We start from the raw sequence: 144,179 nt of genomic DNA on the forward strand, positions 1-144,179 counted from the left end.
TCATAGTTTCTGGCGAGAAGTCTGGTGTGATTCTGATAGGTCTCCCTTTATATGTTACTTGACCTTTTTCCCTTACTGCTTTTAATATTCTTTCTTTATTTTGTGCGTTTGGTGTTTTGACAATTATGTGACGGGAGGTGTTTCTTTTCTGGTCCAATCTATTTGGAGTTCTGTAGGCTTCCTGTATGTCTATGGGTATCTCTTTTTTTAGGTTAGGGAAGTTTTCTTCTATGATTTTGTTGAAGATATTTACTGGTCCTTTGAGCTGGGAGTCTTCACTCTCTTCTATACCTATTATCCTTAGGTTTGATCTTCTCATTGAGTCCTGGATTTCCTGTATGTTTTGGACCAGTAGCTTTTTCCGCTTTACATTATCTTTGACAGTTGAGTCAATGATTTCTATGGAATCTTCTGCTCCTGAGATTCTCTCTTCCATCTCTTGTATTCTGTTGGTGAAGCTTGTATCTACAGCTCCTTGTCTCTTCTTTTGGTTTTCTATATCCAGGGTTGTTTCCATGTGTTCTTTCTTGATTGCTTCTATTTCCATTTTTAATTCCTTCAACTGTTTGATTGTGTTTTCCTGGAATTCTTTCAGGGATTTTTGCGATTCCTCTCTGTAGGCTTTTACTTGTTTATTAATGTTTTCCTGTGCTTCCCTAAGTGTGTTCAGGTCTTTCCTGAAGTCCTCCAGCATCATGATCAAATATGATTTTGAAACTAGATCTTGCTTTTCTGGTGTGTTTGGATATTCCATGTTTGTTTTGGTGGGAGAATTGGGCTCCGATGATGGCATGTAGTCTTGGTTTCTGTTGCTTGGGTTCCTGCGCTTGCCTCTCGCCATCAGATTATCTCTAGTGTTACTTTGTTCTGCTATTTCTGACAGTGGCTAGACTGTCCTATAAGCCTGTGTGTCAGGAGTGCTGTAGACCTGTTTTCCTCTCTTTCAGTCAGTTATGGGGACAGAGTGTTCTGCTTTCGGGCGTGTAGTTTTTCCTCTCTACAGGTCTTCAGCTGTTCCTGTGGGCCTGTGTCTTGAGTTCACCAGGCAGCTTTCTTGCAGCAGAAAATTTGGTCTTACCTGTGGTCCCGAGGCTCAGGTTTGCTCGTGGGGTGCTGTCCAGGGGCTCTCTGCAGCGGCAGCAACCAGGAAGACCTGTGCCGCCCCTTCCGGGAGCTTCAGTGCACCAGGGTTCCAGATGGTCTTTGGCTTTTTCCTCTGGCGTCCGAGATGTGTGTGCAGGGAGCAGTCTCTTCTGGTTTCCCAGGCCTGTCTGCCTCTCTGAAGGTTTATCTCTCCCTCCCACGGGATTTGGGTGCAGAGAACTGTTTATCCGGTCTGTTTCCTTCAGGGTCCGGCGGTGTCTCCGGCAGGGGTCCTGCCGCTCCTGGGCCCTCCCCCACGGGAGCCCAGAGGCCTTATACAGTTTCCTCTTGGGCCAGGGATGTGGGCAGGGGTGAGCAGTGTTGGTGGTCTCTTCCGCTCTGCAGCCTCAGGAGTGCCCACCTGACCAGGCGGTTGGGTCTCTCTCTCACCGGGTCTGGGAGCAGAGAGGAATATTTACTTGTTAAGGAGTATTGAGGCCAAAATGAAATCTGACGGAAATGGTCCAAGGGAGAGGGAAAAAATTGATATCACAAAAGAAAGCGGGAGAATCATAAAGGAACAGATTCTTTGAGATTAATAGGATGTGATTCCAAGAACAGGAGAGGGAATGAGTTACTGTGTGAAGTTTAAGTTTGTAATTCTTAAGTGAGAGCAGTCAGCTCTGTTGTGTGATATTCTCCTGCACTCTTCAGTAGCTTGGGTCAAACTACATGAAAGCGAATGCCAGGGTGCATTTAGGGTTAGGCTTTTGTCTGGAGACTGCGGAATGGATGAATGGCCTAGAGAATTGAGTGCATTTGTAAGGATGAAACATACATTCAGGCCTGGCTAAGGAGTGGAGTCAAGAGGCCGGCTGGTGAATGTTTAGAATAGCAATAAACAGACTGTGTGAAGGAATGTATATTGTTAGTGATGGCAGGTGGTGGAGGATTGGATGTCTCAAATAAGAGTGGTAGAAGTGGCATAAACGTTTATGATGATAAGGATCAGAGTCGAAGTTGGAAGGAAGTAGGCTGGACAGAGATGGCTTAATTGGAGTTAAGATAAAGATCATGGGACACAAACAGGTAAAGGGACTGGAAATCTCTTGATTCACCTAAATGAACACTGAGGCACAAACTTCATGGAGTAGGAGGTAAAACTGTTTTATACAGTGAGTCAAAAAGTGTGTTTGCTCTTTTGCAAACATGCCAGGTGGCTCAGGATGGCCTTGAACTCCAGATTCTCTTGCCTCCACTTGCTAATTGTTGGCAATACATCTAGCTTTGAGCCAGGTTTTTTTGTTTGTTTGTTTGTTGGTCTGTTATTTTTTGAGAGAGGGTTTCTCCATAAAAAGGCCCTAGCTGTCCTGAACTCGCTCTGTAGACCAAGCTGTTCAAACTGACAGAGATTCACCTGTCTCTTGGAATTAAAGGCTTGGCACCATCATGCTAGGCTTCAAGTCAGTTTTTTTCATAAGTAGAGTTTAACTCTCTTGAACCATAGCTGTATGACATATTAGATAAGTCCGCATTTACAGTTTTGTTTTCCTCTTCCATTCCTTAGAACAGCTATTTTGATCGTATACCACATTCCAAACAGGTGACTTTGCTGCCATTCCCTTTACACTTCTTACATGACTTTGCTAAGACTCCATAAATACTCTAGTGCAGTCCTCAACCTTCCTAGTGCTGTGACCTTTAATACATGCAATTCCTCATGTTGTGCTGACCCCCAACCATAAGATTATTTTCATTGCTACTTCATAACTCTAATTTTGCCTCTGTTAGGAACCATGATGTAAATATCTGATTTGCAAGATATCTGATACTCTGACCCCCCCCAAGCATTGTTTGACCCCAAATGTGTCACCACCACTGCTCTGGTGGGAGAGGAAGCTCTCCTCTCTCTCCCCTACATACTTCCATGTTTCCTGAGCAGGATTGTGTGTACTCTCCCATCCAAGACTGTGTCCTATCAATCGATGTTCCTAATGTGAACATGGTCTGACCTCTCCTTCATTGTTACACTACTGCCATTTGATGCTTTCCTGGAGACCATAAACAGGCAAGAATCCTTCTGAGCCTTCCAAAACCAGCACGCCCCTTCAGTCAAGCTCCATGGATGAAGTCAGAAAGAAAAACCAAATTGGTTGAAATTAAGTTGTTCTCTCCACTTCTTCACTTCATAATAATTTCCTTTAGCTAATTATTTGGTCTAATTTCAGATTTATGGAAAAGTTGCACCAAGAGTAGTAAGAAAAAATGACTTACTTTCGCCTAGATTCCTCAAATGTACATTTGTGCCATATTTACTATGTATTTTCTCTACTCTGCCTTGCTCCCCCTCTCTCCCTTCCTTTATACAATGTACAGACACCTCCCCAGTCTCTCATACACACCTCTTTTGTTAGGATCTGATAATGCATCGCTAAAACAATGCTACTTAGTCTTCATTCCTGTCATCAGCATATCTGAAGACAAATGGCATGCTCTTAAAGGATCCAGGTATAGCTACTCAGAATTGTTAAATTAACAAAGGTTAGCTAATGTACAGATCTAATTCAGATTTTACTGCATTTGTTGTCCCAATAATGTCCTTGAAAAAAAATTTTTAGTTGAGTCATATTCAATTTTCATGTGTCATTTAATCTGGATATGTTTTATAACATTGACAACTTAGAAGAGTACAGACCAGCTGTTTCGTAGAACATCCCCATTATGCAGTATGTGTGTATAGGAATTCCTCTCATAATTCTTTACTACATTAACTTTATGGACTTTTAAAAGGAATAATTATAGACATCCCGTGCCCTTGGTAGGCATATGATAAGTTTTTGTTACTTTAATGGCTATATTAAGACTGATCACTTGTTTAAGATATTTTGAACTAATACAAATATCTCATTTTTCTCCAGACTTTCATCTGATAGTTTTAGCAGTCACTGATGATTATTCCCTAATTGAAGTATTATTTTTTTAATTTTATTTATTTTTGAGACCTTTGTGTATGAGTATTATAGTTACACCATTTCCACCTCTATTACTTTAATTCCTCCAGTGCCCTTCCCACTCCTTCTCCAATTCATGGTCTTTCATTCTTTGTTACATATATGTGTATAAGTTCATTCAGTGTTGTTTTAATTCAATTATTATGGTGGAAACCCAGCCCCAGAGCCAGTCATCTCTCTAAGAACTCCTGTTTTTTAGTGGTGAGTGGCCTTTATAGGCCAATATTTAGATGCTTCTTTATTTTTCTTTTGTGAGACTATTACACAGTTTCATTTTTATGGCCCCTTCCCTTTCCTCCCTACAAAGCCTTTCATGTACCGCCCTGCTTTCTTTCCAATCTATAGACTCTGTCTTCATCAGTGTTCTAGTGCTGTGAAAAGGCACCATGACTACAACAACTCTTATAAAAAGAAAGCATTTAATTGGGGGCTTGCTTACAGTTTCAGAGGTTTACTCCATTATCTTCATGGCAGGGAGCATGGTGGCATGCAGATGGAAATGGTAGTTGAGAGTTTTACATCTGGATGCAAAGGCAGCAGAAAGAGAAGAGCCACTGGGCCTGGTTTGGGCTTCTGTAACTTCAAAGCCTGCTCTCACAGTGACACACTTCCTCCAACCATGCCACACCTACCCCAACGAGGTCACACTTCCTAATCCCTCTGAGTAGTGCCATTCCCTGTTGACTAAGCATTCAAATATGTGAGTTTATAGGAGCCATTCATTTTTTAAAAAAAATTAAATTAATTTTGCATCTGGATCACAGCTACCTTCTCTCCTCACTTCTCAGTCTCACCTGTACAAGTCCCTTCCCTATTGACCCCTCTCCTTCACTGAAGAGTAGGGGTCTTCCTTTCTTTTTTTAATTTATTTATTTAGTTCCTTTACAAACCCATATCAGCCCTTCCTCTCTTTCCAGTACCCCATCACACAAGTCCTCCTCCCATTCCACTTTTCAGTTCTCTGAAGCCCCTCTCAGAGTGTCACCTCCCTTTCCTCACACATGTGGGACTTGGGTGGCAATTCTCTATGGGAGCCATTGTTATTCAAACTACAACATCTTTTTCTTTCTTGTTGTCTGTCTATCTATCTATCTATCTATCTATCTATCTATCTATCTATCTCTCCTAAATACATAGATATCATCTGGTCAGTCTGTATGTTATTTGTACGTACATACATGTTTTTAGGGCTGACCATTTGGTATTGTATAACTAATTGATGTGCTCTTCTTCCCTGGGGAAGACTATTTCTTCACCTCTCAGAATTCCTTTATTGGCTGTAATCTTTGTGTAGAATTGAAGTCTTATGAGATTTTTTTCCCCATCCATATTGGCAGGAAGTACTGGTGTTGTCTTTGTTCAGGTGATATTTAGGCAGCCATATTGGTGAGACTTTATAGATGGATCTTTTGATAGTCCTTGAAGATGCAATCTCACAGCAAAGTTCTTGTTCTATTGCTCTTATAATTCTCCCAGCCCTGTTTTTTCAATAATCTCTGAGCTTTAAGTAAGAGAGTTGTTGTGTAAATGTGTCAGTGAGGACTGGGCCCCACAACACTGCATTTCAATTGGCGTGGGTTTCTGTAGTGGTCTCTGGGAAGTTTCGATGTTGAAGGGCAAGCACTCTGCTTATCTGGGCAGATATTTAGAACATAGTTAGGGATTATTCTGGCTTAGTAAAGTGATGGCCAGAGGTTCTCCTCCAATAGCCGTGACTTTACTCACTTTGCGCAGTTGGTTAGGTTTCCAGTACAAGGCATGATTTCCCTCTTGTTGAGCAGGTCTTAAGTCCAATGAGAAGGATGCTGGTTACTGCCAAGGTATGCATGCCACTACTGCACGTGTATGATCCTTGTGGTTCCTAGGCATCATAGCTGGGTCGGACTGATGGTTGCCTCCCCTCCTTTGGAAGCTTGCATGGCAATTTCTGGTACCATGAAAACTAGTCCTCAGTGAGGAGACTTTCAAACCCATTTGAGCTCAGGGATCCTCAGGACCTTGTGTCTAAAGCACACAGTTTCTTCAGCAGTAGAGATTTAACTTTACCAAGGAACAACCGAGGGCAATAGCATTAGCCTAGCCTTTTGGGAATCTCTTAGACTACCCTTGCCAACAACTCAGAAAAGTACTTCTCATGCCTGGTATAAGGTGTTTGTGAGTTGATATTCTGCTCTTGTATAGAGCAACATCTGCCTAGATGGGACCTTTTTATTTGAACTACATGTATATATTGATACACCAACTTACAGTTACCTTTAGGTAGATAGTTAATAGTATGATCCCTTATGACTTTTTAATAATTTTTATTGGTAATCTACCTTCCCTAATTAGAGCCACTCTCCATTTTCCCCATTTTTCTGACCAGACAGATCATGAGTACTTTGTTATTTCCCTCTTTATTTCCCATCCCAATGGTCCCATTGTGTATATATCTATGTGTACATATGTATGGATTTGCATTCAGTTAGGTAGAAGCATGTAAACGTTAATGTACATATATCTCCATATTTCTAAATCATGTTCTCTATATGAATCTGTACCCATATTAGAAATAATGGCTTTGTACCAATCCGTTAATTCCAATTAAGCATCACAGGATTCATTTTCTTCTTTCTCTGTTCTATTTGGTTCATTAGTGGTAAAAGATACATACAACATATTTAGCCTTTTAACTGACTATTTTGTAGTTCTAGTTCTACCAATTCTTGCTGAGACAATTTTTTCTTTTTAATATACTTGCTAATTTCTAAGGCCATTTTGGTCCTGATTTTCTTTGACTTCTGTACTGGACTCTGCTGAGTATCCTCCCCTTTGAAAGTCTCTACTTCCTTAGTGCAGTAACAAAATAACAGCCTTCAAAGATGCCTATATTCACGCCACTGGAAAATTTGAACATATAATTTTGTGTTAAAATAATAGATTTTTCACATATGATTAAAGATTTTGAGACAGAAAGGTTGTCCTGGCTTATTTGTGAAGACTTAATTACTAACAAGGGTCATTCTGAGAAAGGGGCGACAAAGTAGATAAAGAAGAGAATGTTATCTTAAATACAGTGATAGTGAAATTCTGACACTGCTCCTGGATTTAAGATGGAGGAAGAATCCATTCAGCAAGAAATGCAGAGGATCTCGAGACACTGAGGAGTATAAAGATATGCACCTCTAGAAGGAATCAGCCATCTCGAGCCCTTCACTTTAGCTTGATGAAACTAACTTTAGATTCCTAATCTTCAGAAGTATAAGGTAGTAAGTTCGTGTTGTTTTCAGGCACAATACTTGTGTTCATCTTGTAGAGCTGCAATAGGAAACCAATACACTTAGTTGTATGGGGCTCTGCTCTCCTGTTTTTCTTAATCTTTCTACCTCTGGCTGGCCATTCTTTCTTTTTTCTATAGCTACTTTTCTTCTGTCACTTCTTAAATGTTGATGTTCTCTAAGATTTGGTCCTCAACTCAGCTCTCAATTCATTGTGCAGCCTCTTCCTCAATGAATTTATCTGCTATCATAATTCCAGTGTGCCTGGTTATAGCCACACCTCTGTTATCAGCCTTCACCTTTTCTGAGAATCACCAGAACATCATTTTTCAGCTCAGCAATTCTGGCTAGTTCATCCATAGCTTAGGTCCAGATGGTCTTGTCATTCTTCCTATTTCCCAATTCCCATGCCCATCCGACTTTACTCAAACTCCCTTCCTCACCTAGGTAACTTCTATTCTTCTTCTAGACCCATCTTCTCTTATTACTCCTTTAATAATATTATGACTCCATTTTACACGCTCTGTAGCAGCTTGTAGCTATTCTACTTTCTTACTTTATAAATTGGGTGTTTATTAGTCTTTCCTTTACAAAACCATAGGCTGCTTCAGGGAAGAGCTTTAATTTATATTGGAAAGCTAAACCCTAGAAAAATGAGTTTGATTTACACTGTGTAAGATACCTATGAAAACCAAATAAATTGATTTATAGTCACAGGTTTATATCTTATTTTATTATGTAAGTATATATTGAAAGTTCTTTGAAATGAAATCTAAGATTGCTATATTAATTGTCATATATTTTGAAATATTTCTGCTTATTCTGTCTAAACTGCATTTTCACCCTTTGAAATTTAGATTTTCTTGAAAATTGAAAGTCCCTTCTAGATAACCATCTTCAGTAAACAGATGAGTAGTTTCCACAATAGTACCTACTTGAGTTCTTTTTCCTTTCATGAAAATGTTTCAAGAATTAGAGAATTTAAGGTTTGGAAAAGATTTACGGGCCCTGTTTTCAATGATTCTCATCCGATCTAAAGCAATCTGTAAACAAACATATCCTCTCCTACAACCCCAGAATTACAATACAGTATAATCTGAAATTAGTATTCATAAAATTTTCTTCATTAAGTTCAGGTGAGTAACCTCTTTTTTTCTGAGACAGTATCTCTCTGTGTTGTCAGTCGGTAATGGATTCAAACTGATGAGCATCCTGCCTCAGCTTCTCATGTTCTTGGATTATGGTCTTTTGGCATTAAACCTACATAACAACAAATTGGGAGGACTCTCACTGTCTTGTTCCCATGGTCACTTACCCTCTGCATTGCAGTAGGTTCTCCTCAAGGTTCCACGGCCATTCTAGCTACCGAGAGTTGGCTTGGTTAACAATACAGAGCATGGATTCCTTCCTATTGAGAGGATCTTATGTTCAATTAGCAGCTGTTTGTTACTTACAAGATGTAAGTGCCACTGTTGAACCACTGGGGTTGTCTTCCCAGGCTGGTCATTGTTGTGGTTCATAGGCTTTATAGCTGAGCAGGAATGCTAATTGCTTCCCCTCTCAGCAGCTTGCAAATCACCTTAGGATACCATGAGAACCTCAGGGAAAAGGCTTTTCAGGTCAGGTCAAAGTTGATTTTTTTCCATGCCTTTTGTATTTGTGTGTGTGTGTGTGTGTGTGTGTGTGTGTGTGTGTGTGTGTGTGTGGTGTCTTCAGCTAAGTATCTTACCTTCAAATCCTGGAAGGCAACCAAAGGCAGTGGTAATAGACAACGTTGTTTTGGGAGACTCCTGTATCCCTTCTATTGTTTCCAAGACACAATAGGGAATATGCACCCATGAAATCTCAATACTATGGTTGCCTGAGCAAGAATGACATAATGTCAGCACTAGTTGATTTGCTGACGTGGACAAATGAAATTCCACAAGGTCCCAACCTTAGGTTAAGAATTACAGATGCTCAATGGCTAATGAGAAAGAATTAGTTCCTTCCAGGGAGGAGCTCCCGTGTGACTTTTCCAATCCCAAGTGTTAAGCTCTGAACTAACATACATGTAAGCAAAGCTAAATGGACTTGGTATGTATGCATGTATATATGTATGTATGTATGCATGTATGCATATATGTATTATGTATATTTACCAATAAAATTTTGTGTGTGTGAGATGTGTAGATTGAGTTCTACATATATTGATATCCCAACAATTGCTTCCTAAAGCAAATCTGAATGAAACAAGACAATAGAGAACTACAGCGATGAAAGCAGCTTGTAAGTCCTAGAATAGTAGCTGTGATGATGGTAGCTTTCAAATTTGAGGAGATTTGTGTAGGTCCTAAGGTATCTTGAGCTCTATCTTGTACGCAGTGTACCATTATAAAAGAAAATACTTACTCTCCTTGAGACAAAGTATTTCTGTGTAGTTGACCATGTATTTCAGTCTGGCCTCAAACTCATTATCCTCTTGCCCCAGCTTACTCAGTGCTCACATAATAGGCTTACATGTAATACATGGCACATACTAACACATACACACACCTCACACATAATAAATAAACAAAAGGGAACGTTTCTGGGAGGAGTGTCGAGAATGAACTAGAACTAAGGAAGAAACCCAAAGGGATGATTATAGTCACTAGATATGTGATAAACTGAGAAATTTTGAGCAGTAAAATAATTTGATATGGGGTGGGTGTACAGATATAGGGAGAATGAAAGCAGAGTGGGAGCAAAAATGGCTTGTAGGTTTCTAATGTGGAAATAACAGATGATGTCAGTAACTGAGGAGGTGGTATTAAAAATAAGAATAAGAATTTCATTTCGGACATGTAAATCCCATGTGCCTGTGAGAATTTCTCAGGTTTGAAATAAAAGTCTAGCCAGACATCAGACTGGTTATCAGAAAGCAGCAGGAATGGAAACAGTGACAGGAGAGGACTACCTAAGAACATTTGGGAAATTGGATGAGCCAAGGGCTGAGGTGGCGTCCTGGTTAACATCCACAGTTTAGGGACTGATGGACGGGGGAAGAAGATGTCACAAAGGACAAAGGAAAAATATTAAGATGAACAGGGAACTAGGAAACAAAGAAAAAACTGTCATGGAAACCAAACAAACAGGGAAAGAGAAACAGCATCAAATGACATGCAAAGGATTTATGAAATAAAACAGTGTCTTAGTTACATTTCTATCGCCATGACCAAGGCAACTTATATAAGAAAGAGTTTATTTGAGCTTTCTTACAATTTGAGAGGGTTAGAGTTCATGACCACCCTCATGGCAGGGAGCATGGCAGCAGGCAGGCTAGCACGGTGCTTGAACAGGGGCTGAGAACTTACATCTGGTCCACAACAAGGAGGCAGAGAAAAGAGAGCTAGCTGGGATGATATGGGCTTTTGAAACCTCAGAGCCCACTGCCATCAACACACCTCTTCCAAAAAAGGTCACACCTCCTAATCCTTCCCAAACAGTTTCCCAACTGGGAGTCACACATTCAAGTAAATGAGCCTATGGGGGTCATGCTCTTTCAAACCACAACATCCAATATTGTGCTTCTTTTCTCTTGTCTCATCTAGTAGCTTCATCAAAAAGAAATCAAATTTCAAGTTTCTTGAATACTGAATCCTTTTAATAGAGAATCTTAGAATTTTTATTGCATGGACAGTGGCCATTTACCAGATGCTAGGCATTGAACAACGGCCATCACTAAAGACAGACAGGATACACGCCCTGGGGAACGTATCACTGAGATTCAGTGGGGCACACTGCTTAGGGGCCAGGGTGTAAATCATGGAACCATCACTCAGCTATGTGACTGAGAATAAATTACTTAATGATTTCATTTCCTCATCTACAAAATGAGTCAATTAGGGATTATTGTCAATAGGTTATTGTACGGACTAAAGAACTTGATGCATGTAAAGTATTCAGAACAGTGTCATATATGCAAAGAAGCTTAATAAATATTGGTTATTGTTTTAATGTGTTTGGGAGGTGGAAAAATCAATAATCAAGAAAATACCATTTTGGGATAGGCACGATAGAAATAATTAAAATAGCTAGATTTCAAAACACTTAAAGCAAATTAGTGTGTAGCTACTTTAGATTAGATAGTGACATCTTAGACAGCAATGTTTACACTAAATTCTGAATAAAAAGGATTAGTCATATGAGGATATTTGTATTGTTTGCTCCAGATTAAACAACTTTATCACTTGGTCCAAATCTGATTCACATTCTCTTTCTGAAAGTAAAGTTTTATTGTTTATGTACTGTTAATTTTACTTTTGCAGTAATGGCAGAGATGAGTAGTTGGGATAGAGATCGTATGTCTTACAAAGCCTGAAATATTTCCATGTGCCTACTACAGAAAAAGGTTTGGGGGGTTGGGGATTTAGCTCAGTGGTAGAGCGCTTGCCTAGGAAGCGCAAGGCCCTGGGTTCGGTCCCCAGCTCCGGAAAAAAAAAGGTTTGGCTGTCTCTGCTCTAGGCAGAAGGGATGTCATGTGCAGAGGCCATAATCGTGGCCCCAGGTAGAGTGCTCAAAGACCTAAAAGACATACTGAAATGGGTAAGAGCAACAACAATGCATCTGACTTCAAGCCAACTTTTATTCTCCTGGCCATTACTTTGCAAATTCTACCTTTCCCATCCCCTTTAAATGATTAGATTTCCATTTTGCAAGGATCACTGGCCAGAAGTGAGAAAATGAAAACCTGACTCGATTACCAGTTAGAGGTTGGGCGCTAGGGTGTGGAAAATGTCAAGGATGGCACCCAGTGTCTGTTTGAGGTAGTTGGGTGATGCCACTAAATGAAATGGAATGGGACAGAAAGGAAGAGGTCCTTTCATGGTTAACATTGCCTAGTAGGCAGCCTGATGGAGCCTGAAGGTACCCAGATGAATGTGAGGGCTTGGACCCAAAGAAGAGATCTGAGCTGGGGAAATAAAACTGGGATCCATCCATCAGTATATGAATCTCACTAGAAATCATAGGCCTAGAGGATCTCCCATTGAAGTGACTATTTATGGCAAGGGGAGCCCAGGCCTAAGCTCTGTGGGATATAGCCTTCAGAGCTAGAAAAACAGGAGGAAGAAACAACAGAAGCCCAGGAGCATGTAGTGACGTGGTAGGAAAAGCTAGAAAGGTATGCATGCGGAAGTCAGACATTAAGTTATTGGGAAGGTCTGGCCAGTGGTAAGGTTTGGATTGGACTTGATGGCACATTAAAACTCTAGAAGCAAGGCAATGCAGATAGCAAACATACATGTTCATCATAACAATTCAGAGAAGTTATGAAACTGATGAAAACGGTAGCCAAGTATAAATGAAATAATGAAATGCACCAGGCACATGCTATTTCTCCACAGTGGGAACATAATTATTTTGAACCACTCTCTCTCAAGCAGCCCATGGAGTCCATTTACCACTGGAGTTTTCAAACAGTGTCCAATTGAGGAGACTATGCCAAAAGTGCTTTTCTTCTCACCATCCTGTTAAGAACTGCTTGGTTAGAGAAGCCTTTGGTCAACCTCTGGATTTCAGACAAGTAGCTGCTTCTTTTGAGTGCAGTATAAGGTCCCCTTCTGCAGAAGCAATGATTTTCTTGTACAACAAAATCACCCTTCTGTGATTTTTTTCCCCTTGTAGAACAGACTGGCCTCTGTGCTATTCTCTGAAGAAAGTATCTGGAGCCACTCCCTCCCCCTTACATTCTCAGTTGGAAAAAAAATAGCCCGATGAGCTGTCCCTTTCATACTGCAGGCCTGTGGCGTGGTGAGTCAGCTTCAGACTAATTCAATTAAACACCTCCAGCTGAATCTGTCAAACATCCTTTTTTTTTATGGGCCCAGATTTATTTTGTTAATAGTATCAACATATGTTATATACAAAGGTAACCATTAAATAATTATAAACAAATAATTTCATCACTTACTCCCAGCCAATTTTGCATCTCCTGCCAGATACAAAACATTTACTTTAATAAATTTACAGTGAGCAATTTGCATAAAACCGTTGAAAGTGGGGATATTTTCAAAGCAGCTGCTTATGTGTTGTGATTAGCAAAATCTCCCCATCCCCCACTCCCACCCACACAAGCCATTAGTCATTCCTTTGAATTAATACATTGAAGGCCTCTGTTAAAATTAAAATATTATCTCCTAATAGAGAGACAAATGAAGCTATTAACATTTAGCTTGAGTTAGTTGATTGAATTCCTTAATCACTTAGCAAGGTCCTTTGTGAAAGGAACCCAGCAGCTGTTAAGTCTTGAGGAGGGGAAAGGAAAGGTCCAGAACATTCCCTAGGGAGGAAAGGCAGGATTGGGGAGTTCTGTGCAGAGCTGTAGTAAGCCAGAGACTCTTTCTGAAGCACTGGAAACTCAGGTGCAGGGGAGATGTGGCCAAAATACAAAGGGTGGGACCATTTCTAAAGGGCGAGAAAAGCCATTAAAAGCAAATCGCCTTTACTGTTAGCTCCGCCAAGATGGAGCTAGCTTTGTTCAGGTACACCCGAAAGTCTCCATTGCACTGTGGGGATCTTACCAAATGAGATTGGAGCCCAATTGATTTCACTCTTCGATTTGTGACTCATTTTTTTCGTAGCCATACTCTTTTTGTTTTGCTTTGTTTTAAACTGTCAAACAGCATTCTTTTTGTTTTTAATTTTCAAGACAGGGTTTCTCTGTGCAGCCCTGGCTGTCTTGGTACTCACTCTGCAGACCAGGCCAGCCTTGAACTCAGAGATCCACCTGTCTTTGACTTCTCAGCTCTGAGATTAAAGGCGTGCACACTATGCCCTGCCCATAAAACATTCTTAATGTGTAATATGCAGTTATTGAAAGATCTCCATAAAAGCTAATGTCAGTTCTAGGTTTGAATCGTGTACAAGGTATTTCCAGGCTCTTAGATTTTCTTTTTTGATTTTTTATTATAATTTTATTTTCTTGGATATTTTATGTATTTACATTTCAAATGTTATCCCCTTTACCCTCTCTCCCAGACCGCCTCCCCCTCCCCCAACTTCTATGAGGATGTTCCCACTCCCACCCACCCACTCCAACCTCAATGTCCTGGCATTCCCCTACTTTGGGGAAATGAGCCTTCACAGGACCAAGAGCTTTTCCTCCTATTGCTGCTGGACAGTGCCATCCTCTGCTACATACGCAGCTGGAGCCGTGGGTCCCACCATGTGTACTCTTTGGTTGGTGGTTTAGTCCCTAGGAGCTCTGGAGGGTCTGGATAATTCATATTGTTGTTCTTCCTGTGGTGTACTATAGTTGTCTAGTGTTATTCTTCTTTCTTTCGCTTTTTTCATATGCACTTTGCCACTTTAACCACTTTTTAGTGTACAATTCAGTAGCATTAAGTACATTCACAAAACAAATTATTTGTAGAAAATTTTCAAAAATCCAAGCCAGAAACCATGTATGCTTTAAAGGACATTTCATTTCCTTCTCCCACTGGTCCATAGCATCCTTCATTCTACTTGCCATATCTGTTCCTTACTTACCCTTTTTTTTCACTTACTAACAGCCCAGGTCTTTCAGCAAGCAGACTGACTCCAGACAAATGTAAATAAAGATGCACAGACATAAGATATACATATATAATTATTTTTAACATTTGGGTGGTGAATGTGCCCAGCAGACTTCTGACTCATGAGCTTAAAAGAAATGAAGTGTTTTATTGTGTCAAAGGTCTCATGGTATAGAATTTACCCATCTGACCATGCCAAGAACAGAGTCTAGTCTTGTTAACCATATGCAACACATCTCCATTGTTTGATTTTGCATTTTCCTGATGATTGATCATGTTAAACACCTTATTATCTGCTATTTGTTTCTTCTTTGAGAAATACCCATTCAAGTCCTTTGCCCATTTTAAAACACATGACTTCTTTACATATTCTAGATAGTAAGTCCTTATCCTATATGATTTTAAACATTTTCTCCCTTTCCCAATGTGTCGATTGTGTACTCTGCTGTGTAGGTGTTGGTCCTATGTAGTGTCATTTGTCTGGTTTTGCTTTTGTTGTTTGTGCTTAGAATATGACGCATTAACTTTTACATCTCTCAGCACTGTACTTCCCTTTAGGTAATGTGGTTGGGTTTTCCCCTTCATTTCCACTCCAGTGTTCTCTAGCAGGTTGTTTAACAGTGCTGTTGGCTGACTGCTATTGGTTCCCTGACAAGACACACCCATCTACCTTTTTTTTCTCTTTTTGGATTTGTTCCCAAACACAGTAATGGGAGGCCCATGTGAGAAGGGCTGTTTTTTGTTTTTTGTTTTTTTTTTTTTTTTTGATTGCTTTCTTTTTCCCTCTATGAGTGGTACTAGAAAGAGTATCCTCTGGGGTGGCTTCCTTCTCCCATCTACTTTTTAAGTGGGTGTGGTGGTCTTTGAGCCAACGACGGGTCAAAAGGCAGGCTGTATCCAGACCAATGAGAAACTCCTGGGTTCCGAATGGATCTTAATAGGGACATTGAATTCTTGGATGGCTAGCATCTGCCTCATTGTCCTCTTGGTAATGACCCTCTTGTATTGTTGGTCAATGATCAGAAGGTGCAAAAGAAACCTTACCCCCTTACACTTTTAGTGGCTTCAATCCACCGGAACAACTTGTGCCCAAGGCCAATAGAACATAGCCATTCTCCCTTTGTAAAAAGAAAAAGGGGTTGGGTTTCCTCCAATTGTCTGCCCCTCTCTGTCTCCTCCACTATTTTTGTTTTACTCTCTAGTTAACTTTGCATAGAACAGCTTCACCAGTAGGACCCGTGAGGAGGATCCAGGCACACTCTTCTCATTGGCGAGTGCAACAGCCTTTTCCCTTGCTCTAATCTGGGGGTTTGTGGATGTAGAAGGGAGGTGGGTGGGTGAAGAGTTTGGCCACAGTCTTCCTTCTGTACTTCACACATACCACCCGCTCGCTTGTAGACGCGCAAACACACACACACACACACACACACACACACACACACACACACACACACACACACGCCTGTTCAGTCAGTCCCCTTCTCCCCGTGTCTTCCATCAAGATGACAGGGTGCTGGAGAAAAGGCTGCTGGAATCAGCTGGTAGGTACAGTAGTAATCTGAACCCCACCCACCCGCTGCCTTTGCTTGCTCAGGTTTCTCCGGTCACTCCTGCCAGGGGAGAAAACATGTAAGCGCGCCTCCAGAGGAGGGGCACGGGGAGCTGGGAGTGGCGGGGGCGGCGGAAGGTGAGCCTAGGAAGGTGGCCCAGCGCCCCTTCTGCCCGGGCCCCTCCCCGTGCTCCCTTAGGGTGTCAGTCTCCGCTCCGCTTGCCCCCACTCCACCCTCCTTTCGAAGGGATTGCCTTTTTTTTCCTCTGCGGCGGCGGAAATGACAGTGTGGTGCTGCGGTGGTGTCATGGAGCTGCCTCTGGACTGAGAGGCGAAAACTCTTTAAGTTTAGCCCGGGAGACCTAGACGCCGGAACGTCGCGGTCTCCGTGCTGTCTCCCGTGGGGCGCGCGGGCTGGCGGATCCCGGCTGCTGCGCGGCGGCAACGGCGGCGGCGGCCGCAGCGGAGAAGGCGGGCGGCGGCCTAGAGTGGTGGTGGCGGCGGCGGCGGCAGCGACAGCGGCCCGGGAGCTTGCGCGGGAGCCCGAGCCAGCTTGCTGTGGAGGCCAGCGAGCGCACGGCGCTTCCCGGCGCGCGTAGGAGATGGCTGACACCCGGGAACAATATGGGTAAAACGCGTCCCCTCGCCGAGGCCCGGGGGTGGGGGGTGGCTAGTGTGGCCGCCCGCGCAGGGCTTGGTCCCGGCCAGCTCCTGCTGCTCTTCAGGTGCCGCCGGGGCCGGCGCTGGCTGAGGACACTCGGGGTTGGGAGAGTGGGGGGGACCGGACGGGACTGGGTCCTCGAGGCTCCAGGTGGCAGTGGCGGAGTCCCAGTTGTCTGTCACACGGTAGTGACCCGGACTCCTGCTACTGCCCTCGTGGGAAGGAGTTTGCACTCCTAGATCCCAGGCTGGGGAACGGCCCGAGGCCTCCCGCTTGGCCAGGCCGAGCCAGGGGAAAGCAGTGGAGCGGCTTAGCTCTCCTGGCGCCTAGGCGCAAGTCTGGGAAAGGGCGCAGCCGCCTTCCCACGCTCCCGCAATCCACGGCGTCCTCGGCCCGGGCGGCGCCCGGAGGTCGGCGGTTGGCTCAGTGGTGCTGGCGCAGCAGCCAGAGATGCGGTGGACACCCTGCGGGCAAGAGCCCGGGAGAAACTTAATCCCCCCTCCCTTGTTTTCCCCCTGCTGGGGAAGTGATCTTCAAGTCTCTGTCTGGGTGGTTCTTTATTTCTGGCCTAGCTGTAAAAGCAGCGCCGTTGGGGGGAAGAGGGAAAACTTGAGTGTGTCCACAGGACACACTGCGACTGAAACAGAGACACGGGAGCCTTTTTCATTTTGGGCTCCTAAGAATTACTGTAACGTTACTGGTGATGGGCTGGCTTAGGTTGTTTCGCACTTCACGTGCAGCATATTATTTATTTATTTATTTATTTAGGAGGCATTTCGGTTTAGAGCAGGAAATTAGGATCCCGGGATGGTTGGACTCCTCACTTTCCCCTCTCTCTTCACTATGTGCTGTCACTATTCTGCCTCTTCTTATCCCTGCCTCCCATCTAAGCTGCCACATCTCTCCCAGAGTCCCTGCACTCTCAGCTTTTCTCTGTCGACCTGTGCACATCCCAGCAGTGCAGCTTCTTGCTTTTCAATCACTTTGAATTTTTTTTTTTGAAGATTCTGGAGGGTGGGGCTGGTGAATGGCATTAGTTGTTTGTCTCTGAGGAGTATTTATGAAGCAAGACATTGGAAACTGTAATAGGAGACAACTATTGTGTGGGGATTAATGAGATTCTCAAATTGGACCATAAGGGCTGACTTTAATCCCACTCCATTTCCTCTCCGAAATCGAATCAGCTCTGACAATATTCCAATAGAAGATGGAGTTGGCAAACGAAGAGTTCACACTCTTGCTCCCTTCTGCTTAGGGAGTTTTGCTGTATCCTAGATTCCTATCCCAGCACCCCCACCCTTTTCACCTCCTCCCCACTCAGCACTGCCCCGAGGGAGAATCGATCTTTGCTATTTTTATATATTCCTGCTCAATCAATTAGCTTAATACAGACGCATAATATGAATTAGATTTCTCTTGATTGTTCCTTACAAAACTTGATTCATGTGGTTGAAACACAAGCCTAGGAGCCTAGAAGATCAGAGAGTTCATTCCAAATGTGACGTTGCATTGGCTTTACGGCCTTTAGACATTTGTATGACCTCTCTTTCACAGATGCTGCACTTGCATAAAAGGCATAATATTGTGTACTGGGTATTGTGAGTATTGGCTTGGTCCTTTGAAGATAAAAGGATTCTATAAACCTTGGCATTATACTTTCCAGTGAAAGCATTTCATTTATCCCTTAGTGGGTTACTGGATTGACTGGATATAAATGGGAACACTAATTTACACAAACCTTAATTTGCCCTTATTAGTTCCCTTGGGATTCAAATTATCATTGTAATTTAGATCTTAAGTCAATTTGTTTCGCAAATGTATGTGCAACTGAATGGGAACATATATACAATTAGGCATAGAAAGTAATGGTGATGATTTTAAGTCGAGTCATAAATCATATTGATTACACTTTACCCTAACAGTCTGAGTCAGACTCATTTGAATATTCAACCTCACCCATTTTTTTAGCCTATGCGGAGGGGAGTTAGTTAATGCCCAATAAAAAGTGTCACAGATAACTTTAGGTCTGGCTATAGAAGCACAATTAGCACCTAGCAGCCATGAGTCAATATTTTTTAAAGCACCTTTAATGCACAGACACCTCTGCTGGCTGTGTTGAGGGAGGCCCTGCACTTGACCCAGTATTTTGGGCTCATATTTGCCCTATGCTAAACTCTACTTACATCTCCAAGGCTCGATCAGGTCAGGGTGCGTGATGTGTGGAGTAGGGAGAGAAGTTACAGGACATGAAGAGCTGTCTCTCCTATTTACTTTCATGACTCCCGTGATTCCTACCTAGCATGTTGTACCTTGCAAGACCACTTCTGAGAGGCACTTGCTGCAAATGAGTGGCTTGCTTGCTTCACAAACATATCATCTGAACAGTGCAAATTGACTTAGATAAAATTGGTTTGGTTAATCCCTCCTCTAAGAACAGGGCAACTTGCTCCAACTTGCAGGCCTTAAAATAGTGCTGGTGGAGTGTCATAATTGCATCCAAGTAGTGTTCTGAGTAGTGAGCCTTTCTATTCCCTCCTCCCATAAAATCTGCTGACACCGCAACAATTAGGAGGGAGACTAGAGAAGAATGCTTTTGTAATCACTCAACAAACCTCATCATCTTGATGAAGAGTGAAGAACACTGTCTCTGATTGTTAGGTCCCTTAGAACTAGAATTTCTCTTTCTCAACAGGGATGTAAAACCCCAAAAGACAAAGTCAGGGATGAGGCATACAATTATGTCTCAGGTGACTGTTTTAAGAGATAACTGTTTGGCTTTGTCTGTCTGTCATACAATCTTTCTAGATTTTCCTAAATTTCTAGATATTGGCCATGGGACTCAGCTGCTAGAAGAGGTCTGAGGGGATAGGAGGATGCTCCAACTCCATTTAGTATTATTGACTTTTTGTTCTGTCTTCTATACAAAAGAAAGCTGTGTCTATGATGTGCGTAGTGTCCTTACATGAAATACTATATCATCAAAGTGTGAGGTATAACACGTTCATGATGGATAGAACACAGTTCAAGAGGTTTGAAAGGCAGTCACTTAAATTTTAACAGTTCTTTATTTGCGTGCCTCTGACCATGTATATGGTACATGCATATGTGCCATAGCATACATGCAGAGGTTAGAGGGAAACTTGTGGAAATCTACTCTTTCCCTCCACTGCATGGGTTCTGTGGATCTAACTCTGGCCACCAGTCTGGGTAGTTAGCAAGTTTACTTGCTGGGCAGTTTCACTAGCCCTAAATATAGTCACTGTTTTTGAAAATTGGGTACAAAATATGATATTGTGCTGTCTGTATTTCCAGATCCTTAATAAATACATTGATCGTCACTGAGTGGTAACAGAGGAGGCCAGAAAATGGCTTCTCTGTGTGTTGGTTGAGCCACAGTGAGAAGTTCAGATGAGCAGTGGCAAGAGAAGATAGTCCTACGCTGTTGTCTGCTCTGTGCAGACCTTTAGCACCCTTTATCCTCACTTCTTGCCTTCAAGGGCCAAGAATCTCGTCGCCACCCATTTTCATATATTAAAACACTACCCAAAGTTTTCTGTGGGCTGTAGAAGTCTGTTCTGTGGCTTTTTCTGTCTGCTGCTTTTTTCATCTTTTTATTCTTTATGACCATAGTCACATAACATTTTTGATTGTCAGACTTCCAGAAAGTCTATAAACCTGGCAGAGGGATTTTGAGGAAAAAAAAAAGTGACACGATCCCACCGTCACTTTCTCCATGAGCTGTTTGCCTGAATAGAGTATACACTACAATGTTGGTTCAGTGTAACTGGGTTAGAAAAGTGTGGGTTCTTGTTTCTCCACAGCACTCTGACTGCCTGACCTTGGGCTTTGTCTCGGTCTCTTTCTGCAGGTCAGACTCCTCTGGGTGAGGACGAACAGTATCCTCTGGCTCTGGGTCATCCTCTTACAGAGACCAGATGATCTGATAAAAACCCATTCTATAATGACAACTCTTCCTGACATCTAAAATCCTAATATTTTCTAATTTTCTCTGATAGGAACATAATATGTAGGCATAGGAGACAACGCTGACTTAAGGCAGCAAAGTGTACGTGTGTGTGTGTGTGTGTGTGTGTGTGTGTGTGTGTGTGTGTGTGTGTGTGCAGTCCAGAGATAGAAAAAATGGTTTATAGTCCACAATCCTCTATCACTTCGTCTATAGCCTTTTGTTCAGGGTTGCTAGGATCCATGTGGTTCCGGGGAGAGGAGAAGCTTGATTTCAAATAGGCCTCTGTTTTCTGTTTCTTGGTACTGATCAGAACTTGGGGTCCTCACAGCCTAACATTCAATAGGGTGCCCTACATACATATATTACAAGTTTTATTATGGAGAAGTGGAAATGACTGCCCATGGCAGTAGGACACTGAATACTTTAAAAATCACTGTATATTTAAAAATGCGTCACTGAAAACAAACCCAGAGGGTTGGAAATTCCATCTTAAAATGGATGAGAATGTACACTAGTAGCCTGCGTAAAGAAGGCTGTTCTTCGTTTGTCCCCAGTCTCACAGCTCTGCCAGTGGAATCTGCGTTATGAATCATACTTAACAATTCTTGTCAAACATTATAAGTTACCTCAGCAAATCTATCTTTGGTTACTTTGATTAATCATTTTAAAATAATATTTTTAGTCTGTGAAAATTTTATACATTTATATAATGCATTTTGATCAGACTTTGATTAATCTTTTGTATTGGAGGCAGATTAAGACTTTTGGTTCTGTTATTTTTATGTTTTAATATTTGTGATGACTTAATTATATAAAACACTCAAAGTGGTAGATTTAGGAGCTGTTTATTAGAAAGGAATAACATTCAATTCATGTACTATCCAATCCTATACTTCTTAGCCTGACTAGTTACAGTAAGTAGGCCTTATAGTAATGCCTGTTAGTAATGCCTGTTACTAATGCCTGTTAGTAATGCCTGTTAGTCAGGAACTGGATCAGTTCTCTGTCCTAGCCAGTAATCAACCTTCGGTTCTGAGCTCTTGTCGTATATGATGGGAGCCTCAAAGAAAACACCAGAGGGACTAGAGAGATGGCTCAGCAGTTAAGAGCACTGACTGCTCTTCCAGAGGACAGGGGTTCAATTCCCAGCAACCACATGGCAGCTTATAACTTTTTGCAACTCCAATATTTGACACCGTCACACAGACATACTTGCAGGCAAAATATCAATTCACATACAAATAAAAATCATTAAATTGTTAAGAAACAGAACAAAGAAAACACTAGAAATAATTCTTCCCTCTGAAGGACCATATGGAAACCTTAATGGTAAGACATATGAGCATCAGAATCACCACAGTTAAAACTGTGGTTTTCCTGGGATTGTGTGGAAAAGTATGATTGTTTTCTATCATGTCAATAATTTGTTTGTGATGAATTTCCAGGTGTTTCTTGCTTGGGAAAAAAGTGTTCTGGGTATATCGTGTGTAAATGTGTGATGCAAGTAAATGTAATTTTAAAACGGGTTAATTTATTTTACCCTCATGGGATCATCACAAGGGAATATGCAATGCATGCACAGGGTGCTTTTGAGCTAAAAGATAAAGAAGCTGTGCTCCAAAGAATTTAAATGTTTTACCTGCATCATAAGCTAGTACTGTTAGATAGAAGACTTTAAGAAGACATTAGTAAAAGAATGAAATAGTGATTTTTTAAAAAAAATATAACCACTATACAGATATATTATTATTTGAACTAATTACCGTCATTGACCACCTACCTAACCTCCATTTTGCTTCTATTTTGAGTTCTCATCATATAGAATATAAAGAATTCTATGCATTGGCTATCCTTTTTTTGTCTTTTCTTTCTTTTTTTTTTTCCGGAGCTGAGAACTGAACCCAGGGCCTTGTGCTTACTAGGCAAGTGCTCTACCACTGAGCTAAATCCCCATTGGCTATCCTTATGTCAGATTTATTTCTCACAGCTGCTGTGTAACTGAAGCTGGCTTTTTTTTTTTTTTTTTGAGCTGGGGACCGAACCCAGGGCTTTGCGCTTCCTAGGTAAGCGCTCTACCACTGAGCTAAATCCCCAACCCCTGAAGCTGGCTTTGAAATCATTATGTAGACCAGGCTGTCCTTGAACTAACTTGTAATCTTCCTGTTTCAGCCTTCCAAGTGCTGGGTTTACAGCCATGTACCAACATCCAAGGGGCTTCAAATGAGCTTTTCTGAACTTGAAGGTGTCATCCACTAATCAAAATGTTCTTCGATTTGGTAGTTTTCTTTTTTTTTTTTCTTTTTCTTTTTTTTTTTTGGAGCTGGGGACCGAACCCAGGGCCTTGCGCTTGCTAGGCAAGCACTCGGCCACTGAGCTAAATCCCCAACCCCTTAGTTTTCTTTTTCAGGTCTAGAAGATGTTTTCATTGGTTGATACTCATAAGGCATTCCCCTCCCCTTTAGTTGTTCACTGGAACATTCAATAAACCTTCCTTGAGGTACAGCAAGTAAAAACATCTACTGCACTTCACATCAGCCTAGACAAAGGACAGTCATACACTTGTGCGTCTTGTCACCTTGGTGATAATGCTTATCACTTCTTAGCCTGACTAGTTACACCGGTGATTGAGAGTCATGCTTTTAAGAGCTAGTTTATAGCATCCAAGGTATCTTATTTGCATGATAATAAATAGAAAGAACTCTATAATAATAGGATATCTGATCTAGAAAGCATCTTAAAGGAATGCCTGGTGATTCTAGTTCAACTTGAACAGTATTTTGTACTTGAAGAAACAGACTAAGCCAGGACTTGTTTGGTCATACTCCAAGGAAGATGGATAGTTTCTAGTATTTTAAGGAAAGTCTCATGAGAAGTTAATGCTAATATCGTGAAAGGTTAAAGCTAATATCCCAAAGAATAGTTTTTGTATTATTTTTAAAGATAAAAATGCAGCTCTTTTCTTCATCTACAGCCCAAAAGGTCAGGCTTAGTTTCACATTTGTGGCTTTTATGGGAAGAAGGGTAGACTGTAGCTCCCCAGGGAGAGAGTAAGAGTCGGGAGCCATACTCAGAAGATCTAGAAGATGAAAACTAGATAGGCTATTAGCTGTTGGGATAAGTAGGCATTTAGTTATGTTCAAATGGCATTTGAAATAATAGAATTCTGTCAAGTGCAGATCACAGCTACTTGATCATAACTCGATCAGAGTTAGCTAATGCTAGATTTGGAGGGCAATACTTGACTCAATTTTTCATCTTGTAAAGGCAAAACGTGATATGTTTTGAAATCTTAATCCTCTACCTTTTAGGAAGGAATGATGGTGCATGACTGTAATTTCAGCACGGAAAGGCTGAGGCAAGAGGATTGAGCCTAGCCCAGGTTATTCAGTGAGCCCCTGTCTCAAAAGAAAGAGAAAGAGAGTTGGGAGGGAGAGGCAAACCCTTTTTGTGTTTCTATAGAGGCACACACAGCATTTTAATGCATCACCAATAAGTCTACTTTCATTGGTAACTCCGTCCTTCCTCTCTCTTCCTACTTTTTAACAAAGCTCAGACTGACGAGGATAGACTGTGAAGATAAGCCATGCAGGAAGAATGTTCTAGTAGAAAGAGCAAAACCATACATGTTTGTTTATACACCAGTAACTAAATTATTTGGAATGGAACTCTTAGGTTGTAGGCACAAGGATATTTATTTCTTAAAATGTCAGTTGTTTCTACCACTTTGTACATTTAGTTAATGCATTTGTGACAACAATTGTGTTTTCTGGAGAAAGCGTCGTGATTATCTGCCATTGGGTCATACTCATCAGATTCACATTCTTTTGCTGTCTTTATAACCCTCTAAATCTAAGCTCTTCAATTCTCAAGACTTTCTGAAGTTACACTTTCTCATTGTTTTGTTTTTGTTGTGTCCCTTCCTCTGCTAAAGTATTTTGTGATAAAGGTAGGAATTAAGTGTTTTAGCAGCAATTTAAATATTTTAAGTGAATAAGAAGTGAGGCTTAAGAATTTTCTGACACTTGTTGACATGTTGTAGATGTCTCAGAGCATCCCAAGACCTACATAGGGAATCAGTGACCTAGAAAAAAGGAAATAAGCTATTCAAGCTGGGAGTGATGATACTTGTTAATTCCAGCACTAAGCAGGTGGAGGAGGAGAATCAGGAGTTCAAGGTCATCCTTAGTTACCTAGCCAGTTCAGGGCCTGCTGAGATACAAGACACCCTATCTGGAAAAAAAATAAAAGTAAGTAATCCAATAGCTTATACTCACTGCATAATCACACAGTTTGCAACATACTGATACTATACAGTATTAAGCTATATTAAGTCTAGAGTTTGGTTTGACTTTGAATCTCTTTTTAAAGATTGAGATGTGGTTCATATAGCATAATAGTCACCATACATACCATAATAGTATACAGCCCAATTGTTTTTAATATAGTAAAAAACTTGTGCAGCCTTCACCACTATCTAACTCCAGAACATTGTCAAAATTCCAGAAAGAAAGTCCGTCCATATTCGTACTCACACCTGCTCCTTCCTTCTCTTAGACCTTGACTGCGATTATGCTTCTATTCCTATGATGTTCCCTATTGTAGGCATTTCATATAAAGGGACTCACACAATATACTACATTTCTGTACTGGCTTCTTTCATTTGGAAATCTATTTTAAAGGATTGTTCATATTGCAGGTGCTATCAGTATTTCCATTCATTTTTATAGCCAAATAATACTCTATCCTAAGGACAAACTGTGTTTTGATTTTTCATGTATCAGATGATGGGCTTTGGTTGTTTTGCTCTTGGCTTCCATGAATATTGCTGCCATGAACGTTGGTGTGCATGAGCTTTTGAATAAACACATTTTTTATTTTATTCAGTTCAGACCTAGGAGTGGAATTGCTTGATCAGATGGCAACTTCACATTTAACTCTGGAGGAAATGCCAAACTATTTCCCAAAGCAGCTGCACCATTCTGCATCCGTACTAGTAATATATGAGGGATTCAATTTCCCTACATCCTGGTAGACACCTGCTACTTTTCTCTGTTTCGATCCTCTGTATTATTATAGCTGTTCTACTGTGTTTATTTGGTTTGCATTTCCCTAATGGCTAATGATGTTGGATATCTTTTCTTGTGCTTACTGGCTATTTGTTTATCTTCTCAGGAGGATCCTTTGCCTTTTCATTCTGCCAATGGTGTTATTTCTAGCCCTAAAGGTTTAAATTTGGATGAAGTAGCATTTATCTTTATTGGTTAATTGTGATTTTTCTGTGATCTAAAAAAAAAATCGTGCTGTCTAATCTAAGTCATGTCAGATTTATATGCATCTTTTCTTCTAAGACTTTTGCTGCTTTGATTCTTAGATGATTGGTCCATCTTCATCTTTAGACTGAGGGGTTAGTTTTGTAGCCCAAGATCTCACTCTGTAGTCCGTAGTGGCCTTGAGCTTACTTGCAATGACATTCCTCCTGGCCCCACCCGTCAAGGCTAAGATTGCAAGCACACACTACCATGCCTGGTTTTAATGGTTTTTCTGTGTTGTGAGATAGGTTTCTAACTTCATTTCTTGTGCATGTCAGGATGAAGTTTTCCCAGAACTATTTGTTGAAATTATTCATTCTTTGCCGAATTCTCCTGGAACCTTTGTCAAAAATGAGTTGGCTGTAAATGCACAGGCTTGTTTCTAGAGGGCTTTTCTTCGACACTGGAATATTTTCTATGCTATTTGTAAGCAAATATGACCTTGAACAAATTACATTCTTTGTAACGATGGTACCCAGTTTTTAAAGGAAAGTCTAAAGACAATAGTTGGTCTCGTAACGATGCTTGGGTAACAATGGACGTAGGGAAGTGGAGGATAGCTGCAGACATGGCAAAACAGCGCTAATGACAACCAGGAGTCCTAAAACACGAGAAATGACTGAACAAATGTTTGAGGAACTTGCAAAAATTATTCAACCCCTCAAATTGGCGAATGATGTTACTGCGTCATAATAAAATAAAATGGAGTGCCCAGCATGGTAGCGCATGCCAGCCATCCCATCATTTGTCCGGTGGAAACAGGATGCTCAAGTGTTAGGGGTCAGCCTCAGTCTGACATTGTTGATTGTAACTAACTTATTTTAACTCACTGCAGTTCTATGAAAACATCATAAGTTGTGACTCATTTAAATACATTTCTGTATTTTGTCTATCCTTTCTAATATTTTCTTTTGTTTGTGTTTTGGGTTAAACTCTACTGTTATGTACACCTCCAAGAGTCCTTTGAAAGCTATGAACAATGCTCTTCTGGTGACAAATGCATATGGCATTCACACACTGCAGACATTTCTAGGAGGCCCAGAAACCTCTAGTTAAAAATTACTACTTTGACTTTATACAAGGCTCCTGGGACCCAGAATGTGTTTCCCCAATTTAATTTCATAGCGAGGTTTGAGCGCCATATTGATTTGGGAACACAATTTAGGGATTCATATGAAATTGAAGAGGTACTTCTCCATATGGAAGAGGTTTTTTAAAGATTTATTTTATGTATGTGAGTACACTATAACTGTCTTCAGACACACCAGACGAGGGCATCAGCTCCCATTACAGATAGTTGTGAGCCACCATGTGGTTGCTGGATTTGAACTCAGGACCTCTGGAAGAGCAGTCGGTGCTCTTAACCGCTCAGCCATCTCTCCAGCCCCAATATGGAAGAGTTTATACAGCACCCTCTAAGGACAGGGAAGCTGTGGCATCTTATCTGATTCTATCTACGCGTGAACACGTAAATGTGACTGTGTGCGATGCTTCTGACCGACCTAGGTAGTTTTCAACACAGACATTGTGGAATGCTTAGAGCTCCGAAAGAGATTGTAATAAAGTACAGTGTCAGATGTAGATAGACCGAAAGGAAGGAGTCGGAAAGAAGCAGAGGGTTCCGAGGGACAGAGAGACAGAAATAGAAGCGGAAACCGGCCCTTTAGAAACGCTCTTGTGAATAGTCAAGATAACTTCGGTGAAGGAGGTGGGATGATCAGAATAAAGGTGTAGGAGACAAAGCACAGGCATTGGTATGATGGTGACTTCAGCTCTGTGTTTGTGTTTCTGGTTGACTTGCTAATGTTCTGTGCCTCATTTCCCTAAGTATATGATGGGTCTAGTACTAATACCATATTCACAGTCCTGAAAGAATTTAATGTACATAAAGCGCTCAGTACTCAGAACACATCTAAATAATCAATGAATACTAATGCACCTTCTTACTTTTGGTCTGAGCAACACATTATTGGCCATTATCGAATACCAACTTTGTGCCAGGCATAATCATGCTATGAATAAAAATACAAAATTGTTGTTGTTCTCCAGGAGAGGAGACAATTAGTAGGAAATACATATATGTGTGCTAATGTGAATGTTCTAGAAGTGCCCAGTATTTGAAGTAATAAACACTTTCTAGGATTGGATGATAACATTCACCATTTAAGGAAATGTTGCAATTTTTGGCAAGGATGGTTCAGCGAGTGTAAGTTCATTTATGGCTGTGTTTAATTTGACTATCAGATGAAATTATCTAAGGAAATAGTCCTCCCCTGTGTGGAAGTTGTAATCTTTCTTCTCTAAAGGCATATCCAATTATTAGGTTCCTCTGCAAACATATGGATGAATATGTTTAAGTACCTGAAAATTATAAAATAAAAAAATCACGTTTCATTTTTTTAAAACATAGCTAAGCAAACCTTTGAACCCAGTAACCTAACTGGGAGTGGCTGTCTTATAAAGAAACCCTTCCCATTTATAGCCCAATTTACTGTAGGAGGCTCCATGAAATACCTGGTTAGTTTCAGGACATTGAGTAGGTTTGATTTAGAAACATCTTCCATGAATACATTTATTTCACTTAAGTGCTAGATATAATTGCACTCACTGTTTGTGATTCCCATGAGAAGGTTATGCACATATTACTACTCACTGACAATATTTGAACAAATACCACTGGAAGAATCAAATTTTCAAGTCCTGATGAAGATTTCTAATGCTACTGAGAGGAACAAGACTCCTCAAAACCAAGAGATGCCCTTTTCTCTTTTATTAATAGCACCGACATCAGGGAGACATGCTTTCTATTGAGAGCTAACTCAGAATGTCAAAGACTCATAGCAACAGCTGTATGTCCAATTCTGAAACGACCATGCAAAAATGGACAAAGCAAAAGACTCCTTAGCTCTGTCACTTGGGACACTTTTTTTTTTTTACTCCCCTGTCTGCATGAAAACAAAGGTTCCCAGAGTGAACATTTTCTGGCTGTTCAACTTACAATTTCCAGGTAGATCTTGATTTTTATCTAGTCATGTTTTAGAAAGCACGGGAAAAAAACCCACATGGAAGACAAGTTTTGCAACAGGCAAGTGCTAGTTGAACAAATCTGTAACGAGAAACCCAGATAGAAGCAGAGGTGCAGTTACTGATTAAGTCCATAGTTGAAATTCTTCCCTATTCAACTTGACCAAATGAAAGAGTTTCCGAAGGTTAGGGATTGAGAAAGTGAAAGGGAAAACCATCATCTCTTATCTCTAATGACTCAACTTAATGGAGATAGGATGAAACCGATTTCCATGTGTGCTAATATAAAGTAATTCAAGCTCACACTCTGAAGTAAAATGGATCATTCTGCACTGAAACTGCATTTTCCCAAAGCTGTCTGTCTTTTTTTTTTTTCCATGCAGGCACTTGGAATGGAATCATTTCAGAAAGGAGAGAGCTAGTTTGAAATATAGCCCTGTTTTCCTTCCACTGGATGTAAAATAGGAGCAGCCCTTATATCTTGCCTTGACATGAAATACAGAACAATATTGGAGAATAGGGATTGAGAAATTTGTGGGGCCTCCAACTCATCACAGTCTCAGAGAAGAGATGCCAGGGGAGAATTTAGGAGGAAATGATCCATGCCGAGCGTGGGAGCTGGAATGGTAATGTTAATCAGGAAACGAAGACATAGAGGTAGCCACTTGCTTCTGCTTATTAGTGAAGGAAAAGAAAAAAAAAACAAAAACAAACCTCAGGCAAGTGTCTAAAACAAGGCTTGAAAGAGAGTGGGGTGCAGAAAGACTTCCTGATTAATTTCCCAATAATTCCTATTGCTTAAGCATCCCTGGGGAGTCTATCAGGCTGAAAGTCTCCATTGGTTACAATATAATTATTCTGCAATCACTTTTCCTTTGGAAATACTTAATGACTCTTACTTTGTGTTACTTGCAGGTGAGAGCCCAGCCTCTGCGGTTCTTAATGCCTCAGCAGGATTATTTTCACTAAAGATGGAAACACTGGAGTCTGAATTGACCTGTCCAATCTGCCTCGAGTTGTTTGAAGACCCCCTTCTGCTCCCTTGTGCTCACAGCCTATGTTTTAGCTGTGCTCACCGCATCCTGGTCTCAAGCTGCAGCTCCGGTGAATCCATTGAACCCATTACTGCTTTTCAGTGTCCTACATGCAGGTATGTTATCTCGCTGAATCACCGGGGCCTGGATGGCCTCAAGAGGAATGTGACCCTGCAGAACATTATTGATCGCTTCCAGAAGGCTTCAGTCAGTGGGCCCAATTCTCCAAGTGAGAGCCGTCGGGAGAGGACTTACAGGCCTGGTTCCGCCATGTCGAGTGAGCGAATTGCATGTCAGTTCTGTGAGCAGGACCCTCCGAGAGATGCTGTAAAGACATGCATCACCTGTGAGGTCTCCTACTGTGACCGGTGCCTTCGGGCCACACACCCCAACAAGAAACCTTTCACGAGCCATCGCCTGGTGGAACCAGTTTCAGACACACATCTTCGAGGGATTACCTGTCTGGACCATGAGAATGAGAAGGTGAACATGTACTGTGTATCTGATGACCAATTGATCTGTGCCTTATGCAAACTGGTGGGTCGTCACCGAGACCATCAGGTCGCTTCTCTGAATGATCGATTTGAGAAACTAAAGGTAAGCAGTATTCCCTCCCTCACAATTCTCATTTAGTACATAGTTGTACAGTTAGCAAGGTCCCCAATAAACTGGATCACTTTTTCTATAGGTCAAGTAAGTCAAGTTATTTTCTTCCGGAATAGCCTATTCACTGCAAGCTTCTCGGGGACTTATGTATTACATAAGCCAGCTTGTGTTTATGTATTTATGTGCAGTTCTGGGGAAGGAAACCCATGGTGTACTTCACCAGGGTAACAGCAGTCTTTCTCCTCTGTGACCCATTGTGCATTATCTATCTTTGCTACGATCTTTCCACCTCGTCTATTCAGTACATGAGTACCTGTGTAGGTGTACTGCAATTAGCATGTGTGTTAATTTGCATACATTTGGGTGGGTCTCTGTGGAGGTGTGGGTGGAGGTGTCTGAGTATATCTATGCAGACGAGAGATCTGTGGAGGACATTAGTATATACGTGTGCTGGCAAGGTCTGGGGATGTGGCTCAGGGATAGAGTGCTTGCCTAGCAAGTGCCAAGTCCCTGGATTATAGCTCTGGTTTTGCGAGAGACAACAACAACCACAATACCTCACCAGGCAGCAAGGAAAGCAATGCTTGGCATTGGCCACTGCAAGTTGCCAGTGAGTACTTCACTTGGAGCTAGCTCTTCCACCACAGATCAGCAACCCAGGAGGGGTACTCCAACACGGAGTAGCGTAAAATGAAAGTGATGGCTATGGAACCTAGAATTTGAGTTTGTGCCTGGCTTTGCTATCGTAGGCCCAAGCTAACACACTTGTTTACAGGCCCCATCTTCCAAGTTTCCAGTCTCTTTGTGCTCAGTGGGACGTTGTGTGAAGTTATGTTATGTAATATTTGTTTGCAAGTCCAAGTGCCTGTTACCTCACTTTGATGGTCATGAAAGTCAGACGTAGCCAAGTGTTGGATTCCTGTTGCTTTCCTGATCTGTGGTATAATTTTTCTCAAGGAGGAAGCTACTTGACACAGATTCCAGACTAAATAAAATGCTTAGTGCTGGCTTTGGCAGCGCATACACTAAAATTGGAATGATAGAAGATTAATTAGCATGGCCCCAGTGCAGACATGACATGCAAATTTGTGAAGCATTCCATATTTTTTGCATCATCAGAATATATTGTATGGAAAAAATATTTTCAATGAAAAAAAGTTTAAATTTGGTAATGTCTCAGGACTTCTGGAGGATTAAAACCTGTATTGTACATTAGATGCTGTTATAGAAAAATTAAATGTGTAATTGCCCACATTGTTGTATAATTTAAAACAATTGTTATTTCTACCAGAACTATTATATCTTCACACATTTAATTATGTGTTCATTATAAAATTAAATGAAATCTAACAAAAAAAATTAAGTGTTTAAATGAATAGTAAGATTAGCAGCCTCAAATAGAATCTAACTGCACGCTCTCTGGACCTTCCTTCTAATATATATTTAAGAGTCAATGGCATTTTTTCATTTTAGAGAATAAATAAACACATTTTTTATTTTATTCAGTTCATTCTTGTAGGGCTACAAAGGGTAATATTATTGACTTAAATTCTTAGAGTCATCAAATTGCTAGGCCATGCACCTGGTCTAGTCCAAGTCTTACATTTTAAAGTTTCATAAATTGAGACTTTCTTCCACTAAGTGAGTTGGTGAATGGTAACAGACCTGCTTAGTAATTAGACTGGCACTGAAAAGGAGTCTCCAGGCAGAGACAACCATCTTTTTTTTTTTTTTTGGTTCTTTTTTTCGGAGCTGGGGACCGAACCCAGGGCCTTGCGGTTGCTAGGCAAGCGCTCTACCACTGAGCTAAATCCCCAACCCCATCTTTTTTTTTTTAACTGCCATTTCCCCTCTGAAGCTCACTTTATGCTCCAGCAACTACACATCCCGTAGGTCTGTGATTAGCAGCATGAGGAAAATGACACAATTTCATAACTTTTAGCTTCACAATGGCCAAAGACGGGGGTGGGAGCGAGCAGAGTGAGGGACATGGAGAGGATAGGGTAATCAGTGCCAACTATTTTCAGGTGTTAGCATCGTAATAAGCATTGGCTGGGAAAACTGTTCCACACAGAAATGCTGGCATCCATATGTACTGCTGAGATAACAAAGAGGCTGAGTAGAAAAAGTCTGTCTACAGAACACTGGCTAGTTCAGAATAGCTGAAAACATGGGGTGATACATCAGGCATTTGACAGGATACAGCTCTAGTCCTCGTCTCCTGGGCTGGGGAAACACAAGTGTATTTTATAAAAAGATGTCTCGGTCCATGACTAATCAGTAATTTTTGGAGAAAGAGTGGCTATATTTTTGATAGTTCCCCCTTAATTTTTAGGAAATGTGCAGAAAAATCTGTTTATAAATTAAGTGGAAACTATTTTTGCTCCTTTTTGGATGGAGACTGGAAACATCTGAGTCATTCCCAACTGTGTGGTTTGTTGTGTTGTCTGAAAAGGAAAAGGAGGGTGTGTGTGTGTGTGTGTGTGTGTGTGTGTGTGTGTGTGTGTGTGTAGGAGAGAGTGGTGAGAGAGGAAGGGAAAGCAGGAGAGAGAGAAAGGGAGGTGGGGGAGACTCAGGTAATTTCCTCCACCCAGTGCTAAGTATGAAAGGCTATATTTCACCGCATAAAACAGAAAAGCCTGACTTAATGTCGTGTGTACATCCTTCTTTGTGTTGATTTTAAATTAGAAAAACATTTGTGGTTATTCACCTTGATTCCTTGATTCTGTCCTCGAGAGACTGGAGAAAGCTAGCTCGATGGCAGACGCTGTGGGAGAAACAACCTAAGCACATTCCCCTGGCTCTGAGAGGACAGTGCATTCTGTCAGAAAAGGGAAAGACTATACCTTTCCCACACACACTGACTCACACACATTCTCTCTCTCTCTCTCTCTCTCTCTCTCTCTCTCTGTCTCTCTGTCTCTCTCTCACACACACACACATACACACACACACAAATTGACTTTTATCACACCACAAACACACACACACACAAATTGACTTTTATCACACCACAAACACACACACACACACAAATTGACTTTTATTACACCACAAACACACACACAAATTGACTTTTATCACACCATACACACACACAAATTGACTTTTATCACACCACACACACACACACACACACAAATTGACTTTTATCACACCACACCCACACACACAAATTGACTTTTATCACACCACACACAAACAAATTGACTTTTATCACACCACACACACTCACACAAATTTACTTATCACACCACACACACACACACACAAATTGACTTTTATCACACCATACACACATGCACAAATTGACTTTTATCACACCACACACACACACACACAAATTGACTTTTATCACACAACATACACACACACACACACACACAAATTGACTCTTATCACCCACACACAATTTTTTTATTTAAATACTTGAGTATTTCTTATTTACATTTCGAATGTTATTCCCTTTCCCGGTTTACGGGCCAACATCCCCCTAATCCTTCCCCCTCCCCTTCTTTATGGGTGTTCCCCTCCCCATCCTCCCCCCATTGCCGCCCTCCCCCCAACAATCACGTTCACTGGGGGTTCAGTCTTAGCAGGACCAAGGGCTTCCCCTTCCACTGGTGCTCTTACTAGGATATTCAATGCTACCTATGAGGTCAGAGTCCAGGGTCAGTCCATGTATAGTCTTTAGGTAGTGGCTTAGTCCCTGGAAGCTCTTGTTGCTTGGCATTGTTGTTCATATGGGGTCTCGAGCCCCTTCAAGCTCTTCCAGTTCTTTCTCTGATTCCTTCAACGGGGGTCCTGTTCTCAGTTCAGTGGTTTGCTGCTGGCATTCGCCTCTGTATTTGTTGTATTCTGGCTGTGTCTCTCAGGAGAGATCTACATGTGGTTCCTGTCTGCCTGCACTTCTTTGCTTCATCCATCTTATCTAATTGGGTGGCTGTATATGTATGGGCCACATGTGGGGCAGGCTCTGAATGGGTGTTCCTTCTGTCTCTGTTTTAATCTTTGCCTCTCTATTCCCTGCCAAGGGTATTCTTGTTCCCCTTTTAAAGAAGGAGTGAAGCATTCACATTTTGATCATCCGTCTTGAGTTTCATTTGTTCTAGGCATCTAGGGTAATTCAAGCATTTGGGCTAATAGCCACTTATCAATGAGACACACACACAAATTGACTCTTATCACACACACAAATTGACTCTTATCACACACACAAATTGACTCTTATCACACACACACACACACACACACACACACACACACACACACACACATTGACTTTTATGGTTATCGGCTGATGCAATGCTTCTTTTTACTTTTATATTCAACCTCCTTAGCTAGGATTAGTGACCTAAAATGTTGTTCAGCAAAAACCAAACCAACCATTGTGCTATATAAGAAAGGTTGGAGCAATTGGGAGCTAGCTTTTTTTTTTAACAGAGCTGAGGACTTATGGGGGGGGGGCACTTATATGTTTTATGATCTTGTTTGTATAATATGCCTAAAGGGTTGACATTCAGGAAACATAACCTTCAGAAGACTACCAGTAGTTTAGTTAGTTCAAACAATACTCATGGTACTGACAGTTACACATACCTTACTTAATTCATGATATATGCTGCATTGTATAAAACTGCTTCACATTTCAGAATTTCTATTTATACGAGCTCCTTCCCTTATAAAAGACTAATATTATTGTATTATCAAACGCTGGCTTCAAATAAAGAAGCCAATTTCAGTGCCTCTCTCTTGCTGGTAGACTTCAACTTGATATTCTAAAATCTGCTTTTTATCATTTGCTGCTCATTTACATTTCCCCCTCACGACTCTCAATTTTGCCAGCTTCATCCACTTGGATGAACTTCCTAACTGCGTACAAAATGTCCAGTTTGGCTTTTTTTCGACATTCACCAGTGTTCTTCTCTTGGCCTGCTTAGGAACTCTACCTGTTTTTTAGAGCTCAAGCCAGACCCCAGAAGTCTGCCCCAACACACTCTAGAGACACCATAAATTCCTTGAGGCCAGATACAATGTCTTTGGTTCTTGGTTATTTTCCTTTGTGTTCGCCAAACATACCTCTTTAAGAAATCCAAAGAAATTAGGTCTTCATAATGACATGGGGGTTTTGTTTATTTGTTTGTTCTATTTTTGGGGGGCAAGGTTTTGATTTAGTTTTTGTTGTTTGTTTTTTTATGTAACACAGGCTGACCTTGAACTCACAGTCTTCGTGAATCTGATTCCTGGGTGCTAGGATTATAGGTCAGAACCATTCTGCCCAGTGTTACAATTATGTTGTAGGAAGTATGCTAGTGAACATAGCTTGATTTCGTTCTCATCTTAGTAGATACAAACCATTCTTGCCATTATGAATATCTTGGAAGTCTAAAAATGCCTCCTGTGAACTACTGACAATTTTCAAACCCAGAGCGTGAGCAAATGTATGACATGTCCTTAATTTTAAGTGCCTATTCATTTTGATTACTGGATTTTTCAACTGCCTAACCCCATGATGACATCTGTATAAATCAGACGTGATTATTATAATTCTCTTTGAGAGTGATGTCTTCACATTTCCATGCCCACAGCCTGCCAAAAATATAGTTGATAAAAAACCCAGGGGGAATAGAGGAATTTCCTGAAAGGGATAAACAAGCACATTTTCCTTTTCTCATTCTATTTCCTCTAATTCACCACTACAAATAATTATTAAATGTAGCTATATTTACATATTAAGATTCTTGTTATTACAATATATTACCTGGAACTAGATTAAGCTTTTTCCATTGGAAAGCAACACACACACACACACACACACACACACACACACACACAAAGGTTGAGACAGAGCTATAACATTCCCAGATGAAGAGTAAGGAGATATAAGACTTGAAGAATGTTCAAAAGAAAGCTACAGAAAGAGTTCAAAGTTTGGAAAGAAAGATATTGTTGAATCCCATCACTTTGATTGCTATCCTTCTTCCTACTCAGTCACTCTGTTGTCCTGTCACTCACTGTCATTCTGCTACTGCCTTTCCCCAGTCAATTGTCTGTGCTCCCACTTGACACCCACTTCTGTTAGCTAAGACAGATGCCCTTTCAAATATGTACCAGTAAGCATTTGATTATTTCTGAGCCAATATGAGTATGAATATAAACATGAGAAGATACATATCTTTATGAGAGACTGGGTTGGGAAGTTGGTATATTTGCATAAATATATAGGCATCATCATCCGCAAGGGTGTACATTTCTGCATGAATCTGTGACCGAGAATGCCTCCCTGGCATTGTATCAGTGTGCCCATCAATGTGGGTCACTGTATATAAAGATGAACATCTGTGATATCTACTGACAAGTTAGGCAGGTGGGGATCATGAGTGTAAGACTTTCTGTAGGCACTTTAGGGAGGGTTAGAGACTCAAAAATAACCTATCCTAAAGCGAGGCCATGCAAGGTTAAGGGTCACTCTAATAAATGAGCCAGACCTCTATGCTCAATTAAAAAATCTTCAGTATAGACCAGGATGGGTTACCATAGATGAAAGTTGTTTCTAATCTTATTTACTTGGGTCTAGAATAACAGTTGTTAAAGATAGCAAGAAAAGCAGCACTCAATTTGATGAAATTTCTACTAAACTTAGAAATGAAAAATATATTTGGGATTTATGTTCGTTGAGGCATGGGTTGTAATGGACAAATGTGGATAAGAAGGCTAACATCAAGGGCTTTCTCAGCTCAGCCTGTCTTCACCCTTCAACTCCAGATCCGAAAGTTACCATTGCTTATGACGCTAGCTTCTCTGTTGTCTCTGAACTTTTCCACTCTCCCCCCCCCATCACAAGTACGTATAAATCTAGAACTAGGTATGGGGTTGAATGCCTGCAATCTTAGTACTTGGGAGGTAGAGGAAGGAGGATCAGGAGTTCAAGGTCATTCTTGGCTGAGAGTGAGTTCGAGTACACCCTAGGATACATGAGAATGTGTTGTAAACAAACAAACAAAATCCAAACGTCAAAACAAAGTAAAACAACACAAAAGCAAACATAGGCAAGGGCATGTTAGCATATGCCTAAATCTCAGCATTTGCATACAGTAAGGGGGAGGGTTGCTGCAAATTTGAAGCCTGCCTGATCTATATAATGAGTTCTGGACCAGCCAGGCCTACATAGCAAGACTGTGTCTCAAAGATAAGAAAACAGAACATGATTCTAAAACAAGCAAAAAAAAATCTGAATACTTCTGTAAATGGCTTATGTGGGTGTCTGAGTAAGTGTATTTTAATTTCATCTCTACTAAAACTGCTTTCTAGGACTGATCTGAATCCTTGCTTTTTCCTTCCAAGATTTCATCGATTTCTCTGGCTCTGCACTCATGTAGTATTAATAGGAGTCTGTGCTGGAAGATATTTTCTGTTGCCATCTCTCTAGCTTAAGAGCAAGTTTAGCAAATAGAAACTCCACTTATGTGTGTTCTCCCCTTTATGTTTTCAGATTGTTTTGTCCCAGATCTTTTAGTCACTAGTGGTTGAGCTAAATCACTACTTTGAGCATACTTCAAAAGATGATGGATGATTCAGATTACTCTCGGGTTGGTGAGGATCTTGTGTGTTGCTACTGGAAAAACGAACCCACAACACAAATATAATACATGTAATGAAAAAGAATTGTTGAGTTTAGAGGAGTGGCACTTGAAGAAGGAAATATAATGTCTCTTAGGTTCATGAACATTGGATATAATGAGAGTGCCTTGTTCTTTGTCTCACTTGATGATAGAAGAACCTTTAACTGTAGCATCAGGGATTTGGATTAGAGAATCCTTCATTCATTTAACAATTAATGAGCACTTACTTTGTGTATCGTGCATTTTGGACATTGTGGCGGGAGTGAGAGCTACAAGAAACAAGGCGCAGGCTTTGTCACACTGGGGCTTTGAGCTTAGTTGGGAAGACAAACACATCAATTGAAAAATCCAATTCAGTTTGATTGCTAACATGATAGAGATTTGCACAGGCTGCTCTGAAGCACAGAGTTTAGGACAGGAAAAAAGATGGCATCAAGACGCAGAATTGAGAATTGGAGATGGATTTGTGATCAAAGAAGGGTCAGATTGGAAAGACTCCACGAGGAAAGACCTGAGTAGGGCTTGATGAATGGCTGCAGTGGTTTTAGATGGTGAAGAGACTTAAAGAGGAATGTTTGAATTGGGATGTCTTAAAAAAAAAGGCACTGAAGATGTAAATAAAGAAGTTAGGAAGAGACAACCTGTAATTATGGGTCATTCAACATTCCTTTGTCAAATATTTGCTGACCACCTATGAGATGCTGTTCCAGGGATAAACACAGTTTAATCTCAAGCCCTGGTGAGAAACAGGGAGAGACAGACAATTAAGAACCTGGTCACAGAATAATATAAGCACAAGAAGTTATGAGAGCCTTGGAAGAACAGTGGGAGAGACTTTGGCTGGGTTTTGGACTTCCTTATTGAGGAATTGGGGCAAAGTCAGGGAATAAGGATGTTCTGGCAAAGAGAGTAGAATGCATTCAAACATCTGACAGGTGGAACCAATGGAATGTTCCAAGAAGTGTTAAGGGTAAAGATCTAGAAGAAATTGAAATTCAACTTTTTCCAGTGGCTGAAAAATGGCTAGAGGAATAGATTTAATTGGCTTTAGAATGGACGGTCAGCCACCCAAAAGCAAGCTGAGAAGGAGGTCAAGGGTTGACTCTCTCAGCACACTCGTGCTCAGAAATTATATATGAAGGAAGAACAGATGAAAGAGAAAGAAAAAAATTGTAGCCAAAAGATTGGCAGCGAGGAGAATAGAATTCAGAGACTTTTACTCACCGTGATGAGTGTTATCAAAATAAATGCTACATTTAGGTTTGTTTAGAAGGCCCAAGTAAAAGTAACCTGTTTAAGCTAGATATTTAGTTAACTCTGTCAGGCATCTGAAGAGGAAGGGAAACATGTAGAATGGTTCAAGTAATATCCCTGGTCAACACAGAAGTGGAGGTTCAAGTCTGTGTTCAATGTTTGCAAAGACATCTGAATGAAAATGGGGTACGGTGACAACCCATTTCACTGGGCTCGAGAGTCTGCCATTTTTTAACAGACCAGAAGTGGAGTCGGCCTGTGTGATATACACCTAGAACATCATCTGCATCTCATTGTAGGACATAGCTTATGTCTCTACAACAGCAAATAAGTGTTGGGGGAAAGAATAAACTCTGGCATAAGGATGTGGGCTTCAGTTTGTCGACCAGATGGTGTGTTCTGTTGTTGAAAGGCCATATGTAATTGATATATAAAGTGACAGACTGAAGCAAAAGCAAAGTAAGCATTTCTAAGACAAACACTTGGGAAAAGAAGAAGGAGAAGGTAGAGCATGAGCTGCAAAGCATAGTAAGATTCTAGTTTCTGGTTTTTGAATGAGCAGGGAATGTTCATATGGATAGGATGAAAAAAGAAAATAACAAAAGGGTGATGACTGGGAGTGGTGGCACCCACTCACATATTTGTTTTGCTTGTGGAGACAGGTTCCCACTATGTTGGCTAGAACTCATGGATGATCTTTCTGCCTCATTTTCTTGAGTGCTAGGATTCCCAATGGATGGATGGATGTATGTACATACACACACACACACACACACACACACACACACACACACACACACACACACACACACACCAGCACTCCTTTTTTTGTAAATTGTTTTCCTCCTGCCACACTGAGGTTTTGAACATACAACCTTATACATTTTAAGTAAGTGCTGAACCACTGAGTTATATCCATAGACCCGATGATGACGATGATTTTACTTTTACTGGTTTTTAATGCAAACAGTCATTTCTGGTCCTTGTTCCTATGTTTCCTATTTCCCACCTTATTACTCTATTTCTACCCTTCTCTTGCTTTTTATGACTAAATCACATTCGTGGAGATGCATGGAAGTTGTCTTAATCTTTGAACACTTAACTTTGGGATTGATTTTTTTTCTCTTTCTCACTCCAACCCTTTGTCCCAGGGTTCAGTCCTCATATTGAAGCCCCAAAGTTGTAATCTTGCCTAGGTATAGAAAATATTCTCCCTGGATCTTTTGGAAAGCTAGTTAGAAAACAGGCTTTTGATGGAGCCCTAGATGTCTGAAAAGAACAAATTGAAGAGCTGGACCCCTTTCCAGGCTTTAAGACTTGCTGTGTCAGGTCAATGTGTGTAAGTGCTCATGTGTGTGTAACTACATATGCCTCCATGGAATGGAACAGCCAGGCCAGCTCTGTGCCATAAGTGTAACCTCTCTGCCTTTAATGAAGATCTGTTTTTTTTAATATGACTAAGTTTATTGCGAGAGTAGAAAAGAAGAATGTTACCTTAAGTAACCTGTATCTAAAGAAGTGAGAATTTTTTTTTAAAAAGCAATTATTTAGGTGAGTCACAGAGGGCGTTTTGAAAAATGGGATGCTGTCTGAAAGAAGAGTGGTCTGTGCCTGGCTTCCTGGACAGAAAATCGTGTTCTTTAGTAAAGGAACTGTAGAGCTCAAAAAGGCCAGGCCTATACAACGCAAATGAAATGGAATTAGGGTGAAAATGGAGTCAGTGTAGACTGCCAATTTAGCTAACACAGGCCTCTTACAATCTCAATTATGGAAGTCAGCCAAATCGTCCCCTCTTTTTGTGCTGTTTAGACATACTTACAATTTTGTGAAAGCTAGAATGTAGTCATTAGAAGGTGAAGAGGGCCTCAGAGTTTCATAAGCTAACATGGCTTCTCACCCTCACAAAAGGGAAACGCAGAGAGACTCAGAGGTAACCTCCTGCAGCAGGAAATGGGAACTTCATCCTGCTTTCCCTGCCAACCTCCTGTCCCTGTTTCCTCCCAGCAGATATCTCCATTCCAATCTCCCCTGCCACTTTGGCTCTCTTGCTGTCATGGTTCAACTGTTTTGAGAATGTACTAACAGGGCTCAGACAGAGGGAACCTAGCCCAGTCATTAACTGGAATCCATGTGAAAGAGCAAAACAAAGCGATTCTTCAAAACTGAATTACAATAACAAAGAGACATGTTTATTTTGACATGAAAAGATTTTGTGTGCATGTGCACACAAATACACACACACAAATCAACTTTGTTTACTAGACATGGTATAGACAAGATAATTCTGTGGCCAAATCAATCATGTCATTCAGACCGAGAGTGGCCCTGAAAGTTTAGTTCTCCATGATTTCTGAGTGTTGGGCATCTTGGAAATGGTGAGGAGACAGACTACACATAATTGCTTCAGTTCTCTGCTTCCCTCCGCATATGGTCATTATTGAGAACCAATTCCAATTTGAAAGGAGGTTTTCATTCCTTACAAATGACTGGAAGTAAGTAAATGTTCAGTGTTTCCCCCCAAATTACGTCTTATAATGTAAGAAAACAGTGGCAAAAAGCCATCAACAGATGGTGTTTTCATTAGCCCAAGATTTATTTTTCAAAGCATTTTCATATTAATGAAGCAAGGTTGAAATTAGAGTCATCTTGTCAGCCCTAGAACTGTGTCGTTAAAATGGACCAGCATTCTGTAAATTGCTGGGGGGCCAGAGCAAACTAACCATTTGCCATAATTTTGTGATGGTAACCCAAGGCCCGTAGTCTAACCAGACCCCAAATTATGTGTTCAGCCCTAATTTTTCTTTTCCGTAGCTTTGTACAAGCCACGAGTCTCAGCTCAGGGCCATAAATGAGGAACACACAGCAGGGATCTTAGTTCTGCTCTGCAGTATGAATTATTTATGATAAATCCATTCAAGGCCAGTGTTCCAACAGGTTGCAAGTACTTGTTCAAAAACATTCTCCCGATGGAATCTATGTTTGAATTTGGAAACACACTGTAGTGGGAAACACAGAATTTTGAAGAGAGTGTTCCTTCTCTGGATTTGTTGCTCAAATGGGCTAGTCATCAAATATCTCAGTATAATGATTTTTGATATGTGTGATTTCCATTTATCTGGGAATGTGGACTACTCAGCCAGAGGAAGTCTTTGACTGATTGAATCCATTAGTGATTTCCCCTCTCTAATTTACACTAGCCTCTTTGATCAAAGTGAGCTCTATTCTATGCACTTTATGGTCGAACTTTTGGAGAGGAGTCTAGGTTTGCAGCCTTCTGAGGTACTCTTCTCCCACATGATTTAGCATCTATTTCCAAAACCCTACTGAAACTCCTTGTACAAAGGTTACTTGGGACCTCTGATTACCCAATCCAGTCCATCCCTCATCTTTTAAAATAAATTCTCACATTTCTCTTGGTCATTGTACATTTGACAGTGATCAGTCTTTTCCTGAAACATGTTTCTCTTGATTATCTCCTGAGCTTGGCCCAGATGCGCATTTGTAACTGCCTCGAATATTGCAGAATGCTCACGGTGTTCCTGCCTCCCAGGCTTTCCTGTTTTTCTGTGCTCCCCACATTGCTGCTAGGTAAATGTCCCAAATGATTATGTCATTTCCTTATTCAACACTAAAGCAAATAGGTACAAACTCATTTGTACATTCAACATCCTCCAAATAGGTCTTTCTCTCCACCCCAGACAGGTTCGACTTATGCCGCACTGGCTGATCTGGAACTTGCTCTCTAGCCCCTGCTAGCCTGAAGCTCACAGTTATCTGCCTATATTTATTTTCTAGTGCTTGGACTAATGGTGTATATAACCATACTCAGCAAAACAGGGCTTAAAGCTCTTTTTCCATTCTTGTACCCTATGTTCTACCAAACTAAACTGTTTATTGATCCCTGGATATAAACAATATTTTTTGAGAGTGTAAGTATTACTATGTTGTTCAGTACATAGTAACTGAACAGCAGTTCAAACTCCTGGACTCAAATTATGTTCCTGCCTCAGCTATCTGAGTGGCTGGGATTACAGGTGTGTGCCACCACTCTGGCTGCTGTATTATTATGCTCCTCTTATTCTTTGTCCCTGAAACACCATGCCATCATTATCTCTGTTAAAGTCCTACTCGTCCTTCAAGATCCCTCTCAGCTTCCTCATCTTTAAAGTTGCTGCACATTAACATGGTAGATGCTCAATATGTTTTCGCTATAGTAAATCTCTGAAGTGTCATTTCCTCTTTATCCCTTTAGCATCTATTTAGTTCAGTGATTGCGCCTAATTCAATGATTGCTGTCATTCTCTTTTCCTTCTCCCTAATCCCTTCTATTGAGAGCACAGATTAGATGGGAACAGAATTAAAGAAAGATGAGAAAGGCACCTCAAGAAAGAAATGAAATAAATCAGGGGTGGCGTGGGTCACTTCCACTAAAGCTAAGGTAATCAAGAAAAATCTGTGTACTAGAGACTTTTCTATTGCTAGAAAACACCAGGACCAAAACTAACTTAGAGACAGAGAATTTATTTTGGCTTACAGTTCCAGAAGAATAAGAGTCCATCATGGTGGGGAGGCCTGGCAGTTAGCAGCAGACATGGAGACAGGAGCAGGAAGCCAAGAAGTCACTGCTTTGACTCTAATGAGAAGCAAAGAGGGTGAACTAGAAATGGGGTAAGGCTTTCTAAGCTCACGGTCTTAGGGTTTTAGTGCTGGGCAGAGACACCATGACCATAGCAATTCTTTCATTGGGGCTGCTTTAAAGTTTCAGAACCTTAGTCCACTATTGTTATTGCAGGAAACAGGGTGGCACACAGGCAGGTGCTGGAAAAGTAACCAAGAGTTCTACATCTGGATTGGCAGGCAGCAGGAGGAGACTGTCACACTAGGTCTAGTTTGAGCTTCTGACACCTCAAATAGCCCCTAGTGACAAACCTCCTCCAACAAGGCCACACCTCCTAATAGTGACACTTTCTATGGGCCTATGAGTCCATTTTATTTAACCCCAACCCCCAACAATACACTTCCTCCAAGACTGCATCTCCTATAACCTCTCCCAACAGTGCTAAACTGTTCAAATACCTGAGTCCATGGGAGATATTTCATCATCACAATCTGACATGAGGGAAAACAAGAGTTTATCCGGTTCTCAAAATTCTGTCTAAGAACAAGTGAAATCAGATTAGCTGGCCTAGACGTACATAGATATAGCCTTTGAGGCCCATTCAATAAACAATGCCAAAGTTATTAAGGAGCCATAACTACTTACTAGACAGGAAAGGATCCAAGATCATGAGTCCCCTCTCTCTATGTCTCTTTGCTCCTTAGTGTCCTTCCAACCCCTTCTTTCAATAGCATGAAGACAACAAGGAAACAGTGAGCATGACCCAGGGAAAGAATAGGACCAGAGCGAGGGTCAGGAAATTGGGGTATTATGTTTGGAACAGATTTGGTGAGATATTGAGATAATGGACACGGGAGTAATATATACTGAGACCAGGGGAAGCAGCTCTCAAAGCTAATATTTGGGGATAGGGAAGAATGAACAGCCTTGGTCAATATAGAGAGACATATTTTAGTTTTCATGCAAGGAATGGGAGAGAGTACCTTGCTCAACTGAAATATATGTTAGAGTTATACGTACTTGTAGAACTATGTTATGTTCAAAATACCTGCAAAGTGTTTCTGATGTGGACCTAAAAGGAGCTGTGTATCACGAAATGATGTTAAATAGTAGATATTTTCTAGATAGAATCGGGCTTTGTGTTTGAAATTCTTTGCTTCTATGGAAAGAAAAACCGTGAGTTACAAAAGTTGCTTTGGGTGAATATCACATTTAAGTATATAATATTATAAACAAAAATGCAGAACATTTTAGAGTATTGATTCAAAACTCTGGACTTGTTAGGAATCCAGGTTTCAGTCCTACCTTTGGCTACATATTTGTTTTATAGCAGTGAAACTCTGCCCTCGTTCTACCATTCATCTATCCCATCTGAAATTGTTTGACAGAATGTGTCTGACAAGAAGTAATCATTCAATAAACTCTAGGTCTGGGGAAACAATTCAGTTGGTAAGCAGCTTGCTGTGTAAGCATGAAGATTTGAGTGTGATACTCAGAACCCATGTCACAATCCTGGGTGTGGTGATGTAAACTTGTAATCCCAGTGCTAGGGAGGCAGAGACAGGCAGATTTCTGGGGCTCACTGGCAAGGCAGTTAGCCTAATTGGCAAGCACCAGGCAAATGACTGTCCTTTCTCAAAAGGCAAGGTGGATGGCTCCTGATAAATCAAATTCAAAGTTGTCCCATGTCTCCAAAAGCATGTATGCACACATGTATGTGCACTTGCATATGTCACATGCACATGTACACATTAAATTTTAATTGTTAGTCTATTCATTCAAAAAAAGGCAGTAATATAACTACCCTATTTGTCGTACACTGATGAATTTTTTGAGAGTAAAAGGAAATGACTATGAAATGGTTTGAAAAGTTAGATATAATATAAAATTATATAAAAAAATTGTCTTGATGTCAGTAAATTCCCAAACCAGTCTACAAAGTTCTGAGTGGTACCGCTTTTCCAATCAGGGCAGATATACATTTTGGCCTGTAGCAGACTGGATAATTCTGAAATACGACTCTATTGAGCTGACTGTGTGACTCAGCAGTAAAACACTTGCTCAATAGAGGGGCATATACCTACAATTCTAGGAGTTCGTGGGCTGAGGCAGGAAGATCACTGTAAGTGTAAAGCCAACATGGGCGATTTGAGGATCCGTCTCATCTTCGTGCCTCCTCCCTGAGAAAGAGAGAGAGAGCTCAGTTTTCTGGCTGATTGATTTCCATATTACATTGGTTCTCAAGTTCATTATTCTTTTTCTCCCTTTCTCCTTTTTCCTGCTGGCTTCATACCCTCTGTGATGGCAGCAAACTCTCGAGATGAACCTCACCAACCTGGTTAAGCGCAACAGCGAACTAGAAAATCAAATGGCCAAACTAATACAGATCTGCCAGCAAGTTGAGGTATGTACCAATGACATTTGCAATTCTTTCAGTGGATCTGAACAGGGTGATCTGTGAGGGACTTTAATTTTGCCAGACTGTAGCTCAGCCATTTGGGGTGAAGGACTGAACTATAATGTAGGTGATTTCTCGTGCCTTTAGCAATTTTGTCCTAAGAAAGGTGACTTTTCAGATTTGCTAATGCCGATGGTTTGTGGAAAAGAAGAAATGAAGAGGAGCTCTCGTCTTTTCGAACAGTAGATGGTATGAGAGGCATCCAGGAAGCAATTCTTCATCAAACTGGATATTATCACTTACAAAGTCATTTGGGGATAGTTGGGGAATCATGAATTCTTAGGGTAGGGTGATGGTCACTCAATAAACATTCTTTCCATTCATCAATACCTGCCCACTGCCTGGCTTCACCTCCCTTCATCCCACAGCCCTGGTCTACGCTGTATCCTCCTTTATCATCTTGCCACTTAGTTTTGATTTCCTCTACCTAGTCTTTTTGTTATCAACAAATAATTTCTATGATTAAGTTGTCTGAATTATGAACTGCTGTGCAAGTAAATCTAAGGTTTAACAATATTACTGACATTGAATATTAAAAGAGCTTAGAAGGACAGTTCAGTTCTTCTTGGCAGGAAAGAGTAATAGAAAGTTGTTACTCTCTCTTCTTTCTCTTAAAAGCATATACAAAACTTCATATACATTATTTTGTTGTGTGTGAGTTTATGGAATAACTGTTAATAATACTTAAAATCTAAATATAAACCAGTGAAAATATAGGATTTTTCATGGGCAGTGATTGGGTCATTTTTCCTAATTCTATATGGAGTCTAATAATTCACTCTTGTGTGGCTGATAAATGTAAGAGATCAAGTTTGTTTTGCCTTAAATGATGACATAATCTTATCACAACCCCAGTTTGGGCTTCCTGTTTAAGACTGAGGAATATCTCCATACAATGAATCCTTATGAATAAGTAAATCCATATCCCCCAATTGTTTGATCTTCTTAAAATCTTGAGTTTCTTCTAATATAGTGAACATACTTAAATGATGACCATCTCTAGCAGTGTAATCTCCACTGGGCATTGCTCTGTATAGAGCATGTGAGGTACAGGTGAAACACATATGTCAAACTGTAGAACGGGATGATGTGGGTGTAGGGAGAAGCAGAAAGAATGAAAAGAAGGAGCATTGTACTGTTAGTTGGAAACCTGAATTCCCGACTTGCCTCTTCTATGAACTAACTGGGTACATGAGTGTAAGTTGGATAGGACCTCTGTGTCAGCATCCTTCCCTGTAAAATGTAAAGTAGAAATGACACTGTGTTTTTCACCGCCTTTCCAGATTTCATAAGGCATGGATCTGTCAATGGTTACTTGATTTTGTTCTTTTTCTGTGCTGCCTCATTTTTTTTTCCAAGAAGGGAGAGACAAAGTAGAAAGTTATTATTTCTGAGTAGTTTCAACCAGTCAGAACTCCTTTGCATTACATTTTATCAAAGCTTCTGATTATGCTCTTAGATTATAGTGTAAGAAATCTGCCCTGCCGAAGGGACAAGAGAATATTGTAAGCAAAAGATTGGATAAGGGGTCCCTTAGCTTAGCATTTGATGATTGATAGTGGAGTAATAGATAACAGTGAATAAAGTGTGGTTAAAAATAAACCAAGCACTGTATTCATTCTAATCCAAAGACTATTAAGGATAGAGGAAGGAATAGTCAAAAAAGCAAAGTTTTATCTCGTTGTGCTTTCATGTTAGAATCTCTCTAAAATCTCATCTTCTGACTCCTGGGAAATTTATCATCCTGGCCAGCCTCACCTAAGCATAGCACTGTCCCATCTGTTCACAGCCATGCTGAAAACCAGTGCCTATTTATTTATTTATTTATTTATTTATGTTTCTCTCACATATTGCATCCAGACAGTTTCCTCTCCCTCCTCTCTTTCCAGCACCCCAGCACCCTTATTCTCTCTCCTCCATCCACTCCTCGGTTTCCATTTAGAAAAGAGCAGGCCTCCCAGGGGTATCAACCAAACATGGAATATCAAATTACAACAAGACTAGGCACATCCCCTTATTTCAAGGCTGGACAAGGCAACACAGTAGGAGGAAAGGGGTCCCAAAAGTGAGCAGAAGAGTCAGAGACAGCCCCTGCTCCCACTGCTAGGAGATCCACAAAAATACCAAGCTATACAACCATAACATATATGCCGAGGGCCTAGGTCAGACCCATACAGGCTCCCTGATTGTCAGTGCAGTCTCTGTGAGCACCTATGAGTCCAGGTTACTTAATTCTGTGGGTTCTCTTGTGGTTCCCTTGAGCCCTCTGGCTCACCCCTCCCCCTCTTCCACAGAATTCCCTTAGCTTCTCCTATGAAACCGGTTCTTTTTTATTATTTGCTCTGTTCTTTTGATATGGTCGCAGCGGGCCTCATAAAACAATCCATCATTGTGTTAGTAGGGGCGAATGCACTCTGGCCATTGGCTAGCAGGTGATTTTTCTTTCTTTGGCTGCCAGAACACATGCTAGGCAAGCGCTATACCATGGAGCAACATCACGGCCCAGGAAGTGATCATTAAAGTAGCTTTCTAATGTTAGCATTCAGAAGTTAACCCATGCCTTGAGGAAGTAGAGCTAGCTAGCAAGAGGGAATCCTATGGCGATCCAGCAAAGTAGCTATTTAAGTAGCACCCTTAGAGATGATTGTTAAATCCCATTATATGAGCCGCTGTCTCATCTGGCTACACAAAAGGTCAGCTTTTGCTACTAACTTTTTATATATGTTATCATGTTAGGTATAGGAAAATAGCTTAGGCAAACTATATATGAACTGGATGGCTTCCACGCTGTAAAAATCTACTCGTATGTGGTCATACCTGTTCAGGATAATGGAATAAAACACTGAGAGCCAACACAGAACAGCAAGGCGATATAATAGTGTCGAATATTATGCTATATTTTAGAAGTGACTGCATGGTCTGTTTAGTTTAGGATTCTGTCCTGAATGAAGTTGGGAGGAGTGGTAAGGAGCTGCCAGTGAATCTGGCAGGAGTTGGGGAAAAGGGTTTGCAGGAGACTGTGATTAGAGTACATTGTATGAGATTCCTAAAGAATTCATAAGATTCTTTTATAAGACTCAGAGCTGGACAGGGCCCTCTAGGATGGTTTATGGTAGTCCATGGCTGTTCTTTATGCCCTCATTCCTTCTGAAAGCTTAGAGATATGCCCTTACCTTCCCCTTTAATAACAGGGTGCATCCAGACTACCTATTATACTCATTCAACACAGAACCTGTATGTCCAAAAGGCTCCGGGACAAGCCCCAGGATTAGTAATGCAGTTAAAGGAGGGACTTGAGATTTCAAGAATACTCGTAAGTACTTTATACACTGAAATAAATAGTAGGATAATGCTAATTATGAGAGCCAGACACTGAATGGTGTCTGGACTTTTCCCCCCATTTTATTTTATCCAGATTTGCCTGTAGAGAGTGACTATATTCACAGTGTAATTTAAGCGCTTCACATTGGGCGGTGGTGGAGGATGCCAGCTACGACACTTTGGCAAGATCAGGAATAGGCTATATTCCTGCCAAACCTGTTCCCCGTCCTTATTGTTGGAGAGTGTTTTTGTCACAGGTTGACATTTCATAAAGAGTCCATAAATACTGCCTCCCCATCCTAGTTTTTCTTTCTGTTCCCTATTCTCCTCAGAAAGTAAACAAAGCTGGAGTCTTCCTATTATTACAGAAACAGATTAAGATCACCACAGATTTATTAGCTGAATTTCAGCTTATCCTTTCAGCTCAACTTTCCGAATTCCCAAAAGAGAGAGTTGAAAATCATTTCATTTGGGGCTGGAAAAGAGATAGTTGGAAAACATTTCACGGGGTTATGCAGATCCATAGCTCTCCTTTAATCTGCTTAAGGAAGGGCATGCTTTGACCTTGATACTCTGGCCACTTGAACTCTATATTTAGTTCTTTGTTCTGGCTCATCAAGCATCCTTTGTTTATTTTTCCAAAGGAAATGTCTGTATAACGCATAGCTAAGGGAAAATGTATACCGACAGATGGTTACTTCCTTTTGGCATTCCTGAAAATTTGCCAGAGAAGAAAATAGTTAACTACGTACCAATCCGTGCGTCAATGGTGTTTCTTGAGCACATGCTACGTATGTGGTATGCTGAAAGGTTTAGAGAATACAAAAAAAAAAAACATTTGGTTGAGGATCTCCAGGGACTTTCAGTCTGGCTAGGCAAGTACAGCTTCAAGTAAGAAAAGAAGTGTATAAAGCGGCATGCGGTATAGAGAGAACGAGTGAAGGTAGTATATCCCCTCTCACTTTGGTTCTGACATTTTAGACCCTGAGCACCTTAAACAAACAAATACTTTCCTGAACATTTTGTGAGCCACTTTCTTTTACTTTTCTCTCAACTGCTACAATATAAGCTCTAATCCACCCTAGAAGCTCTGGGAGCAAGTTGATATCCTATGGCTCTTCTCAAGCCTTCCATGGGGCCAGACGGTTCTATAGTGTCCAGACAAGGGACAGGGGAGAACAAAGGAGCTGGAGAGAGGGCACTGGATGGAGTGGGGGGGGAAGCACTTCTCTGGCACTGAGGAATTTAAGCTCTATGTCTCTTAGCAGTTCTTCATTGCAATGGCCTTTTGGAAATCTCTGTCTCTTTGGCCTTGAAAGTTGAGGTGGCTTTCTATTCTCCATCTCTGTTTCTGTTGCTTGGGTACTGGGTTTAGGAAGGGCAAAGCTGTGTTTAACTAGTCTAACCATTTCTTTGAGTTGTAAGAAAATAGACATTTTAAAGGAAATTAATTAAAAGTAGTGCTATCATTATTTCAAGCAGTGATCCTTAAACACAATGAGGAAGTTGAACTAGAAGTAGGAATAGAATCTAAGCCATTTGAACACACACACACACACACACACACACACACACACACACACACACCACGGAGGATATAATAAAAATGAATGAGTAATTACAGTGAAGTGAGTCCAATAGGGGGATTTTTTTTAATGAGAAAATTCATTTTAGCTTAATGCTGAAGGAGGAAGAAATAACCCTCTGGAGAGGCAAGCAGCAGCGATATTAATGAAGGTGCAAATGTCACCTTGCAGGGGGAAATGGTACCCATGCTCTGGGTGGATAACAATAAATAGAAAATGGTTCCTGCCTCCAAGGCACATGCAGATTGGTCGAGAACCTGTCAGACAAAGTGGCAAATTGGATGAGAAGGAATCCTTGTTATAATGAAGATAAATGTAAGATGACAGGCTGGCATGGAGGAGGAAGCATCCAGATGTGCCGAGGGGCTTAGAAAAGGATGCAGAATGGAAATGAAAGTGGCATCACCTTGAAAATGAATAAACTTTTGCCAACCAACATGAGATAAATGATTGAAGGAGACGAATGCAGGAATTTAAAGAAGTGATCAGCAAAGAGATAATCAGGGGACTAGCAGAAATTTGATTCTACCAAATCTAACATTTGAGAACCATTGCAAGAGGCAAGTGTGAAGAAATAGCCTGGACCCAGAAAATGAAGGGCTTTGTATGCCATGGGCAGATAGTCTAGACTTTTTCTTAGGAGTCTGAGGATCTGTGAAATGATTTTAAACACATGACTAGTGGGATAAACTCTGAGCTTGGAAAAATAGCCGAGATTGTGGGAAGGTAGTTGGAGCAGGAGTTAAAGGTCACAACTGACTACTTTGACTGTTATTGATACAGGGACAGTCTATCACCATTCCACCTTAAATCCATAGATCTTCTTTGACATAGGGAAAGATGAAGGGCCTTCCAGAGGCTGTGTCAGTAGGGTTAGGGAGTATGGATAAAATCAAACCTTTTGTAGAAGGTAAAGTAAATATAACTTGGCTATGCCATGGATGACCGTGTGTAGGGGAATACTAGGCTAATCCCCAGATTAGTTCTTCCTTGGGTGACTGAATGAATATATCTAGTCCTTTGAACTAGATGAGGAAATATAAAAGGAGCTCTTTTTAGACATTGGTGGTTTGTTGTGCTTGGATAGGAAAGTCAGATAGGAAATGCCTGGTTAGCGACTAGCTGGCTGAATCTGGATGTCAGGAGAGAGGTCTTGGAAAGAGGAAACCCTGGAAGTTACCACTATCTAAGTAGCACTTGAAGCCACAGAGAACATTCAGGAAAGGCAGATGTTTTGTCCAATTGTTTGTCATTCAAAATAGAGCAACAAAATGACCTCTCCTCAAGCAAATAGACTGGTACTTTCAATGGGGTCACTAAGGTTTGGTCTGTGTTTAAAAAGGTAAAAGAATTAAAAAGTCAGGATCAGAAATGCATTGTAAATCTGTGGAAAGAACTAAAGGTTTACTCTGAAGGGGGAGTGGAGAGAAAATGGAAGGAACAGTGGAAGGAGAGGATGAAAGCCATCCGAAACAGACACAAAATGTCAAAGGGAAAGACGTCTTCATGATGGGGAAGTTTGGATAGAGTCCATTGTTATGGAGACATCAAAGAGGATACTAATGGTATTTGAAGAGAAGGGGATGTGCAAAGAAGAGAGCGGAAGACAGATTTAGAGAGGTCAAGGAGAAAGCAAGCTGGAAGGAGATGCAAGCTGGAAGAAGCTTGATCATGAGAGAGATGGACTGCTAATTATTATCCTTTTGACATGCAGAGCAATTGGACACATACACATATGCAATCTCCTAGCTGTTTATTGTTCTTTTTCTGGATAAGTAACAATAGGAATTACTACTGCCTAACAATAGGAATCAGATCACTGCCTCCAGTCATGCGTGCTCAACCTCCCCTTCCTGACTTAGCATCCAGCCACCCTTCCCACACAGGACTATGTTGCCCAGATCCAAAGCTTTGAGTGTTATAATTTGCTTCTCCTGGACATGCTATGTAGGTTCTTGATTGCAGTATGTTATGGTAGCTTTGGAGCTGAATGGACTGCAGTTGCACTAGCAGTATAACATTAGGACAGATGGGTTCTCTCAACCTCCGTTTCTTCAGCAATACAATTTCTACTGGTGTCTTGAAAAGTAGGGTAATTTGGATAAAGCACCCATGACTGTGTGCCTGGTGTAAGGTCAAAGCTCCATAAGTGATAGTGGAAAGAAGAGGAAGAGAGAGAGGGCGGGTGGGTGGGTGGGTAGAATAGGGAGAGAAGTAGGTAGGAGCAGTTGTCAACTGCTTAGGGTACGAAACTTATTGCCAGAGATTTCTCTCCTTAACCTTAGGACTCGCAGATATATTTGTTACTGTATATAAGGGGTAGGTGGAAGTCAGTCATTCCAATAAGGCTTCCAATTAATTTCAAGCTCAGCAAATGTGTACTGGAGCCTACCTTGGGGAGACATGGTGTTAATGAAGTTGTAACACCTAAAACTTGGGTATCTCAGTCCCATGGCTCTTTTACTAAAACTGCATGTAACTCCTACAAACATGACAACCTAATGCTTTATGATCAGTGAGCTGGTACTTTTCAGCTTTAAAGTTAAGCAGTTTTTATTTAGTAGGTGACTGTTCACTGCCATTCTACAAGCATAACTAAGGGATTCTTTCCACTGATACTTAAGTAAACTCGTTCCTTACCATGCTCAAATTCCTCTAGGTTACTGCCTCCCAGGAAGGGCAAAAGAAAAGTTTTTTTTTCTTTTTTCTTTTTTTCGGAGCTGGGGACCGAACCCAGGGCCTTGTGCTTGCTAGGCAAGCGCTCTACCACTGAGCTAAATCCCCAGCCCCAAAAGAAAAGTTTTAGAGAAGAACAAATGCTTTCCGCTTGAGGAGTTTCGAAAGATAGGGAGTTATTTGGGATTTAGTGTTTGTTGGACAAAAATGTTCAGCGAGCATTTTTATAAGAGGTGGAAGAGCAAGAAAAGCATACTTGACAGATCCCAGGAAGGACTGAGGGCTACCAACGCATTGTGAGACTCAAATACCCATTTTGAAACCACTGTGGAATTATAGGTGGAGAAAATAGTTTTCACGAACAATGGAAAATAAGTGCATACTGACCTAGTCAGTCTATTCAGCAGTGACTAATTCAGAGTATTACATTCAATCTTATTAAGTATATAGCAATTGACATTTGATGTAGATAGAGACACTAAATCTATTGTGCAATCTGAAGTGTGGGCACAACCTATTTTTATACTACAAAAGAAAACACTTTATAATTTTTCAGACACCTAATGCATTCAGTCCTTCTTTAAAACTGCTCGGTGACAATCCTTGATGTATTTGGAGTAAAATAACATTTTTGAGCATGTTAAGTGTTACAGAGGGAATATTTTGAGGGTACAGACACATGATGAGGTTTAAGCATACAATGGATTTAGATTAATACTATTCCCCAACTCCCATATCTGTAGGATGGGTAAGATTTCAAGTGTGGTCATGTCTTAGTCAAAAGAGTACACAGAGGCATACATTTTCATTCTGCTCTAGTGCAGCCCTGTGATATGACAATTCTCATATTGTAGCCCCATTTCCTATTTGCTTACTGTCTTGGTTAGAGTTTTCATGCTGTGAACAGACACCATGACCAAGGCAACTGTTATAAGGACAACATTTAATTGGGGCTGACTTACAGGTTTGGAGGTCCAGTCCATTATTATCACCAAGGCTGGAGCAGGACAGTATCCAGGCAGGCATGGTGTTGGAGGAGCTGAGAGTTCTACATCTTATTACATAGGCAAACTGCAGAAGACTGTCTTCCAGGCAGCTAGGACAAGGATCTTACAGCCCACACCCTCAGTGACATATCTATTCCAACAAGGCCACAGCTCCTAATAGTGTCATTCTCTGGGCCAAGCATATACAAACCATCACACTTACCTTCCTCCTCTATTTCCCAGTACTATAAAATTTCAGAATTCACTAAATGACTAGAATATTTGGATAATTTTGGTCTTTCCTGCTTAACTCTTCACACGTTGCCCAGATTTTCCATTTTTAATTAGAATACTAGCAATTGAGCTAAAGACCTATTCAACCTGACTTGCACCCTTGAATACCTCTAACTTTTATCTCCAGTTTCTCTTATATCATCTCAACCTAAAGGGGAAAAGTTACTTTGGCATAAAACTAAAACAACCACTATGACAACTACCATGCACCCACAGCTATGGAGACACTCTTTTTTTTTATCTCTGTCTTTCAAGAGAAGCCCAGCTGCATGGTATGCTTAGCCAGGACTGGGAAGGGAATCATATTTGAATAATTTATCCCTGACACTGTGCTAGAGGCATTCTTGTTTCCATTCTTAGTATTTGTGACAACATTGTGGTGGAGTCGGTAACATGCCCACTTTCAAGCAATGCACCTAAGGGTCAGAGAAATGAGATGCCTTACTCAAGGTCATACAGTAAACTGAGATTCAGTTCTAAATCTCTGGTTCCAAACCTTCAGGTCTTTGCACTTCGATGTGTAGCTTAGAAAGCCCATTTGTTCATTGGTCACTGGTTCATATAAGGAGACAGCTCTGGAGAACCTACTTTTCCTTCTGCTAAATTTCTGAATCTCTAGAAGATCAGATGGTATGTCTGGAGCCTTGGCTTTCCTTAGTCTGAGCCTCATAGACATATATTCTTGCCTTTGATCTATCTTTGATAGCCCAGGTTATGTTCCATATCCTAAGAGCTTGTCTTGGAGGAGGAAGGAGAAGGAGAATGAAGGCACCCTCAGCAGCATACTTTCAGAGCTCAGATTGTTTGGGGACCATGCGAGTACGGAAAATGAGGTAGTCAGCTCTAGACATGAGCACTATACCACCTAGAGTCTGCCAGTCTACTCTGGGATCTAGGCTGGCTTGTTGAAATTGCTTGGCACTGTCCTTCTGCTAAAGGCTGGGCATGACGACAGCACAAAAGAGTGTCTTTGAGACACAAGTTTCCTAAACAGTTTCAAAGAATTTGGCAGTAAAGAGGTGTTGCCTCAAGTATACTTAATATTATCACGTTGAAAACAGACTCTAAAAATAAACATACTACCACAGTGAAAGCATTTCATTTTCTCTGCAAGAATGAATGCGCGCGTGCGTGCTCCTGTGTGTGTGTGTGGGGGGGGAGTTGGGGGGGCTGAACTCTTGTTCTTCGATGGAATGATAATTGAACACTATGTTAGCTACTTCTTCAGCACAGAAAGGTGATTCTATGTCTCAGCCCATGGGACACTTGAGCATTATTTGATCTTGCTTTCCCCATGGTGGTCATCTCTCTAGCATATATCTCAGTATCCATGCATCAATACTACATATCTGCCTACTTCATAGATGGCTGTGTGAGTGTTGTACTTAGTGCTTTGTGGGGGAACAGGGGCTGGGGGGGGAGGATTGTAAAGAGGCTCTATGTGGAAAGGAGGCAGTTGGCCACTGAGATGTTTGTGTTTGTGGACATTGCTTTGACTCCTGGATTTTCTTCCCCTGTAAAGGATTCTTTCAATTCTTTATTTCAAATATTTGGCATTTTTTATACAAGGGAAAAACTAGAGCAACACTGGAAAAATTTATTTCTTAGTCAAAAATATTGTCTCTTATGTACAGAGCTGACTTGCCCCCTGCAACTCCTCGTTCTCTTACATAAGTCTATTTTACCCTCTCCTCAGTAAAATTAAAGGCCAAAATGATGTTGGAATAATTTTAAGGCTATAAGTCTTCTCCTCAAAGATTTATTGTACCAATTAGAGTCCATGTTACATAAAACCACATGATTCCACCATTTGCTCTTCAAATATAGTTTGTGTACAAGTAAGCATTCATTGGAATGGGACATCAGGCATCTGAATACCCAAAGAGTCTTAGCAGTGAAACATCAGGTCCAGGGACACTCTTCGGACACGAAGTGATAGCACTAGATAGGGAAAAAGAACAATGGTAGCTAGAGAGAAGAGATGTGTAAAGGAAGAGGAAACAAAACAAAGCATTCATTTGCTTTGTACTAAACATGCTACACAGTTCTTGCTAAGTTCCTTGCAGTGGCCTGAGGTGGGGTGTGGGGTGTTGTTCTAGCATCTGAAGGGCCCTGAGTCTTTAAGCCCATTGGGGGTTCTTCTGGGTTTCTGATTGCTGCTTGGTCACCAGCCAAGAGCTCCAAATCAATTCAGGAGAAGTTGATTGGCTTTCTAACGGAATGGGATTTATATTATTTTTGATAGCCTAGATTGGATGCTGATTTAAGAAGCAAACCCTGATATCACAGATGAGCAGGCAAATTTCATAGTGCCTGTTTGCCAGAGAATAGAATTAAGCACCTTCATGCTTTCACAGTCCACTCCACTTCTGTCAAAAACAGGATATTGGCAATAAACCATTTGAAAAGAGTCCCCTGACTTAACAGTGACTATTGCCAAGTTCCATGCTACCCTGGTGACACATTAGGCTGGAAGGTAAAAACAAATACGTCTCTGAGTGGGGGTGGGGGGTGTTGATAATTTTATGATTTGTTTTAAATACAGGATTGCACTACTTAACCCAGGTTAGCCTTGGCTCACAATGTAGTTCAGGCTGTCCTCAAGCTCACAGCAATCCTCCTGCTTTAGGGTTGCTGGGATTACAAGATTGAGCCACCACTCCATATTTTGTACTTAAAAAAATAAATCACCTTTCCAGTGAGTCTCTAAAACTTCCCCAGTTTTCTTCTCTGTGGACTTTTATCAAAAACATTAATTAAGCTCTGTTGTGTGCTTAGCATTGTACTAAGTGCTATTGGGAATTCTAGCAGGAGTGAAAGCCATGATGCCTGCCTTTAAGTACTTTATAGTCTAATTAGCAGAGCCAACCATAGAAAGAAACGGCAAACACTAAAAATAGGAATTCATGATTGAGTGGAATTGAGAAAAGCTAACATTCTTATTACCATCACTGGTAGCTAACCCTTATTAATATTTAATATGCACCAGGTAGTGTGTTAAGTAATTTACATGTATTATTTCATTTAATCCCCTCCAATACCTTTGAGACAGACACTTATATTATCCTTAGTTTCCATTTGAGAAAATTCAGCTGAGATAAGGGACTTGCTCAAGGAGAGCAGTAAACGATGAGATTACAGAGGCGTGGAGAGACCTGATCACAAAGGATTGTGATCATGTTAAGAAGTTTGGAATTTACCCTAAAGTCAGAGAAAAGCCAACTGATATTTAGCATGGGGCTATTTTAAATGCAGAATTAGTGTGTGTGTGTGTGTGTGTGTGTGTGTGTGTGTGTGTGTGTGTGTGTGTGTGTGTTTGTGGTGTGGGTACATTTTTCTATGTGACTATTGGATTAAGAATTCTGCAGGAGATTTAGGGATATAGCTCAGTGATGCATAAGACCATGAATTTAACCCTAGTATTGGGTGGGGGGAAGAAGGTACCATGAAGATAAAACACTGGAACAGACTAGTTAGGGAATCTTGTTCACGGCTTGGCACATGTTGCCCTCCATACACATTCCTTGGATGGGTACATTAGTTTAACAAAGATGTTTTTGTTAGATGTAGTGAGGTAATACTTAGAAAGGACAGAGAAAGAACTGGATTGGAGTTATACTTAGTAAGTGACATATGTGGAATGTGATGATTCTTCGGAACAGTGGAAGCCAGTGTTTTTGACCAGTGAGTCATGTGGTACTTCATTCATTACATTGTAGGAACATTAGGGATGATTTCGATCTAGTGGGAAGTAGATGAGCTCAGCTTTGGAAACAGTCTGTACTGCCTGTTTTTAGATAAACAAAATAGCCCAGTAGGTAGTTAAGTGTATGGATGGGGATTTCAGGAAGGATATAGGATGCAGATGTACATGAGGCAAAATATGGATCCCTTTTGATGGAATACAATTGTTCTCCAATTGGATTTGCTGGGCTGGAGATGGCTCTGTGGTTAAGAGCACTTGCTGCCTTTGTAGAGGACAAGACTTTAATTCCCAGGAACCCCATTGTGGGGCTCAGAACTACCTGTAACTCTAGCTCCAAGGCATCTGATGCTCTACTCTGGCTTCCATGGGTATCTACATCCACATGAATGCATACATATACAGAATCTATTTTTAAAAATTCTTTTAGAGATTGGATTGTGCAAATGTTTACATCAGTCTTTAAACTTACACAAAGCCAGTGGATTATTAACTTCAAATGTATTGCTCGTATAGGATGTCATTTCTATCTCGATAAAAATAGGCAAAACTCTAGCATCTAATGACAATTGAAGAAACATTAGCAATGTGTGAGATGAGGCTGGGCATGGATTGTTACTTAAGAGGCTGATGTGGGAAAACATGGAAAGCTTGATCATGCTGAGTAATTTAGTGAGACATTGCATCAAAATCAAGTAAAAGATAATGTAGCCCCCTGCTACATTGCTTTCCTAGTATGAAAAACCCTAGATCAGTCTTTAATGAAGGAGAGATCAAAAGGAAAATCAACCAAGCAAACTAAAAACAAGATAAAAATCCCAACCCCGAAACCATAAAAATCTGAGCACTGGCATTTACAATGTGTGTGAGAGAGTTGAATGTTAGGAAGAAAACAAGGTTGGTGTCATGAAAGCTGGCAGAGACCATATTTCTGGAAGTAAAAGGATTTTCAGTTTTTATAATGACATGACAAACAAGTATCCTTAAACGCCAGTGGAAATTTACCAGTTGTCAGGGAGCGACTGAATGGCAGGAACAGGGAAGGGCATTAAGTAAATAAATGAGGACACCAAAAGAGGAGAAAATGAGATTCTAGAGGGATGAGCTTTCTAGAAAAAGAGACAGTTCCCTTCTCTCTCTAAATTAGAGAAGGAAGAGAAAATGGTTGAAGAATGTGCTTGTTTGATATTTTAAGATGAAATGTTTACGATGACATGTCTATTTTCTCTCTGAAGTAGGAGTGCTATGATTTTGCTGCGAGGAAGAAGGTGGTGGGGCTGGAAGTGGGGGGGCTGTGCTGCTATGCTTGTAGCTGGCCACCACAAAATTAAAGGGGAGTTAGTCTTTTCATAGTTCACACATACAGAAAGCCAGGAAAATGAATAATGTTTTCCAAGGGGATGGAAATGATTGGGTGAGAAGAGTTTATTGTGGAATTCTCTCCACAAACTAACTTAATCTCTCTCTCTCTCTCTCTCTCTCTCTCTCTCTCTCTCTCTCTCTCTCTCTCTCTCTCTCTCTCTCTCTCTGTATCAATCTCTGTGTCTGTCTGTCTGTCTGTCTGTCTGTTCTCTGTCTCTCTCTCACCCCCTCACTCCCTCACTCCCTCACTCACTCTTTCCTTCTCTTCTTTTTCCGTCTGAGATAGGGCCTTCATGTAGTTTCGATTGATATGCAGCCACAAATGACCTTACACTTCTGCCTCTGCCTCCCAAGTGCCGGCATTGCAGATGTACACCAGTGCACCCAGTTTAGGTGGTGGTAAGGATAAAACCCATGGCCTCATGCAAGCTGTACAGGCACTCTACATATCCAGGCCTTCCATAAACTTTCCTGCCACATTTTAAATGATTTTATTTTTCATATCTTAAGACATTAACACACCTAATATTATTTTAGAATATATAACATTTTGAAATTTACTTCCAGAGACATAGTTACTGTGTGAAGGCCATTTGCTACAATACAAAAAGTCCTTTTCTCATTGAATGGATATGTTGCCTTAGCCATATATCAAGTCTTTGCATCAACTTAATTCTTCTAGACTGTTTTCTGTTCCACTGATTTCATTTTCTTTTCTTTTCTTTTTTTTTTTTTTTTTTCGGAGCTGGGGACCGAACCCAGGGCCTTGCGCTTTCTAGGCAAGCGCTCTACCACTGAGCTAAATCCCCAACCCCTGATTTCATTTTCTACTCATGTCCCAATGCTTTATTATTTTTATTGTAGTGGCTTTGAAACGTGGACTGGACATAATGACTCTTATCTATAATCTTTGCACTTGGGAGGCTGAAGCAGGAGTACCATGACTTCAGTGCCAGTCTAGGCTACAAAATGCAGCCCAGCCATGCCATATAGGGAATGCTTGTTACAAAACAAACCAGAAAAACAAAGCATATTTAACGTCCGGTATCTATTTTGTAATGTTTTATACACTTGTTTTCTCATCTGAACTTTAAAATACTTTTATCCATTTATAAAACATATGCAGTTTAGGTTGTAATTAATATTTTTGGAAGAAATATATTTTTATGATAGGGCTTTTTATCAAGAAATTTGATGATAGTACATCTATATATTTTTTCAGTTTTTATTTTTGGGATCATTTCTTTATTAACACATATCTATTTTAATTTAATATTTAATTTATTATTTATTTAACACATGTTATATATATATATACATATATATATAAAGATTTTATAATAGAAACTGTACCCCTTTGTTAAATCAATTCCTAGGTGTTTTTTAGACCTGCTGAGAATGTGTTATTTTTCCATTTTCACTTTTAAAAAGCAGCTGGAGAAAGCTTTTGATTTTATGGGTTTTCTTACTGATAATTTTGGATCTATAGTAGAGTAGTCTCTTGGATTATCTGAGATGCTTTTATCTTCTTTACAAAAATACACCAGTTGCTTCATTTTCTTGCCTCAACCAAACATCAAGAACTGCTTTGTTCCTGATTTTACTGGAAAGGGCCTTAGCCTGTTGCCATTAGTGGGATGATTGCTATTTTTTTTTTTACCATCTTCAAGCAACTTTTTTTTTAATTTAGAGTTTTCATTTGGTTTGGCTGCTGAATTTTGTTTAAAAATTTTTAGAATGTGTTATCATAATTCCCTATGTTGGTATATTTTCTAATGTCGAGTCATTCTTTTATTAGTGTAGTGATATTTTACTCCTTCGTTATCCTGTTAGATTCATTTTTAAATGTATTTAGGTTGAATTTATAATTTAGAAATGTATCCAGAAGTGAAACACACCTATGGTCTTATTATTCCTCATTATCTTTTTAGGCTTTGGGTATTTTATAGTATAGTTTGATAGTATACTATATTCACCTGAGGCATTTGAGATCATTTTATCTTTATGATATGGGACTAATCTGTTCTTCTAAGAGAGTATAGAATGTATCACCACAACTATATGGACCTGGAACCTTTTTTTTCTCCATCTTTATTAAATTGGGTATTTCTTATTTACATTTCAATTGTTATTCCCTTTCCCGGTTTCCATGCCAACATCACCCTAACCCCTCCCCCTCGGACCTGGAGCCTTTTAAGAAAAGATCTTAGCAGGACCAAGGGCTTCCCCTTCCACTGGTGCTCTTACTAGGATATTCATTGCTACCTATGAGGTCAGAGTCCGGGGTCAGTCCATGTATAGTCTTTAGGTAGTGGCTTAGTCCCTGGAAGCTCTGGTTGCTTGGCATTGTTGTTCATATGGGGTCTCAAGCCCCTTCAAGCGGGCGGTAATGGGGGGAGGATGGGGAGAGGAACACCCGTATAGAAGGGGAGGGGAAGGGGTTAGGGGGATGTTGGCCCGGAAACCGGGAAAGAGAATAACAATCGAAATGTAAATAAGAAATACTCAGGTTAATAAAGAAAAAAAAAAAAAAAAGAAAAGATCTTTAAGTAACCTTCCAATCTTCAATACAGTTATTAGTCTCAATATTTTTCCACTTCTTTGGCAAAATTAGATAATATTTCAATGCATTTCAGCTGTATGTCATAAGTTTATATGTAATAATCTGTTGTAAATATGTTAGTATATATCCAGTAGTGTGTTGGAATTTGGGGATAGTGGCTGGCTACATACTGGTGCTTAAAATCGACCATGGTGGGAATTTTATACCATAAAAATAAGTCCACAAATTATGACCAACGGTTGTATGTTTGCCATCCCACTATTGTCTTTAGATATCAGTGTATCTCCCTTTCCATTGTTAGTGTTGCCTTCCTTCCTTCCTTCTTTCCTTTTTTTCTTTCTTCATTTTTGAGACAAGATCTCATATGTAGTAATGGCCATTCTGTAATTTTCTGTGTAAACTAGGCTTGAACACAGAGATCTGCCTCTGGGTTTCTTGATTTCTTTTTCTTTTCATTAATTATATTTCAAATAAGCACTTTTTAGTTATGATTATCACTACTGATGGCAATTTCATTCCAAAAGTGAATGTCCTCTCCTTAACTTACTTTTATTTCCTTTTCTAAATGTTTGGATTAAATGGTTAATTTATTTATCATTTTGTAGTCTTTTGAGTCAAGCTTCAACAGTACCCAATATATGTTTGGTATTAATACTGCGCCCTTGGGCTAGAGAGATGGCTAGATAGATATCTAGAGATAGATAGATCAAGGTTCAGCTCCCAGCGCACAGACGGTAGCTAACGATCAACTGCACCTCCAGTTCCACAGGATATGCCACCTTCTTTTGGCTTCCTTACACTCTGAACAGACAAGGTACACAGACATAGGCGCAGGCAAAACACCAAAACACCTAAAAGACTGTGTGTGCCCTTTTGTTGTTTTTGATAGGATTAACAATTTTAATTTTGATTTTTTAGAGTTATATAAGAGTCAGTTTCTTCATTTATAAATGTTAAGGATTTGAATATTCATATTTTTGTGACGTTATTTCTCTTTTGCAGAATAAAGATCATAGAGACTAGATTATAAATTCCTTACTATTTTAATGTAATTTTGTTCTTTGTGACTGTGAATGTTCCTGAGCGTAAGAGAAGGTAAAATTTCTGTAAGCTACAAAATTCTGTACAGCGCTCTTATATTGATTTGTTGATAGTATTATTCAAGTATTTAAATTCTTATGTGCATGTGAATATGGGGATGGAGGCCCAAGGATGATGTACGCGTCCTGCTCTGTCACTTTTTCCTTATCCCCTTGGGACGGGGTCCCTTTCTGAATCTGGAGTTCGCTGTTGCTCAAAGCCACTGAGCTTTGGGGAGCCAACTGTCTCTGACCCCGCCTTAGTGCTAGAACTACTAGAGCTGTACACTGCCAAGCCTGTATTTTATGTGGGTTCTAGGGCTTTGAACTCTGGTCCCTTACTTATGCAGCAAGTGCTTTTATCTCCTGAGCCATCTCCCCAGCCCTCTTAGTTTTTGTAACTTGATCTCTTTTATACTGTAGCCATACCTTTCACCTTATCATTTCTCTTTATCCTAAATTCTCTTTTGCAGGCCTGGGGTAGAACTCAGGGCCTCCTGAATCCTAGGGTCCCATCACTTAGTTGCAGCTTTAGACTTTCTCCCATTTGTAAAGTATTTATTTCCTATACGCTATAGTGAAACTCTCAATTTAAAGGTATTGAATTATATCATCAACAACCTCTATTTATTGAGGCAGTTCACACCCTCGTGCAAAAAATGTAACATGCATGTGGGGCTTTCTTTCATGTTTCCCCTTCCCATGTCACTGCAGCATGATATCAAGTCCGTTTGGTCAACTCTCTAGTAGAATGATAGATGTTGGATGGCAGCTAAGGCTGAGACTAGGTTAGGGTTATACTGACAAATAAGACAGCTGAATTTTCCAGACATGAGTTGCTTGAATACAGAAGAAAATCAGTGAAATAAGAAATGATTTTAATGGAACATTTGATTGTCTCATGTTAGACGGTACTATTTAATTGCCTTTCGTAATTTCTGCCACCGCTGCATGCTCTGAGTATCTCGCTTTCTGTTCTATCTTGGGATAATCTTTTCTTCTGCCAATGCTTGCTTTACAACTTGTTTTCTTTTGATGGAACTGAAATTTACAATGCTGTGTGAATGAATGAAATACCATTTTACAAGGGCCTGCTTTTTTATAAAGGACAAGGTAAGTGCTACCACCATGGTTCTCTTTTCTGCAGCAGACTCCAGCATCTTTAGCTCATGCAGTTTTGACTTTGATCTTGTAGTTATGGCTTTGATCTTGCTGAGTAGCCCAGGTTAGCCTTCAATTCAAAATCATCCCACCTCAGCCTCCTGAGTGCCAGGAGGACTAGTGTGCACCACCATGCCCCGATTTCAATTGGTTATTTTGAGACAGAGATTTGTGTAGCCCAGGGGGATCTCGAGCTCACTTTTGGCCTAGTCTGACCTGAACTCTTGACCCTCCTGCCATTGCCTCCTAAGTTCTGGGATGATAGGCACAATCTATCACGCCCAGATAAAACTCTTCATTTTTTTAAAGGATAATGTTAAGGGTGCGGAGTAAAAAACGAGGGCTTTTTTCCCCCACTATAAAACATAGTCAGTATTTATGTATGTATGGCATTCGAAACAACAATATCAAATTCTTCTTCATAAAGTACCAGATTCAAACAGCAAGGTACTTCTTTATATAACTGGTAAAGTCAAAATATGAAACACGCATTAGACTCTGGTATTAAGAAATCATGTCAATCATTATGCAATAAAAATCTCTTTTTTGTGATGTAAACTAAAGTACTGGGGAAGGAAATAATTTCTTCCATTAAAATACTGAGGCAGAAAGGAAGGAGAACAAATCAAACAGACAGAAACATTGATGGCTTTTGAAGTGAAAGGATGAACACATTGGGGTTTCATCATGCTGTCTAGCTTCAAATATGCTCAGACAATTTCATAACAAAACTATTTAAGATGGCAGTAATGTTTACACTATAACCAGTTAAAACCTGTCAAAATGTATAAGGAAAGCAGTTTAAAGCTTTCATTACCCTCTTGTCAGTCACATTCCAAAGAGCTTACTTTTCATCTCCAAAGCCATTTTTATCAACATCCTATAGCACCATCCCAGGACTAGCTCCGTTTTTCTCTATGCTCACTGTATCTTCCTTTTTGTCCACTGACTGCCACTCTCCATTGGGGAGAATTAGACAACAAAGAAATCTAGGTACAGGTTAAGCCAAATTGACTATCTAAATCTAGCCCGTGGGAAACTGCATGGTAGTAGGTATGTTCTTTGCTAGACTGTCCATTTGAAATCTAGCTGTGAGGACCTGAAATCGGAACTTGGCAAGAAATCACAGGCATGAAGTATCATCATTTATTCAGATCAAAGTAAGTTAGTTCCTTAGCCAAATAAAGGCAACCCAGACTTTCTGGATTTAGCTTAATAAATGGAAGAAGACTGGTTTATCTGAGAATTTAAAAACATGTGAGTAATGTCTAAGTAATAACTTAAAATTTTAAATGATTAAGCAACACTTTTTCCTGTCCATACACCTGACTGTGTGTATGTGTGTGCGTCTCCCCCTGTCACCCACTGGGTGTGTACACACAAGATATAGGCTCCTAGTGTATGCCAAATAGCGACCAAAAGATTATGCAAGGCTGGGACATGGGTTACTGGATAAAGTGCGTGCTGTGCAAATATGAGGGTTGGAGTTCAGATCCCTAGAACCCATATAAAAGGTGGGAACTATGGTAGACATCTGCAATCCCAGAATTGAGAAGGCAAACATTGAGGAAGCCGGGAAGAACATGACTAAGCTAGATTAGCCAATTGGCAAGCTCTTGGTTCAGTGAGAGACCTTGTTTCAATAAACAACAACAACAACAACACACACACACACACACACACACACACACACACACACACACAACCATGGAGAACAATCAAGGAAGACTGTGAACATGTGAACGTGGACACACATGCATAAACCAGATTTTTTTTTTGTTTTGTTTTGTTTTTTTGGAGCTGGGGACCGAACCCAGGGCCTTGCGCTTCCTAGGCAAGCGCTCTACCACTGAGCTAAATCCCCAGCCCCATAAACCAGATTTTTTAAATGATTATCAGAGTAGCCATTTTAAGTGATCACCCAAAAGTTGAAATGTGAGCCACCCTGTGTTGCAGTAAGACAAGTAGGATCAGGAATCAAAGCCTGATTTTCAGCCTTGGCCGAAAGCAGTGTTGCCTGTTTTCAATGCAGCACAGCAGGTTGGAGTGGGAGAGCAAGGGGGAAGGAAATCCGTATTTATTTAACTCCTACTATGTTCTAGGTACGGTGAGATCCCTATCTCTTTCAGTTCATTTGGTTTTCACAACTGCTTCTGAGATTAAGTGTTATTTCTGTTTTACAGTTCAGAAAGATAAACTCAAAGATAAGTGATTTGTTCAAGGTCACTGCTCTTACAAGTTTCAAAACTGGAATCCAGACAAGCTTACTTGACTTCAAATACAGAGCTCTTTCTACTTGACTCTGCTGCCTCCCGGGGTAGAAAAAAGGTACTAATAAAACACAGAAACAGCACATGAAAACCGTCACACACACAAAAAAGAGGGGCTAATTTTCCTAAATAATCGTTTTAGCTACAAAGAGCATGATGAAAAAACAGGACTACTTTGATGGTTCTAATGGTGAGCTGGGAATATAGCCCCATTGCTACGGAACATTGAGCCCTTCATGGGTTCAATGTCCAGCACTGAATGAGGTCCTAGTACTTGGGAGGTAGAGTCAAGAGAATCAGAAGTTTAAGGTAATTCTTAGCTACAATATACCTTGTAAAAGAGGGAGGGGGAGGGAGGAGGGAGGGAATAGTGAGGGTGGGAGGGAGGGTGGGGGCCATATACAAACTGCTTTGGAGTTTGGCAGCCCAGCTCATGTTGGAACCAACACTAACAAGCTTATTTGATTTTTTTCTTTTACTCCTATGGACCTGTTTCATCTTCCATAAAATGCAGACATCACTGTCTGTTCCATATACCTCTTGGCTTGTTGTGAAGATAAATATAGACATGAAATATCTCACAGAGCTCTCTTTCTGTTAAACCATGATGACTATACAGCACTGTTCTTCTCCCCATGTCCTCACTAGGTAGGGGTGAATAAAGTTAAGGGTGTCACTAAGGGCAAATTTGTATGAGAAAGGGGCTCTATAAAGTTAGGCTTATGTCGAGCAACTATTGGGTTGGGGGATACAGACTTACTTGCCTTACCCTGAAAGTAGTTGAGAGTTATATAATATAAAACTTATGTAAAAACACACAGGAAAATACATATACATATACACACACACACACACACACACACACACACACACACACAAATACATATATGTGTGTGTCTGTATTGTAGCTTACAGAAACTTTAAAATTATCTGTTATTTTCACAGACCATTCACACACATGTATGTGTATGTGTATATGTATATATAATGACTTTTCACAGCAAGGGAACACTCAGTGGGATCCTTGGGTACATCTGTTACCTTGTGACTCCAGCAGCACTTTTATAGTGCCATAGTTGCTGTTATTTTAATAACTGACTCTCCTTCCCACCCCAATGGCAGGCAGGCTAATAGGTTGATTCCCTGCTATGCTACATAGAATGGAGATTGAATGAGAGAAAGTAGACATTCACCGATGTGTTAGCAAGTATTTTAATGAGCCTCCTGTATACAGAGATTTTACTCTGCTTGGAGCCCACGGAACAGATGGAAAACACCCTCCAGAAGCACTATAAAGAAGACTAAATCTGAATGCAATTAAAGTGTTATATTTTTATAACCAAAAGAATATGGTAGTTACCTTTCTTTCTTTGACACCCATTTCTTTTAGACTCCAGCAAATACCTTTTGGCCCTCAAAGCCTGGGGATTGTGTTAATTATGGGGTATCCCAGAGCAGAAAAACAAGTTTGGACCAGCCAAATTCTTTTCTAACTTACCATATCAAATGTAATTGGTGTTTTGTCAGAAATCAGTGGTTAACTTCTCTCCCACCATTGTCCCTTTGCTCTGAATGATGATACTAAATAGGTGATGGTGTGGTTCCTGGTAGGGAGAGAGTCAATCCCTCTCGGCATTGACCTTTTCTTCTGAATAATGATAGGAAGTGTGATAGCGTGGCACCAAGAAGAGAGTCTGTCTTCCTTTTAGAGATGAGCTAACCCTGTCCTACAGTGTGGAGGTCACTGTGTTCGAGAATGGGATCAAGAGGTGTGGCTATAGATGGAAGAGTAAGAGAAGGGCTAAGCAATGGCAGGTAAAACCAAATCATGCCTGACCCACGATGTTTTGTCTCTCTCTATATATATAGTGGTGAAAAGAGACAAAAGCAAAAGGAAACTGACATTTTATCACACATTAGAAAATGTGTAAGATGACTGGGTTAAAGTATTTAATAAACATGTGCAAAACCCTCTGAGATTAGGTATTAGTATTACCCTATATAGAGTAGAGGAAACTGAGCCCACTTGTAAAGAAGGCTTATCTAGCAAATATATTTTGATCTAATGCTCATTTTTTAAACAACCATTTTCAATTTTAATAGAATTTTGGTCTGCTGAAGATAGGCTGTTATTCCAGGAGTTCCAGAGAACTTCCTTGATACTGTCCTTAGGAATTTATACTTAGAACATGTTCTCTGTGGTATGCATGTGTGTATGTGTGTAATAGATGGGCAAATATCAACATATTAATTTAGATATTTCTCTCCTTTTTTTTAAACTCATCCCATCAAGTGCACCAGTGCTTCCTGCCATGTGACCCATCGAACTATATCCTCAAGACATACTTGTCTTTTGTCACAGACATGGGGACTATTCTGAGACTTCCTATCAGTTACGTGCTCAAACATGCTTCCTCATGTTCTTGTCCCTAGGGCTTTTACCTGGGGCTTCTCTCCTCTCCTCATTCTTGACCTGACCTCTCCAGCTCAGAGGAATGCACTCTCTGCTTTAGCTGATTGCATTCTTCTGCTTGTTTTTGTTGTTGTTTGTTTGTTTGTTTTTTCTAGTGGTCATCTGCCTTTTCTGAACAGGGAGTGAGGATTTTGTGTTTTGTCATTGGAAATCCACCACTTCTGAAAGAATCTCTTTTTTTCTCAGAAAAATTTCTTGCCTGTCCTTGGATGTCGGATTTGGCATTTCCCTATACCTTCCAGTACAGATTGCTGGCTCTGAATGTGTATAGAGAATATTTGAATGTTGTATTCATCTTCAAAGGTCTTGGGGAAGAATGCTTATGACAAACATGAGTGCCAAAAGAGACTAAATTTTCCCTGCAGCCCAGTCTGAGACTAAAGAAGGTAGAAACTTTCCATTACTTGCCCTGTCTTTCCCTCCTTCTATTATACAGAGAAGCACAGTCAGGGCAGCTTTGAATAAGCTCACCTAGCAGTCAGAAACTTACTCACGGGGACTACCATTGCCACCCACATGCTATATGAACTCAGGCAGAGCACCATGTGGACACCTCTTGTACTGAAATTTCCTGACCATGATAGTTCATGTATTGAACTATCAGCTTCCTTCCTGAAGGCAGGAGCCATGGCTTTGCTGTGGTCATTTGGAAAACTACTATGCCTAATGGTTTTTTTCTGATTCATCTGTCATCCACTCCATCCAGGTTTCGTACTGTCCAAAAGTTGGGGCTTTCTACAATACACATGCATCATGTCACTTCCCTTCCACAAAGACATCCACTTTAGGTTCTTCCCTTTCCTGTGCCCAGAGCACCCTAATCAAACTTTCACCTCTGCACTTTTGTGTACTAATTTTTCTCTCTACCAGACAAAACTCCAAGAGTAAGGTATCCTCTATTTTTTAAAAAATAAACTGTATTCATTCTTTTCTCATGCAATCCATCCTAACAGCAACTCACCCCCACTCTTCCAAGTTACCCTTCCTCGCTCCCCTAGATCCATTACTCCTATGTTTACCTCCCGGAAAGAGCAGGCCTCCCAGGGATATCAACTGAACATGCAGAACAAGTTACACTAAGACAAGGCACAAACCCTTATATCAAGGCTGGATAAGGGAACCCAGTAGGAGGAAAAGGGTCCCAAGTAAAAGCAAAAGAAGTCAGAGACACTCCCATTCCCATTGTCAGGAGTTCCTCCCCAAAACACAAGCCAACAACAGTAACATATATTCAGAGGACCTAGCACAATTCAGTGCAGGCTCTGCAATTTCCACGTCAGTCTCCGTGAGCCCCCATGAATCTGGTTTATTAGCTGGCTCTCCCAGTGTCCTTGACCCCTCTGGCTCTCAAAATTCTGCCTCTCCATCTTCTGTGGGGTTCCCTGAGCTCTAAGAGGAGGGAGCTGATGGAGACCTCCAACCTGGACTCTCTGCCTAATGTTTGGCTATGGGTCTCTGTATCACTTCCCATGAGTTGCTGAAGGTAGCCTCTTTTATGATGATTGGGCTAGGTACTGGTCTATGAAGATAGCAGGGCATCATTAGGAATCATTTCTTAATTTTTTGGCCATGTATGGTTTTATCCTAGGTTTCTGGGCTACCCAGCCTCCAGTTCCTGATCATCCAGGAATGGGCTCCCTCTCGTGGCATGGCCTCCATTTAGACCAAGCATTGGTTTGGCTACTCTTACAAGTTCTGCACCACCATTGCCCAGCACATCTTGCAGGCAGGACAGATTGTAGGTGGAAGGTTTTGTGACTGGGTTGGTGTCCCTCCCCACCACTACTAAGCCTTGCCTGGTTACAGAAGATGCTCAGTTCAGGTTCAGGCTCCAAATCCCCTATTACTTCACTAGGGTCACCTTCATAGATTCCAGGGAGTTTCCTCTGAACTACGTCTCTACCCAAATGCCCTCCAGTTCTAGTCACCTCTCCCCATACTTTCTCCCTTCATATCTCCCCCAATCTGATCCCCTCCTATTTCCATCCCTACTAGACCAGCAAAATCTATTGTATTTCCCTGTCCCATGGAGCTCCATGCATTCCTCCATTTAAACCTCCTTGTTACCTAACTCTTTGTGTCTGTGGGTTGTAATATGATTATCCTTTGTTTTATAGCTAATAGCCACTTATCAGTGAGTGCATACTATGTGTGTTCTATTGTGACTGGGTTACCTCACTCAGGATGATATTCTCTTGTTCCATCCATTTGCCTATGAATTTCATATAAGTCATTGTTTTGATAGCTGAATAGTACTCCATTGTGTAAATGTAGGGAAAGATATTTTACCAACTCCACATCCGATAGAAGGCCAATATCCAATACATAAAGAACTCAAGAAACTAGACATCAAAAAACCAAACAATCCAATTTAATATGGCATACATCTAAATAGAGAATTCTCAACAGAGGACTCTGAAATGGCGGAGAAGCACTTAAATGTTTAACATCCTTAGCCATCAGAGAAATGCAAACCAAAACTTACACCTGTCAGAATGGCTAAGATAAATAACACAAGTGACAGCTTGTTTTGGCAAGGATGTAGAGCAAGAGAAACATGTCCTCACTGATGGTGGGAGTGCAAACTTGTACAGCCACTATGGGGATTAATATGGCTGTTCCTGAGAAAATTGAGAATCTACGTCAAGACCCACCCATACTAATTTTGGACACCTACCAAATGGATGCTCCATTCTACCATAAGGACACTTGCTCAGCTATGTTCATAGTGGGTTTATTCATAATTGACAGAAATTTGAAACAACCTAGGTGTCCCTCAATGGAAAAAAATGGATAAATAAAATGGGGTATATAAACTTCTTTTTTATACCCAGCACATGACTTGATACTGGCACTGTTAAGAAATTGATAATTAAGTAGATAGTTCCCTCTGGTGGCTAGTTGTTAGAAGTACAATTGTTAATGCCCCAGCAGGATGAGCTAATTACCCTGGTAAGGTAATTTTTTTCTGTCAACAGTAAGAAAGGAAGTATTTTTAAATATGTGTTCTCCTAAAACCTATGTTGTTATTTAGACATTTCTTTTGTTTTTCATATTTCAGTAAACAATATTGAAATGACAAAACAGATCAAAGAAAACAATTTTGAGCAATCTTGTAAAAAGAAAATGTAAGAGATTTTTGTCTCATGTAAATGAAGAAATGTAACACAGTACAGTTCTTTCTCAGTATCCGTGGAGGATTGGCTCAGATACCAAAAAATTCTCAGATGCTCAAGTCCCTGGCATAGCATGATGTAGCATTTGCATATAATCTAACTATATCCTTGTATATACTTTAAATATTTGTAGATTACTAATAATAGTACAGTGTAGATGCTATATAAATAGTTGTCATACTATATTGCTTGGGCATAAGACCAAATATCTATACATATTCAATACGGATGCCAATTTGTTCAGATACTTTAAATACGAAGTTGATTAAATCCACACATATGAAACTTACAGATGTAAAAGGGTAACAGTATAGATTTCATTATATCTTGATTTCAGAGTCAACACAGTCATTTTTATTGATCTATTCAACAGATACTCGTAGCTTACCTACAATATGCCAGGCACTAGGCTACATGTTGTGGATCCAGTTGTGAACAAAACAATGTCCTCATCTTTAAAGAGCTTGCATCCAAGTTGAGGGGCACAAAATTAAAAATAATATTCTTATTACGAATTATGACTGGTATAAAATAAAGTAGGATGCAGAATGATATGTGTGTGGAGGGAGAAGAGAGACACAGAGGAAGAGAGATTGACATATAGGATTCAACTATTTTACCAGATACTTATAATTGTTAGAGTGTCAGAAAACTACAGAAGTGTTTGTCTCCCCAGGCGTGCCTAAAACCTTATAGGAACTCTAGAGACTTTTCTTTTTTGTTTGCATTTTTATTTGGGGGAGGAGTATATTTATTTTGTCATATGTATATATTCTCATGACCACTACTGTAACTAAGTATCACTTTGCTATGTCCCCCAAACTCACATGTGCTACCTCCATTTTAAAAGTAGATTTATGTATTTATTTTATTTATGTATGTGATCTTTTGCCTGCATGTATGTTTGTGCACTGACTGCATGCATACCTGGTGCTCTCAGAGGCCAGAAGAGACTGTTGGAAGCCCCGGCCCTGACATTACAGATGGTTGTGAATCATTGGATGTGCATGGTGGAAACTAAACCTGGGTCTTTTGCAAGAGCAGCCAACGTTCTTAACCACTGAGTTGTTTGTTCAATCCCATGTGCTACCAATTTGAAGTGTAGTCACATCTGTCTTCCTTACAGCCACTGGTCTGTTCATCATTATAATTTTGTCATTTCTGTAATGTTTTGTAAGTGGAATCATACAGTATTCAAAATATTATGATTTTTTTATGTCACTCATAATGCCTCTGTGATCCATTTGACTTGTATTGATAGTTTTATTCTATGATTTTATATGGTTGGGAGGGTATTCTGTTGTATGAATGTTCCATTTTTGCTTATCCTTGCTCTCAGCAGGGAATATTTCAGTTGTTTCCAGTTTGGGGCTATTATATTGGGGTAGTTCATATTAGTTTTCTGTGTATGCTTGCATAAATGTTCATATTGGTAAAGTAAATGCATAGAGGTATGACTTAGAGACCTGTATCTCCTGATGGTTGTATAACCGGTTACTGTGTAGTAGAAAAGTAATGAGGTGAAAGAACACCAGATGAGCAGTTTAAACATAGCTCTACACAATGTTGGATGATTCCGTCCTGTTTCCAGAACTCACAATTTAGAAATAAAGTGATGAGGTAGAAATCTATGGGGTTTTTCAATCTTTTTCAAATCTAATCTGTCCATAGTTCTGTTGGGCTATGTATGTATATATGTATGTATGTATTCTCATACATAAAGTGAATAACTTTATACTCTGCTCACTGCCTCTATCCTATCACCCCCTCCCACAATCCTTCCCCCTCCCCCTTTCCTCTGAGCCTGTGGGCTCCCACTTGTTATCCCTGTGACCCTGGAACATCAAGTTTCTGTGAGACTAGGTGCATCCTCTCCTGCTGAGGCCAGACAAGGCAGCCCAGCTAGTAGAACATATTTAATGTACAGGCAAAAGCTTTTGGGAGAGCCCCCATTCCAGTTATTCAGGATCCACAAGAAGACCAAGCTGCACATCTGCTACATATGTGCAGAGAGGTCTAGGTCCAGCCCATGTGTGTTCTTTGGTTGGTAGTTCAATCTCTGAGAAACCCAAGGGTTCAGGTTAGTTGACTCTGTTGGTCTTCCTGTAGGCCTGTAGACCTTCCGGGCCTGCAGTCTTTCCTCCTGTTCTTCCATAAGAGTCTCCAAGCTCCATCCACTGCTTGGCTGTGGGTGTCTGCATCTGTCTCAGTCAGCTGCTGGGTGGAGCCTCTCAGAGCACAATGTGCTCCTGTCTACAAGTATAACAGAGTATCATTAATAGTGTTAGGAATTGGTGCTTGTCCAGGGGATGGGTCTCAAGATGGGTCAGTTATTGATTGGCCATTTCCTCAGTCTCTGCCCCATCTCCCGTGCCTGCATTTCTTGTAAACAGGATAAATTTTGGATTGAAAGTTTTGTGGATGGGTTAGTGTTCCTGTCACTCCAGTGGGGTTTGTGCTTGACTACAGGAGGTGGCCTCTGGAGGGATTTTATAAAAAGTAGGTCTCTATCTCATTTCACAAGGAAAATTTAACTGTGCACATAAAACACTAGATGAGAAACATAGATCGTACCTTTGCTGCTTTTTTTTTCTTTCATGTCCTAAGCAATGGCCTTGTATAAAAGGGTATATTGATGGAAACAGATGCAGAGGCCAACAGCCAAACATTAGGCAGAGCTTTGGAAATCCTGCTGAAGAGAGGGAGGAAAGATTATCAGAGCCAATGGGGTCAAGGACACCACAAGAACATGGCTTATAAAATCAACTAAACTGGGCTCGCAGAGACTGAATTACCAACCAGTGAGCCTGCATGGGACTGGCCTAGGCCCTCTCCACGTGTGTCACAGTTGTGTAGCTGGGTCTTCATGTGGGACTCCTAACAGCAAGAACAGGGGCTGTCTCTGACTCTGTTAACTGTCTTTGTGTCTCCCTCCTTCTCCTGCTTTGCCTCATGTAGCATTAATAGAAGAGGAGGTGCCTTGTCTTACTGCAACTTGATAAGCCATGACTGTTTGACATCCATGGGAAGCCTGACCTTTTCTGAAGAGAAACAGAGGAGGGGTGGGTGGGCAAGGGAGAGAGTGAGGGTGGGGAAGAAGGATTGGGAGGAAGAAAGAAGGGAGGGGAAGCTGGGGTAGGGCTATACAATAAATAAATATTTAAAAGGAGACATATTGAGGGAGACAGTAACTAACCTGAAGCTTTCAAAGGTTTGGTCTGACTCCTGGGGAGAAAGTTCTCCAAACCCAGTACAGAAATTGCCATATTCAATTATTCTAGAAAAGCCATTCATAAGACAGGTATGTGGAGCAAACTGGCCTGTCCCTGTATTGTCAAGATTTTCTTGTAGCTAGGCAAGGGTAAAATAAGCATGGAATATATATTTTCACATACAGATGTGTACACCATTTACATTTTCTACATATGTTAATTATGTATTGTGTTTTCCTATAAAACTAAGAAAAACATACAAAGTGCTTCCTGCAATTAAATCTAGAAAATGTGGTTGTCTTGATAGAAATCACTAAGAGGTGGAGAAACCTGTTTTCTCCGCCTCTGTCTGTCACTTACACACACACACACACACACACACACACACACACACACACACACACACACACACACACTACACACAGTGGTTAAAAATCAGACATATATGGGCTGCCTAGTTTTAAATCTCAGCTTTGACTTTAGCTATATGACCTTGTTCAAATTTCTACAACCTCTGTGCTTCCTAATTTCTTTTCCAGAAAGAATAATGACAGTGCCTTCCACGGAGGGCTAGTGGGTGAACTAAAGCAGCTAAAATACATGAAGTAATGAGAAAAGTGATAAGCAGCACAAAGTGCTAAGTATTGTGTATCTGTCCTATAAGCTGACAGGAAATTTGTCTCTTAGTCAATATCTGTCTGGTGCCCGACTCATTAGCATTCTTACACCACTGGAGATGGCTTAGTTTCCATCTCCGACTTGCTTGGCTTCATCAGCTACTGCTCACCCATTTCCTAATGTCTCAGGGCCCTTCCTTGCCAGAAAACAAAAACAGCTTAGGATCTGAGGCTGTTAGAGTTGCTTAACTTTGCTCACGTGACCTTTGCTTACCTCCTAGGTTGTAGTTCCCCAATTAGAAGGAGCTAAAAATCATGTTAACATCATATATTTATTAGTTTTGGGACACCTTTCCCAAATCTAAAGGAACAGATCAGGCATATTGGAGAAAGTCTTGCTTCCTTCCGTTGTTTTTATGTAAATCTTCACTACTGTCTTTGCAATGTTGTGGTGTTTTGGACACAACATAAAAGATTTCTCTTCTTCCTTTTATTCCTTTGAACCTAGCAGCTGTCTGCGGGAGGTGATGGTGCTGATGATGGGGGTTGTGTGTATATGTCCTTTTAGTGCGATCTGGCTTAACACCTTAGCTTTGATGCTACCATGTCTGCTTCGTAAATATTGCATTTTCTTGAAGGCATCGTTGTGAAAAGCAATAATGTTTTTGCAGCTTTGTAAGATGGCAAAGCTGTTCATAACAGCTTCTTGGTAATTCATCAGCTGTCCAATTTACCTCTCCCTTTCCCTTCTCATCTCCCTTGCACAGAAAGCAACTGCATGTGAATGACTTCCAACTCAGATTCTTTTATTTAAAGATTTATTTCTTTATTATACATAAGTACATTGTAGCTGTCTTCAGACACACCTGAAGATGTCATTAAAGATGGTTGTGAACCACCATGTGGTTGCCGGGATTTGAACTCAGGACCTCTGAAAGAGCAGTCAGTGCTCTTAACCCCTGAGCCATCTCTCCAGCCCAACTTAGGCTCTTTTGTCTGATGTTGCAGAGTGTGAGGCGAACAAACAGAATAGTAACAGGAAAACAGGAAATGGGGAGTTTGCTGTGTCCTCCCCCACTTCTTTGGGTCCTGTGCCTGTTTTCTCTCCCTATATGCTTTGATGTTATTATAACAGTAAGATCCTGATTCAAAATGGCAGCACATCTTTCCATAGTATATCTGCAACCTTCATGGTTTTCTTTGGTGTGCATAAGCATGTACATGCATGTACACATGTAGGGGGCAGGAGGCTGCTATTGGGTGTCTCTCTCTACTCCTCCGTGCGTTATTTTTTTAACAGGGTCTCTCACTGACTCTGGAACTTATCAGTTCAGCAGGACTAGCAGGCCAGTAAGTTCTAGGCATCTTGGTTCTTGTTTTCCCTCAAAACTAGCACTGAAAGTGCCCAGCACCATGTGTGGTTTTTTCATGCATGTATTAGGGATCTAAACTGGGGTCCTCATGTTTGCATGGCAGGCACCCACAAAATCACTTCCCTAGCCCCATTTCTTTAATAAAACACCTTCTTGCTTTATTTCTCATGGAGAACTTGATCTCAGAAACCTCCTGCCTCAGCCTCTTCAGAGCTATAAGTATAGGTGCAAGCCACTTTGCCCAATTTTAAATATCCTTTGTAAAACGAACTCTCTCTCTCTCTCTCTCTCTCTCTCTCTCTCTCTCTCTCTCTCTCCCTCTTCTTCTCCCTCTCCCCCTCCCCCTCCCCCTCCTTCTCCCTCTCCCTCTCCCTCTCCCTCTCCCTCTCCCTCTCTCTGCATGTGTACAGAAACTTGTGCCTATATGCGAATGTGCCTGTGGAGGGTGTCGAAAAACATCTGAATGTCTTTTCCAGTTTCTCTACACCTTTTTTATTTTTGAGACCATGGTCTTATTGCTGAAGCTGGAACTTGTTGTTTTGGCTAGACTCTTTGTCGGCCAGTGAGCTCCAGAGTCCTCTGTCTGTCCTTTCCCTGCCCTAATGCAGTCATGGGTGCTTAGGGATACACCTGACTTTTTGCTTGTATGTTAGGGATCTGAACTCTGGTCCTCATGCTTATGCAACAAGCAGTTTATACACCAGACTAGACTGTCTCCCTATCCCTGCATTGCTGCTTCCAAACTTGCTTACTCCACTGTCTGTGCAATCTGATCTGCTTCACAGGGCACATTCTCTATAGTTCCTACCTATACTTTCTATACTTTATTCGAATCATTCTCTGCCTGGGCTTCCCTCCCTCTAACCCCACTTCTTCATGCCCAACTGTTGCATATTTACCTAAGCCAGATCAGCTACAGAAGACATTTTATGATCTTCTGTGATTATCAAGTGGCAGAATTAGATACTTCCTGGTATGTTCTCATGGGGCTTTAGTGTATTTCATTATATTATTTGAATGTTCTTTAAATTATAATTATTTGTATTCACACTTCATTCTTTCTACTAAACATTAAGTGCCTTGAAGGCAGGAACTGTGTTTTTCATCCTTATATTCCACTCCTTGTAAATGGCAGGCACTCACTGTTTGCTGAAACAAAGGGTTCTCCAAGTGACCGTTAATGCTGGAGCTTTAGAAATGCCTAGGTGGAGGGTGATGATCTATTTGAGCAGACACTTCCTTGTTTGGCATTGACTTGAGATGGAAGATCCAGAAAGCAGTCTGGGTATCTGGGCTAATTTACCAGTAAATAGGTATTGTTCCACCGGAACCACAATTCTTAGTGCCTTCTGAACTCCTGAACTCTCTATAGGGTGGATGATGTGAGGGTGAAGAGGAAGGAGTGGGTGGGGACATTTCTCACAGAGGCAGAGAGAAGGCAGAGGAACTTTAAACAGGGGAATAAAACAAAGACTTGAAAAATGAGCATCCGAGAGATCTCCCCTTAAAGTTGTCAAATGCATTGGTGATGGCTTATTGATCGTCATTTGAGAGGGTTTAGAAACATCAAGAAGCTAAGCCTCTGGGCATGCCTGAGAGGGATTATCTAGATTGAGTTGATTAAGGTAGGAAGATCCACTGTAACTGTGGGAGGGATCTATGTGGAGTCTTAGAGTGAATAAAAAGGAGAACGCCCGCTAAGCACCAGCACTCACTGTTCTTGGTTTCCGATTGCCCATGGAATGTAACTAGATGTCTCAAGGTCTCTCTGCTGTCATTCCCCTGCACTGATGTGTACTGGAACCGTGAGCCAGAGTAAGCTCTTCCTTCCTTAGATTGCTTTGGTACTTCTGTCAGGTATGTAGCAATAAGGAAAGGTAATACAATGTTTCTGAAAGGAGCTAAGGGTCTAGGCCACTTACATTCCAATACAGAATGTAAGCACATGCCAAAATAGCTATTTACTTAAAAAAGCTGTCTGTAACCTATGGTATTTGTGAACACCTGATGTATTTGTTTTCTTGCAGTGACTATCAGTAACAATCCTCTCAACAGAGGACTTGTGAACTTGTACTAGGGAAGGGTGGACGATGACAAGAGTAGATCTTATTTTACAGTTAGTCTTGGAACTGGGGCATTCTCAGTAGTAAAGTGTTTGCTTAGTATGTATGAGGCCTTAGGTTTAATCCTCACCACTCAAAAAAGAGGAATGGCATACAGTTGGAAAACAATATGCAAGTCAAGTTCTTGCTGCAATTGAGAAGAAAATTAATGTAGATCCAGTAAGACCTGGGTACCTCCCAGGGCAGCCTGGGTGCCTAGTACTTAGTCTTTGAAAGAGTGAGGCTAAGATTATTTGTCTTCAATATCACAGAATGCTCCCCAAAGACTTTTAGAGGTAAGTAAATTCACACAAACAGGTTTGCGGAATTACTCCACTGGTATCTTCAAGGAAGATGAATTTTTATACATAAAATTTAGTATAAATGTATATAAAATCATTTATCCAAGCCCACCAACTCGAAACAAAGTTCAAATCAAGAACTGGAGCCTTTCACACACCGACTAATTTGCCAAAGACAATTATTGAGACAACCTGAGTTATTTTAAACTAAGGGTTAACATGTAACTGAAATAACCTTACTGTATATTCAAATAAAACTGCAAACAAAACACTGGGCTTTCAAATGCCTTTCAAGCAATTTGAGTTGTTTTATTCACATCGTGAAGACAGATTTTCCCTGGAGTTTTTCCTGTTCAGAAAACATTTCAAGACCTTGCTCTTCTGGGCTGCTTCTTGACATGGAAACATTTTAATGTCATTGCTTTAGCCTTGATTTGGAATTTTGCCTCTTCAGCCAACTTTCTGCTCTACTAGTTGTGCTTATTTTTTTAATGCAATGGCTCCCAGTCTTTCCCCATCCTAGGTTCCATACTTTGACCTAAAATTTCTCAACAAAATATATTTACTATGGCATATCTACATACACATGTACATACATGTAGCTATATTACTGGGCCAATTCTTTCAGCAAATGTTCTGTAAGTAATCATTTTGTACAAGGTATTGTGCCAGGCACAGTGGAAGGAACAAAGCAATGGAAAAATCTCTTCTCAGGGAGCTCATTGTTTAACTAAAGATTTTCGAGCGAAGAGTATATTACCTACATTTCTTGTTACTGTGACAAAATACCTGGCAAAAGCAACTTAAGTAAGGGAAGGTTTATTGTGGTTGGTGGTTGGAGGATATGGTCTATAATAGGAGAGCAGGAAGGGCAGCAGGAATGTGACAGCTGCTCACACTGTGTCTGCAGTGAAGAAGCAGGTTTGCTCTGTCCTTTAATCCAGTCTAAGACTCCAGACCATGTTGGGGTGCATCCCACACTCAGGGTGAGTTTTCCTTCCTTAGTTAAGCTTTCTAGAAATATCCTTATAGGCACAATGAGAGCTCTGTTTCTTTGGTGATTCTAAATGGTCACGTTGGCAATGAAGACTAACCATCAGGAGATGGTTTCTCATGTTTGACTTGTCCTGTTCACAGCCCATCAACTTCCTAAATCAGCCTTAAGTTTGTTATTAGCCCATCCAATCCAATGCTGCTTCTTCTTCTGAAAAAACTTAATGTTTCCTTCCCCTCGAGATGGAGAAATGGTTCAGAGGTTAGGATAACTAATTGCTCTTTCAGAAGACTGGAGTTCAGTTCCTAAGCATTCATGTCAAGTAGCTCATAACCACCTGGGATACTAGTTCCAGAGGCTCCTACATTCTTTTCTGGTCTCTATGTGTCTCCCACCAATGTGCATGTACAGACACAGTCACATATGCATACATAAAAAAATCTTAAAAAGTCAATTTTTCAAGAATATCATAAAGTTCTTTACATGGAGTCTCATTCAAACCTTGTTTGCATTTTAAATTTCTTCCTTCTTAACTTTTAAATCTCTAACTCCTTCCTTTTTAGTACATGTCTCATCGCCTTCTGGTGTCTTCTACACTTGTTCACTGAAAGTGTCCTGTTTGCTTCCCGTTTCTATGTTTCTAGGTGGCATGACTCAGTTGGTTCTTATCCTACCTTGATGCGTTTCAAACACCCACCCCCACACCAACCCTCTTCATCTAGATTGCTAAGTGTTTGAAGACAAGGCCTTGCATAATGCATCTTACAAAGAGATGCTTAATAAATGTTTGATGAGGAAGGCAAAGAAAGAATTATGGAGCTGCATGGCAAAAGAATTATTTGAGAACAGAGAATTCAGTTAAAGAGGCCTTTTGAAAAGTGTGCAAAGGGTCATAAAGGAGTCAATGTATTGGCAACTTAGCTCAGATCCTCATCTTATTACTAGAGGAATTTTAGGGAGATCCAAAGGACAATAAAGAAGGGGTTTGGAAGTGTTGAGAATTTACATGGACTCTTACAGACAAGTTTGCTATGAGACTGTTTCTAGTGATCTCAGATGCTGCACCCATAAAGTCGTACCAACGTGACTCCCCCAAGGTGGATGAGAGAGAAGACTATGAGGCTTCAACCCTACACAAAGAAGTACGAGCGACTAAGCAATCCTGAGATTGGGAGAAAGTCTTTCCCAAGGAAGTGCATATCAGTTGCTAATACCAAATTATCAGCTCTGAAAAGAAAATATACATACAAATAACATACAGATTTAGCAAGTCATATTTAGGAATACAGACGACAACAACAACAACACACACACAGATATACACACACAGATACACACACACACACACACACACACACACACACACACACACTAGCATGTAACAACAATTAGTGAAAAAAGAGGCCATGAATTTGAAGGCAAGTAGGGAGTGAACGTATGGGACAGGTAGGAGGAGGGAAGCAAAGGGAAGGAGGAAATTATGTAATTGTATTAAAATATCAAGAAGAAAAGAAAGAAAAAATCTTTTTTTCAAAATAGTTACTAAATCCAAGTAACTATAATAACATTATAGATAAAGGTGAGTAAATCAGAAGTAGACATGAAGGAAAAATCATTTCATTATTAGTTCCCATATGCTGAGTTTATGCTAACACAAAGAACCAATTGGACGTAGCAAATGAGCAGTAGACGTTGCCCTTTTTTTTTTTTGTAGGACTGTCATTCAGTTCACTCCAACAGATACTGACATAATGTCTATGATGCACCACTCCCTATTCTGTAGATAGACAAAGCACAATCTCTGCCTCCAGACTTCCTGTTAAGTGTGGAAGACACGCTAATACAATTACAGTGATCCAAAATAGTAAGCACGATTACTGAATTATCTAGCAAGTGTTATGTAAATGTAAGCAGGAGAGTGCCTGATTGTATAGTTACCAATGAGGAAAAGGGAAAGAAGGGATGATTGCAGACTTTGCCTTGGAAGATAAATAGAAGTTTGCTCAATAAATGAGGACATGCCCTGCCAAATAAAAGGATAATTTCAGGGAAAAGTATAGCACAGGCGAATTCATGGTATTTTAGGGGAACGATAAGACATCTAAAATGATTAAAGAAAAAGGATGCCAAAATAGAGATGGGTAGTGCAAAAAGGATGCTGATTATCAGAAAGCAAACACAGATGTTGTTATAGTGGACGTGAGAGGAAGGATGTGTAATTGTTAAAAATGCGCCATCAGAATGGACCCCTCTGGAGCCTGTCTTGTCTCTGTCACTCCTGATTGTGTAGGCTGCAACAAGTCACTTAATCTCTCTGGGCTCCTGTTTTCTTCTATATTGAATGGAAATACTGATACCTTCCAGAAGGGATTGTTTGGGGGATTGAAAGACGATAAATATAATCTATTACAGTGGTGTCTGGCATACCATGAGTGTTCTGCAGAGGTTAATCCAAGGACTAGTTACAAGTACCAAGGCATGGTGCCACTCTCTGCTATAGCAGTAGCAGCCTGGGGGAAAAAAAACTAATGGGTAATGTCTGCTTCCAGATCTCTAAGCAATAGCCCTGGGAGAACTAGGTAGATCTCTTATTCCTAGAGGAATGGGAGTTCCTTGAGATGATATGATGCCTACCTTGGGAAAATAGAGCTAACTTAGGGAAAGAGAGAGGAGCCTGAGAACAAACAACAATGGAGGAGGGCCAGAGGGACTGTTCATTTAGGATAAATAAACGCTGTCCCTACTGCATTCCTCCTGGAAAGGGGTAATAAAGAAAAGCAGGGTTGCCATTAAGTGACAAACAATTTAATTAGATAAGAAATATAAAATTGGGGCTGGATAGATGGTTCAGTGGTTAAAATGGTCTGCTCTTGCAGAGAACTCAGTTCAGTTACCAGATGCTACATGTTGGCTCACAACCATCCATAACTCTAGTACCAGAGGAAATGTCATTGTCTTCTGATCTCTAAAGGCATCAGACACACTCACGGTACACATATGTACATGAAGGTAAAACACTCAGGCATGCAATTTTTAAAAAGATCTTTATAAAAGAAATAGGAAAGTTTCCAGTAGGAACTGAGGAACTATGTCCAGTTGATGGCGTCTCAGAAAGGAAGAGTGACTTTTTCTTAAAGATGTGGCCTGTGGTAGGTTGACCATGCTCTAGTGGATGACTCCACACCCAGAAGTATACAGGCAGCACAAATTGGACTCAATGGTTTTTTTTAAGCTTTGGAAAAGAGAACAGGAAGTTGAGGAGGGTACAGGTGGATCTGGGAGGGATTAAGTGAAGTAGTTAAGGGTGGATATGATCAAAATATGTTATATGGAATTCTAAAATAATTAATAAAACCATTTAAAAATATCCAGCAGGGATCCTAAGGAGAAAGGAGATAACACAGCCCAGGGGCAGATACTTTGCTGAAGTTGGATTTTGTAGAGGGATTTTTGAAGAGAGTGACTGACATGCAGTCCCCCTCCCCAGCTAATACAGCACATCCAGCTCCTTACCTTTTGACGCTCTTAAGAAAACCATTGTCTATTTCTCAGCTTTCTAGAGCTCTGCTCAAGTGGTCCTTGAATAGACTCTTGGAATGATTGCTCTTCTCTGGGCCAGTGCTCCATGTGTTGCTGGAATGGAAGTGAAGCTCGTTTGCCAGCCCCTGCTGATGTTTCCCCCTCAGCTAGCCCAGGGATTTATTTAACAGAGCTCAATTTGAAATATGGCTTTTGGTACTTAATTAGCATTATGTTATGGAACAAGTTACTAAAATTCTCAAAGCCTCAGTCTCTACATTTGGGAAGTGAGAAAAAAATGGCTTCTGTATTACAAAGTTATAATGGTATTTTAATACATGGACTACTTTTCTGTGTGGTGTTTGGCATGTGAATGCTTCAATGATGTTGCTCATCTTTCCTTTCGTCATTATATCTGGTGAAACCCATGATCTTCTGCATTCATTTTAGCACCTCCTGGGGACTTTGTACCAACCAGTATCAGTAGTAGTTAAAGAAAGGAGGTAAAGAAATCTGCCCATGGAAAGACAATGAACAGTGGCTTTTTATTCAACTCCATCCTGACTTTGTGGCAGAGATATGTTGATGTAGAGACAGGATCTCAAAATAGGAAAAGTATTTAGATATTGGATGGAATTTTTCTCTAAGCCAAGAAATATGAGTAAAACATTATGACAACTCTGTGAAAAATATCTACACATTCATATGCTTAATGTAAAATCTCTCTGCACATCCACATATTTAAAATCAGAAAACTGAAAGCCTTTTAAGACAGAAATATGTTGTTGCACTGTAATCGTAATATCATTGTGCCTGTGGAAGAGGCTCTTCTTTCCTTGAAATACATGAATCTTCTTGCCTTCTTTTTGAAAGAACCACAGGAGGACAGGTTGATGGAGTAAAGGGATTTGCACGGTGGGAAAAACATGCCCCCATCTCATCTGTCCTTCTGCCCAGCCTTCCATTAACCATCATGACCTACCAGAGGCCTGGAGAGCTTCCTATCTGTGGTGCTTCAATGCCTTTGCATCATTAATATCATCATCTCTACTCTTCTTCTAGGAGTGGATCGTATGGAGGGAGGTATGGAAGAAGTGCATGTTTAGCTGTCAGTCCGAACCTTTTAGAGCCAGCAGGGGACAAAAGCAATAATCATTGTGTAATACTTTGGACTCTCTTGGCAGGTGAATACTGCTATGCACGAGGCAAAACTTATGGAAGAGTGTGACGAGCTGGTAGAGATCATCCAGCAGAGGAAACAAATGATTGCCGTCAAAATCAAAGAGACAAAGGTAAACCACAGGGCAGCCAAGGTGCAGTGACTTCTCACAAAAGTCAGAGTTCATTCCTGGTGATGGCAGTTGGAAATTGAATAATAAAATAAAAAAGAAATGAGGTCATAGGGAGAGGTACCAAGAAGTAATGCTTGACTTTTGCTACCAGTCTGATAAAAAAAAATGATGGCAGATCTGGGTGATGCAAACATTCTATACTTTAACCTGGATGTTGGGGCATGTGTGTGTGTGTGTGTGTGTGTGTGTGTGTGTGTGTGTGTGTGTGTGTGTGTTTGTTCATTTATTTAGGATTTGGGTAATTTACGTTAGCATGTTTTGGGATTTTTGTATGTATGGGTGTTTTGCCTGGATGTATGTCTGTGCGCCATGTGCATACAATGTTCTTGGAAACAAGAAAAGGCCATTGGATCCTTTGGGGCTGGAGTTATAGCCAGTTATGAGCTAGTATCTGGGTGCTCTTGCAAAGGAATCGTTACTCTCAACCACTGAACTATCTCTCTAGCTTCTACTCCCCCGTATTTTAAGGTAATAAAAACAAAGAAATGATGATAGAAACATGGATTGGCTCAGAAGAAACGTGATCAACTTTTTGACTGCGTAGGCCTTACAAAAAGTGTTGAGATATTATTATGATTCTGTAAAGGGGCTCATTCTCATATAGTAGAGGTATGCATGGTAAATCAGAACATGATGATACTGAAGCCAGGAAAGCTTAGAGACATACAGCAATTTCTGGTATGAGTTATGGAAGATGTAAACTAGACTAATGCTAGAACACATGGAAAGGAAAACCATAATAATTGCTAGAGAGAAAATGATCTCATTTGACTTACTCAACTTAAGAGATGAGTCAATGAACTTTCTCCTCTTTTCTTTCTTTCTCTCTTTCTTCCTTTCTTTCTTTCTTTCTTTCTTTCTTCCTTCCTTCCTTCCTTCCTTCCTTCCTTTCTTTCTTTCTTTCTTTCTACCTTCCTTCCTTCCTTCCTTCCTTCCTCCCCCCTCCTTTCTTTTTTTTTTTTTTTTTTTTTTGGAGTCAGGGTTTCTCTGTGTAACAGCACTAGCTGTCCTGGACCTCAATATGTAGACCAGGCTGGACTTAAACTCACAGAGACCCACCCCTGCCTCCATTGTGCTGGGATTAAAGGCATACACCACCACACCCAGCTGAATGGCAGATTTCTAAGCAGGGAGCTAAAGAGTAAGAGTCAAAGACATCAGGTGAGAATCTCCATGCAACTTTTGTATGTAGTGAGGCCGCTGGGAAATGATAATGACTATAACCCCACTCTATGGGCACAGTGTGTAGAGTTATAGGTACCTCATTTGATGACCAATACTTTGTGTCATACTGAATGGTTGCAGCTAACAATGAGCTCAAGTTTCCAAAAATACATCGTGGTAGGTATATAGGTACTTAGAAATATATACATGTAAATATATACTCATAAATAAAAATGAGGTACTTTTGTTAAATATGTGCAAAAATACATTGCCAATAAAATGTACACAATAGTGATCTCTAGGTGCTAGAAGTGCTTTTAACATTGGTATTTAAATTTTTCTGTAATTAACACGCATTGCTTTTAGAATCAGAACAATGTTATCAATCCAAAGAGGATGTCGGATGTAGAGGGCTGGATGCAGTGTAAGTGATCAGGTTATACACTGGAAAGGAGACTCAGAAGGTAGGGTGAGAAGGTGAACAGTTGGTTCAGGGGTCATGGGATATTAATTACTCTTATTTTTAGAATCACTGCGGCAGATCTCCTTCATATTGTTTTATCGTTTTTAATTAAGCACGGTATGTTTTATGTCATCTTTTCTCTTACCCATTCTTTTAAGGTTATGAAACTGAGAAAGTTGGCCCAGCAGGTTGCTAATTGCCGCCAGTGTCTTGAACGGTCAACAGTCCTCATCAACCAGGCTGAGCATATCCTAAAGGAAAACGACCAAGCTCGCTTTCTGCAGTCTGCAAAAAATATTGCCGAGAGGTATGCGTGTTCCTTATGTTCGCTTGAAATGCCTGCTCTTGTGAAAGGGGGCTGCCATAAAGTCACTTCATTCTCTTCAGGCATTGTGTAGTAGCTGCCACCTGAAGATTTTTACCAGCTCGGTAATTATTGGGCCTTAGTGACAAATTACCCTGCAGATTCCTGGATCCTTCTCTGCCTTTGCTGCCTGCCAGCTCTATTAATGCAGAACCCAGCATAGGGCTACCTCGTGCCTTTAGCTTCCTGCTAGGTCTTGAGCAGTCTGTGATAGTTGTGGTGTGTGGGAAGACAAACTCCAGGTTACATAGAGAGGATGTGCCCTTCCTAGGCCTATGCATGTTTTTATTTCCTTAAATCAATTTCACTTCCTCTCTTGCCTCCAATTCCTCTCCCATCCCCCACACAAATTTTTCCTCCCTACTTCATGTGACCTTTCTTTCTTTTTTCTTTTTTTATTGGATTTTTTTAAATTTATATTCCAAATGTTATTCCCTTTCCCGGTTTCCAGGACATAAGCCCTCTAGCCTATCCTCCTCCCACTTCTAGAAGGGTGTTCCCCCTCCCTATCCACACCCCTTCTTGCACCCCCCCACATTCCCCTGCACTAGGGGTCCAGCCTTGGCAGGAACAAGGGCTTCTCCTTGGTGCCCAACAAGGCCATCCTCTGCTACATATATGCAGCTGGAGCCATGGGTCTGCCCATGCCAAACCCATTGAGTTCATTTATTGTTGTCTGTATGTATGTGGGTGGATGTACAGTTTTTGTTGTTTGTATTTAGTGTAAATTCCTTAGAGAAGTAATTCTTTGGCTTTTATTTAATCTCTTTGTTCTTTGAAAGTTAATGTCATGAACCTTCTTCCAGTGTATCAGAGAACTCATAAATCAGGTCCAGAGTCTGTGCTCTAAAGTAAATCATTATCCAATTAGCCACCAATTATTCAAGGGGCTACAGTAGACAATTAGTCCAGATATGATCTTCTATACATATTCCCCTCTCATTCATTGAAGACTTGGACAGCTAACCCATGCTTACCTAGCCATTCACCTTCTCTGATATCTTCTCCAGAGACTCCCAACTGAGTGGGATCTACTTCATCCACTCACTTCCTAGGCCACACCTCACCACCACCACCACCACCACCGTCATCACTCAAAATCACACAGTCATAAACTAAAGCATACCATTTTCTAACCACAACCTCTTTTTAAATCAAATACATCTTTATTAAGACCTCTAAGTCTTTGAGTTGTAGTCTTCCCTATTTCCTACCAGTGACCTAGCTCTACTTTGTTCTAAGTTTCTCTGGGCTTTACGATTTATCACGCCAGTCATTCTAGTTTCCTAATCCCCTTTCCCATTGCCCTTTAACTAATCACCCTGACAAAATCCTACCTGAATCAGCCCAACAAGTCCTACTTTTTTCATGTCTATATTTGACTTTCGGAACTATGGTAGAGAAAATTTGCACAACCAAGGATGCATCACAGTACTCAGTGCACAGTACTGACTGGAGTAAGTTGGTTAGGTTGGTCCTATAACTAAGTTATTATGAATAGTGCTGTAATAAACATTAATGTATAAGAATGTCTGTGATATGGTGACTTGGAATCTTTTGGGAAATTACCCATCAATGTTTTAGCTGGGACATACCTATTTTTACTTCTAGAGTAACCTCCATATTGACTTCCGTAGTACTTTACTAGTTTACATTTCCACTATCAGTATATAAGGGTTTTCTTTTATCCACATCCTGGCCAAAATTTATTGTTTTTCAAATGGCTATCATTCTTACTTGGATCAGATTGAATCACAGCATAGTTTTTATTTGCACTTTTTGATGGCTAATGAAGTTGAACATTGTTTCATGATTATTGACTGCTTGCATTTCATCTTTCTACTTTTGGGTTTGATAGTGTGTATACATGCATGTATGTAATGAAGGTGAACATGTGTTTTCCCACCCACAATTGTATGTGTGTGCCTGTGTCAAGCAGGGGACAGCCTTGGGTGCCAATCCTCAGTCTCCATCCACTTTGTTTTTAGAACATACTTCTCACGGGCCTAGAATTTACCAAGTAGGTTAGGTTATCTGTGCAGGGAGCCTCAGGGATCTGCCAATCTGCCTTTCCAGCATGCAAATTAATATTAATTAATATTAATTAATATTAATTAATATGAGGTGTGCACTTTCATATCTGGCTGGATATTTTTATGTAGGTTCTGAAGATGTTCTATATATTAATTAACCCTCCGACAGAAAAAAAGCTAGCAAGTATTTTCTTCTATCTCTTCACTCATTTAACTATTTCCTTTGCTATACAATTTCCTTTCATTTCCTGAGATCCTATTTATCCACTGTTCACAGCATTTCCTGAGTCATACTACAGAGCCATATTAACTAGAATAACTAACATGATTCCTGACTAAAAAACCAGAAACATAAATTAATGAGATTAGAATAAAAAAATCTAGGCACAAACCCACACAACTACAGCTACCTGGTGTTTAACAAAGATGTCAGACATTCATATTGGGGCGGGGAGAAAGCAGTTTTTTCAACAAATGGTGATTGGAAAACTGGGTATCCACTGTAGAAGAATGAAACTAGACCCAGGCCTCTCACCTTGCATAAATCTTTTTCCCTTCTTTATTGGATAGTTTATATATTTGTGTTTCAAATGTTATCCCCTTTCCTGGTTCCCTCCTCTCCCATTCCCCCTACCCCTGCTTCTATGAAGATGCTCCCACTCCCACCCACTCATTCCCACCTCAACAGCCTGCTATTCCTTTGCACTGGGGGAAAGGAACCTTCACAGGACCAAAGACCTCTCCTCCTATTGATGCCAGACAAACCCTTGCATAAATCTTATCTCTAAGACCTGCAACAGTGAAATTGTTAGAGGAAAAGAGCAGGAGAAACATTTCCAAACATGAGCAAGGATACAATATTAGGCCTCCTTGCAACAGACCCTCAATTTTAGCCCCTTTGGCATGGAACTTACTCTCCAACCCAAACTGTCATCAAACTCTGAGCAATACTCCTGCCTGAGCATCCCAAGTCCTAAGATTATAAGTATGAGCTGCCACCCTGGATTTCTTAGTTTTCGGTCCTCTTTCTATTAAAATTAAACTTTAGCATTTGTATTTTTATTTACAAGAGACTTTCCTTTTTTAAAATATTCTATTGATTCTTTGAAAGTTTCAAACAATATATTTTGATCATATTTACCCTCTCTCCCAACTTTTCTCATATTCACCCCCACCTCCTCAGCTACCCAGTTTTGTGTTCTTTCTTTTTGTTAATCCATCATATACAGTTTGTGCTACTCAGCTAGTTCTTGGATGTGAGTCCTGCCATGAAATGGAGTTGATCAACCAGGGTTTACAACTGTTAAAAAAAACCTGACAGGCCTTTTCTCAGCAGCTATCAAATGCAAATAGCTCCTCAGCTAGGGGTGGGTCTTCATATGCATCTTCTCTTTTCCACTCTGAAATTTTTGTATGTATTGAGCTAACACATGTCTTCAGAATTGCTGTGCGTTCATATGTGCAATAGCCCTGTTGTGCCCAGAAAACTGGTTCTTTGAAGTCCTTCAGTACTTCAGACTCTTAAAATTTGTATGCCTACAATTCCTTGAATATTCATGGGCCTTGAGGAGAAGAATATGACTTATTCTTTGCATGCTAGTCACTTGTGGGTCTCTGTATTGATTGTTTGTTATCTACTGTCAAAAACATCACATGGAAACCTACTGTAGAAGCCTATCTATTTGTCTGTCTGTCTGTCTGTCTGTCTGTCTCTATCTATCTATCTATCTATCTATCTATCTATCTATCTATCTATCTATCAAGATAGGAAGAATTTAAATGAAGTTACCCTATAGGAGCAGATATAATACCCCAACTAAATTATCACAGGCTAACATATAAAACAAAAAATCTCAGTGCAAGGAATGGGTTATCTCTTTTCGAACTGTTGTCTCCTGCAGGACATTACAGACTATTACCATTACTTTTTTTGTTGTTTACCCTCCAAAACTTGGTGGCTAGAATTTATTGCTGAAGACACCACATACTTGAGTCAAAAAACATGGAGAAATTAAGCAGGTACTGTTCTGAAAGCTTCATCCGTCCTGGATAATTTCCATAGTGCTGGAAAGTACTGTATAAACTACCGGAGGAGAAAAATAACCATCAATATCAGCCAACTGTGAACTCTGGGAGCTACAATAAGGATTGGGCTGGCAGGATGTCCCCCTGGTGTAATAGTGGCACCAGTACTGTGGCTATAACCAATCCCTCTGGTTTGGATCAAAGGCTTACTTCCTGAGATGGGAGTCATAATGGGAATCATTAATGAGGCCAAGAATTGGGGTCAAGACCTATGGTTAGGTAAGTCATAATCCATTGGAAATAACCTATTACTATTATTGTGCTAAATGGTTCAGCATTAAAGTGACTTGTGATGATTATTGCTATGCCCATAGTCCAGTGCATCTCTCCACCCTCATCAGAGCAGAGACTTCTTGGTCTTCATTTCTTTCTTAACATTCTTATTTTGTGTACGTGAACTATTTGCTTGTTTCTTTGTAAGTCCTGCAATGTCTTTGTTTTCTCCAAGTTAATTTCTCTGTTATAGGCACTTAGATTCATAAATATGCCTCCTTTAAAAAGAATTTAGGAGCCAAGTTGTTGATAAATGAAAATTAATTTATTACAGTTTAGCTGAGCCATAGAAAGATGGTTAGTTTCTTTCAGTCTTTTCTATTCAAGTTTTATAATGTTATAGAAAAGATGAAGCAGAAGTCAGGAAATATACGTAGATTAAGGTATCAGAACTGTGTGAAATATTGCTCTAGGTCGCAAGCTCCTTCTCTGATTGGGATCAGCAGTTAAGCTTTTCCCTAGCCCCAGCATGGGATTCCTGGGGAAAAGATAATTCTTGGCAATTCCTTATTCAGGTCCTCTGATAGCTGAAGGGGGAGGCCCGAGTGTCTGGTTAATAGCTCCTCTCCTGCCTGGGCCATTACATTACTTTCTGTATTTCCATGAATACCTGGTAAACTTTTCACTTCCTGTGGAATTTTAGCGCTGAAGGGTGCTGAAAAGCTGTGAGGGGGTGGGGGCAATTTGTTGCTTGGTGAACTTCACTGTAGAATTATAAAACGGAGTGCCAGTTTTTTTATTGTGGGATCTCAGCTGTCACTACTGTAGGTGTTTTCTTGCCTGGGAAGGAATCCTGCACCCTCTGCTTTTGGTGAGGGGGTGTATATGCAGGGGGCGGTGAGGAGGGGCAAGCTCATAAGCACAGCTGTCAGCATTCTAGGAGCCAAGCAGGGAAGAAGACTGAGTCTTTCCAGACTTGTCAAAATTCTGCCGAAGTAAAGCTCACATCTCCTGCCAGGCTGAGGAAAGGGCAGGCTGTTTGAGTGGATCCAGGGCTCTAGCTATTCTCCATGCAAACTTTCAACTTTGTGTCACTAAATCAGCTTGATGTTGGCTTCCTAATCCAGCTTGCTCTGCTCTGTTGTTGGTTACGGCACATCTGCCCTTGTCTAGCTTCCAAACATTTGTTGATAATCTCCTAGTTGTTGGCATCCATTTGTTTCCTTCTCTTTGTCTTTGTGGGTCTAGGTCATTTTTATTCTTTTTTCTTTCCAGTGGGATTGTAGGAAAGCAGAGATGAAATACATATTTAAGCCACTATATTTAACTGTCCTTAGTCTGCAGGCCTCTGAAATGTTGTGTCCCATCTTCACATTATTGAAAGTGTTTTTTCAAGGTCACCAGAAGAAGACCTTGTTGCTAAATATAAAAGATGCTCCGTTGTTTCATCTTTCCCTTTAATCTTAATGGTATCTCAGTAGCATGTGTCCCTACTGACCACTTTTACTTGCAGTCTCGCTGTTTTGTCTCATAAAAATTCCCATTACCGTCTGCTTTACTTTGATTTCCTTTTCCTCTTTTCTCTCTCTCTTTCTCTCTACTTTCCCTCTCTCACCTTCCTTCCCCCATCTCTTTCTCCCTTCTCTCCCTCCCCCACTTCTCTCTCTGCCATTAAGAGCAGGTCTTCCATGATCTATTTCCTCAACAATGTTGTTCTTCCTGATTCAGTATTAGGAAAGTATCCTCTCTCCCCACACAATTTTCACAACAAATCAATTAGCTTTTAAGGCTTCGAGTACCATTTAATTACAGTCAACTGCTATGTTGATGATTCCCAAATCTCTCTGTAAACCTTTCATGGGCTCAAGTGCATGGAATAGATGGATATCTCCTACCCAACATAAATACTTTTTCTCTGGTCTCTCACAGAATCTGAAATTCATCACCATCCTTATTCATTGTATTTATTGTATTAAATACCATCACTTCAGATAAAATGAAATTTTGGCTGGGGAAGAGATGACCCTTCAATACTTTCTATGTTATCTGCATTATTATAATTATTATTATTATTGAAAGATTGCAGTGGGATGCTAATGTAGAAACACAGACCACGGGAGCATTCCAGCAACCGGTATTGTCACTTTTAACACAGTCTTAATCTTCCAGTCACCACTAGCATTTAGGATCATAGGATTGTAAGACACACACACACACACACACACACACACACACACACACACACACACATATATATATATATATATATATATGCTTATTTCAGTCTCCAATGTTAGAGGATTAGGTCACATATGGTATACTACGTGCATTTATACTTATAACTACATGAATCTCACTCATTTGCTTTGCAAGAATTTTTTGAAGGGGGTCAATGAAATCATTTGGCAGTTAAGAGCACTTACTGTGTAATCATGAAAACTAGAGTTCAGCTCCCACCACCCACAAGAGCTAAATGCCCTACTCATGCCTGGAACTCCAACTCTGAGGTGTATGGAGACAGAAGGATTTCTGGGATATGTAATGGGATCTGATGCCCTCTTGTGTGTCTGAAGATAGTGACAGTGTACTCACATACATACAATAAATAAATCTTTAAAAAAATCATGAAAACAATGGTACCTTGAGGTGGTCAGTGGATAAAAGTCTGGCTTTAAAACATTAAAAAAAAAGGTTTTGACTGAACTGGAACACCCCTGTGGTCCAGGCTGGCCTCAAATTTGTGGGAATCCTGATGCCTGAGTTCTGGAATTACAGTTATGCAACACATCTGGCTTGTTTTCGTATTGCTGCTGTTGTTATTTAATTTTTATATTTATTTGTTTATCTATCTATTTATTTATTATTCATTTATTTGTGTCTCTCTGTGGGTATGTGTGTGGACTTGCATGTGTGAGGTCAGAAAACAGCTTATGCAAGCCGATTGTGTCCTTTTACCACATGGGGTCTGGTAACAAGTACTTTTATCCACTGACCTCCTCAAGGTACCATTGTTTTCATGATTTTTTTTAAAGATTTATTTATTGTATGTATGTGAGTACACTGTCACTATCTTCAGACACACCAGAAGAGGGCATCAGATCCCATTACAGATGGTTGTGAGCCACCATGTGCTTGCTGGGAATTGAACTCAGGACCTCTGGAAGAGCAGTCCGTGCTCTTAACCGCTGAGCCATCTCTCCAGCTCTACTTCTTGATTTTTTAATGAATTTTTTTCAAGTTGTGTGTGTGTGTGTGTGTGTGTGTGTGTGTGTGTGTGTGTGTGTGTGTCTGTCTTTGTGTCTGTGTGTACAGTAAATTATAGATTCAACTTGGGAATTTGTGACTGCTTAATAAGTCCTCTACTCCGTTTTTCAGTTTTGTTTACACTCTTGTACCTGCCACAGACAGTGGGAGTCCGGCAGGAGACAAGGTACTAGGATGTCACCAGTAGCAGCCAGAGTTCTTTTCAGAGACCTGCCTGCACTCAAGCAAAGCCAGGGTTCTAGGCTGCAAGCAGAATTTCAGATTGAGTCAGTATGGTGCAGAATTGGAGTTTATTAGGAAGAACGTGTGACACAGATTTGAACTTGGGGTGTTAATAGAAAGAAAAGTGCTCAGGGAACGGATGCGACATGTCCGAGAGTATGAGCATGGGCCTCTCACAGGACATCCCCCTTGAATTCCTTAGCGGTAGCTCAATAGAAGATTTTAGAGGGTTTTGAACTTACACAGTTCAAGGTGTTTTAAAGGGAACACCCTTCCTCTGTCTCTTTTCTTCATTTTGATAAGGAAAGGAATGGGATGGCTGTAGGAACCTTGAGTAAGATTTCACCCTGATCAGGTAAAACCAGGGTCCAAAGGTTACACAAGGGTGTTAAGATGTGCCTTTCCGGGGTTGGGGACTTGGCTCAGTGGTAGAGCGCTTGCCTAGCAAGCGCAAGGCCCTGGGTTCGGTCCCCAGCTCCGAAAAAAAAGAAAAGAAAAAAAAAAAAAGATGTGCCTTTCCTGTAAATGTGGGGATTATTGTGAGATTCCTTAACAGTTGAAGGCTTACAGAAGACAGTCCCTAATTTCCCTGTCCTACTATCCTGCCTCATTACCTCACTTACTGCTTATTCTTAAGTGACTTAAAAATCTGCTGCTAAGGCATTCAAGGAGGATTCTCACTTGAGAAGCTCACACTTCTTCCGCTACAGCTTTAGAACTATTGTTAAAACAGAAATTTATGCTCATTATTCCTCTACTTAAATTGCTCCAGTGTCTCCTGTTCTTATTCTTAGGTTAAAGGCTCGAGTTAAAAACATAGCATGTAATATTTCACATGGTTCTGCCTCTTTCTCCACCCTTTAAGCCTTTGTTAACTGATCATCATGTAGGTCATGGCTTAAGAGTAGCTTCCAGCTGGGCACAGTGGTGCATGCCTTTAATCTTGGTACTGGAGAGGCGGGGGTAGGTGGATCTCTGAGTTTGATGCCAGTCTGGCCTACAGAGTTCCAGGACAGCTCAGACTTCACAGAGAAACCCTGTCTTAAGGCAAGGAACAAACAAACACCAAACCAAACCAAACCCAACCAAAACCAAAACCCAAAATAAAACAGAAACTTGTTCTGGGGAGAGTTGTCTTTGGTCCCATGTTCCTGTGTTTCCCATACCCTCCTTGCATTCCCCATTTAATGTCTCTGTTCGTTCCCCATGACCTCTGAGCTCATTGAACGCGTGGATCACAGTGAACCTGTTTCCTTGAATATCTGTACAATGGAGCACAGTGTAGGGCACCTTAGTTTTGCTTAATAACGTTTGGGTATGTGAATGGATGGATAGGTAGATGAATAAAAGAAAAATATTGGGAAGGCCAGGAAAAAATTATGACCAATTTTTCTGACTTAATATTAAGATTATTATTCATCAAATACTAGAAAAATAGCTCTTCACTGTGAAACCTTAAGATTGTCTTGTGCTGGGCATCTAGTTGTATCCCTTTAATCTTAGCACTAAGGTGGTACTAGAAAAGGACCACAAGCTCAAGGCCATCCTTAAGTACATAGGAAGGTGAAGGCCAGCCTAAAGTACAGCAGATTCTGTTAAAGCAAAAACAACAAGATAAAACAATACCAAAAATAAAATCCAAAACAGTTGTATGCGGTTAACCCCTCATTTATTTTTGCTGTCATGCAATCGATTCTAGAAACATCTATGGTTTCAGAAGTAGGCACAAGCTATTGGTTGTAGATATGTAGTATATGTATTTGCCCAATTGCTCATTGCCTTACAAATGGCTCAGTATAAAAGTTGCTGTTCTGATTTTACTCTACCCCATGCTTCCTCTCTCCACTGGAACCTCCGTAGTGTTTGCAAGATAATGTTTCCTTCCATTTTGCTATCTGTATGCACAAGGAACTTCATTAATTCTGATTCAGAAGGTCTGATACTGGACTAAAATCTGAATATTTTTGTAAAAGTTTCCCCACATAAGTCTAATTAACCATTGGATCATAAGAATTGCTGATGTACATAAAATGTATACTTAAAATTAGGAATAATGTACACGGTTATGGAAACAGAATTTAAGATCAGACAAACGTGGCTTCAATTAAAATTTGACTTTTACTATTGTGTGTGATCTTGGCAGCCTCCTTAGCTTTTAAATGTGCATGCTTCCTTGCTTACAAAATAGAAATAACTTCCACTGTATAACATTGTGGTAGAAGAAAATTAGATACTTTATGCAGATTCTTCATGTTCTTGCACAGAACCTTATATATACTAAGCATTCTATGAACTTTAGTATTATATTGTTTTTGTAAGTCACTCAGTTACTTGTTCAACACATATTTATTCACTATGTGTTCAACATTGTTTTAGGAACCATAGAAGAAGATATAGGAGGTAAAATAGGAACCTATTCCTGTGTCTCTTAAAGTTAGTTGGACAGCCTAAGACTGTAACCCAGTTAGCAGACTGTTTGCATAGCATACACAGAGCCTTAGGTTGAATCCCCAGCACCTCCTAAATGGGACATGGTGGCACATCTCCCTGACCCTCAGGAGACATAAGGAGGCGAAACAGGATTCCAAGGTAATCCTTGGCTGGGTAGCATGTTCAAGGCTAGCCTGGGATATGCAAAACCCTATCTCAAATAAATACATAAATAGGAAAGAGACATTTCGGTGGGAACATAGTTATCACAGTGTTATGCAATTAGAGAATAATGCAATGAAATATGAATATTTTAAAAGATCAAATAATGAATAGTATTAATGGGGAGACACTAACCCAACACGTTGGTTTCTTAGTTAGCACGGAAAAAGGAGACAGAAAGCAATCTGAAGCTGCTCTTCCCAAGCCAGCAGAGGTCTACTTTGATGCTGCCTGCCAGATGGAAAATGATGCAGAGGGGAAAAAATCCTGTATTTACTTCTCAAAATTAAGACAGGATGGCGGAGTGTGTTTGAGGGGCGAACATATGTGTGTAAATATGGTATAACTCTTAATTGGTTCCTTACGATTAAAATGGAAACCGTTTCCGTTGGAAAGGCAGAGATCTGGTATTTTCACTTACAAGTGATTTATTTTTACCTCGTTAAACCAGAAATCAAACACTAGATGAAGGTTGCAAGCTTATTTGGATGTATATTGATGTATTTTTTTTTTCTTTTCAGGGTCGCTATGGCAACTGCATCTTCGCAAGTTCTGATTCCAGACATCAATTTTAATGATGCCTTTGAAAACTTTGCTTTAGATTTTTCTAGAGAAAAGAAACTATTGGAGGGGCTAGACTATTTAACAGGTGTGGAAGAGCTGTGCTTTCCTCCCCCCATTGTATTTATTTATTTTCCTTCTGTACCCATTTGTCTAGAGTAAACTGAAAAGGAAAATATTTGCAATAATGAAAAAAATAACACTTTTCCAGTATGTGTAGTTTTTCAGACAAGATCAAGTGTGCTTCAGGTGGTACGGTTGTAGACCACATGTACCTTTAGAAACAATATGTTTTAGTTCATGTGACATAAAAGTGGACATCTGTCTGTGGCTCATTGGCAGAGATCTTGATCAGTGTTACATATCGTTCAGGCTTCAATAGTAGTAAAAAAAGAAGTGCTTTATCAAAAAAATCAAATTTATTTCTTATAATGCACCACATGAGTCCCCTGAGCTGTTCGGACTCAGGATTAGTTTTCCAGACACATTTTTCACATAAAAAAAATAGCTGTCAGAGGTGACAGCCTACAATTGTTAAACTGACGGAAATAAAGACTAATCAATATCCATGAAGGAAAAACAAGATAGTAAAGGATGACACCAGCTTGTTCAGAATGCTGGCCACTTTCGGGATTATCGTATGGTCATCTCTGCAGCAGAGTCTGTACACAATCACTCTGTTGTTCATAGCTATATTCTTATTATATCAACGCACCTATTACTTATTATCTGCTTCACTCCAGACATTGTAAGTTAATTTTGTATCATTATTCCCCATAACGAATCTATAAGGTAACTACCATGCCCATTTTACAGTGGGAAATTCTTATCAATTTGCATTTTAAATAGTGTCAAATGCGTAGGAGAAATCATTTTGAAGTAAACATAGGTTGAAGTCCATGAAATGAGAAAACAGTATTTTGCTTTGCTATCTCTATATGTGCCTTTAAAGGCATTCTAGAAAACTGGAGAAATCATTACAATAACTTAGTCTTACATATTTGTCACGGATGTACTTAGCGGGAGCTGAGGTCTCAACACATTGCTTCAGTCTGCATGGTTGTTGTCCTTTAAGAGAATTTCTATAAAGCTAGGGATGGTGCTGTGCTTTTCTAGCATGGGCTTAATCCCCATGTCTGGGGAAAAAAAAAACCCACAAGAAAAAAATAAAACTCCTACTACTTCTGAGACAAGGTATTTCCTTACCACTGTCTTCATTTCTCCTTTCAGCTCCAAACCCACCATCTATCCGAGAAGAACTCTGTACTGCTTCCCATGACACCATTACGGTCCACTGGATCTCAGACGACGAGTTCAGCATCAGCTCCTATGAGCTTCAGTACACCATATTCACTGGCCAGGCTAACTTCATCAGTAAGTCATGGTGTAGTTGGGGCCTGTGGCCAGAGATAAGGAAATGTAAGGAAGCAGTAAGCTGCTCAAGACTGGCCGGTGCGCCACGAGGCAAGTGTTTGTAAGACATGTGAGGTTGTTTAGTATAGACTTTCATAGACAGTGTAAGCTCCCCAGGGTGTTGTAAAACATTACTGATGAATGATAAGCAAGTCGTGTATTTCCCTGCTGGGTAGTCGCTGGGATCATCCCTAATGGTTTATGTAACCCGTAGCCTTCCTTTAATCCATATCACTCCATTGACCGAAAGTGCTGCTTAATATTTGTTCCTGGGTAGCTAAGTCACCACCATTCCACGTGAGTGAACTCTATCTCCCTCCCCCTGCCCCCTCTCTCAGTCTCCTTCCATTTCATTATCATGATAAGAGAAAGTTCCCTTCAAAGGCCATTGCTTCTTTTATTCCACCTATTTGTGTCTATGAACATGTAGGTCAGTCTTCTGCCCTGTCATTCTTCTCTTTGCTACTTCTTCATTTCCACAAATAAATCCAGTAAATAAAAAAGCAGTGGTGGAGCCAAGTACAGTGGCTCATGCTGATAATCCCAACATGCAGGACGTTCAGGCAATAGAATTATAATTTCAAGGCCTATCTCAAAACAATAACAACAACAACAACCCCCAAACAAACAAACAAACAAACAGCAGTATCAGTGGGCCACAACGGTAAATACATATGTTTAAAAGGCTGTATCAGCCTACATGTGAGGATGGTTTCACCTCCTAGTGAACCGGAGCCAAGACCAGGCGCAGTAGGAACTTAACTGATTGGCTGCAGTCAGTAGGAATTGAGCAGAAAGGTTCCCCTCACTTCATTGGGGTGGGAGCAATGGGATCCAAGGAGAATCAAAGCAGAATTCAAGCAGTTGCATTGGCAAAGCTGCAAAATAATATTTTCTTTTACTTTGTACTTTGCATTTCTGTCTCTCTTCACAGAACAGCATGAATAGACTTTATTCAAATAAACCGTCTTCATGCTTTCTTTTCCTAGCTGGTAACAATTCTTGGGCAAACTTCTGGGTTTTTTTTTTTTTTTTGTCAGTACTGGGGTGGAGAGATGAGGGAGCAAAATGTTTAAAAGCACTTGCCTCCTGCAGCTCCAGTCTAAGCTGCTTGGTTCATGCACCCCTTGTCCCTGGGCATTTCTTCAGATTATGAAGTCACAAGCTCTAATAGGTTTCTTCTTATAGTATACACTGTAATTTCTGGAAGCCAGTATCAAAAACAGGAACTGTCCTTTAACTTCCTGATAGGGGAAGAATAATTATTTCCCAGAAGTTGAGAACAGGTTCAAGATATGACAAACGTAAAAATTACCACCTGTTTTCAAAGCTCCAGAATCCTTTGTAATTAAAGGCCTAAAGGAGTTGCTACTAATGACAAGGTTATAAGCATCTTAGAGTTGGACTGTCCCTTAGAAAGTATCTGATCTAATCTTCTCCTCTACCCACAAGTAACTATCTCTGCTTGAATGCTGCTAGTGAGGAAATGTTCATTTTCATGAAAGCAGTCCATTTGATTGCTGGACAGCTATGAATGGTCTCCAGTTCTCTTTGTAAATAACAGGGACAAAAGTAAACTATGTGTGCATTCCGCTTTGCCATTCTCACGTCTGTTATCTCATTTAGTCTTCACAAGCTCTTAGCCTTCCGAGATTGAATTGATTCAAGTTTCACACAAGAAGAAATTGGTGCTGCAGTTAATTGAGTTTCCCAAGGACACAGAACTCAGAAAGGATTGAGATCAGAACCTGTGACTGTCAGACTTCAAGCTTGAGGTTTCTTAATTAAACTTTCTGTGCCTCATTAACAAACATTCTATCTTTCGCATAACAGTTGCTCAGATATTTTAGGTAACTCATATGTAACTACTAAATTTCTTCATCTTTATGACTCAACCTTTTTAGTTCTTCAAGTTGCTCCCTTTCAGTCAGCTTTTAAGGGCTTTTATCATCATGAGATTTGTTTTATGGACTGTCGACTGTCGGTCAAAGTGCATCTAAAACATGCATTGTGTCAAAAATGAATATAAGTACTCTGAAAGGGTTATGACTTCCCCAAAGGATATCTTTATTTTTTATCTTCTCTGAGGCAGGCTGTCTAGTAGCTCAGGCTGGCCTTCAATTTCCTGTGTAGTAGACAGTAACCTTGAACTTCTGAGAGTCTTCCGTCTCCACTGGCTGAGTGCTGAGATTATAGACATGTATTGCCGAACTCAGTTTTATGTAATGTTGGAGACGGAATCTAGGGCTTTCTACATAGTCGGCAAGCACTCAACCAATGCAAGGGTGTCCCTAATCAATGGATTATATTTCTCGCACATGAGCTTCTGCCCTCTTGTTCTGTACGTTTCTTGGCAGCCACATTGATTACTGAATTTTTCCAAGCCTATAATTAACTGAGATTCCTATGTTTGATGACTTCTGTCTCCACACAGTTCAAACTCAACAGCTTTGCCTTCCTGCCTATTACATTTTGTCTTGTCATCTTTTTTTTTTTTTTGGTTCTTTTTTTTCGGAGCTGGGGACCGAACCCAGGGCCTTGCGCTTCCTAGGTAAGCGCTCTACCACTGAGCTAAATCCCCAGCCCCATTGTCTTGTCATCTTGATTCTGCATCCTGCCATGCCCGAATCCTCCTCGAATCCTCGAATCCTCTTTGAGCTGCTTTCTGTTTTCCTTACATTTGCTTTTCCTCTCAGCCTGACTTCTGCGCTTTAAAACACTGACAGAAAAGTTTAGTGACAAAACGCAAAGCCTTGCAGCAAAGATTCAGGCAACAGTGAGTAATTTTTTTTTTTCAGACGAGTGCTTCCTCTGTAGCCCTAGCTGGCCTAGAACTCACTGTGTAGACCAAAGTGGCCTGGAATTCACAGAGATTCCCTTGCCTCTGCTCCCTGAGGACTGGGATTAAAAGCAATGGTCAACCATTTTACTAGAAAGAAATATTAATGCTGATTCCCAGTTCTGGTCTTATCAGCCAGCCAGGCCTGCCAAGGCCGACTGAACTTCAGTGCTGACAGCTGATTTCTCTTGAGACATTTTCACATTGTCATTATCTAGAAATTCCTTTCTTCTTTCCCTTCTCACTTTCTCCCTCCCTCCTTTCCTTCCTTCCTTCTCTTCTTCCTCCTCCCCCCTCCTTTTGTTTTTTCTTTTGTTTTCTTTTTGTTTTGAGGCAGGGTTTTGCTACGGAAGCCCGGTTCACCTGTGACTCATAGTAATCTTCTTGCCTCAGACTCCCAGAGTACAGGGATTATAGGCATATGTCACCTTACCTGGTCAAAAAAAATGTCTTTCTTGTGGGTTGAAGTTAAGTCAAAAGAGGTAGCTCTCCCTCCCCATCCAAACTTTTCCCTCTTGATTCTGAGCTTTCCTACCACGTCTTCTCATTTTGAAATGACCCCGCCAATAGGTTCCAGGTGATACTCTCTCAGCTAAATGAGAATTCCAACAGATCCTTTTGGTTCAATGTTTTCCTTTGCCTTACAAAATCATTGGACGTAACGTTCATCTGGTCAGGCAGTCTGTAGCACATTGCCACAAACATAGAACTTTATCACATTATCTTTTCAGTAACGCAGTTGTCTCCACCACACAAGTTTACCCTGTCTCTTGAATTTCCATATTTTGGCATTTTCCATTGAATTAGAAGGGTATTTTTATTTCCATAATTCATGTGTAGGCCCCATTGCACCAAGTCTTGCTGATACCCACAGAATCATATATTCACCATTCCAATCTGAGGACAGTAGCTAGGGAGATAGTTCAGTGGGTAAAGCGTGAGAACCTGAGTTCAGTCCCTAGAACTTATGTAAAGACATCTCAGCAGGGTAGCACACTTGTAATTCCAGTGCTGGTGAGGTAGAGATAAGGAGATCCCTGGGCTTGGTTGCCAGACAGCCTAGCCTACTTGATTAGTTCCAAGCCACTGAGAGACTCTATATCAGAAAAAAAAAATAATACGCAGTGCCTGAAGAATGACACCCAGGCTTTGGCTTACACACACACACACACACACACACACACACACACACACACACACGAGCATGCATGCACACATGCACACATACCTACATACCCACAAGCATGCATGCACACACACACACACACACACACACACACACACACCTACAGACACAAATAAGAGCGATTTTAAAATAAAAATTCCAATACTAGCACAAGGAATACTCAACTTTTTACCCATATTTGCCTACTGTTAATATTTTACTTTTTCTTCTATTACCATTAACTCTGTATTTTCAGAACCATTTGAAAATAATTTTCCTATTACCTCTGTTCACCCCTAAGCTTTTCACTGTATATTTCCTAAGAATAAGGAAATGTCCTTTAAATTTGATTATTTTTGTATTTACCAATTTCATACATGTGAACAAGAGTATTTTGATTCCTTTCTTCCCAACTCCCTTTCTTCTCTCACATCTCTGTCAACTCCCCTCCCTGATGAGGGCCTTTCCCAGAATCTTACCTTTTGCTTTTGTTTTGTGATTCCATTTAGTTTAACCAGGGCCGTCTGTATGACCTTTATATTGGAACTGGCCACAGAAACCTAGTGCAGTCACCATAAGGTATATAATTTAGGACAGCCATTACCTCTCTACCTGAATCTATCAGAATCTGATAGTTTATCAGGGAAGGGTAAGTTTCTTGAATCCCTCTTCCATCCATACCCGACTGGCAATGGCCTCAGTCTTTGTTTTTGGATTATTTATTTGTGTCTATGTATATGTTAGTCTGAATGTATGTATGTGTATCTATGGTGTTTGTAAGGCCAGAAGAAATGAAAGCCCCTAGAACTGGTATTATAGAGTCCTGAGCTCTGATAGGCCCATTCTTATGCAGATTCAGGGCAAGCTTCCACACCTACTTTGAGTTCTGATTACACTGGCTGAGTCTTGCACACAAGAAGGCAAGCCAAGTCTCTGCTTGCTAACTTGTGGCTCTTACATTATTCCTGTTTCCTCTTCTCCAGTGTTCTCTAATCCTTTACACATCTGTTGACTTTTAGAAATTTAATATCAGAGGCTTGTGGATCTTCGAGAGTTCAAGGCCAGCCAGGGCTGCATAATGGGACTCTTGTCTCAAAAAAGTTAACAGTTCTAGGGGCTGGGGATTTAGCTCAGTGGTAGAGCGCTTACCTAGGAAGCGCAAGGCCCTGGGTTCGGTCCCCAGCTCCGAAAAAAAGAACCAAAAAAAAAAAAAGTTAACAGTTCTCTTATATAACTTCCCATTCGCATTCCAGGTTTGACAATTAATTCAATATATTTGGTTATAATATATAAAGAGCCCAGAATTGACCTTTATAACCTAGGACTTAATTATCATATATTGGCTTCCTTTTGCCTAGTAGACTTCCTCAATCCTTCTTTGTCTTTGATAGTTTTTGACATATAAACCAATGCTCATTTTCTAGATGTAGTGGTACACATCACTAATTCCAGCTCAAGAAGTTTGAGTCAGGAGGATTACAGCTCAAGACCTGCGTGAGCTACATAGGAAGACCCTGTCTCTTCTTACACTGTTTCTTACTTTAGGTTCATTTGATAGTTCCTCACAGTTATATTCAGGTCATGTGCATTCAGTTATCTGCATTCCTGGCTGGAATACTGCATAGGTGATAAACTATAACGGCAACAGTATACTTCTTAGGATCCAGAGGTATGCAATGTCCATTTACACTATATACTATTGATGCTAATTTTGCTTACCTTATCATGATGTTCCCTGACTTTTAAAATTATGTACTGTGCCTTTCTTTCACTACCAATAAGCAATCTGTATGGTGGTGCTTTAAAAATCATAAAAAAATTATCCTGCTTCTTCCTCAATGCTGTCTCACCCCACTCTTACCCGTGATTGAGCATCAATTGATGCTTTTTGTTCTATCCGGTATTGAGATGTCGATTGTGAAATGACAGTTTTCCAGCTGAGGACTCTCTCCCACACTTACAAATTGTCAGTCGATATTCTGTGTAGCAAGAGCCTCTCTCCCTGTCTCATTGTTTTTATTTATTCATCAGGAGAGACTCATGGATGCATTACCATCCATGATTTAGAATTCTTTACTACCTTCATTTTTCTTGTGTGAATGTCCCAGATTTAGCCAGTGAGGGCCTTTCAAGACATTTCCAGGCTTTGTGTGATATTTTCCCATCCTTTTTGTGAGCATTTTGTTTGCTTTTTGTCCTAACAAAAAAATTGCAGACTCATTTTAACTTTACCCTGTCCGAACCTTCAAATCATCTATTTTCCCAGGAGCCCTGGTTACTTTTAGAACGACAGTGACATTAGAAGCTAAAACCTTAGTAGTACACACACATATACACACAAGTAAAATACTGAGTTGTTACTTCTATTGTTGTGAAAATATACCACGACCAGGCAACTTACAGACGAAGAATTTATTTGGACTTATGGTTCCTATGACTTAGAGTGTGATGGCATCATTAAAGTATGGCAGCAGGCTGATTTCAGGCTGATAGCTCACATCTTGAACTACAAACAGGAAGTCAAGAGAGTGAACTCTGAATGGCACATACCTTTAAAAAGTAATGACATACTTCTTCCAGCCAGACTTCACCCCTAAAACCTATCCAGACAGTGACATCAACTGGGGACCAATTATTTAAACATCTGAGCCTTTAGGGACATTTTCATTCAAAACAGCACATATACACATGTGCATACTCTACATATGTGTACATCTCTATACAAATATGAAAACATTAAAGTGCCTGTTAGTATTCATGTGGGATTGGTTACATGACCTCCTGAGGATCCCAGAATCTGTACATGCTCAGATGCCTGCATAAAATGGTATAATATTTGCATACAACTTATAGCCATCTTCTTGTATATGTTAAATAATTTCTAGACTATCTACACTGTCTAGTAAATATAAATTCTGTAAATAGTTATTATATTGTTAAGGTTGAAGGATCATGAATAGAAGGATAGCCTAGTCTATGTAGGAAATTTCAGGCTAGCCTGGGTTATATGGTAAAGTCCTATCTCAAATCTTTAAATCTGTAGTTTTGTGGGGCTGCAGAGATGCCTCAGTGATTAAGAGTACTAAACGTTTTTACTGAGGCCCTAGACTCATTTCCCAGCATTCACATGGCAGCTTACAACTATGTGTAACTCAAGTTCCATGGGATTTAACACTGTCTTTTAGTCTCTGTGGATACTCCATATACTCGGTGCACATATATACACAAAGGCAAAACACCCACAACCTAAAAATAAATCTTTTTTAAAAACACATTAAAATCTGTAGTTGGTTGAATCTTTGAATGAATATATTTTAGAAGTCATACATTGCTCTGTGAGAAGCTTTTCCCGAGGAGCCAACACACACACACACACACACACACACACACACACACACACACACACACTCACACATACTCACACACACACACACACACACACACACACACACACACACACACAGTATACTCACTCCAGAAAGGGAGTCCATAATAGAGCAAAGAAATTATTGTACCACAGTCCAACTTGCTGACCCAATGAATTTTTATCAGAGTAACTAATAAGAGTATAGGTAAAAGGTTACTTGAAAATACAGGGACGATGCAAAAAAGCAACTGTACCACCAAAAATGGACCATGGCTTAGGAAAGCTGCAAGCCTGGAGCTTTCAGCACAGCCTGCAAGCAGTTCCTCAGTGGTCTCTTCTCCATACCTTGGGCTCTAAGTCTCCTCGCCCAACAACTCTTTATTTCTTTTGTAGAACAGCCAGGGTGAGGAAACTGCAGCCAGACAGCATGCATTCGCATCAAGACCACCCACTTCTAACTCATCTCCACGACTTCCTTCTTGCCTTCTCTCATTCCATATGCATGTTCTTTTCTCCACTATAAGGATTTTGGGTCTCAAGAACATCAATAAGTATTTGCTCCACCCTGTAATACATCTAAAATATTTCAGAATCGATTCGCTCAGGGACTGAGTATGTAGTTGCATGGAGGAGTGCTTAAACAGGTCCTACCCTCACCTGTATGTTTTATGGTCATTCTTCCGTTAAAATGTAGTGGCTTTAATTTGTTTCAGTTTGCCTTTAGACCCATCTTTCCCTTTTTTAGTTGATTTAATTTTAACCTTTTGAATTTCAATGTAATTTTTGAATGTGAAATTAGAATATATTGCTTTAGTTTCAGTTTTCGCACTTATTTTAGTGAAATTTTTCTTTAAAGGGAAATATGTAAAACAGTATAGTCAGGGAAATTGCCTTTCCTCTGGTATCCCTTTTTCCTCCGCACTCATCCTTTGTTGGTGACCAACTTTGTTGTTGTCTTGGTTATCATTACCATTGTTATAGTTTTTGGAAGTCCAAGAAAATGTAATATAATTTATTCGTTACTTTTCTCCAAAAATACTATAAAATATATATGATCTTTTCTAGTTAGACCTTTTCAGCAGACAGCATTTCATGGAAATCATTCCCTATCAGCTCATAGAGAGCATCCTCAATTTTTTTTACAGCTACCTAGTATTTCACATGTAGAATATTTGTAGCTGTTATTTTTAATTTTTGAGAGCCTGCAGTTTTCTCTTAGTGATAAAAGTTTTCCCGTGATGTGTTGCCCATACTGTCCAATGATACACAGTTAAGGAAAAGTTTAGTTCGGGACCTTATCCCTTTCCACAAGAAGACAAGATTCACTTAATATATCAATCAATTCTTTTTTTAAAATTTGTTTAATTCCATTTTATGTGCACTGCTATGAGGGTGTGAGACTGCCTGAAACTGGAGTTACAGACAGGTGTGAGCTGCCATATGGGTGCTGGGAATCCAACCTGTAGAAGAGCCATGTCTCCAGCCCCCTCTCAATGAATCTTTGTCCTATTTCTATAGTGTACCTTTTTGTTTGCCCATTATGAGTTTTGTTTGTTTGGCTGGTTGTTGTTTGATGTTTTGAGATAGCCTAGACTGAGCCTGGAAGTTGCTCTATAGTCAAGGCTGGTTGTGAAAGACTGATCCTCCTGCCTCTACCTCTGAGGTTCTAGGATTACAGGTATGTATCGCCGTGCTTAAATTGTGCCTCATTTTAAATACTAAGTTAGGCCTTCTCTACATACCTCGAGTTAATTATAAATCTCTTGACCAGATCCCATGTAAAATATTCACAACACTATTTCTAACTTTCAATCTCACTCAATTCTTCATTAGAACTCCATAAACATGACTTAAATTGGTTCTCATTTTCCATGCCCTCTCCTTCCCATCTTCAAGTAGAACTGTATTTTAAAAACACGTTAAACTGAGAAACAGATAACAGAAAAGGGAAGCCAAAAAGAAAAAAGAAAAACCCATTAAAGTAGCATCACTATTCATTTTATCAAAAAAAAAAACCCAGCCAAATACTTACTTTTAATTAAATATATTTCATCCTGTTTAAGTCACTATATCTGTAATCTCAAGATTATTTTCAAAAGCAAAAGCATTCTTGAGATCCTTTTCCCTGCTTGGGAAGAAAGAAACATCGTTTGGATTATAATATCATTCTGGACCACATGACCCAAGAAGAACATGAGATGGGGATTGAGTCTGGAAGAGGTTAAAACAAAATAAAACACAACCCCAACATCTTATAAAAGCAAGAATATTCTACTTTGTTTTCATATCATCTTGGCTCCTTTTGAAGTCCAGCAAATCTGGAAAGGAAGGGTAAACATGAGGTGGAAGGGCAGGAGTAATATGGCTCTGAAAATCTCACTGGTGTACAGGGACAAAGGCATATTGTCACTCACTCGCCACACACTGATACAGTGCATAGATCACTGGAATACGATAAAAGCCTCATCTATGACCACGGGCAAGCCACTTTCCTTCCATCATTGTTTCCTCTGAAAAATGAAGGAAATCCATGTGTAGGTGTCCTTTCTGCTCTGAGTTTCATAATACTGAGCTCTGTACAGGAATGTTTCCATCCATCCAAGGCCAGACTCAGTTCGCACAGAAACAGACTTTAGCGGTAAGGACCCAGGTAGTCCATAACTGTGAGGATCCTGCTATTTTGAATACTGACCATTCTTGTGTTCTTTGGCATTAAAAACAATATACCCTAGCTTTTGTCAGTGCTTGCTAGATGCCAGAAGCCTGGCACAAGTCTAAGTGCATGGAAAAATTAATTAGTGGAATCGTAAGTGCTAGTTCATCTCATTATATCTTTCAAGACTCAAAAGAAAATGAATTCACTTGGGTGGCTATAATTGATTTTCAGTGTATATTTTTTTTAAATCCTAACTTTTTAAAAAAAAAAAACCTGTTGGTTGATGCCTTTGTCTTTCCCTACTTCTCAGGCCTGTACAATTCAGTGGACAGCTGGATGATTGTGCCCAACATTAAGCAGAACCATTACACAGTCCATGGACTCCAGAGTGGGACACGCTACATCTTTATTGTGAAAGCCATAAATCAAGCAGGCAGCCGGAACAGTGAACCCACCAGGCTAAAAACAAACAGTAAGTTGTGATTCCAGGAGAAAAGACTCATTTTTGCTCTCTGTGTCATGGAGGACAGTTAACCCGAGTAGACTCCCAGAGCAGTGGCTCTGAGGAGAGGGGCTTTACTGTTGTAGCTTGTGCTTCAGGTAAAGGATTTGTTGGTGCCCAGGGGTGTTTGTGAACTAAAACATACATAGCACAGCTTGGAATGAGGTTAGGGAAGGGTTTGTCTCTGCCTTCCACCCCTGTCTCCTATGCTTGGGAGAAAATTAAGTTAAAGTGTATTACTTGTGGTGATCTAGCAAAGCTCTACCACAGAGAAGCCATATTTTTAGGAATGCCCTTGATCACCACCGACAGAGTTTAGCAAGGATTTCCAAGTAGTTTAAGTGAATAGTGGTCTTTGTTTGTTTGTTTGTTTTTAACTGCCTGTCACACACTGAAAGAAGTGTGAAGGCAGCCAACTCAAGACTAGTATAGCAGCTGTGAGATCTCTTGAAAGCTTGGAGCTCTGTCTTTGTGCATCAGTTCACCCACAAGGCCAGAAGATGGCCAGTGCAACCTCTGATGTCATATTTCCCTTCAAAGTAGGAAGAAGAGAAAACGTTGGTAAGCCTTTAATCAAGGAAACAGGAGCTTAATCAGAATTTTCTTCCACTCTGCTTGACTTCAGTTTCCTTTTTATTAGTCATCCCAAGCATCGAGGGAGGCTGGCAGAGTGAGAGAGAGAGAGAGAGAAGAAGTAAGGAATGGATGCTGTATAAACACACAGTGTCTATCACAGAGGCATACTGTACACTAAACCTCTTTCAATACCCAGCACTTGGGGTCACAGGACAGTGTTTTTGTCATATGGTTATAAAGGTCTCTGTAGTAAAGCACATGCTATCTTTCATCATTGATGATGGAGCAGCCACTCAAACAAAGTCGCCTAATTATATGCGCACTCCAGTTTCAAAGAAGCAAACATCTGTTGCTGAGTTGGTTTTATTTTTTTTTTTGTTTTTTGTTTTTGTTTCCTTTTTCTTTTGTGAGCAATTGCCTCATTAACACAAAGACTATCCTACCTCAAACATTGCAACACTCCTTTAAAAAATTTCCCTATATCCCAACCCACTCATGGAAGTAAGACATTCTTTTACTTTTTTTAGGCTAACCATTTAAACTAGGTCCCAAAATGACTCAGAAGAAGGTGCAGACCTCCAATGATGGATTGATGGAGGATGGGCGCTCTCTGCAGCTCTCACATTTGAGGATGTGAGACTTGGAGTGGTCCCTTTTAATATCATAATATATGATGGGAACACTTTCTCCTCCGTGCTTGGAATATGACTTCCAGCAAAATGAGATACCCACGTTTTTTCACAGAGGGAAAATAATGCATGAAGGTTATCTTTTGGGAGGATGACTTCTCTTCTTAGTTGCCAGTTGACACTCTTGCCTGCTTTCCTAATATAGTTCAAAGTGCAGCCAACCTACATCATCATATTGGGGGTCCCCTGCTAATGATGGTCCTGGAGGGGAAAGACACAGTTCGTAAATGTTTCATCATAGTTTCCCTTCCCTTCTTCTTTTACTTTTTTTTTCTTTCAGGCCAACCATTTAAACTAGATCCCAAAATGACTCACAAGAAGTTGAAGATCTCCAATGATGGATTGCAGATGGAGAAGGACGAGAGCTCTCTGAAGAAGAGCCACACTCCGGAGAGATTTAGTGGCACGGGGTGTTATGGGGCAGCAGGAAATATATTCATTGACAGTGGCTGCCACTACTGGGAGGTGGTCATGGGTTCTTCAACATGGTGAGTGGGATTTTTTTCTTTCTTTCTCTCATCTTCTCTGCTTTTAGGTTCTTAGGAGATTCAGTTGTAGAGCACAACTAAGATACTAAAAAGTCACGGTTAAGAGATCTTTGATAAGGGCTGGAGAGATGGCTCAGCGGTTAAGAGCACCCAACTACTCTTCCAGAGGTCTTGAGTTCAATTCCCAGCAACCACATGGTGGCTCACAACCATCTGTAAAGAGATCCGATGCCCTCTTCTGGTGTATCTGAAGACAGCTACAGTGTACTTATATATAAATGAATAAATAAAAAAAGAGATCTTTGATAAGAATTAGTCCTAGAAAGTCTTGCCAGTTTTTAAAAGATAAAATTTTGGAAAATCTACTGGGCTAGGAGATAGGAAATTCTGTATCACTCTAATTACTGGCTTTACAAACTCCGATTACATTAGCATTCTGTATGCAAGTATAAATGTTTTAAGGAAGGAGCATGTAGTGAGTCACTCCTAGACCCTAAGCAATGTCTAGCACACCTCCAATCGTTCATAAATGTTTTTCTGGCTTCTCCACTGTCTCAGGTATGCAATCGGTATTGCCTACAAATCAGCTCCAAAGAACGAGTGGATTGGCAAGAATGCCTCTTCCTGGGTCTTCTCTCGATGCAACAGTCACTTCGTGGTGCGACATAACAACAAGGAAATGCTGGTGGATGTGCCCCCACAGTTGAAGCGTCTAGGCGTCCTCTTGGATTATGACAACAACATGCTGTCTTTCTATGACCCAGCTAACTCTCTCCATCTTCATACTTTTGATGTTACCTTCATTCTTCCAGTTTGTCCAACATTCACAATCTGGAACAAATCCCTAATGATCCTGTCTGGCTTGCCTGCCCCAGATTTTATTGATTATCCTGAGCGGCAGGAATGCAACTGCAGGCCTCAAGAATCCCCGTATGTGTCGGGGATGAAAGCTTGTCATTAAGTGTCAAGAGAGCATGTAAGTCGCTGGCTCTCCGGTTCAGCACTTCTGCCCTTCTCAAGCCTCCATTAGTGCTCCATATATGAGATACAAACTAAAGTTCGTTGGGAGCACCCAAAATAACTAGATATTGTAGACTTAATTTTTGTGCATTGAAACTTATGTTTGAATTCATGTATTGAGTTACTCAGAACAAATTAATCTGAATGGTCTGGGTTCATGCCACCAGGGAAGAATTTTAGAGAATATCTCTGGCGTCATTGGAAAATTTAAAATTCCCAGTGATTTGGGAGTATAAATGATACTGTTAGGAATTAGCCTTTCTAGCAATGGCTAGTGTGGCCAGGTAGAATTTGCACAGTGTCAAATTATCACTTATTGTATGTCACTTTTTAATAAACTAATGATTGAGGTGTTTTGGGAACATCATACATGTGCATATATAATATATAAAATGGCTGAATTCGTTTTATGAGCAAAATGACAGATAATTTTATCTATTACATATACACAATAAACCTTAATTTGTGCATTTATATAAGAAATATATGGAAAAGGAAAATAAATCATAGTGTCCACTCCTAACCCCTAGGTGAAACATCACGGTTAGCCAGCATTTCTCTCTCCTTCCCTTCAAGCCTTTCTTACCTCCCTCTTGTCTCACATGCACACACATGCAATCGAGACACAGGAAGTGAGAAGAGCTCTTGGTTAGATGAGGAGAGATCTGGGGATATGATTGTACAGGAGATGCTAATGCTACATAGAAAATCGATTCTGGTAGAAGGGTCTTGTGTAGCATAATTTCGTTGATATTAATGGAGGAGATTCATTTGAATTGTTAAAAATGTCATAGAATATTTCAAAGAAATATAGTTTTGTTATTCTCAAATACAAAGTTACTAGAGTTAGGCTTAAGAATAGAGTTACATAATGGACTTTCTTCAGAACTCGCCTTACTTGAGCAGTAAGAATGGAGTGTTACAGGTTCAATACCTATATGCATACAAATGTACTTATCTTTTCAGACGAAGCACTCCCGAAATGCTGTTTTCCTCAAGAGGTTCAATACTCATTAGTTTTGGAATTTTGTTTATACTCTTCATTCCCTTGCATTCCCTCCGTGACAAATAAAAACATAAATTCCATCCTACTTTTCATCACAGAAATTGAGCTTCACAGTCTGTGATTTCACCAGTTCTGTTTGCAGAGATTAATTAGAAATGCCAGAGAAATAGAGCCTTCTTCCAGGAGTCAAATCTACTCCTTGGTACTTGTAAAATGATTACTACTGTGTAATTGTTAAGTGCTAGCAGTGGCCATTCCCTGGATTGTATGTAGCCTTGATACAGTGTCAAACGTTAGCCCCTCGTTCTACTAGCATGGAGGATTCTTATTTGTTAATTTGTTCAATGATGCCACGTTACTGCTGATAGAATGCACATATTAGTAAAATGAAGTCGTTGCTGTCAAATGTCTCACTCTTAATGCACAAGAGACGACATATCTCTGTGAGTCCCACCTAACGAACCTTCCGGATTGTTTGCTTACCTACCACAAAAAGCAAGGCCTGTGCCAATACAAAAGGAAGACTCAGATTTACACGCCAGGTAACAAACTCAGTTTCTTTGACTTTAAAGGTTATGCGTACCTTACGGTTCATCAGGGAATGAGCAAACTCACTATAGCTGCCCATTCTACTTTTGACTGCAGCTTAGACTGCTTTCCTTATCCCGTCTTTTCTGGTTAACTAGTGATCTCTGAAATTGGCTTTGTGGCCCTCCGTGGCTCTCCCCTGGCACACTGAGCACTCTCCACATCCCAGCAACAATTAACGTCATATCAATGCCATCCTTGAAAGGCCCATTTTAGAGGCACTGTTAGTGATTTGTTCCTTAAAACAATTGATTCTTGGCCCGTGCTCCTGATATACTTAATTAAAGTATCTGTGAACATAAGGAAACTTATATTTGGGACATGCTTCTCAGGTTATTCTGAATCACACAAAAGTTTAATGTATAATAATAATAATAATAATAATCTTCCCTAGAGTGAGACTAAGTTGGGGGTAAGGGCTGTGGCTTTTATTGTTGTATTTTTAATACCCAGCACAGTGTCTGGAAAAAAGTAGTTGCCTGGCTAATGCTTGTGAAAGAATGTATGAATGATCAAAATTGCTCTGTTTAACTGTGATGTCCATTTGTGGTATTTGTTATCCTTGGGGGCAAGTTGGTTACTTTTTTAGTCTGTATTGGTATTATTTTGTAAATGTACCAGGCCTTATACATACAAACGAACATTGTTGCAGATTGGCAGTTACGGAGAATCGTCTTTGGAGCATGTGACATCATTCTACCAGTTATAGCTCATATTTTCATGAACTCCAATGAACATTGTTGTTCTTCAAAGGTAGATTTAAGCTTTAGTACAGGCAGAGTTACACCTACTGAATAAACAGAAAAATTAAATGGGGTTTGTGGGAAACAAGAAGGCTTGGCTCTGAAATGCTAACTTCTGGGGCACGTAATGAAATGCATTCCAAGAAACAAAATGATGGCAAACCCCTCAGAGGGATATGTGAGTTCCAGTTATTGACTTCAGTAAACTTAAGACTTTCCTAGAACACTGGCAATGGCAGGGACCAGAGGCGTCTGACTCTAGCTAAAGCCAGTTGCACAAATGGGACATGACCATTCTGCATCTTCGAGAAAGATGATTCCATAACATGGTTGTTGCTTTACTCGCTCTAACTATCCTGAACTTTTTCTCCTAGAAAATTATTTTCTGTCTGCAATTTATGCTTGTTTCCACTTTTTATATCGTCTTATTAAAGAAAGCACAAACGAAAGCTAAGCTTGTTTTGAGACTACAAAAGAAATTTTAAACGCCACATTGATGTTCTTGCTACTTATAAGAGTAACTGCATCTGGCTGTGTTTTTATTATGTTAATTCCATTGTGTGTCTTTGGATGCAGTGAAGTTCATATTGTAACAGAATCACTTATATATGCTTTTCAGCTCAAACATTCTAGGTGAATCCTCTCAGTTTACATATTTGTATATGACTACCTGGATGGATCAGTTCGTGGATGGACTTTTGAATAAGCTTAGATGCTGGAACCCATTCCATCGAGGAATGGAAATATGCGAGGCAGGTAGACATGACCCACTCCCACACTTATTTGTAGCTCCTGAAGCCAATTCCAGCCTCAGAGCCATTGGGCTGTGTTTGGCTGTGTATTACAAGTTGGCCAGATTTATTGCCATCAGGTCCGGCAAAACTGCCTTTTATGGTGTGGTCTGCCAGCTTCAGAAATATGCTGTGTTATTGTTATTGGCTAGAATATTTATTAGACTATTGTTGGACTATTTTTTATCAAATGCTTTACCCCAGGCTTGTTTGTACTGGGAGCTCTGGACCAATAGTGTCTCTCCTAGTAACAGAAATATGAGCATCTGTGGATTACACAGTCTTACCCTCTCTAAAGATCCCAACCCATCCAAATGCTATATTATGAATTAAAATAAATATATATGTATTCATGAGTTGTTGGTTGTCTTTCATTGGAATTTAATGGGGGAAGGAAGACTAACTGGAAGACGCTCAGAAGTTTCCAGAAGGTGGTAAATGACTCAGGGTCCAAGGTCCAAGGGAACATGATTCACCTAGCTTCCTATGCTGTGGCAGAAGGCAAGAATTAAAGAACGATTAACCTCCCATTGCTAGAATCCATTAAGACCGGAACATGATCACAAAGAAGCAAGCTGACTGACTTATTGTTAAACATCAGGCCTGTAGGAGGAGTCTGGGGGAGTTAAAAGGTTCCTTGGGCCTGGATTAGCCATATCCTATTCAGAGTTGCCGCTAAGAGGAAAATGGAGCAAATCAGTCAAAAGTCATAGAGAAGTATCTTGAAGAAAGTGGTCAGATCAAGGATGCGTAGCTCAAAGACAAGGCAATTAAGACAGAAAAGAGACAAGAACTTGAAACACTAGGGGTTTAATGCATTAATAGTAGCCTGAATGAGTACTAAATATGAAATTATTGTCTACAACTAAGGTTTTGATAAAGCAGGCACGTACTTTCTCTCTCTCTCTCTCTCTCTCTCTCTCTCTCTCTCTCTCTCTCTCTCTCTCTCTGTGTGTGTGTGTGTGTGTGTGTGTGTGTTGTGATTTTTGGAAAAGCCAGCTTCATTGAGTGTGATAGCAGAAAAAGCAAGGGTACTTTATGTTCCCCTACCTAGGAACAGAAGCAGTCCCAGAATGTCAGTGTCTTTGCAGCATACATAGCTGAGCAATATACATGGCATGATAGCTAGTGCGATTGACTCTTTACACTATGAATTTCCCAGCTGAGGATGGTGTTTCTCTCTGATTTCTCATTGTGGATGCAATGGGACCAGCTGCCTCAAAATTCTGTCGACATATGACTTCCCCACCATCGTGGACTATATTCTCAAGCTGTAAGTCAGAAGCAGCCCTTTCTTAATTTTATCAGGCATTTTCTCACAGCTTGAGAGGGAGAAGTAATATTCTAATCAATTACACAGATATAATTCAGCAGTGACAAGCTGAGGAGGGCAAATTTGGAATTTCCAGGTTTTCAAGGCTGGGAGGTGGAGGCAGGAAAATCAGGAGCTTGAGGCTAGTCTCTGCTACATCAGAAGCTTGAAATCAGCCTGCAAAAAAGGGAAAAAGTAAACAATCTATCAGCTGGCGATGTGGTGACATGCTTATAGTAGCCATATTTTGGAACAAAACGGATCGTTGAGATAATGGAATAAAGATGTAAAGTCTGCTATCTGCGAAGCACACCTTAGAACACACTACAGAGCAGGGTTGTCACTTCTCCAGCTAGATTAAAAAAAAAAAACCAGAAAACGCAAGTTTCCCTTTGATGCAGACTGGCAGGAAACAGCCTATAGTAATTTCTATCTTTTTGTTCAGCTCAGCTCCTTCAGGAATAAAGGAAGGTGTTGTCATGTACCAGAAATGTGAAAGGTATAACAAGCACCTGACATACACAAGGCAAGACACTAAGCCCAAGGTCTGAGGGATGCAGTGGTCAAGATAAAATGAATTACTTTTAAATTCAGTGAAAGGGAAAAAAACAGTCAAAAAGTGTACTTTTGGGTTGTTCTTGTCCCATATATGAGGAATTTTCTCTCTCCAAATGGCCCTAGGACTGCTGTGTGTGTTGGAGAACGTTCCACGACTCAGAAGCCAACTCTACTAACAGTATGAATTGGCTTTATCTTCTACAATCTATGGTGAGGAAAATGGTTAGGAAACCTTGGATCTCATCAGAACCCAGATGATGAGAGGCAAAGTGAAAGTGACTGATGACAGCTTTCCTATGAGATAGAACAAAAATGGAGGGTGGCCTGGAAGCCATTGTTCCCACTCTCCCATTCTCCAGTGTTCTGGGAAGGGAATCATATGCAGTCTTCTAAGACTCAGAGCCTGCAGGGCATACTTGGAAAGTGTAGGGATGCCAAAATGGGGGGGGGGGTAAAGCCCTTCTATAAGGTTTGATTTTCTTGAGGTAAAGGAGGGAGCCATAGGAAGAAAAAGGGAGTAAAGTCAGGGTCTGCTGAAGAATTTTTGTTCTCCTTCCCTCCTGCTGATTGTAACACGGCAGCAGGCTGGAGTGGACTGAGGACTAAAGGAATGTTCAAATATATCAAAATTGAGTCCTGAAAGAGTCAGTAACAAAGTCAGAGAATCACAGGGGCCAAATGTTCTGCCCTCTTAGGTTTTCAACTGTAAATTGCATTGCACGAATAATTATCTATTCTCTCTGTATGTGTGTGCTAGAGAGAGAGAGAGGGAGAGGAGGACAGGGAAAGGGAGAGAGGGAGGGGAGAGGGAGAGAGAGGGAGAGAGAGGTGAAGGTGCCTGTGGAGGAAGGCAGACGGACTCAGATCCCCAGGAAACAGAATTATAGGCCATTATAAACTGCCTGGCATGGGTGCTGGGAACTGAACTCTGTTCCTCCGGAAGAGCAGCAAGTGTTCTTAACAGAAGGATCACTCCAGCTTTTGCACAAATAATTTTTAAAACAAAAAGTTGTTATCACAGTGTGTGTGTGAATGTGTGTACCTGTGCCCCCGCCTGCAGGGACCCAGTTATTTGTGGGGGTCGAGGGGGACCCATACCTGCGAGAGAACGGGCGGGAAAGAGGAGCAAGACCAAGCAGTGTCCTTGTCAAGGTCTGTTTATTGAGAGGAATGTACAGCATTTAAAGCTCTGAAGCAGGAATTGAAGCAGGAACTGAAGCTTAGGGCGGGGGAGAGTACAGGGAAGTGCCCAAGGACATAAGGTGAATCACTAAACTGCAAGATATTCTCCTTAGACAAGGAGGCAACAGTATACAGGGGACAAGTTCTTTGAAAAGGTCAAGTCCTTCTCAGGAATCTGCTCGGGGCAGGGCTCTAGCTTTGCTTAGTTCGGATGTCCGGTCCCGACATACGTGTGTGTGTGTGTGTGTGTGTGTGTGTGTGTGTGTGTGTGTGTGTGTATGTGTGTGTATGTGCATGTGTATGAGTGTGTGTATGTGTGTGTGTATGTGCATGTGTATGAGTGTGTGTATGTGTGTGTGTGAATGTGTGTGTGAATGTGTGTGTATGTGTGTGTGTGAATGTGTGTGTGAATGTGTGTGTATGTGTGTGTGAGTGTGTGTGTGTGCGTGTGTGTGTATGTGCGTGTGTATGAGTGTGTATGTGTGTGTGTATGTGCATGTGTATGAGTGTGTGTATGTGTGTGTGTGAATGTGTGTGTATGTGTGTGTGAGTGTGTGTGTATGTGCGTGTGTATGAGTGTGTGTATGTGTGTGTATGTGCATGTGTATGAGTGTGTGTATGTGTGTGTGAATGTGTGTGTGAATGTGTGTGTATGTGTGTGAGTGTGTGTGTGAGTGTGTGTGTGCGTGTGTGTGTGCGCGTGTGTATGAGTGTGTGTGTGTGTGTGTGTGTGTGTGTGTGTGTGTGTGTGTGTGGTGTACTTGTGCTGTGGAGTATATGTGGGAGTCAGAGGACAAGGTGCAGGAGTCTGTTCTCTCCTTCCACCACGTGATTCCCAGGGACTGAAGTCAGGGTTTTAGGTTTTGTGACAAGCATCTTTTTTATTTCTAGGCAATGTATCATTATCTAGGCCAGGTTTACCTCAAACTCATGGGTCTCCTGGCTTAGTTTCCCCAAGTGTTGATATTACCGCTGTGTCTCACCACGCCTGGCTTTATCCTGATAATTTCGAGGTCTCTTCTTGTCTAAACAGCATGGATCTGCAATAATGAGACTTCAGTGAATATACTTATGTAAGTGTAATTGGCATAGCAGCCACCAAGAATGTTGGCTATGAGGATCTACTCATCAGGAACACTTTAAACTTAACATAAAGGGAGACGACATACTGTTACTTTATCAGCGCCCTGAGATACGTTGTTTGATGATCCTTCACACATACTGAATTTCAGAGTACCACCTTCCCCATCCATTTGCACACTTCTGCTGTTCTGTTTGTACACAGTCTTGCTGCATAGCCCAGGCTGGTTTAGAACTCTCCACTTGATGCTTCAGCCTTGCACCTTCATGCCTGACCATTCGTGCCATCATTCTTGTTGAGATTTCCTGTTCAGACCTCTCCTTCCAGCCATCCTTCCTCACTAGCTGTACAAGCCACAGACACATAGTTCCATTTGAAAAGGCAGATCAGCTGTTTTGACATATTCCCATATATCCATATAAGAAATTGCCAAAACCATTCCACTTCCTAAGGCTGGCGTAAGTCATTTGGTAGGGCAACCTACCTGTCCTGTGTGCCACCTTCCACTATTGTGGACTTCTCTTTGAACTACTTACTATGTGTCCATTACTTATGTGGCAGAGGAGAGAATCTTTGTCTAGCCACTAGTTTAATTTATTATTCATTTCATCCATCCATCCATCCATCCACCCATCCATCCACCCATCCATCCATCCATCCATCCATCCATCCATCCATCCATCCATTCACGTATTCAGCAAATCATGCATTGATAGTGTCTATGTGTCAGGTTCAACAACCATTCTAAGAAACACAGCCCCGGGTCTCATAGAAATCATAACTAGATGAGCAGATTATCAAAAATGAGCACCCACTTAGGTGGCACCAACCTTGACTTTCAGATGGAGCACAACATCTACAAAAGGAAAGGGAGGGTTTCTACATCATAAATCTGAAGAGGACCTGGGAGAAACTGTTGCTTGCAGCTTGCACTGTTGTTGCCATTGAGAACCCTGCTGTCAGCATTATCTCCTCCGGGAACACTGGCCAGCGAGCTGTGCTAAAGCTTGCTGTTGCCACAGGAACCACTCCAAGTGCTGGCCACTTCACACCTGGGACCTTCACTAAGCAGATCCCGTCAGCCTTCAGGGAGCCACAGCTTCTAGTGGTGACCGATTCCCAGGCTGACCACCAGCCCCTCACAGAGGCCTCTTAAGTCAGTCTGCCCACCATTGCTCTGTGTTAACACTGACTCTCCCCTGCGCTATGTGGACATTGCCATTCAATGCAAAAAACAAGGGAGCTCACTCATTGGTCCCATGTGGTGGATGCTGGCCTAGGAAGTACTCCGCCTGCGCCTGCGAGGTACTATCTCCTGTGAACACCCATGGGAGGTTTTGCCTGATTTTACTTCTACAGAGACCTAGGGGAGATTGAGAAGGAGGAGCAGGCTGCTGCTGAGAAGGCTGTGACCAAGAAGGAATTCCAGGGTGAATGGACCGCACCAGCGCCCGAGTTCACTGCTGCTCAGCCTGAGGTGGCCAACTGGTCTGAGGGTGGTCAGGTACGCTTTGTGCCCATCAACTCAGAGGAGAAGGGGATGGGTAATGGAGGATAGGGGAAGGATTGTGGGAGAGGGTGACCTGGAGGGGGGCAGTGAGTGAGATGTAAAGTGAATAAGTAAAATATAAAATTAAATTAAAAAAGAAAACTACCCTAGGCACAGTTTTTCTATTCCCTGAGTCCCCCTTTTCTTCCCTCTCGGCAGAGCCTTCTTAACTTTCTATCTAGGCAACTCCCTCTGGACCGCCTCACTTCCGGAGTCTTTTTCCCCTTTCCCCACCTCTGAGAGCGTGGCTTTCCTGGCTCTAGTGCAGAATCTCTTTGCTGCCGGCAGAAAGTGAAAGAAGAGCAAATTGGTTTTGCAAACTCAGTGAGTGCTTCCCCATGGAGGCTGAGAAAAGCCCCTCCCCCTTTTACTGGATGAAACCAGCCTGGAAATCAAGTAAGTTCCCTCAGGACTCAGCGACCCTAATTCCCCAGGGCTCTGGATACCCTTGGGAAGTGCCATTTCCCTAACTTTGGGACTTGAACGTAGAAGTAGAAGATAGCCAACCAGAAGCCCCTTGGGGTTGAGAGACTATGATTCCGCTTTGAGTTTTTGCCATGAGCGGGTCCTGGTCCTTGCACGAGGAGGGCCAGTTTGGTAAGCCTCAAAAGTTTGCTTCTGGTAGGGTAGGCATGCAGGGGATCGGAGGTGGGGATACGTGTGTGAGGGATGAAATGAATGTATGTGGGGGAGCACTACCAGAGATGCCAATTGGAAGTTTTTTTGCCAATTGGAAGTTTTGTTCGGGGAAGTGGGGACTACATACACTCAAGTATTCCAGACTTAAGTGTAACCCCAAGCATTTTGAGCAAGGGGCCTTTAAAATAAAAAATAAAAATAAAAAAAACCCACATCCTGGTATCAGCTGCCTAAGGAGGCTTGTACAAGTAAGCAGTTGAATAGAAGCTAAGATATAACACGTCGGGTATCAAGACCTCGGGCCCTAGAATAGAGTTGGATGATTTTCCAGGGGGATTCTCCATCAAGAAGATAAACGTCCTGAAATGGCCTCAGTAACAATACAAGATGGCTGGAGGTCTTCACTGTCTTGCCCAGTGTGTGTGTGTGTGTGTGTGTGTGTGTGTGTGTGTGTGTGTGTGTGTGAGAGAGAGAGAGAGAGAGAGAGAGAGAGAGAGAGCGTGTGTGTGTGTGTGTGTGTGTGAAGTGGTTCACAGAGGAGATGCAAATGGATGTTTTTACCCAGCTGTAGTTGGGGCTGTGCACTCAGTGACTTTGGTACATTCAACCGAAAAGGGTGTGCAAGGGAATGTGGACTTAGAGTGGAGTTTGTGTGGGCGTGTGTGCAAGGGGATTTGTATTCATTTGCACCTGCGTGTGTGCATACGTGCTTCCGTGCATGCCTGGGAGCGAGGTGCAGTGGGTGGGGGTGTTCTACCTGAACAGGTTCGCGTGTGCATGCTTGTACTTGCATGTGCATGCATGTGCATGCATGCGCTGGGGAGGGGGAAATCACCAGGAAGGCTAATCCAAAGTAGGAGTCGGGGCAGACACTGTAAGTGCCTGGGGTTGACACTGCACATCTGAGCGGCTTTTGCTGATTGCTGGACGTCATGGCTCTTACCTACACGTTTTTGCTTGTTTATTTTCTTTTTTCTCAGTTGGGCAGAAAAGTGACGCGGACTTGTGGTCAATCTATGAAAACTCTTCACTATCCCTCTCTAACTGCCTATAGTTTGCTTCTAAGCTTAGAGTTCATACAGTGGCTAGTCATAGTTCACAAGTCGTGACTTAGGAGAGGAACAGACCCAGACAAGTTTATTTGCTGTTGTAGTGTCTTTTGAATGTGTGACAGAAGACATGGGACAGAAGACTTCCTGTTATCTAGTCTTTATTCGGGACTGTCTTTTACTTGGTATGACTGAAGGTAGGTATGCTGGTTCTGTGAGAAAGGGAGTCCTCAGAGTGAGAGGATTGTGAGAAAGGACACACCCCCAGTAAGCTTACAGGAGGATGGGCTCTGCACATCAAGTACAGAATTCCACTGTATGCAACACCTGCATACCCTGTCCCTCCCCTAGTCTATCCGGGATATCATTAGTATTGGAGAGTATTTGCCAACTGATTGCCAAACAAGGTTGTAGTACTACACAGCACATCCGGTGTGTGGGAGGCCAAGGGTGAGACGTCACTGGATAAGTGACTGAGAGATCAGCTGGCTTGGGTTCTGACCCCATCTTTACCACCGAGTCACTGTAAACCTAAGCAGTGTCCTTAATGTTCCTGTGCCTTTTACACTCACAAAATTGGATGAGTTCACAGGGAAATTAGAAGTGCAAGTACGACTATAATAAACTCTTAACCCCTGGGAAGCATTGAATAAGTAGCACCATATCTAGGAATTTGCATGCAGGTATCCAGTGCTCCCTTTATGTCCTAGGAGCGACACTTGTAGGACTGGGGAGGTAGCTCAGCAGGTAAGAGCACTTGGTGCTCTTGCAGAGGATCCAGGTTTATTTCCCAGCACCCACGCGGTGGTGGCAAGGACCAGCCTTGACTTGGGAGAGGGGTTCTGAAAGAAGGGGTACTTGGGAGTGGCAAAAACAAAAGGCTTGAAGTCAAATCACGGGTCTGTGCTGGTGGCCTATGCTCTGCTGGAGACAGATTTCCAGCCTGCTTTCCCTGGAGAGCTCCAGACAGTGCGCTCTCTCTCTCTCTCTCTCTCTCTCTCTCTCTCTCTCTCTCTCTCTCTCTCTCTCTCTCTCTCTGTGTGTGTGTGTGTGTGTGTGTGTGTGTGTGTGTGTGTGTTTTGTTTGCGACAGTTCTAGCACTTCTCTCTAGCTATCCTAATTCTCTGGATAGCTCATCTCCTGCTTTTATTTACATATCAATCCAGTCATTTACTCCACGTTCCCTTTGATTATCCTATAAATCAACATCCCTTGACCTAAGCCTCTTAATTCTTAGGAGACTGCAAGCACACATTTTATTTTAACATTGCGAAAGCATTCAGAGACCTGCCTGCCTCTGTTAAGCACAGATGCTAAGCTAGCTGGGTGGGACCCCATCCTGAAATTACCATTTCTACCACACCTCTGCCTGGACTCCCTGTGTCCCAGACTGACCTTGAACTCAGGAATCTGCCTGCCTTTGTATTTTTCTGTTAAGCTGGCTCATTCATGCAGCTGTTTTTGTTCCTTTAGATTCCTGAAGCCCCTCATAATTCATGTTGCATCCTCATAATTTGCATTGGTGAGAAATTATATATTTTTTGGGCTCATGTTTTTAGAGTCCTTGTTCACATCCTTAAGGGCAGTCCTGAAGGTCCCAGTGTTTACCATTTTGCTGAGGCAGTAGCCACACCTCCACCCAGACTGGTGCTGTCTCAGATTATCAGGAAGTCATTAATAGAGAGGACATTCCTCCAAGGGACACGAAAATATGTACATCATATAACAAGCCTTATGCCCATGGCAGCCATTGACAGTCATGGAGACCTACGTCCGTCCAATGCCCCTGTCCCAGTTGCAAGAACCATGTCATGTTGTGCCCACCAAGTCCATGCGGGACCTGGCATTGTGGTTCACAGCTGTCTGTGAACTCCAGTTCCAGGGGATCCCAGGCACGCTTCTGACTTTTGCAGTCACTGGACATGCATGTGGTATGCAGATATACATACAAGTAAAACATCCATACACAAAATAAAACAAGTAAATCTAAAAAAAAAACCCAAAAAACTTTTTTCCAATTTTTCCCACGTTTGACACACTGTTGCCCAAGAAAATTTGATGATACTCTGGGTATATAGATATGTAGATAGGTTTACAATGCAAAAAAATCAGTGGATAATCATAAAGAAATTGATTCTATGATAATTTTTGGTATACATATTTTTTCATTTATTAAATACAAAAGGAAATCAGCATTTTAGGTGGATGTGCTTAATTATTAAATACAGAGTTAAATCATGATATTACAGTTTTCAGAGATGAATGATAACTTTAATTCTATGACCACCAAAGCAAAGAACCCCACCTTGTATTAATGTGTAGTACAAAAAAACACAGATATATTTAGTGCTTTTGCAGAAATTCTTGGGAATGCTGTCCTAACTGTAAGCCAAAATTTACCTGATAATTCTTTTTTTGAATTTCAAGTCAGCAATTCAAAGAGCAATTTAAAAATGGAACATCCTAACACAATACAAAGTATTCAATACATGACAGTAGGGGGATATTAAAAGTATGTTTTTTCTCTAAATTAAACCATCCTGTTTCTGTTGGAGGAGGAAACCATACATACAATAAAGTGCTACAATTCCTAATATGTAGGAGGTACAATCTGAGCTGTGGTCTTTCAGGTAGCATCTGCTGTGCTCATGACAGCATGCTCAGTACACAATGCACATGTGTGCTCAGAGCCAAGCCTACAGTGAAATTGCGTGATGGGGAACATAGCCAGAAGCATGTTGGATTAGTAAGAATTCAATTCTGAATTAAATTTTGGTAACTGTACTCTTAGAAACCTTATATTTGCCACCCAATTTTTATGACCTCCACAATCAGGTGGCATTGCTGTGTCTTACTTCTTACATTGTTGAGCCTTATATAAAATGTAAGTTACAGTATCCACTATGCACATACCCACAGTATACTTCCTTTTTGTTTGTTTGTTTGTATAGCCTTGGTTAGCCTGGAACTGTGTAGATCAGACTGGCCTCAAACTCACAAGAGATCCACCTGCTTCTGCCCCCCAAGTGCTGAGATTTAAAGAAATGTGCTACCACCAGAATGTAATTAAATCATCTCTGGATTAGTTACACATGCTATGCCATAAAGGCTGTATAGATAGTTGTTATACTACATTGTTTAGATAATAATAGCAAGGAAAATCTCTACCTAGAAAAGTCTACATTTACTCAGTTCAAGTTATTTCTCAATCACTTTTGGTTCTCAAATAAAATCAAATTAGTTGAATGCGGAACCCTCCATAAGGGCTATTTTGTGTGTGTGTACACTTCACATATACACGTGTAAGGGTATTAACTATTTTATTCCAGATAGAAGATATTAAGCTGATTTCTTTGTGGCTTCTTTTTTGGTACATCATGTGCTACCCTCATCCATAGCTTTCTGAGTCCATCTTGTGATGTTATACACTGAAAGTAAGTCGGACTTCATTTTGAATTACAGTGTTCAGGTCCTCTGTAAACTCATCTAGATTACTGCTTTGGCATTCAAGCCTTTTGTCTTCTTTCCATTTGTCCCTTGGTAATAGCCCGTTCTACCACTCTCTCACTTGTGTGATCTTGTACAAGGTACGTCACAATCCAATCTCTTTGCCAGATGTGGTGATACTCCTAGCACTAAAGGAGGCTGAGGCAGGAGGATAATGATTTTGAGGCCAGCCTAGACTATACAGTGAGATCGTCCCTCAAAACAACCTCTTATTTGATGAAGGGGGTAAGGGTGCTGAATATTTCATGTGGTTTTTGGGAGGAGTAGCAGTGATCTAGATGGAGTGACCTGCAGTAGCTACACCGTAAGTGCTAGATTAAAATCAGAAAATAGAAGACCAAGGATGGTGGTATACACCTTCAGTCCCAGCACTTGGAAGGCAGAGGAAGGAGAACCTCTGAGTTCAAGGCCAGCCTATTCTACATGGCAAGTCCTAAGATAGCCAGAGCTACATAAAATGACCCTGTCTCAGAAAAAAAAGGTAAATATGATTGAATATTCACAGAAAGGAGCAAAATTAGTGCTATATTCTCTCACATTTGTCTGTATTCCCAGCTCTCAGGAGGCTGAGGCAGGAGAATAAATTTTTGGCCAGCCATAGCTATAATGCAAAACTTTACCTTAAGGGAAACCAAACTTTCAGGTGATGCGTCCTGTTGAAATGATTCTAATTTGTGGCAAGTTGACATTTAAACCAACCCCCATACCTGACTATCACTGTATTGTTCTACTCTCGAGGCTAAGAAGGCAAACTTCAAGGAGTGACACGTGAAGTGGCCTTTGATTAGTTGGTTCATCTTACATTGTTGTTGTTGAGCTGTTTCTTGTGACTCTATAGAGAGAAATACACCCAAAACTTCTGGTGGTGTGCTGGTGGCTCCTTGATGCTTCTGCAAACTTGGGTCAATTGGCAGAGTGATGTCAGCTGATACAGACTCCCATGGAGTTTCACTAAGACAGACTCATGTGCTACATCTGGTGAGGCAAGATTTGTGGAGGACAGGAAATATATATATATATATATATATTATATATATTTTTCAAAATGTATAAATATATACACATACATATATATATATATGAATGATGTGGTCACAGTTAATGTAAAAAGTTAATGTAAATTAACAGTTAATGTAAAAAGAGGTCATGAATTTGAAAGGGAGCAGGGAGGAGTGTATGGAGAGGGTTTGGAGGGAAGAAAGCTAAGGAAAATTTAATCATATTATAATATAAAACAAAACCAAACAACTCTGTGGAGATCTTGCTGGCTCTGACTGTGGTTTTGAGAGCTGGTCTCATTTAAGCCAGACTAGGTTTGATCTTGATCCCTTTGTCTCTCACACCTGAGTGCTGGGGTTACAGCATATTTCACTAAGCCTGGACTTATTGGCTTCTTCCTTAAGCAATGTAAAGTCATCTAGTTATTAAAAAAAAAGCGCATCCCTGAAATAGAGTAAATTGTGCAAGTTCAGTTCATTTTTCCATTAGCATATATTTGTCCATAAATGTGCAGACTCAGCATGACATGTAACAATGCATCATCCAGTCATCGCATTTCCACTTCCATGTATGGAAATCATGTCATTTCATTTTAAAATATTTTTATTAATTCTTTGAGAATTTCATACAGTATATGAATCCTGTCAACCCCACACCATCCCTATTGCTGCTTTTTTTTGAGATAGAATCTTCCTATGCAGCCCTGACTGGCCTGGAACCTACCACGTAGACCAGGCTGGGTTTGAATTAAAGGCATGCACCATCATAACTGAGTATTTGTTAAAAGGTTTGGAGTATTCCATTACCTTCTTTAAAAGATATTTTTCTGAAGGCATCGGACAGGACAGCCACTATAAGATTGTAGAAACATCATACATCCTTATTTACTTCCTTAAGTGAGAATAACTGAGAATATTTCTAACACTTCATCATTAAGTATTTTGTTTGATGTGGCTTCTAAGAGTTAGCCTTTATCAAGTAAATGACTTCAGTTTTTGCCTCTTTGCAGCTTTTTGAAAAACATTAATTGATGTGGATTTATCCACTTTATATCCTGATCACAGTCCTTCATTTTCTCTCAATCTTGTCTCACATAGAACCCCCCCCTTCCCCCCTCCTCTTCTCCTCTGAGGAGGGGACCCTTCCACACCAACCCATCCTAGCATGATGTAAAGATTTTTAAACTGCTTTTTCACTTTTCAACTTTTATTATACTAGTACTTATTCAATGCTGCTTAAATTGTGTGTGTGTGTGTGTGTGTGTGTGTGTGTGTGTGTGTGTGTAGTGTTTGCATGTGTTCCTATGTGTACATGTGGAGACCAGAGGTTTCCACCTTATGTTTTTGTGACAGGGAGTCTTCCTGAATCTAGATCACATCATTTGGACTAAACTGACCAATGAAACCCAAGAATCTGCTTTCTCCCATAGTTCTCCAGTGCCAGGGTTACAGATAAACACTATAGCGCCTGGCTTTTCTGTGATTGATGGGATCTGAACTCAGGTCCTGGTGCTGGAACAGCTAGTGCGTATCCCACTGAGCCATCTCCGTGGTCACCCCACAATGCTTTTAATGTTGAGATTCGTTGGAATCTAGATCCAACCAAGGTCAGTTTTTTGTATTAGGTTATATCTAATCTTTTTATTTTATTTATTTATTTTAAAATGGAAAATACTAGCGTTTTATTTTGGAACATTCTAAATATATTCGAAGGCAGAATAATATGCCCTGTGTATTCCTGTTCTGCTCTAGGAATTTATGATAGATAATTTAATGTGGTATTAATGATTGTAAACAAATTGCTCTGGCTTGTTTTGTTTTTTAATTAAATATATGAAACAAACAGTTTCCTCATAGCATTTTCTTAAGTATGCAAGTTTTAATAGACCTCACTGCTTCGGTTTCTCTCTGATTATAATAATTTTAAATCTTTTTCTAAATTTGAAATTTTTACTTTATGGGTAGGAGTGTTTTGCCTACATGTATGTGTCTGCACCACGTACCTGCTTGGTGCCTAAGGAGGCCAGAAGAGTGTGTTAGATCTCCTGGAACTGGATTTATGTATGACTGTGAGGCACCGTATGGGTGCTGGGGATAAAACCTGGATCCTCTGCAAGAGCAGCGGCCCGTGTTCTTAACCGCTGAGACATCTATCTCTCCATCTCCCTTGCTCATGTTAAATCTTTTCAAAGCTAAAAGCAAACAGTGCTTCATTTCTTTTTTCTTTTTGTGGTTCTTTTTTTCGGAGCTGGGGACCGAACCCAGGGCCTTGCGCTTCCTAGGTAAGGGCTCTACCACTGAGCTAAATCCCCAGCCCCGCTTCATTTCTTTAAATCCCTTACCACTGGCTTGTTGAAGAAGTCAGGAATTTGTCCTGTGGGTTGTCCTGTGTTTTTGATTTGGCTGATTGTTCCCTCCTCCCGTTGTTTTACTTGTATTTAATGTCGTCTGGAAACAGTCTTGAGATTCGTGTTCTTTGTTCATATTTTAAGAAAGGATAGTTTATTGTTGAGGCTAAGAACTTTTATTTTTATAATGTCTGCTCGCCTCACTTTTAGTACAAACACAAGTGGATTGAGGTACTAGAGATGTGACCACTCTATTGTCAAGTTTTCCCTTGTCTTCTTTCTCAATGGCTTTACTAATCATTTGGTAAGTGTTCTCTAAATGATTTTATGAAGGGTTTCCAAGTAATGGTTTTCCAATTCTACACTTCTCAGCATTTGTCAGTTAGAATTGCTTTGTAATAATTATCTGTGCCCTATTTGATAAGCCCAATAAACTTAAGCCCTTTTACTTGTCATTACTCCAGATAAGGAGTCAGCATTCTATTTCACATTGAGAGATCCTTAAATGCTAGCCTTCTTTGTATTTCTTGGATAAACTCTTTCTGGACAGGATGCATTCTTGTAAATGTACTGCAATATTTGAGTTATTATTATTTCACTCAGCATATTCTGTTTCTGTGTTCATAAGTGTGAATGCCTATAACACTGATTCTTAATCTGTGGAAAAAGTACTTCCCTGTGGAGCATTTGGAAATACCTGGAGGTGCTTTAAATTTTCACCGTTAATTCAATACTTATTTCTGTATGTACTTTGTTATTAGTATTTAGCAGAAATGATCTAGAAATGCTAAATGCTAATTGACCTATCCAAATTGACAGCTGTTGCCAGGAATGGTGACACACAACTTTTATCCTTGCCCTCAGGAAACAGAGGTAGGTGGACAAATTGGATTCCAGCCTCGTCTTCATGCTGAGTTGCAGGCTAGCCAGGACTGTAGGCTTTGCTTTTTCAAAACCTACTTTTAATAAGGCTTTCTAAATGGTTTAACCTCCCTTCTAGCCCACCACCCACCAGAGGGAAAGAAAGGTCATTAAGACATTGGGGAAGTCAACCTGTTTAGAAATAGTTCTTTGGAGTAAATCCTTTCTGGGTTGTCAGGATATATACCAGCAGTCCAGTTCAGTAGTGTCAGGATAGCAAATGTGAATTGGCAGTGACAGTATGACCCAGCAGAAACAACCAGGCTTCTGCTGAATTGGCACGACTCAGCAGGAGCTATCAGGACCAGCAGGGACACCAGAAATTCTCTGCCACACTTCTGTTAACGAAGTGAAGATCAGGGAAGATGTAAGACCAGTGAAGCATTGCAAAGCTAGCTATGCAAGCCAACAGTCAATGTCCATTGAGTCCTATTTATACTCCCTCCAAACATCACATGTTCTCCCATGAGTCTTGCCTCCCACGGGTCTTGCCTCAGCAAGATACCACATGAGTCTATCTTAGCAAAAGTCCACATGATTCTGTATCAGCTGACATCATTTTGCCAATTGGTCCAAGTCTGCAGAAGTGGCAAGAACCTTCTTATTTGGGGGGTCTCTCCCCCTGTCTCTCTCTGTCTCTCTGTCTCTGTCTCTGTCTCTGTCTCTGTCTCTCTCTCTCGCTCTCTCTCTCTCTGTGTGTGCATTTCTTTTTGGTTTTTGGTGCATTTCTTTCTCTGAAGTCACTTCAAATGATGACCACTAGCAGCATCCGCTGTCTGCTATGTTATATTTATATTCTTAACATCATGTGTCCTTTCACGTGTTTGCTTTAGCCAAACATCCTTTCACTGGTGTCTGCTTCAAGAAAAATGCTTTGACATAACTGACTTTCCAAAGATACCAGAAGTATCTTCCACTTCTATATAAAAGTCCTTCTATAAGGACTATATAAAAACCCTTTTGAAGCATAAACACACACACACACACACACACACACACACACACACACAGAGAGAGAGAGAGAGAGAGAGAGAGAGAGAGAGACAGAGACAGAGACAGAGAAAGAGACAGAGAGATAGAAAGAGACAGAGACAGAGAGACAGACAGAGGCAGAGAGATAGAGAGACAGAGAGGGGGGAGAGACCCCTAAATAATAATAGAGAAGGAAATTTCCAGCTGTTAAAAATATTTTCTTGTACTTTTCTTGTGCGTATCCAATTGGAATTAATGTTCATAAGAGAGGTGGGCCTGTAATGTCATCTCCTTATACTTGGCAGTTTGGGTATAGAGATTACACTACGCTCACTCTCGTAATGTAATTGTCCTCATTTATTGTTGCTGTGGAAATTTGCTTAAGACATTTTAACGTTTTATAATTTAACTGTTCAGTGTAGTTCAACTTGTCATCTTGGACCTTTTAGTATTTTGCACAAAGATCCCATCCACACTGCTGGGGATCTGGGGCAATGTATAGCATTCTCTAGTCTAGCATTGACCATGCTACAGCCTTTATTCCAGTACAGATTACGAACTACTTTCAGTCTCCCCTCCATAACTCCCCAAAGGTTTCTCCACTTTAATTCAATCTCTGGGATTCATTTTATATCAGAATTATTTCATTGTAAGCAACAGAGATTGATTTAATATAATGTAAACAAAAGTAAGACTATTTAGAAGGGTATTGGAGTTATTCAAATTCAGTTGATGATGCTTGGAAAAACAATGCCTCAAGAAGTCAGGAAGCAGAGGGCTTAGGGTGTTTGGGGAGCAGTACACCTGACTCTGGTATCTTTAATCGAGATTGAAAAATTAAGGATGGTGTTGGGCAGTATGGAATACACCTTTAATCCTGGTACTCAGAAAATAGAGGCAGGTGGATGTCTAAGGTCAAGGCCAGCCTGGTCTACAAAAGTGAGTTCAAGGACAGCCAAGGCTACCGAGAAACCTTGTCTCAAAGAAAATAGTAAGGATGCTATGCTGACGAGTTCAGAGGATAGCAGCACTGTCTGCTCTTCGAGAGGACCTGGGTTTGATTCCCAATTCTTACATAGAAACTTATAGCTACCTGTGGTTTCAGTTCCAGGGTAGCTGATGCACAGGTCCAGACCCCACAGGCACCAGGCAATACTGACATTCAGGCAAAACACCTATACGCAGAAAATATATTTTTAATTTAAGGATGGAAAACCTAACTATTCAAAGGACTGTTTAGAACTCATTTTAGTGTAAGAGGTCTGGGGACTGGGGTGGTGTCGGATGCACAGTTAGCTTGCAAGTAGAGCGCAGGGGAATTTCTGGTGGTGAACACTTCAGGAGTGTTCTCTTCCCAGGCAGTGGTATAGCTTTTGTGACATGTTCTAGGAGTGATTCTCACACACCTTTATTCCTTCTGGATAGCATCTTATGTACAGTTTGGGAGTGGGTTGGGTCTGACAGCAGGTGCTTCCTATTGGCTTGGCCTGAGATGTCTCATCTATATGAGGAGAGACTTGTGGGCATTGTTCCTAAGTGACTGATGGCCACATTTTTCTCTATGTGGGGTGGGGGCTGTGGCTATGGGACAGGGGACAGGAGCAGGCAAAGCTCCTACCTTCTCTTCTGGGTTTCTGGGGCTTCAAGCCTTAGCTTGACCTTACCAGGCATCCTCTCACGGTCTACTGCCCCATAGCGGGCCAGTCAACTACATTCTTTTTAAAAGCTAGCCATTCAATTTAGCCAGTAAATATTAAATGGGTATCTGTTCTGTTCCAAATGGTGTCTAGGCAAGCAGGAACTATCAATTGGCCCTTGCCATGGTGCAATGTAACAAAGCCCATAACATTTCTGATTGCTTCGGAAGAACTTGTTCTTACGGATTTGGAGGGCAGCTGAAAGCAGCTGATTAGTCGTATTTTGTTGGGCAACTCTGATTGAGACTGCAGTGGCTCTCCAGGTTTTCTGCAGTCCTATGATTAAGTTACGGCAGCTGTGCTTTGCATACGTCTACTCTCAGACCAGTGAACTAGCTGCCATTGGTTGGAAATTAAGCACCACCTTTTTGTCTGTGTAGACTTGGAAGGTGCGTGGGAAAAGCTGAAAGTTGGACCCAGTAATTCAATTTAGTGGGGAAAGATGATATCATACAATATGTAAGTATAATCTATAAATAAATTACCAAGCATAGAAGAAGAAACCAAGTGGTAGTGCAAAGACAATGAAGGTTTAGAAGCGACCGTGAAAGCAATCCCAGTGTGCAGCTAGGACTGCGTGATGGCTAATCTTGCTCATCAACTTGTCTACATCTGGAATGAAGTAAAGCCCAAGGAGCTGTCCATGCCTGTGAAGGGTTTTCTTGTTAGGATCATTTGGAGAAGACCCATCCTAAATCGGGGCCACATCTTCGGGTGCCTGTCCACCAACAACGGACATGGAAGAAGGAAACTTGCTTTTTGCCTGCCTGCCTGCCTGCCTGCCTGCCTGCCTACCCTCACTCTAACTGGCAAATTCTTGTGTCCTGTTGCTGAGGCTTTCCTTTGCTCCTATTAGATCCCAATTTTTTGGCATTCCAACATAGACTCAGACCAGCAGCAATCGAGGAATTCCTTGGGGTCTAGCACTGGATTGGCATTGCTGTGATGTCCAGTCTCATGAATTGAATGACTGCTGGCTTCCTGGCCTTTCCATTGAGGAGACAGTCATTGTTAGACTAGCTAAATCATAGCCTGTAAGCCACTCCAATAAATTCCCCTTAAATGTGTATACTATATAATTAAATACATGAATGTAATAGTTATATAAGTTCTGTTTTTTGAAGAACCCTGACTAAACAGATGGAGTAGTTGTTCATAAAATAGTGACAATGAAACTTGGCCTGGTATTGCCTCAACCATATTAAAAGTAAGAATATGATCCTAAAAGTTGAAGAATATTATATCTAGCTAGAAATAAAGTTGGGGCCTGGGCCTCCCTCCTTACCTACCTACCTACCTTCCTTCCTTCCTTTGTTTCTTTTTCTTTCTTTTTTCTTATGGGATAGGTTCTCACATTGTAGGCCAATCTGACCTTAAACTCACATAGATCTACCCGCCTCTACGTCATGAGCACAGGAATTAAGACATGTACCACTGTCTTAGTTAGAGTCTTTTGCTGTGAACGGATACCATGACCAATGTGAGTTTTATAGAGTTTTTACAGGTTCAGAGGTTCAGTCCATTATCATCAAGGCAGGAACATGGCAGCATCCAGACAGGCATGGTGCAGAATGAGCTGTGTTCTACATCTTCGCCCGAAGGAAGCCAGGAACAGACTCAGCACCCTCAGGCAGCCAGGAGGAGTGTCTCCAAGCCCACCCCCACAGTGATAATTCCTCCAACAAGGAACACCTTCTAATAGTGCCACTCCCTGGGCCAAGCATATGCAAACCATCACAACCACCATGCCTGGCTTTGCATCTTGGTTTCTTAACCCTCTAGACAACAATGTTTGACTCTACAGTCTTGGAATTTCCTCCTACTGGAGGCACCAAAAATACATTATAGAGAGTTATTATGTTAGCATCTCTCTTACAGCTCACAATGTTCTTGATTTTCCAGGATGAATACTCTGAAGAAAAGCAAAGATTTGGGACCTGCTGGCACCTCGAGTGTATTATCTGGAGAGAAAAGTGAGTAATTGACTGAAGTAGAGAGAAGCATATAGGAAAGCCTTCCTGTTCTCTTTTATGGCCGCTTCCTATGGAGAGCAGAGGCTGGTTATTGTCAAGAGACTGCTCACGGGGCTGGGGATTTAGCTCAGTGGTAGAGCACTTACCTAGGAAGCGCAAGGCCCTGGGTTCGGTCCCCAGCTCCGAAAAAAAAAAAAAAAAGAACAAAAAAAAAAGAGACTGCTCACTTTCCTGTGATAATCTAACATCTGCCTTTCTATACATCACTTTCTTCTATCCACTTTTATCCCTCCTTGTGTCCTACCTTCTTGCCAACTGTATGTGCCGCACTTTAAAATGTATGCAGTTGTTAAAAACAACAACAACAGAAACCAAGGATGTGGATATATGTGTTTTTATTTACCTATGTGTACAAGAATTTGGATTGAGTATTTGTTTATGTTATTTGAATGTAGATATTGTATAGATTTGTTGAAATACTGTTCAGCCATGCCATATCCTTCAATCAGTTACCACGTTGGGCGCTGTTGTGGTATGAATGCGAAATGCCCTCCATAAGCTTATATGTTGAAATACTTGTTCTCTAGTTGGTGGTGGAGGTTTGGAACTTTGTAAAACATTTACTACACATAGTTTTGATGAAACAAGTGGCTCTGAACCTTGGGGTTCAACAGCTTGGTACCATTATATGTCACCTGGTTCCTCCCTGCAGAGGCAACATGAACAGCCAATTCAAACTGCTGCCGCCTTTCCTTCTCTGCCACAGAAAACTGTATAATCCCTAGAATTCTAAGCCCAAGTAAACCCTTCCTCCTTTACGACACTCTTGCCTAAAACTTCCATATTGTAAAAGATCTAGAATATCAATAAAGAATACTTCTGGGCTTGCCTGGAAGAACATTTCCAGGGGGGCTTAACTAAGGAGGGAAGGAAGACCTGAGCTCAATGGAGAAAAACCCATCCAATAGGCTGGGGGTCGATATACATTAAAAAGGAAGAAGGAAGAAGCCCACTAACACGGGAGGAATTCTTTCTTCTTCCTGGCTGCCACAAAGTGAGCAGCTCTGTTACAGCAAGCTCGTTCACCATGATGCTTTTGCCTTAGAACAGATCCAGAACCAACTGATCCAGCCAACTAAGGACTCTGAAACTCCAGCACCAAAAATACATCAATAAAAGTCTGACTTAACATTAATTATGTAAATTAAAATGCCTATACCCTAAGAGAAGATGTTAATGGGACTTCTTATGATTTGCTTTATGTTGGATATTAGCTAAAAACACCTTTCTAGGTGTATTAGTTACCTTCTTTATTGCTGAGATGAAATATCCTACTCAAGCAACTTGAGAAAGGAAGGGTTCATTTTTGTTTATAGTCCATCATGGCCAAGAATGCATCATAGCGGAAACAGAAAGCAGGCCATCCACTACACGGCATGCATCTATAGTCAGGCTGCAGGGAGAGATGAATGCTGCTCCTCAGTTCACTGTCTCCTTTTTTATTCAGTCCAGGATACTGGTCCATAGAAGAGTACCACCCACATTTAAGTTGGCCCTCTCTGTCTCAGTTATCCTAATGAGAAATTCTCCTACAAACAGGCTGCGAGGTGTGTGACCTAGGTGACTCTAGATCCTGTCAAATTGGCAATCAGTACCAAACATCACAAGAGCATCCCCTGTCAACTTGACATACAAACACTCGCTGATGTGACTAATACAGCTAGCCAGTTTGCTCCCGGCATCCTTTGGCTCTGCCTTCAGGTGCTGCAATTATAGGCAAGCTGCCACACCTACCTGGTATTAACCTGATGAGATATGGGTATGTCAAGTCCAGTCTTCAGGCCTGTATGGTAAATACTTTATCCATTGAGCCATATCCCCACCCCTGACTTTTAAACTGTAACCTTCTACTCTTTCTTTATATAGGTTCAGGGTCATCTTATAATACGAAATGCATTTAGTTCGTTTCTCAAAGGCCCCACAGACTTTGAAGTTCTAACAGTTTTCAGAACTATCAGTGTAAAGTTATCTCTTCTGAGGCTCAGGCTGTCTTTTAACTCTGAGCCTCTATATCAAAAACAAAACATGTGACATACTGCCAACATTTAAAGAAACAGAGTAAACATTCCCATTCCAAAAGGGAATAATGGCACATAGCAAGGAAAAATCAGGTCAAAATAAGATGAAAACCAAGCAGAAAAAAAAAAAATCAAACCCTGCAGTTCTGAATCAGGCTTATGTGGCTCATGATAGAATTCATCATCTGGCCTCCAAAGAGCCTGGGGTAGCTCAACCTTTCCAGCTCTGCCACCCGAAGCACACTTAGCTTTACTCTTGAGTTAACTGCATTTGGTTTCCTTAGTGAATGTCCCACAATCTTTGGCATGCTCGACATCTGATGATGTTTATTGTACTTTAGGTTTATTTTGCTAATATTTCCATATCACAGTTCACCATAGAAGGAAGTGAAGACTAGAACTGTAATAGGACAGGAACCCAGAGCGGTTGAAGAGGCCATGGAGGAGTGTTGCTTATTGGCTTGCTCCCCCACAGCCTGCTTTCTTATAAGCAACTGTGGTGGTTTTCAATAGTATGAAACCCCCATAAGTTCATGTGTTTGAATGCTTGACCCATAGAGAAGGGCACTATTAGGAGGTGTGGCCTTATTGCAGTAGGTGTGGTGTTGTTGGAGGCAGTGTGTCACTGCAGAAGTGGGCTTTGGGGTTTTATGTATATTCAAGCTCCATCCGGTGTTGTACGCAGTCTTCTGCTGCTGCCTGCTCATTTAGATGTAAGAACTCTCAGCTCTGTCTGCAGCACCATGTCTACCTGGATGCTGCAATGCTCCCACCATGATGATGATGGACTAAAACCTCTGAAACTATAAGCTAGCTCCAGTTAAATGTTTTTCTTTATAAGATTGGCCTTGGTTTTGGGGGTCTTTTCACACAATGGAAACCATAATAAGCAGCAACCAAAACTACCAGCTCAGGGATGGCATTACCCACAATGGGCTGGATCCTCACCTATCAATAATGAATTAAGAAAATGTTGTAAGGCTTCTCTATAGCCTGATCTAATGGAGGTAGTTTCTCTCTCTCTCTCTCTCTCTCTCTCTCTCTCTCTCTCTCTCTCTCTCTCTCTCCCCCTCTCTCCCTCCCTCCCTACCTACCTCCCTCCTTCTCTCCCTTCCTCCCACTTTTCTCTCTCTCCTCTCTGTCTTCTTTTTTACTGTTTTCCCCATAATTTTTTTTATTTACTTTATATCCCAATTGCAGCCCTCCTCCTCTCCTGGAAGTTTTGTATCCATTTGTGTCAGCTATCTGGCTGCTGCGCATGGGACAAGGTGGGATAATAGTTACCCTACTCCTTGGCTCTGCTTATACTTATCCAGTAAACAATGTACATAATTTACTCAAGGAAGGCAACTGCCCATCTTTGATCAAGTTTAATCCCTTTAACCTACAATCTGCGTGTGTGTGTGTGTGTGTGTGTGTGTGTGTGTGTGTGTGTATGTGTGTGTGTGTGTGTCTACCAACTGATATTTATTGCTTCTGGTATTCCTAAGGGCCAATAGGAACTGCAGCATACTTGCTTCCACGATCCACCCAAACATATTTTAACATTAATAAAAGATTAACCAATTCACAATTCAGCATGGGGCCTTTCAGTAACTCTGAATGGTTGTGACTTGGAGATGTCCTTAGCCACTCCATTAGGGAAGCAGCTGGGGAGGTTTCTAAAACTGAAGACCTTTTTCCTCTATAGTGTATGTGTGGTAGGTGTTATCATCCCCTCTTTTGTATACCCACCTTTGTGGGGAAGTCCTGCATGCTGTAAGGCCTTCCAAAGACTGAATTTTATCTTCGATCATTTTTATCTTGAGGGACTCCAGCTGGATGAAAACCTATCTACATTTGCCTCCAAGTGACTCAGAGAGATCCCTTTGTTGGCCTCCTCTTACCCCAAATCTGTGTTTGATTGTTTTAGCACCTTATAAATCGAGTTGAGAGGCTAGTCTGTCATCTGGCTCTATTTAAGTTTTTCTCCTACATGACAATGATCATGTCCTACTGTAGGACTTACCAGAGTCACCAAAGCTTCATCCCAGTCTCAAGGTCTCATCTGAATCAACCTCTTCCTCAGTTTTTGGATGAATAGCCTCATCTGGGCTGGTGAACTGGGCATCAGACACTTTTGATCTTTTAAGTAAGTGGTCACCTTTGACTCTTTTTTTCTTTTTTACCATCCGATGCTTTTTATGGGTTCAAGTTTTGGAACCTTAGGAAGGGCTCTTTAGCCCATATAACTTGTACTCTTCCATGTATTTTGCCATCAGCAAGACAGCATGTCTAGCTCATCCTCTCTTACACAACAAATTTCCACCGAGTAGCCATCTTAGTCCTGTGTGTGTGTGTGTGTGTGTGTGTGTGTGTGTGTGTGTGTGTCAGAAAACCTACGTGATAACCTGTTGAAACTCATCCCTTACATGTTACTCTCACAGAACACCAAATGTGCATGTCAAGATCTAGATAGAATCACATGTGCCTGGAATCCTAGCACTGGGGAAACACAAAAGGGAGGATCCCTGGAGCTCTCTGGCCAGCTACCCTTGCTAAATTGGTGAGCTCCTGTGTGGTGAGTAAACCTATCTTAAAAGTAAGGCATATGGGGCTAGACGGATGCTTAGCAAGTAAGAGCACTTGCTGCTCTTCTTGAGAACCTAGATTTAATTTTCAGCACCTACATGGAGGCTCACAAATCTCTGTAACTCAAGTCCCAGGTGAGCTGATGCCAACTTTTGGCCATTTCAGGCACCGTACACACATAGTACATAGACATACATACATATATAAATAAGCAAAACACCCATGCACACAAAATAAACATAAATAAATCTTAAAAAATATATGATGGAGAGAGAGACATGCTAGCCACCATATAGCACATAAAAGACACCCAGAGATGCCAGCCATGACATGGCCAGTGCCACCACAATGAGCAAGTATGTGGTAGAGAGTTGGGAGAGAAAGAAAGTGGGAATGGTTTGTACACTATGAAGAGAGGAGGAACTGGAAACACAAGGGTGGTGAGGAAGAGCCTAATGTTGAGTTGCCTGGGCTGCTACCTGAGGCCATGGCACACGTGAACACAGTTCCTGGCCTGGGTCATGGCCCTAAAGCAGTAGGGGGTCTGTGTTGATTTCCATGTCCCATGTTACCACCAAAGGCCATGTGGATGTCCCTGATCTGGGCTGCCTCCTGGGACCTTCTTGATGTCTAAGGGCTATGCAGAGCTGTCCTTTCCTCTCCCCAGCTGTAGCACTTGGGAAAGCAGGCCCTGACCTTGTCTGGGCAGCTTGGGAGAGCTGGCCCCAAGGGCCTGATAGTGCAATAGCTGGCTCTGCTCTTTGCTGGCTACAGCACTTAGGAGGGCAGGCCCTGTACCTTACCTGGGCAGCACAGTAAAGGTGGCCCTGGTGGTGTGGGTGCTGAGTGGCTTGAGGTTGTGAGAACAGGAGAGCTGGTTCTTCCCCTCTCCAGGGCATTGCTGGAGAGCTATCTGTGGTGTGGTGTGGGTGCGGGAGAGACAGACCCATCTGTCATAAGCAGGAGAGCTGGCTCTGGTAGGGCAGGTACAGGAGAACTTGTAGGATAAACAATATAGACAAACCCCAGGCCCAAATCTAGGGTTTTTAGTTGACCTGCTCCAACATCTACCCTGTCTATGAATTGCTAGAACACATGAAGGGGCCAGTCCTGCCAAACCAAAGCTGCAGGATCTCCATGACACAGTCCAACAACTACTTGCAACAAACGTTTGCAAGTAAAGCTACTTGGGCAAAAGGGGTATACTGTGAGACATACTGTGATTCTATGCAGCTTCCATAGTGCGATTTTGTTTGTTTGGGGAGGGTGAGTTTGCAAGGATAGATGGAGGATAATGAGGGGTGGGAGATGAATGGGATTGGAGTGTGTGATGTGAAATTCACAAAGAATCAATAAGAGGTTAAAAGATAAGGTGGAAAGCAATTGAGGAACATATGCACATGCATGGGTATTTATGTGCATGTATCCTTCCTAATTAGGAGTCCATGTACACATGCATGTAAACATATACAGGAAACACATATAAAACTGTTAAAAATGTTATACAGTAAATGTTGTTGGGAAAAGTCACTGATCTTCCAGTATAATAGTGGTTACAATACCATCAGCTATACTGTGCCTATTCTCTCTTTAATATTGTTCAATATGCAGGGTCCAAAGGTCAACAGTAGTAGGAGAATGATTAAAGGTCCTAACAAGGTGGATATGAGGGTGTTAACCAAGGGGAGGCATCAAAAAGAGAGTGATACCAGCCTTTGGAATTTTCTTACTCTCTTTGGCATCGCTCTAAGCTTTCTCACACTTCGGCTAG

General features: G+C 40.8%; 1 protein-coding gene, 1 non-coding gene and 1 pseudogene across 5 annotated transcripts; all 3 read left to right on the forward strand.

Moving 5' to 3' along the window:
* Positions 1-16,354: 16,354 nt before the first annotated feature.
* Positions 16,355-118,329, forward strand: Mid2 (midline 2). Of its 4 annotated transcripts, none has more exons than NM_001434290.1 (10): positions 16,355-16,427; positions 30,312-31,027; positions 46,839-46,934; positions 86,942-87,049; positions 88,895-89,043; positions 100,091-100,218; positions 101,361-101,594; positions 111,881-112,042; positions 113,618-113,825; positions 114,384-118,329. In NM_001434290.1, exons 2-10 carry the CDS (start codon positions 30,368-30,370, stop codon positions 114,784-114,786), a joined length of 2,148 nt encoding a protein of 715 aa, NP_001421219.1. In that variant the 5' UTR covers positions 16,355-16,427; positions 30,312-30,367; the 3' UTR covers positions 114,787-118,329. The 4 variants fall into 4 exon arrangements, with proteins under 4 accessions (NP_001421219.1, NP_001421218.1, NP_001178818.1 ...); NM_001434289.1 differs by having other exon boundaries at positions 101,361-101,504; NM_001191889.2 differs by lacking the exon at positions 16,355-16,427 and adding an exon at positions 16,721-17,063.
* LOC120099415 (U6 spliceosomal RNA) lies at positions 32,038-32,144 on the forward strand. The gene has a single exon (XR_015647270.1). It is a non-coding gene; the product is annotated as a U6 spliceosomal RNA (small nuclear RNA).
* A 4,580-nt stretch (positions 118,330-122,909) lies between the features above and the next one.
* Positions 122,910-123,664, forward strand: Rpsa-ps18 (ribosomal protein SA, pseudogene 18; annotated as a pseudogene).
* The last annotated feature ends 20,515 nt before the right edge of the window (positions 123,665-144,179 follow it).

This window comes from Rattus norvegicus, chromosome X, assembly GCF_021556685.1.
Source record: "Rattus norvegicus strain SHRSP/BbbUtx chromosome X, alternate assembly SHRSP_T2T, whole genome shotgun sequence".
NCBI classification, from domain to species: domain Eukaryota; kingdom Metazoa; phylum Chordata; class Mammalia; order Rodentia; family Muridae; genus Rattus; species Rattus norvegicus.

Bases quoted from the DNA above. Each gene is read 5' to 3' on its own strand.
- Mid2 (NM_001191889.2), top strand. The intron at 89,044-100,090 runs GTATGCGTGTTC...TTTTCTTTTCAG, and splicing joins GCAAAAAATATTGCCGAGAG to GGTCGCTATGGCAACTGCAT. The intron at 100,219-101,360 runs GTGTGGAAGAGC...TTCTCCTTTCAG, and splicing joins GGGGCTAGACTATTTAACAG to CTCCAAACCCACCATCTATC.